The 133,241-nt window shown below is 39.4% G+C and overlaps 5 protein-coding genes, 1 long non-coding RNA gene and 3 pseudogenes across 11 annotated transcripts in view; 2 read left to right on the top strand and 7 right to left on the bottom strand.

Annotated features, from left to right (window-relative positions):
* LOC115918040 (tubulin alpha-1 chain-like) overlaps window positions 1-4,204 on the bottom strand; it is a 5,530-nt gene extending 1,326 nt beyond the window's left edge. Inside the window, exons 1-3 of the mRNA XM_030995580.1 lie at window positions 4,078-4,204; window positions 621-843; window positions 1-169 (exon numbers count right to left, since the gene is read on the bottom strand). The exon at window positions 1-169 is cut by the window's left edge and continues 1,326 nt beyond it. Coding sequence (XP_030851440.1) covers window positions 1-169; window positions 621-843; window positions 4,078-4,080 — 395 coding nt within the window. The 5' untranslated portion in view covers window positions 4,081-4,204. The remainder of the gene's footprint in view (window positions 170-620; window positions 844-4,077) is intronic.
* Window positions 4,205-11,617: 7,413 nt separating this feature from the next.
* Window positions 11,618-48,830, bottom strand: LOC115918257 (annotated as a pseudogene).
* Window positions 20,253-22,902, bottom strand: LOC115918138 (annotated as a pseudogene). The gene is made up of 3 exons (XR_004066050.1): window positions 22,773-22,902; window positions 21,901-22,123; window positions 20,253-21,444 (listed from the first exon to the last, which is right to left on the bottom strand). The product of XR_004066050.1 is annotated as a tubulin alpha-1 chain-like (transcript).
* On the bottom strand, window positions 26,946-30,381 carry LOC115928438 (tubulin alpha-1 chain-like). Its single transcript, XM_030995595.1, has 3 exons — window positions 30,254-30,381; window positions 28,597-28,819; window positions 26,946-28,092 (listed from the first exon to the last, which is right to left on the bottom strand). Exons 1-3 carry the CDS (start codon window positions 30,254-30,256, stop codon window positions 26,960-26,962), a joined length of 1,359 nt encoding a protein of 452 aa, XP_030851455.1. The 5' UTR covers window positions 30,257-30,381; the 3' UTR covers window positions 26,946-26,959.
* A 4,551-nt stretch (window positions 48,831-53,381) lies between the features above and the next one.
* Window positions 53,382-64,192, bottom strand: LOC115928392 (tubulin alpha-1B chain-like). Its single transcript, XM_030995552.1, has 4 exons — window positions 64,175-64,192; window positions 59,411-59,657; window positions 56,374-56,522; window positions 53,382-54,384 (listed from the first exon to the last, which is right to left on the bottom strand). The coding sequence occupies exons 1-4, from the start codon at window positions 64,175-64,177 to the stop codon at window positions 53,404-53,406; spliced, it is 1,380 nt and encodes a 459-aa protein (XP_030851412.1). The 5' UTR covers window positions 64,178-64,192; the 3' UTR covers window positions 53,382-53,403.
* Window positions 64,193-71,795: 7,603 nt separating this feature from the next.
* LOC105441545 lies at window positions 71,796-76,310 on the bottom strand. Of its 5 annotated transcripts, none has more exons than XR_004066045.1 (5): window positions 75,986-76,310; window positions 74,646-74,739; window positions 73,954-74,084; window positions 73,201-73,315; window positions 71,796-72,056 (listed from the first exon to the last, which is right to left on the bottom strand). It is a non-coding gene; the product is annotated as an uncharacterized LOC105441545 (long non-coding RNA). The 5 variants fall into 5 exon arrangements; XR_004066044.1 differs by having other exon boundaries at window positions 73,201-73,525; window positions 73,963-74,084; XR_004066041.1 differs by having other exon boundaries at window positions 71,797-72,056; window positions 73,963-74,084.
* A 2,010-nt stretch (window positions 76,311-78,320) lies between these two features.
* LOC115928408 (tubulin alpha-1C chain-like) lies at window positions 78,321-86,138 on the bottom strand. The gene is made up of 4 exons (XM_030995553.1): window positions 85,809-86,138; window positions 80,745-80,967; window positions 80,276-80,424; window positions 78,321-80,071 (listed from the first exon to the last, which is right to left on the bottom strand). The coding sequence occupies exons 1-4, from the start codon at window positions 85,809-85,811 to the stop codon at window positions 79,088-79,090; spliced, it is 1,359 nt and encodes a 452-aa protein (XP_030851413.1). The 5' UTR covers window positions 85,812-86,138; the 3' UTR covers window positions 78,321-79,087.
* A 7,062-nt stretch (window positions 86,139-93,200) lies between these two features.
* Window positions 93,201-121,049, top strand: LOC115918947 (Y+L amino acid transporter 2-like). The gene is made up of 12 exons (XM_030995423.1): window positions 93,201-93,220; window positions 94,804-94,930; window positions 96,977-97,145; window positions 98,091-98,282; window positions 112,480-112,605; window positions 113,132-113,231; window positions 114,246-114,290; window positions 115,911-116,034; window positions 116,256-116,359; window positions 116,836-117,079; window positions 119,631-119,814; window positions 120,449-121,049. The coding sequence occupies exons 1-12, from the start codon at window positions 93,201-93,203 to the stop codon at window positions 120,511-120,513; spliced, it is 1,500 nt and encodes a 499-aa protein (XP_030851283.1). The 3' UTR covers window positions 120,514-121,049.
* Window positions 121,050-123,469: 2,420 nt separating this feature from the next.
* LOC115928514 lies at window positions 123,470-125,993 on the top strand (annotated as a pseudogene).
* The last annotated feature ends 7,248 nt before the right edge of the window (window positions 125,994-133,241 follow it).

Raw genomic sequence — 133,241 nt, 5'->3', positions numbered from 1 at the left:
AGACCTGTGCACTGGTCAGCCAACTTCCTGATGCGATCTAAGACTTGATCAATGAGTTCTTTGCCGACGGTGTAGTGACCACGGGCGTAGTTGTTGGCGGCATCCTCCTTGCCGGTGATCAGTTGCTCAGGGTGGAAGAGCTGACGGTAGGTACCAGTACGAACCTCATCTGAAATTAAAAGAAATATTGAAGAACTTGCTTGAAAACAACCTTTTAAACTACCTGTATTAAAAACATTGAACATATCTGATTCAGTTTCAAACGTGTTTGCTATTTCTTTTCAAACTTTGATCTTGATCAACTACAGGAAATGCATGCAGGATTGGGCCACTGTGACTTTACTAAAAGATACATCCGTAGATCTCTGAATTTTGTGTCGTCCATTTCTCTTACCTTTCAGCTTTTGTAATCAAAATAAATATAAGGCGGATGGCAATACACTAATTGTCTGCAAGATATTTGTTTTTTAAATGATGCATGTAATTCAACAAATGGTAAGTAGATGCCAATCACAAGTTACCACTAATTGTAAGCAACACTACGTTCCCCCCTTTCAGGACAAATATGTTTTGCATTAAACAACATGATTATTTCAAAGTTTGTGGAAAAAAACACCTACCCACAACGGACGGCTCAAGATCGACGAAAACAGCACGGGGTACGTGCTTGCCAGCTCCAGTCTCACTGAAGAAGGTGTTGAAGGAGTCGTCACCACCTCCGATGGTCTTGTCTGAGGGCATCTGGCCATCAGGCTGGATGCCGTGCTCCAGGCAGTACAACTCCCAGCAGGCATTGCCCATCTGGACGCCGCACTGGCCGACATGGACTGAGATACATTCACGCTAAATTTGTAAAGAGAAGAAAAAACATTTGTATTACAGATGAAGCAAGTCCTTTCTTTCGGACTACCTATCTCCACTATCCTAGATGTTACACATACAGTGGCGTAAGCAGGATTTTTTCAAGGGGGGGGGGGGGGGGGGGGGGGGTTTAAAAATCGGACCCAAAATTTCGCAACGACTCAGCCAGCCGCTGAATAAGCGGGGGGGGGGGGGGGGGGGGAGGTAAGAGGACACACTTTTTTAGGTCAGCCATTGGCATTTTTTTTTTTTATTATTTAAAAAAAAAAAAAAAAAAAAAAATCCAAGGGGCCCGGGGGGGGGGGGGGGGGGGGGGGGGTTCCCAAAAAACATATTCATAAACAAAACTTAAGGGGGGTTTAACCCCACCCCCCCCCCCCCAAGCGTACGCGCCTGTACAGATACATCTAACAAATTGCTCTAGATAGTCCAAGAGTTGTTCTTCAGCCCTCAATGTATAACCGGCCATTTAAAAAGCAAACTTCATTCTCTGAATTTAATCCGAAATCAACTACATTAGAAGTCGCTAAAATTCTTTAAAAAATTACCCCTGGAGCCAAAAAAATACTTCTTTTTTTATATTAATTCGTTTCTGTCTCAACTTTTCAAGATATCCTTATCTTGACATTGCAGTGATTGCACACACCCCAGCTAAATTCCTCTCACCAACAGTCATGCAATAGTTAAATAGCGCCCTCTTAAGTTCTGAAACTTTTAAATTTATTTAGATGCTTCAAGAGATCCCCCTGCCAGGCAAATAAATACTGCTAACCAACTTTACAAAAATTACTGTTGAAAATTATGCTTTTCAAGAAAATTCTGAATTAATATCAACTTGCTCTAGTCTAAATTGCGAATTATATTCCTAGGTCTGTGAAATTTGGCAGACTTGTGAATCCATATACTCCACAACTGTCTGCCTAGTTTGGTAACATTTTATTAAGTCATGGCGAAATTATAGCCCACAATAATGAATTACATTACATTACAATTCTTTACTCGGTTGTAATAAAATGTGGGTAGATGAGAATGGTGGTAAAATGACCACAATAAAAAGTCCTTTCGAAAGATAACAGACAAAGTATGTTTAAACAGAAGAAGAAACATTTCTGTGATTCCGGAAATAGTTGGACTTGGATACATAGGTAAAGTCCTACCAGCATACTCCAGCCACGCCACCCCCCCCCATGTTGCTGCTCACGGTATGCAGCTCTCATAACATGCATTTGCCCCCGCCCCCCCACTCAGAGGTCGGAATGACCGCATGCGTGTTGCCAAAATGTCCGGTAAAGGGGTACTTTCGTGCGACAAAGTCCGGCCCGAGAATTGTAAAAAAAGGGGTGTATTTGACTTTTCACCCGGAGATTTCTTTAAAAAGGGGGTGTTTTTCTTTTTTTCTCTCATCTCTTTGGACTCCTGAGAAATTATTCCGAATTTAGGGGGGTACATTGAGCATTTTCCTGATTTAGGGGGGTCTCCAAGGCAGGAAAAGCCCGCGAAAAGCCCGCGAAAGGGGGGTTCGGAAATGTTGGCAGTCCTCAGATAGGGGGTGCTTTCAAAAAGAGGGTACGAGCATATGCGTACCTAAATAACACTGAGTGGGGGGCCGGGCATTTGCCCCTCCCCCGCTTCGCCATAATTTGATATCCTGTAAAATGTCATATCACGTCACATTTGTTGAACAAGGTCAATCAACCAATCAAAATGACCTATAATATATTGCTCTTCATCCTTCATTTCTAGTAAGCACGATTGTCAAAAGACCAGTTTACTAATATATTCAAATCTATGGATGTTTCCCTCCTTGGGGACCTACTAATGAGCTCAGCTATAAATGAACTACAACTACTTGGAATCCAGTGACTTCTAGTAATGTATACATTGATTGTTGCTATGTCAGGTAAGCCTCAGGTGAGCTTAGAGGTTGTCAATGATAACCCTTGTTTAAAGTCTCCATAAAATTTGAATGTTTCAACCAATCTAATACAATCACATTGATATTTATGTTTAATCATTTTGCAATGTATTCACTATCATGATTGTAAAATAATCTGGCCATGAATAATTTCTTTTCAATAAACCATTTTAAGTAAACATAAAGTAAATAACTGAATTCCCCATTAAAAATATTGTTAAAAAAAAGCTATTTAGTCAGATTTGAACAAAATTTAACCCATCTATTTTATCCTGGTCTTGGAACTTGGAAGAGATTTAATTAATTTAATATACTAGATGATAACTCATGCCAATAATTGATATGTGAAAAGTCCAACTTCAAAATTACAAAGGAATCTAAGTCGGCGGTATTTTATAGAAAGAAAGAGGACTAGGCAATATGGCGACAAGTGCACTCGAGCGTATCCCCCAATGCGTTCGACGGCCACACGTCGATTATCCAGTTATGTGGTGTGCATAGGCTAGCTTGCCGTGTAAGGTCGATGGTATAATATAACGCGTGCATTGGCGCGCGAGTTTGTACGTGTCAACGTCACATACATAGTGTACTACTACTGCATGCTTCTGACATAGGGCTGCCATTTTCTCCCGACGACTAGGGCGTGGCGTAAAGTAGATGATTATTCACAATTTTCTCGTTGGTGTGACGGCTTTTTTCAAAAGCACATTAGCTCGGATTAGATGAATTTTATAAAGATTGTGTTATGTGTATTACGTAGTACCCTGCACAGAGTGAAAACGAAAGTGAAAAACTAGCCCGTTTTCGGTGCCTCGTCATCACGCGCCTAAAATAGTCTATGCATGCACATATGCAAGCCAATTATTCTTTGCACAATTCTTTGTCCTTTGTCAAATATCCATCCTGCCTATACATGCAACTTCGATGATATATATGGCCCTCGCCTGGTACAGTGCGTATACATTTTCATGAAAAATATTAATGTGTTCATGGTGTTCAATAAAATATTACGAATATGAAGAAATATGATATGTTTTTATGGTGAAGAAATGATTTCGCCTATCATACTGTAACTGTAAATGGAAGTGTTTAGTTTAGTTCAGTTTATTAAAGTACACCAAACATAGCATAGCAAACATGACGAACAAACGCGATCCTCACTGATCATGCTGATGAATCACCATTAATAATCAGATAATGTTTACCCTACGAACGACTTGCTGCTCAAGATTGGACCGTAACCTCTTAAAATAACAGTCATCTTAGATAGCGCTAAAACATGTGAATATAAATCCACTTACCATGTTGTATAAGGCTTTCTTATTTCTTTGTACTGAAGAAATGGGTTTTCACACTGAGCTTGCTCACGACGTTGATGTGTCTACAGCAATCACTATGAATGAAGCGGCTAACGGTTGGTGTGTATTATATATACCACACCCAAAATGCGGCTGGTTAAAGATAAAGTTGAGTTCTGGTCATGCGGATAGCATTGTCAACAAAAAACGGTGTGGAATTGATCAGAAAAAGATGACCGTGTAGCAATTAAGTATTGGTGGTACTACAGGGTTCTGGAATCATCAAAATGATAAGAAATTTGACCCAGTCTTGGGAAAAGCAGGTAGGGTATAAGGTAAAAGTAAACGAGCACTATACACAGAAAAATGTATATGGGACTACACAAACATGTGGCATAATAATGAGGTCCTCAATTTGAAAGCTGTGTCATGTTTTATTTAGAATATTAAGGTATTTGAAATGCCATGCTTTTCAAGGAACATTTTTTCTTTCGTGTTCTTCCACACTTGCATTATAAAGAAAACACTCGCAACAAATAATCATGTTTCACCTCTCCGCAGAACTCAACTTTCTCTTTAAGCCAGGCATGCATGAACACCACCGCATTTGTTCACCTAGTCTTTCATTAGTATAAAACAGACTCATTTGAGACTTTTTTACCCCTATTTTTCACCTCTAAAATGTTATGCCTGAATTCAGTTTCATAAATTAGTGTTCGTGAGGTAGGAAATTAAGGACACCTACAACATTTACATTAGTCTTTGCGATATGTCTGTAATATAATTATTTTACATGAAATAACACGGTGTTCCATTGCCTATGTCCGTACAATACTAACTACCATTATATTCACCCAAAGTGTGCTATTTGATCCATGTGTGTGTGTGTGTGTGTGTATTGGGTTTTTACAGACGTGTATCAATCAGATATGATTTGGTTCATGCAGCAAAGGTTTGTACATTTAAACTACAAGGCGCGCCTTCCTATCGAACAAAAGAAACAAAGAGTATTGGTTGGTTTGTACGTTAATTTCGAGAAAAAAAACGGTTAGCTCAAGTCTGGCACAGGCAGGTGGCTTTTGTAGATTTCTGTAGGCAGGGAAATTCACACAAGGTGTATGATCCATCTTGCACATGACTTTCAAACCTGAGCTAGATTTGAAGAAGAAAAATGAACCGCATATACATATCTTTCAAAATGTGGAACTTTTTTCATATAGGGCCTACATGCATGTATACCCACTCAGCAAAATATGAGAACGTGGACATTCTTTGTAGTTCAAAGATTTGATATAATTAACCGTCATAACAATCAGGCGCGGATCCAGGATTTTCCAATAGGGGGGGGGGCCGGAAATTTGAAAATTGCGCAGACCATTTTTTCAACTCAACATACCAATACTGACAAGGTCATATTAGAAGCACGATACCGGTAGAATTTTTGACATTTTCATCGGGGGGGGGGGGGGGGGGGGCTATAGCCTCTTGCCCGGAAAGTAATTTTCTGGTTTCACAATTCGAAATAGTGAGCGAAGCGAGCGGGCAACAATAATTTGTGAAAGTGTTATTTATCACCAAAATAAACGAGAAAAGATATCAAAAACTCATATTCGGGCAGCTCGCTGTCCCCCCCCCCCCCCCTCCATTACGCGCGAAGCGCGGAAGCTTTGACCCTTCATTAATTGTTACTAGAGAAGGAAGACGATTTGTTGTACCATTCTCGACTCTTAATCCTTGTCTGAATTCAGTTTCCTCCCGCCCGCGCGAAGCGCGGAAGCTTTGGCGTTTCAAAGCTTTGGTCTTTCATTAATTATTAGAGAAAGAAGAAGATTTGTTGTACCATTCTCGACTCTTATTACTTGACTGAATTCAGCCCCCCCCCTTCCCGCGCGAAGCACGGAAACTTAGGCTTTTCATAGTTTATTTGATTTGATTTGATTTGATTGGTTTCTGCATCTTTTTTTTTCTTTTTTCATCATACATTTTCATGAACATAATATGGTTTGATACAATATTTTTAGTTTAATGAAATTATTAGAGAACGATGATTCGTTGTTCCATTTTCGACCCTTAATCCTTCTCTGAATTAAGTTCCCCCCCCCCCCTCCCGCGCGAAGCGCGGAAGCTTTGGCGTTTCATTAAATTATAAGGGAAAGGAGACGATTCTTTGTACTATTCTCGACTCTTTATCCTTGTCTGAATTCAGTTTTCCCCGCCCGCGCGTAGCGCGTAAGCTTTGACGGTTTATTAAATTATTAGAGGAAGAAGACGAATCGTTGAACTATTCTCGTCTCTTAATTCTTGTTTGAATTCAGTTTTTCCCCTCCCGCGCGAAGCGCGGAAGCTTTGACGTTTCATTAGTTATTAGAGAAAAAAGAAGATTTGTTGTACCATTCTCGACTCTTATTACTTGACTGAATGCAGCCCCCCCCCCGCCTCCAGCGCGAAGCACGGAAACTTTGGCCTTTCATAGTTTAATGAAATTATTAAAGAAAGATGATTCGTTGTTCCATTTTCGACTCTTAATCCTTCTCTGAATTGAGTCCCCCCCCCCTTCCGCGCGAACCGCGGAAGCTTTGACGTTTCATTAAATTATCAGAGAAAGAAGACGATTCGTAACTCTTAATCCTTGTCTGAATTGAGTCCCCCCCCCTCCCGCGCGTAGCGCGGAAGCTTTGACGTTTCATTAAATTATTAGAGGAAGAAGACTAATCGTTGTACCATTCTCGTCTCTGAATCCTTGTTTGAATTCAGTTTTTCCCCTCCCGCGCGAAGCGCGGAAGCTTTGACGTGTCATTGAATTATTAGAGAAAGAAGATGATTCGTTGTTTCATTCTCGACTCTAAATCCTTGGCTGAATTCAGTTTTTCCCCGCCCGCGCGTAGCGCGTAAACTTCTGACGTTTCATTAAATTATTAGACAAAAAAGACGATCCGTTTTACCATTCCTTGTCTGATTTCAGTTGCCCCCCTCCCGAGCGAAGCGCGGAAGCTTTGACATTACATTAAATTATTAGAGAAAAAAGACGATTCGTTGTACCGTACTCGACTTGTCAGAATTTTTTTTTTTTTTTGTCTGCTCCTTTTTCGTCCTATGTCCTCTTCCTGCCCCTACCGCCCCTGGCTACGCGCCTGCTTTAAAGGGAAAATGAAACAATCATGATTGTGATAGCACACAATTAGGTTAGTAGAAATGAAAGGGAGAAAAGATCTATTACACTAACCATGGATAAATCACGGCCGGAAGCGTCATATCATAGTTTTGTGTTATCGGGCGAGGGCCGGGGCGTAGCAACCAAGCAAGATTTTGCAATGTTGAAATTATGCATTCTAGAAAATTCCGCTATATTTCTTTCTAGCTATATTTCTAAATTTCCTGGGGGACGTGTCTCCCTATCGGACCCAGGATTGCCGCCCCTGTCCATGATTACTACCAACATGAGTTCAAATACAAACACGAGCGAGTTGGTATGAGCTGAATCCAAATAAAGGACAAAATAAGAGTAATGAAGCGGCCCAACCGTTAATTTAAAATTTGACTGTAGAGTATATAGCTTCTATTTAAAAGACATCCAAAATATTGTGCCCTTTTCAAATTTCTCACTAAAGAGTGATGACCTTTGTAGCGCAGGGGGCTGTTTTTTACGTTTAACTTTGAATCCGCGGCTCGAGATTTTATGCGGCCGGCCCGGCCCCCTCTATTCAATAACGTTTGCCAAACCTTCTGGAATGACCCCAAATCTCCCGATTACAGTTCTCCCTTATTCGTCGTTACTGTCACTTAGCGCCATTTCCTTGTCTTTCCCCCTTTCTCACCGAATCCCCCCCCCCCACCCACTTACTATAGGGTACGCACATGTATGTTCCCTCTCTTTGAAAGCACCCCTCTATCTCCGGTGTAAGTCAGTACGGGCCGGATTTTTGTGTATTACGGGCCGGACTTTGTTGCGTGAAAAGTAACTCTTTATCGGAAATTTTGGGAACACAAATTCGGTCCCTCCGACCCCGGAGTGGGAGGGAGGGGGAGGGGGGGGGGGGGAGGAGTTGGGCTTTCTTCTTTATCTTTTCTTTTCTCTTTTCTCTTCTCTTCCTTTTTCTTTTCCCTTCTCCTTTCTTTTCTCTTCTCCTTTTTTTCTTCTCCTCTTCTCCTTTTTTTTCCTCTTCTTTTCTTCCTCTTTTTTTCTTCCTTTTTTTTGCGCCGCCAATAGGGATCCACCACTGCAACAAGATATGATATTAAATTGGAGGAAAATTGATACTCTGCCATCATCAACATAGACCATTTATGTATGTAATCAAATGTAACCGATGCCCAAATCTTTTGGCCTCTCTCTGACTGGGGGAGGGGGGAGGGAGGGGCTGGGGTCGGGGTGCCCCCATGATCTCGGCCGTCAAATGTCCGATGAACACGAATATTTGCACGTGTGTAGATATTCACGTATTAAGGACGAAGATGGTATATGAATTTTTTTCCTAATAGGCCTATGCAAATTTTTGTCGATAAAGCCTAATTAATTATGCAAAATGCTAATGTTATGCACTTTACAGAATACTCTACATATTTGGCTCTAGACTTGTGAAGAATCTTGAATAAAGGTTTCCTTCATTTCATATTCATCATGAAGTTTCATGAGTTTTATGATGTTTGAAAATGCATCGTATAAATTATTAATGCAAATTACGTGATTATTTTTTTTACTTCTAAAGTATGTTTAGCCCTGGTTTGGCACTGAGAGCAAAGCCAAAAACAATAATTTCACCCACTTTCTCACTGTAGAACAATATTTCTCCACTACCCATCTGCATATCACTGCTCATATCCGACAAAAAAAAAAAATATCGAAATTCATCATTTCATTTTCTTAAGTACTTTTTTCCTTCCTATTATATTTTTTGTTTTATTTGTAATGTATCATTTTGTTCTGGAATACATCAAGTTACTTTGAGAAACATATCAAGGCAATTTGATGATTCTACATCTAAACTTGTATTCATATTTCTGCTTGTACATAAATAATATATGCTTTTACAGCACTTTTTGATGACATGCGCATACTAATATTATATACCCTACAGGTATATCAGATTTCAACGAAAATGGTACCAAAATGCGTAAGACTTGAAGTTGTTTTTTTAAGCCCTGAAACGGCTATTTAAAATTCAAAGCTGAGAGTGGCCTCCAAGCCCCCCCCCCCCCCCCCCGGAGTACAGTAAGGGATAAGTGCCTCGTTACAAATTATTTCATTGACTCGTTACAATGCAATAGCCAGAATGCAAATCGCATACAATAATTGGTGCTATGGCTTGTCGACCTAACATTACGGAATGTGTTTAGATCAAGTTCTGAACTTTCACGATTGGATGAGGACATTCATTTAACCGTCCCAAGTTACAACGGTCTGATTAAGAAAAATGCACACACAAAGAGAAGAAACCATAATGAAAACAAGGAATGAGAAACAACGAGGAATATAGAGCTCTGGGATGTCAACTGTAGTCTCAGAACTGCATGGTTTGTACAAGTACGGTAAAGAGGCATTCCTGTTAGTGTTTCTCGTGATTGGGTTTTGTTTTCTTCTTCATTGTTTTAAATTGACTGTAAAAGATAGAAATGCTCATCAACATTTGAATGGCCATATGCCCCCAATTTCGCTATATATGTTCACTCATGCGAGCATGGGCGTCAATCCTTACGTAATACCTATTGTTCAATAGGTATCAATTACAGATCTACGCCCATGCATGCGAGAATGGATTCCAATGACCAGTTTACTAACATGACATTGTTCAAATCTTATGCATTCTGTTGAAAGAAAGGACACTTTTTTTTTTTTTTTTTGAAATTTGAAAATTTGACATTTTGCTCCGTTGGGGGGGGGGGGGGGGGTGGTAAGGTCGCCTTTTTTAGGTCAGCCATGTACACATAAAAATACAAAAGGGGGGTTAACCCCCCAAACACCCCCCCCCCCCCCCCTGCGTACGCGCCTGTGTATAACTGTTCTTACTCTTAGCCAGTCGTCATCAACAAATAATTACAGGGCCACCATAATCTTTATGTTTTCTTCTAGCAAACCTAATTCATACATAACCACCATCTCAAGTAAACATCATTATTCTTCCTCATCATAATCAATCATTATCTTCAAGATCATCACCACCATCTTCATGAATCATTATCTTCTTCATCATAAAAATCATTATCAACACAATCATTAACACCACCATCTTCAAGATCATTCATCGACATCATTAATCACTATTCACCACCATCAGCATCATCATTTTCAAAATCATCGTCATCATCAGGAGCGGCGATTTCTTTTTATGACCGGGGGGAAGAAATGCTAGGGACGGGGAGCAGTGTAGTAATGAGCAAAAACGTGTTGTTGTGTTTTTTTTTGGAGGGGGGGGGGGCAGAAAAACAAACCCACTTTTACATGGTAAATGCAGGCCCCGCGGAACGTTTTTCAAAAGGGGGCGGGGGGGGGGCTGAAATGTTTTCGGTCAGGTAGAGCAAAGCGAGCGAAGTAAGTGGAGCGTAAATTGGCTTGAGGTCAAGGGGCAAAGCCCCGGCGGGGGTCATGGGGCGGGGTTTTAAGCATTTAATAGCGGGTAGATGAGCATCCACGGCCCGACTTAGGGCCCTTGTTGGGGTCCAGGGGACGGAGTCCCCGGAAGCTCATTGTTTTTAGGCATATAATTACGGTCAGATAAGCAACCAGGGCCTCGCCTCAGGCCCAGGGCCCCTGGTAGGGTCCAAGGGGCGGACCCCCGGAAGCTCAGGGTTTTTAGGCATTTAATTACCGTCAGATGATCAACCAGGGGCAAGCCTTAGGGCCCTTGGTGGGGTCCAAGGGGCAGAACCCCAGGAAGTTCAGGGAAAAATCATGCCATTTCACCAACATTTGTAAATCACTGGTATCGAATTAGAAGTAAACCATGTTTGAATTTTATTAGGGGGCAACTGCCCCCAAGCTCCCCCCTCATCATTACGCCAGTAGGGGACGATCCCCTACCCCTCGGGATCCCCGCCCCTGTCCATCATTAACATTAATTATTATCATAATCATCTTCATCATAATTTCATTATAATTTATCAGCACCATCATCATGATCAGAGCCACCATGATTGTCCTCAGTCCTCACCACCATACTTTCGTAATATAGTCACGATCCATCAAATAACTTCATGAGAATTACATCTGACATTGTACACCAACCGGCATTCGTGCAGGTTTTCCTTTTCACTATTTTTGCCGTCAATTCACATCAATCCATCGACACCATCATTATCACCACGTTTATCATGCTCCCATTATCATTAAATACCAAGGCTATACATTTACATCACCACAACCAGCCCCTTGACTCATCTCCATCATCACAATCATACTGCAGTAACATGTAGTATCGGTTTCCATTGTACATTCTGAATCATCAAGTTGTCTCATATCTGCACGCTGTTCTCTTTCAAACAATCAAGAACTTTAATTAGCATGACAATCTCCAGAAGAAGACAAATTGCAAAAAAAAGAAGCAATATATCAGTGAAAAATGAAATAATTTAATATATTTTTTCATTTAGCTGTATATCAAAGATGTTTACTGAAATAAACATTAAATTAGCACCAATTCCCTTTTATTTGGTGGGAAAATACCATTTAGATACTTGCAAGAAGAAACAAAAATTGTTCAAATTGATAATTTAGGTTTGGTGATCTCGGCAACGGTCAACTGCTCATGGTAGGCCTCCTCAGCAGAAATGACTGGGGCGAAGGCGGCCTGAGTGAAATGGATACGTGGGTAGGGCACCAAGTTGGTCTAAAACTTAGTCAGGTCGATGGGGGAGACAACTTCAGCGATGAGTCAACCACGTTTGTGCTAATTGACGGAATTTTTAATACTCTTCACCTTCCTCCTCTCCCTCTTCGTCGACAGAATCGACACCAACTTCTTCGTAGTCCTTCTCGAGAGCAGCCAGATCCTCACGAGCCTCGGAGAACTCTCCTTCCTCCATACCCTCTCCGACGTACCAATGGACGAAAGCACGCTTGGCGTACATCAGATCGAACTTGTGGTCGAGACGAGCCCAAGCCTCGGCAACTGCGGTGGTGTTGCTCAACATGCAGACGGCACGCTGAACCTTGGCAAGATCACCACCAGGGACGACGGTGGGTGGCTGGTAGTTGATACCGACCTTGAAGCCAGTTGGACACCAGTCGACGAACTGGATGGTACGCTTGGTCTTGATGGTAGCGATGGCGGCGTTGACATCTTTGGGACGACATCACCACGGTACAGGAGACAGCAGGCCATGTACTTGCCGTGACGGGGATCGCACTTCACCATCTGGTTGGCGGGCTCGAAGCAGGCGTTGGTGATCTCGGCAACGGTCAACTGCTCATGGTAGGCCTTCTCAGCAGAGATGACTGGGGCGTAGGTGGCCAGAGGGAAATGAATACGTGGGTAGGGCACCAAGTTGGTCTGGAACTCTGTCAGATCGACGTTGAGGGCGCCGTCGAATCGAAGAGAAGCGGTGATGGAGGAGACGATCTGGCCGATGAGACGGTTCAGGTTGGTGTAGGTGGGACGCTCAATGTCGAGGTTACGACGACAGATATCGTAGATGGCCTCGTTGTCGACCATGAAGGCACAGTCGGAGTGCTCCAGGGTGGTATGAGTAGTAAGAACTGAGTTGTATGGCTCGACAACAGCAGTGGAGATCTGGGGAGCGGGGTAGACGGCGAACTCCAGTTTGGACTTCTTTCCGTAATCGACAGAAAGACGCTCCATGAGCAGCGAGGTGAAGCCAGAGCCGGTGCCGCCACCGAAGCTGTGGAAGATGAGGAATCCCTGAAGACCTGTGCACTGGTCAGCCAGCTTCCTGATGCGATCTAAGACTTGATCAATGAGTTCTTTGCCGACGGTGTAGTGACCACGGGCGTAGTTGTTGGCGGCATCCTCCTTGCCGGTGATCAGTTGCTCAGGGTGGAAGAGCTGACGGTATGTACCAGTACGAACCTCATCTGAAATTAAAAGAAATATTGAAAAACTTACTTGAAAACAACCTTTTAAACTACCTGTATTAAAAACATTGAACATATCCGATTCAGTTTCAAACGTGCTAGCTATTTCTTTTCAAACTTTGATCTTACAGAACTACAGGAAATGCATGCAAGATTGGGCCACAGTGACTTTGCACTAAAAGATTCATCCGTAGATCTCTGAATTTTGTGTTGTCCATTTCTCTGACCTTTCAGCTTTTGTAATCAAAATAAATATGAGGCGGATGGCAATACACTAATTGTCTGCAAGATATATTTTTTTAAATGATGCAGGTTAATGGAATATATTGTCACTATTGTCACTTTTCACCCATTCATTTGAATATGTCTGTAAAACGGTTTTGAAAGTAGCAGGAATGTAAAGCTAAGTAGCCAATCAATCTGAATTTGAATATTCCTGTGTTAAATTATTTTGATTAATTCACCTAAATTTCTGTCTGTTCTTCTATTTCAAGTTATATCTCGTCTTTCCTTTTATTTTGTTGTTGATTTTTATGTGTGCAATGTAATTCCTATCTTTCACTGTGCATATTACTGTTTGGTATGGAACCAATTGTCAATGTATTGTATTTTAATGTATCTACTATCTCTCACTATGTTTTTGTAAATTCAAACTATTTCAGCCTTTGGCTGCCATTTGAATGTGCAAATGTACATTTTATAAATCAATAAACCAGTTCAAATCATATAAAATCCACTCAAATAAGTTTGAGATATCTCGCTGACATGCACTACGTCCAAAATTCCAGGCTCTTACATGTATGTCCATAGGGACTGTTCATGTTACCATGGTTACATCAATAATAAACCAAATCTTACCGACTACGGTTGGCTCGAGATCGACGAAGACGCAACGGGGAACGTGCTTGCCAGCTCCAGTCTCACTGAAGAAGGTGTTGAAGGAGTCGTCACCACCTCCGATGGTCTTGTCTGAGGGCATCTGGCCATCAGGCTGGATGCCGTGCTCCAGGCAGTACAACTCCCAGCAGGCATTGCCCATCTGGACTCCGGCTTGGCCGACATGGATAGAGATACATTCACGCTGAAACGAAACGGAAATTCGATAAAATAGTCAAATAGAGTAGGCGTTGAATTAGAGGCAATATGTTTCGGATATTTTTCACGGATCTGAACGGCCGCGTGAGTAGTATACCAGTTATATTTTGTGAGATATAACACTACAGCATCACTACTCGTAAAGAAATGAATTGAATCACAGCTCTACAACCCATGGTACAAAGAGAAATGTAGCATAAACATCTGACATAATAACTCAAAAAATCTAGTATAGAAATCATGATCTCATTTTTAGACATAAATATACTAGTAGTGCAAAAAGCGCGAGAGCGGCTCCAAAATTATGTACCGACAGTTAGTTTCTATTCGCAACAGAACATTAAATGCTTTTTATTACACATTATCGTTGATGAAATCCCTTCCTCACGCTGTCTTAAATATTAGCATTTTGCTGAATGAAAGTTTTACAATAGGAAAAATACAGAAAAGCCCAGCTTACCATGTTGAAGATAGGGTTGAAACTTAAAGGCGTTTATGAAAATCGTTGAAAGGTGCTCCGCGACGTACGTACGATGCGTTGTCATGTAGCACGAAATATGGCGATTAGTTTCTCTGGTGCAGCCTTATATGATTCAAATGGTGAGTGAACGACTTAATCCCGTTGCTATGAAAACAAAACGTAGCGATTTAGCCCCCGCAGTACCAGTTCAGCGATTTTGTACAAAAAGATCCGTGAGTGAGGATTCATTAATCCCCGAATCGAAGGTTCATTAAAGTCTGCGAAGTCGCTCAAAGCCAATTTCCCCGGAAAAGTACCCTCTTGATTTTAAAATTGTTGATCAATTCCTTTCTTCTTTCGAGTTTCCACGTTGGAGTGGTATCAACTATGAATAACTTGTTTCAACCATACTTTTTCCACAGGACGTCCCTCCCCTTCTCTCTCTATCTCTCTCTCTCACTCTCTCTCTCTCTCTCTCTCTCTCTTTCTCTCCCTCATAACTCTTTCATCTCTCTCTCTCTCTCTCTCTCTTTCTCTCTCTCTCTCTCTCTCTCTCTCTCTCTATCTCCCTACTCTTTTTATTTGGATGAATCGCTATGACGTTTGAATATATATATTAATTATTGAGTGGGCTTATTGTGCTTTATAATGGATCCCTACAACATGGCAGATCCACTGAGGGGCCTGGCAGAGTAGAATCCCAGGATGTTCTCGAGTTGATTTGACTTTCAAAAGAGAAATTGATTTTTTTTTTAGAGAAAAAGAAGTTATTTCTAGAATGTAATTAAAGGGCTCTTGAAAGTCAAATAGCCCTTTCATTTCCTTTTAGAAATAACCTCTCTTTACCTCTTACAGACAATTTTATGTGATGGAATGTTCAATCTGAGGGCTTTTTGTGCTCTTCGAAAAGAGCACACAATGGGGGCAGTGCAATTTAAACTTCAAGGGATGGATTATATAGTGTTTATCGCTCTTGAAAGTCAAATAGCCCTTTCATTTCTTTTAGAGATAAACTCTTATCCATCCCTTGATATTTAAATTGCGCTGCCCCTATTGTGTGTTCTTTTTAAAGAGCACAAAAAAAGCCCTCAGATTAGGCAGCAAGTAGTAGAAAACGCCCTTAATACTGGACTCAACATTCAATGGAATGACGCCCACATCATTGAGTTTGAAACGCACTTCTGGTCAAGAATGGTAGAAGAATCATCTGCATAACAAGGATAGGGATTATTGCTATACATTGTTACCTTTCTTCGCTCCAGTGATCTCAAGGCAGCAGACAGCAAGAAATTGTGTAAATAATAAAAGTCCAAAGGAGTGGTTGTTTTAACTTTCTTGTTGGCGGGAAAAATCGCAACTAAAGTCCCCTACCTATCTTCTTTCTCTCTTTCTTTCCTTACCTTTCCCTCCCCCAACTTTTTTGCTCATTACGCCACCGGGGAGGGGGATTTGTAAGTTTGTATGTGTGTCTGAGTATGTGAGCGTGTGTGGTGTGTCTGTCTGTCTGCAGGTAACTCTTTGATTCATAATATTCGTTCAGTATATTTAATTTGAAAATATTATGTACTGTGTATTAAACTATCTTAAGTATTTTTTGAGAGATGTACAATTTTCCTAATATTTTGATATGTTATGTAAATCAATGAAGCTGTATGTTTTTTTTTTTATATATATATATTTTGTACTGAATGAATACAATAAAACAATGCTACAAAAAAAAAAAAAGTAATATATCCCATTTTCTCTCGGCTGTTTAATCCGCGAGTCCGCGCTACAGAGGATGTCTCTTTTTCTTCTGGGTATTATGATCTCCCGAAACTATTTCGATGGTATAACTAGTTGGGAAGACCCCTAGTGTGATTTCCATGTCTTTAAACTCTTAATATAACCTGTTGATTCCTGATTTCTTTCATTTCAAATGAATATAAGAATCAGATCAATCAACGGGTTCCTATTGGGAAAATGGTTAACATAATAGAGGTGTTGTGGTCCAGTACATCGTTTTTCAACTGGGATGCCGCGAGACAAATTAGATAGTTATCTAATTAGTAGTTTTTAATAATACTATTTATTAGAAGAGGAGCATACAATATAAACGATCATGTACCTTAAATCTCTCTTTATCTTTTCTCGAACAGGAACAGGTAGCGGTATGGTGCCCCAACCCCCTACCCTACCCTACCCGCCCCTCTCCCTCCCATAAAGGGGACCGGGGATCAGGGTACCGCTTAGGCATTGTTGGCTTTATAGAGGGCGCTAGCTAGTAGAGCAATCGCACTTTGAACTCCATAAGCATCATGATGATCATCATCACCGTCGTCATTATCCCCTCTGGTGTCATTATTCCCTCTATCGTCATCGTTATGACCATTACCACAATCGAAATACATACTATCATCATCATCTGTATCGTTATCAACATGGTTCATCATTATATTAGTCATCGTCATCATCATGTAGTTCATCATAGTTACATGTCTTGTTGCAGTGATCAGCATTAACATCACCATGGTCATCATCTCTCTCTCTCTCTCTCTCTATCTCTCTATTCAGCTCTGTTCGCTATCACTCTCTCTCACTCTCCGTTTCCCTTTCTCAATCTCTTTCTCTCTCTCTCTCGCTTATTCTCCAATCTTTTTTTTCTTCTTCTTCTCCCTCTCTCTCTCTCGATCTACAATCTGTTTTCCTTTTTCTTCTCTCCCTCTCTCTTCAGCTCTGTTCCATCTCACTCTCCGTTTCCTTTAAGTCTCTTCATATTCAACCTTTTTTCATCTTTTTTCTTCTCTCCCTCTCTCTTCAGCTCTGTTCCACCTCACTCTCCGTTTCCTTTAAGTCTCTTCATCTCCAATCTTTCTTCATCCTTTTTCTTCTCTCCCTCTCTCTTCAGCTCTGTTCCATCTCACTCTCCGTTTCCTTTAAGTCTCTTCATATTCAATCTTTCTTCATCTTTTTTCTTCTCTCCCTCTCTCTTCAGCTCTGTTCCATCTCACTCTCCGTTTCCTTTAAGTCTCTTCATATTCAATCTTTCTTCATCTTTTTTCTTCTCTCCCTCTCTCTTCAGCTCTGTTCCATCTCACTCTCCGTTTCCTTTAAGTCTCTTCATATTCAATCTTTCTTCATCTTTTTTCTTCTCTCCCTCTCTCTTCAGCTCTGTTCCATCTCACTCTACGTTTCCTTTAAGTCTCTTCATATTCAACCTTTTTTCATCTTTTTTCTTCTCTCCCTCTCTCTTCAGCTCTGTTCCATCTCACTCTCCGTTTCCTTTAAGTCTCTTCATATTCAATCTTTCTTCATCTTTTTTCTTCTCTCCCTCTCTCTTCAGCTCTGTTCCATCTCACTCTCCGTTTCCTTTAAGTCTCTTCATATTCAATCTTTCTTCATCTTTTTTCTTCTCTCCCTCTCTCTTCAGCTCTGTTCCATCTCACTCTCCGTTTCCTTTAAGTCTCTTCATATTCAATCTTTCTTCATCTTTTGTCTTCTCTCCCTCTCTCTTCAGCTCTGTTCCATCTCACTCTCCGTTTCCTTTAAGTCTCTTCATATTCAATCTTTCTTCATCTTTTTCTTCTCTCCCTCTCTCTTCAGCTCTGTTCCATCTCACTCTCCGTTTCCTTTAAGTCTCTTCATATTCAATCTTTCTTCATCTTTTGTCTTCTCTCCCTCTCTCTTCAGCTCTGTTCCATCTCACTCTCTCCGTTTTCTTTAAGTCTCTTCATATTCAACCTTTTTTCATCTTTTTTCTTCTCTCCCTCTCTCTTCAGCTCTGTTCCATCTCACTCTCCGTTTCCTTTAAGTCTCTTCATATTCAATCTTTCTTCATCTTTTTTCTTCTCTCCCTCTCTCTTCAGCTCTGTTCCATCTCACTCTCCGTTTCCTTTAAGTCTCTTCATATTCAACCTTTTTTCATCTTTTTCTTCTCTCCCTCTCTCTTCAGCTCTGTTCCACCTCACTCTCCGTTTCCTTTAAGTCTCTTCATCTCCAATCTTTCTTCATCCTTTTTCTTCTCTCCCTCTCTCTTCAGCTCTGTTCCATCTCACTCTCCGTTTCCTTTAAGTCTCTTCATATTCAATCTTTCTTCATCTTTTTCTTCTCTCCCTCTCTCTTCAGCTCTGTTCCATCTCACTCTCCGTTTCCTTTAAGTCTCTTCATATTCAATCTTTCTTCATCTTTTGTCTTCTCTCCCTCTCTCTTCAGCTCTGTTCCATCTCACTCTCCGTTTCCTTTAAGTCTCTTCATATTCAATCTTTCTTCATCTTTTGTCTTCTCTCCCTCTCTCTTCAGCTCTGTTCCCTCTCACTCTCTCCGTTTTCTTTAAGTCTCTTCATATTCAACCTTTTTTCATCTTTTTTCTTCTCTCCCTCTCTCTTCATCTCTGTTCCATCTCACTCTCCGTTTCCTTTAAGTCTCTTCATATTCAACCTTTTTTCATCTTTTCTCTTCTCTCCTCTCTCTCTTCAGCTCTGTTCCATCTCACTCTCCGTTTCCTTTAAGTCTCTTCATATTCAACCTTTTTTCATCTTTTTTCTTCTCTCCCTCTCTCTTCAGCTCTGTTCCATCTCACTCTCCGTTTCCTTTAAGTCTCTTCATATTCAACCTTTTTTCATCTTTTGTCTTTTCTCTCCCACTTTTTTCCCCCTTTATCTTCATCTCTTCTTTCTCTCTCTTTATCTTTGTTCTTCTCTCCCTCTCTCTTCAGCTCTGTTCTCTCTCTCTCTCCCTCTTCTCAGCTGTTTTCTCCTTCTCTCTTCAGCTGTTCCCTCTCTCTCTCTTGATGTCTCCGTTTCCGTTCATCCAATTCTCTCTCTCTCTCTCTCTCTCTCTCTCTCTATGTCCACTCAAACACTGTTTCAGTATTATCTTCCACAAAATGCCACTCATTTTGACACCCACTCATATCTTATCTCGTTCTATTTCACAGACAAAATTATGCAGAGGCAATGATCTTAGGAGATATTATTAATCTATATTCTCACATTTTCGTCATAGTGATTTGAATAATTGAATATCTTAAATAAAACAGGAAGTGCATTTTGAGTTAGATAATTTTAGGTTTTTAGGTTTAAAGATAAAGACCAGTTATGGTCATGCGATTGCATTGTGAAAGAAACGTTGTGAAATCGATCAGAAAAGGTTGATCATCTAGCATAGATGTACTGCAAGGTTCTGGAATCATCAAAATGATAAGAAATTTGGCCAAGTCTTCATAAAGTTAGAAGCACTGTACACAGAAAGATGTATATGGGACTACACACACGTGCGGGTCACGTGCATTTCATATCTCTCAACAGGCAAGAGATACTCTAATTTACCAAATATATCAATTAGTAGGCGGTTTCCCGTCAAAAATGTTTTCATCATGTAATATTCAAAACATATTCTTTCACATGATTGGTAATAAGAGCTTCATTTTCATTTTTTGAAATTGGGGTGTTTCCAATACTGGTCTTTATCTTTAACGTTGAATGTATTTTGCTTAGCTGCTTTTAAACTAATGGGCAAGCTTGGTACAATTGAGTTGGTTTAGTCGGAGACCAAACGCTAGTATCATCAAGGAAAAGTTGATACATTGGCAGAAAATTACAGCTGCATTTTTAAAATGAGTTTTTTTTAATAGTTTACTACATCGATGGCTCTGCCGGGACTGTTAGATATCTTAGTTTAGTATTCCTCATCACCTTCCTCGTCCTCTCCCTCTGCGTCTGCGGAATCAACACCAACTTCTTCGTAGTCCTTCTCGAGAGCAGCCAAATCCTCACGAGCCTCGGAGAACTCTCCTTCCTCCATCCCTCTCCAACGTACCAATGGACGAAAGCACGCTTGGCGTACATCAGATCGAATTTGTGGTCAAGACGGGCCCAGGCCTCGGCAACTGCAGTGGTGTTGCTCAACATGCAGACGGCACGCTGAACCTTGGCAAGATCACCACCAGGGACGACGGTGGGTGGCTGGTAGTTGATACCAACCTTGAAACCAGTTGGACACCAGTCAACGAACTGGATAGACCGCTTGGTTTTGATGGTAGCGATGGAGGCATTGACATCCTTAGGGACGACATCACCACGGAACAGGAGACAGCAGGCCATGTACTTGCCGTGACGGGGATCGCACTTCACCATCTGGTTGGCGGGCTCGAAGCAGGCGTTGGTGATCTCGGCAACGGACAGCTGCTCATGGTAGGCCTTCTCAGCAGAGATAACTGGGGCGTAGGTGGCCAGAGGGAAATGAATACGTGGGTAGGGCACCAAGTTGGTCTGGAACTCTGTCAGATCGACGTTGAGGGCGCCGTCGAATCGAAGAGAAGCGGTGATGGAGGAGACGATCTGGCCGATGAGACGGTTCAGGTTGGTGTAGGTGGGACGCTCGATATCGAGGTTACGACGGCAGATATCATAGATGGCCTCATTGTCGACCATGAAGGCACAGTCGGAGTGCTCCAGGGTGGTATGAGTAGTAAGAACTGAGTTGTATGGCTCGACAACAGCAGTGGAGATCTGGGGTGCGGGGTAGACGGCGAACTCAAGCTTGGACTTCTTTCCGTAATCGACGGAGAGGCGCTCCATGAGCAGGGAGGTGAAGCCAGAGCCGGTGCCGCCACCGAAGCTGTGGAAGATGAGGAATCCCTGGAGACCTGTGCACTGGTCAGCCAACTTCCTGATGCGATCTAAGACTTGATCAATGAGTTCTTTGCCGACGGTGTAGTGACCACGGGCGTAGTTGTTGGCGGCATCCTCCTTGCCGGTGATCAGTTGCTCAGGGTGGAAGAGCTGACGGTAGGTACCAGTACGAACCTCATCTGAAATTAAAAGAAATATTGAAGAACTTGCTTGAAAACAACCTTTTAAACTACCTGTATTAAAAACATTGAACATATCTGATTCAGTTTCAAACGTGCTAGTTATTTCTTTTCAAACTTTGATCTTAATCAACAGGAAATGCATGCAAGATTGGGCCACTGTGACTTTGCACTAAAAGATTCATCCGTAGATCTCTGAATTTTGTGTCGTCCATTTCTCTTACCTTTCAGCTTTTGTAATCAAAATAAATATGAGGCGGATGGCAATACACTAATTAATTGTCTGCAAGATATTCTTTTTTTAATGATGCATGTAATTCAACAAATGGTAAGTAGATGCCAATTACAAGTTACCACTAAATGTAAGCATCACTACTCCCCCCCCCCCTTTCAGGACAAATACGTTTTGCATTAAACAACATGATTATTTCAAAGTTTGTGGAAAAAAACACCTACCCACAACGGACGGCTCAAGATCGACGAAAACAGCACGGGGTACGTGCTTGCCAGCTCCAGTCTCACTGAAGAAGGTGTTGAAGGAGTCGTCACCACCTCCGATGGTCTTGTCTGAGGGCATCTGGCCATCAGGCTGGATGCCGTGCTCCAGGCAGTACAACTCCCAGCAGGCATTGCCCATCTGGACGCCACACTGGCCGACGTGGACTGAGATACATTCACGCTAAATTTGTAAAGAGAAGAAAAACATTTGTATTACACATGAAGCCTTCCTTTTTCGGCCTACCTATCTCCACTATCCTAGATGTCACACATACATCTAACAAATTGCTCTAGATAGTCCAAGAGTTGTTCTTCAGCCATTTAAAAAGCAAACTTCATTCTCTTAATTTAAATCTGAAATCAACTGCATTAGAAATCGCTAAAATTCTTTTAAAAATACCCCTTAAGCCCCCAAAATACCTTTATATAATCAATTCCTTTCTGTCTCGAGTTTTCTTGACATTGCAGTGATATTGCATTCGCGTCCGGCGCGTGTGCGTATACATTTTCATGAAAAATACTAATGTGTGAATAAATATGTTTAATAGTAATACGAATATGAAAAAATATATATGGATTAGGATGAAATACTTTCGCCCATCGTGCTGTAACTGTAATGTAAGCGTTCAGTTCAGTTCAGTTTATAAAAAGACACCAAACATATAGCATAGCAAACATGACGAACAAACACGATCCTCATATTTTGTGTTTATAAATAATGCTTATCATAATTAATGTTTACCTTACGAACGAATTGCTGCTCAAGATAACACAGTAACCTTTTAAAATATTCTAAATATGCTAAAAGATGTGAATATAAATCCACTTACCATGTTGTATAAGGCTTTCTTATTTCTTTGTACTGAAGAAATGGGTTTCACACTGAGCTTGCTCACGACGTTGATGTGTCTACAGCAGTCACTATGAATGAAGCGGCGTACGGTTGGTGTGTGTTATATATACCACACCCAAAATGCGGCTGGTTAAAGATAAAGTTGAGTTCTGGTCATGCCAGCATTGTGAAGAAAAAAACGATGTGGAATCGATCAGAAAAAATTGATCGTGTAGCATATAAGTATTGTTGTGTACTACAGGGTTTTGGAATCATCAAAATGATAAGAAATTTGACCCAGTCTTGGTGAAAGTATGCAGGGCATATGGTAAAAATAAACGAGCACTATACACAGAAAGATGTCTATGGGACTACACAAAAATGTGGCATAATAATGAGGTCCTCGTTTTAAAGCTGTGTCATGTTTTATTTGGAATATGAAGGCATTTGAAATGCCATGCTTCAAGGAAAATTTCTTCTTTGATGTTCTTCCACACTTGCATAATAATATAAACGCTCACAAAAAATAATCATGTTTCACCCTCTCCGCAGAACTCAACTTTCTCTTTAAGCCAGGCATGCATGAACACCACCGCATTTGTTCACCTAGTCTTTCATTAGTATAAAACAGACTCATTTGAGACTTTTTTACCCCTATTTTTCACCTCTAAAATGTTATGCCTGAATTCAGTTTCATAAATTAGTGTTCGTGAGAAAAGGAAATTAAGGACACCTACAACATTTACATTAGTCTTTGCGATATGTCTGTAATATATTTCACATGAAATCGCATGAAATAACACGATGTTCCATTGCTATTGTCCCTACAATACTAACTACCATATATTCACTAAAGAGTGCTATTTGATTCATGCGTGTATGTGTGTGTGTGTGTGGTGGTGGTGTGTGTGTGTGTGTGTATTGGGGTTTTACAGACGTGGATATTTTTTTTTACCTTTATTATTAAACTAATTTTGACGTGATCTTTGAATTTCTGAAGATCACTAAAAAAAAATTTTTTTTAATCAATCATAATACATGATTTGGTTCATGCAGCAAAGGTTTGTACATTTCAACTACAAGGCGCGCCTAATTCCTATCCAACAAAAGACACAAAGAGCATTGGTTGGTTTGTACGTTAATTTCGAGAAAAAAAATACAGTTAGCTCAAGTCTGGCATAGGCAGGTGGCTTTTGTAGATTTATGTAGGCAGGGAAATTCACAAGGTTTATGATCCATCCAGGAAGATGAGAGTTTAAACTCTCATCTCCCTGATCCATCTGAACATGTGTTTCAAACCTGAGCTAGATTTGAAGAAGACGAATAAACCGCATATATATATATATATATCTTTCAAAATGTGGAACTTTTTTCATGTAGGGCCTACGTGCATTTATAGATATATATATACCCACTCAGCAAAATATAAGAAGGTGGACATTCTTTGTACTTCAAAGATTTGATATAACCGTCATAACAATATATATATATATATATGAAATTGGAAGAAAATTGATATTCTGCCATCATCAACATGGACCATTTCTTTATGTAATCAAATGTAATGCCCAAATCTTTTGGCCTCTCTCTGACTGGGGAGGTGAAAGGAGTGAGGGGAAGGAGTGAGGGGAGGAGGGAGGGGGAGGAGGGAGGGGCTGGGATCGCCCCCCCCCCATGATCTCGGCCGTCAAATGTCCGATGAACACGAAAATTTGCACGTTTGTAAGATGGTATATGAGTTTTATATGCACATTTTTGTCGATAAAGCCTAATTAATTATGCAAAATGCTAATTGTATGCATTTTACAGAATACTCTACATGGTTGGCTCTAGATTTGTGAAGAATCTTGAAAATGAGTTGAAATGTTTTTGTTCAATTCAAATTCATGGAGTTTCATGATTTTTATGATGTTTGAAAATGCATATGGTATAAATTAGTAATATGCAAATTACATGATTATTTTACTTTTCTAAAGTATGTTTAGCCCTGGTTTAGCTCTTAGAGCAAAGCCAAATAATTTCACCCACTTTCTCACTGTAGAACAATATTTCTCCACTACCCATCTGCATATCACTGCTCATATCCGACAAAAAATGTTCGAAATTCATCATTTCATTTTCTTATGTATTTTTTCCTTCTTATTATATTTATGTTTTATTTCTAATGTATTCTTTTGTTCTGGAATACATCAAGTTACTTTGAGAAACATAATGAAGGCAATTTTTGATGACATGCGCATACTAATTGTTATGTAACAACCTACAGGTATATCAGATTTCAACGAAATGGTACCAAAAAGCGTAAGACTTGAGGTTTTTTGTAAAGCCCTGAAACGGCTACTTAAAATTCCAAGCGGAGAGTGGCCTCCAAGCCCCCCCCCCCCGGAGTACAGTAAGGGATAAGTGCCTCATTACAAATTATTTCATTGACTCGTTACATGCAATGCAATAGCCAGAATGCAAATCGCATACAATAATTGGTGCTATGGCTTGTCGACCTAACATTACGGAATGTTTCTGACATTTCATGGCACGAATGGATGAGGACATTCATTTAACCGTCACAAGTCACAACGGTCTGATTAAGAAAAATGCACACACAAAGAGAAGAAACCATAATGAAAACAAGGAATGAGAAACAACGAGGAATATAGAGCTCTGGGATGTCAACTGTAGTCTCAGAGGATGCATTTATGATTACATGTATTTGGAAATATGAAACATGGGTTTATATATACCATCAATTTAAAAATCATAATTATGAAAAAGGGTCCACTTTCTTCCCCCCCCCCCCCCCCATTTTTGTTTTTGGTTCCTGAGTATATTCAGATGTCGGTACATGTTGTGTATAACTGTTCTTACTTTTAGCCAGTCGTCATCGACAAATAATTACAGGGCCATCATAATCTTTATGTTTACATGTTTACTTTCTTCCCCCCCCCCCATTTTTGTTTTTGGTTCCCGAGTATATTCAGATGACGGTACATGTTGTGTATAACTGTTCTTACTTTTAGCCAGTCGTCATCGACAAATAATTACAGGGCCATCATAATCTTTATGTTTTCTTCTAGCAAACCTAATTCATACATAACCTCCATCTCAAGTAAACATCATTATTCTTCCTCATCATCATTAATCATTATCTTCAACATCATCTTCAAGATCATAGTCATCTTCATCATGATGATCATTATCAACACAATCATCGTCATCATCACCACCATCATCTTCAAGATCGTTCATCGCCATCATTATCACCACTTTCAGCATCATCATCATCATCTTCAAGATCGTTCATCGCCACCATCACCACTTTCAGCATCATCATTATCATCTTCATCATGATTAGAGCCCCCATGATTATCCTCAGTCCTCACCACCATACTTTCGTAATATAGTCACGATCCATCAAATAACTTCATGAGAATTACATCTGACATTGTACACCAACCGGCATTCGTGCAGGTTTTCCTTTTCACTATTTTTGCCGTCAATTCACATCAATCCATCGACACCATCATTATCACCACGTTTATCATGCTCCCATTATCATTAAATACCAAGGCTATACATTTACATCACCACAACCAGCACCTTGACTCATCTCCATCATCACAATCATACTGCAGTAACATGTAGTATCGGTTTCCATTGTACATTCTGAATCATCAAGTTGTCTCATATCCACACTCTGTTTTCTCTTTCAAACAATCAAGAACTTTAATTGGCATGACAATCTCCAGTAGAAAAAAATTGCAAAAAAGAAGTAATATATCAGTACAAAATGAAATAATTTAATATATTTTTAAAGCCTCACATTTGGATGGGCCACAATGTTTACATTAGAAAAAATGTAAATTTAGCTGTATATCAAAGATGTTTACTAAAATAAACATTAAATTAGCATCAATTGCCTTTCATTTGGTGAGAAAATAGTTCAAAATACCATTTAGATGGTTGCATGAAGAAAAAAAAAATTGTTCAGATTGAAAATTTAGGTTTGGTGATCTCGGCAACGGTCAACTGCTCGTGGTAGGCCTTCTCAGCAGAGATGACTGGGGCAAAGGCGGCCAGAGGGAAAAGGATACGTGGGTAGGGCACCAAGTTGGTCTAAAACTTAGTCAGGTTGATGGGGAGACAACTTGAGCGATGAATCTACCACGTTTGTGCGAATTGACGGAATGTTTAATACTCTTCACCTTCCTCCTCCTCTCCCTCTGCGTCGACAGAATCGACACCAACTTCTTCGTAGTCCTTCTCGAGAGCAGCCAAATCCTCACGAGCCTCGGAGAACTCTCCTTCTTCCATACCCTCTCCGACGTACCAATGGACGAAAGCACGCTTGGCGTACATCAGATCGAACTTGTGGTCGAGACGAGCCCAGGCCTCAGCAACTGCGGTGGTGTTGCTCAACATGCAGACGGCACGCTGGACCTTGGCAAGATCACCGCCAGGGACGACGGTGGGTGGCTGGTAGTTGATACCGACCTTGAAGCCAGTTGGACACCAGTCGACGAACTGGATGGTACGCTTGGTCTTGATGGTAGCGATGGCGGCGTTGACATCCTTGGGGACGACATCACCACGGTACAGGAGACAGCAGGCCATGTACTTGCCGTGACGGGGATCGCACTTCACCATTTGGTTGGCGGGCTCGAAGCAGGAGTTGGTGATCTCGGCAACAGTCAGCTGCTCATGGTAGGCCTTCTCAGCAGAGATGACTGGGGCGTAGGTGGCTAGAGGGAAATGGATACGTGGGTAGGGCACCAAGTTGGTCTGGAACTCAGTCAGATCGACATTGAGGGCACCATCGAATCGCAGAGAAGCGGTGATGGAAGAGACGACTTGAGCGATAAGTCTGTTGAGGTTGGTGTAGGTGGGACGCTCGATGTCAAGGTTACGTCTGCAGATATCGTAGATGGCCTCGTTGTCGACCATGAAGGCACAGTCTGAGTGCTCCAGGGTGGTATGAGTAGTAAGAACTGAGTTGTATGGCTCGACAACAGCAGTGGAGATCTGGGGAGCGGGGTAGACGGCGAACTCCAGTTTGGACTTCTTTCCGTAATCGACGGAGAGACGCTCCATGAGCAGGGAGGTGAAGCCAGAGCCGGTGCCGCCACCGAAGCTGTGGAAGATGAGGAATCCCTGGAGACCTGTGCACTGATCAGCCAGCTTCCTGATCCTGTCGAGGACAATATCGATCAGCTCCTTTCCGACAGTGTAGTGACCACGGGCGTAGTTGTTGGCAGCATCCTCCTTGCCGGTGATCAGCTGCTCAGGGTGGAAGAGCTGACGGTAGGTACCAGTACGAACCTCATCTAAAATTAACATAAATATTGAAGAACTTGCTTTAAAACAACCTTTAAAATTACATTGTACCTGTATTAAAAACATAGCCCATATATCTGATTGTTTTAAACGTCTTAGCTTTTTCGTTTCAAATGATGTTATAAAACAGAAAATGCATGCAAAGTTGGGTCACAGTGACTTTCTGCTAGAAGATAGATCTGTAGATCTTCGAATGTCTTGTTGTCCATTTCTCTTTCCTTTTAGTTTTTATAACGAAGTAAATATGCAGAAGATGTTCTCTATATACTACATTATCCGCAGGATGTATTAAAAAGACTGATGCATGTACCGGTAATCCCATAACTGGTTAGTACATACTATTTACATTTTACAAGTTAATACTAATTGTACTTTCAAAACAAAGTAATAGTAGTTTCTTAAAGACATAGCTACACTTTTATTTGCCCTGCTACCATGCAAAATATATTTAGCATTACACAACATTTCAAAATTTGTGGAGAAGAAAAACCTACCAACAACGGTTGGCTCAAGATCGACAAAGACAACACGGGGAACGTGCTTGCCAGCTCCAGTCTCACTGAAGAAGGTGTTGAAGGAGTCGTCACCACCTCCAATGGTCTTGTCTGAGGGCATCTGGCCATCAGGCTGGATGCCGTGCTCCAGGCAGTACAACTCCCAGCAGGCATTGCCCATCTGGACGCCACACTGGCCGACGTGGATAGAGATACATTCACGCTAAATTTTGGAAGAGAAGAAAAATATCATAAATCACCCGTTATATTTGTTTGTCTTCCAGAAATTTCTAGTCAACACGATTATCAATAGATCGGTTGACAAGATATTCCATTAACCTGTTATTAATGAATGAACCCCAATACTTGGAATCCAGTGACATGACTTCCAGTCTGCAACACTGTATGCCATACATTACTTGTTGCTATGTCAGGCAAGCTTTCAGGTTGTCAAGAACAACCCTTGTTTAAAAGAGTATGCATAAAATGTTGATATGTCTAGAAGAAAAAAAATGATAACCACAATTCTTTTCTTTCTCTGCTCAAGGGTTGCTCAAGGTTTTTTTTTTTTTGGGGGGGGGGGGGGGATGTTGAGCCCCCCAAAATGATAACCACAATTTTTTTTTATTTTTTAAAAAAGGCCCCCATCCATAGCAATTTTTTTAAATTTTGTTTTAAATGGTAAGTTTTTACCTCCCCCCCCCCCTTTAAAGGAGAGGGGGGGGGGGGGAGTTGAGTAGAAAAACAATATATATATATATATATAGATCTAAACATATATATTCAGGGCCCACTACCCCCTAGGAGCTAAAAAAAAAAAAAAAAAAAAAAAAAATAGTACCCCCACTCCCCTAAATATTTTCTCACGAAACCCCTCCCCCTATACATATTTATTTGTTTGTTCATGCACTGGCAATTTTGTATAGACGTAAGCTACATGCGGGATTTACACACGTATCTTATCCATATGACCATACAACATTGTGATTTCTACGAGTTCATCACATCTTTCCGATCAGTACACCCTCTTTCAAAACGGCAATGCAGAATTCCTCTCCCTAACCGCGTGTGTATAGGCTGGCTTCCCGTGTGTATAACAAGTGCATCAGCATAGTTACGCGAACGAGTTTAGCAATCATAGGTGTGTGTATGCTTCTGAAAGGGCTGCCATTTTGTTCGCCATGGCTAGGGCGTTGTGTAAACCGTAAAGTGCGATGATTATTGGCAATTTTTCGTTTAAATGACGACTTTCTTTTCCAGTGAACATCGGGCTCAGATTTGACGTATTTTTACGCAAATATAAATAAATTTATTACACAGTGAACCGCACCACATAACGAAAGCGAATACTAGGCAGTTTTTATCATTCCACGGTCACTGCCTTGTTACACCCCGATTGACACACGTGTACTGTACTACTAGTACATATGCGAGCAAAATCTACATCCTTTGCCTTTGTAAAATATACTACCCATACAACTCGATGCTTTGACAAGATATTTGTCCGGCCCTCGTCCGTGTGCGTATAAATCTGTTTTTATGATATGACTATGAGACAAAAATATAAGAAAATATTTTTATGATAAAATAATTTCGTTTCCCATGTTTAGAAATGACTTGATGCTCAAGAGATTAATAGGAGTCTATTGGCACTTACCATGTTGAACTATAAGGCTTTCTTGTTTCTTTGAAGTGTAAAGACGGGTTTTTCAAGCTTGCTCACAACGGTGATGTGTCGTCAGCAACCAATGAATGAAGCGCCAAACGCTTGGTGTGGTTTATATACCCCGTACGTATTTTTCCAGTTCTGTGCCCCTAAGTTTCTGGTTGGAACTGGCGCGGCACGCAGCGTTTGTTTATCTAGTCTGTCAGGAGCTTAAAACAGACTCTTTTTGGACTTTTTTAAATTTTATGCATGAGTTCAGTTTCATAAATTAGAGTTCATATGATAAAGACACCTTTGACATGTACAGTAGTCTTTGGGATATATACTTATTTTACATGAAATATCGCGATGTGCAATTGCCTTTGTCCATACATTACTAATTTCCACACTGCACCCTAAGATTATTTTATATGCAGCAAACGTGTGCACATTTAAACTACAGATACGAGCCGCGCCTAGCGATCAGACAAAAGAAACGACGATTATTGGTTGGTTTTCGCCATATTATAGTGTATACGTCATTTTCGAAAAACACACAAATAGGCCCGTCTTCACTATCTCGAGATTGCCAAATATCCAGCTATTTGAACTATCCCGATCGCAAACTATCCAGCTAATTTGCGTCTTCATTAGACCGAAGTAGCAAATTAGCTGGATAGTTGGTCGGGATAATATCCCAAGATATCTTGGGATAGTTTGCAAAATATCCTTTTTATTGGCAAAATATCCAGCTATTTGGCCCGTGCGTTTTCACTAGACCGAAGATTCGCAATACACGCTAACGCTGAGCAAAATATCTCGAGCTAATCCCGGAGCTAATTTCTCAAGGTCGAGTTTCGAGTTTCGAGGTCGAATCTCGAGATAGTGAATACGCGATTTGTTACTTCGGGATTATTTCCCAAATAGCGGGCTATTTGGCAATCTCGAGATATTTGGCAATCTCGAGATGATGAAAACGCGCCTATTATCTCAAGTCTGGTGTCTTTTGTAGATTTCTGTAGGCAGGGAAATTCACAAGGTTTATGATCCATCCAGGGAGATGAGAGTTTAAACTCTCATTTCCCTGGTCCATCTAAAAAAAAAGTGTTTCAAACCTGAGCTAGATTTGAAGAAGACGAATAAACCGCATATATATCTTTCAATACGTGGACCTTTTTTTCACCATATACCTACATATTATATATAATATATACATATGCATATATAGATATATGTGTCATACATGTATGTATACTCAGCAAAAAGAGAGAAAAGTGAACACGCTTTGTTGTTCAAAGATCTAATTTAAATTGTCGATAGAAATATATGTAAAATATACATGAAATTAAAGGAAAAATATTATTTCACCAACATCAATTAAAATCTTCTCTTTTTTCAACTTTCACGCTATATTGGTCCCCGATTGGTAGGCATGCATTCATTTTAACCGTTTAAAAATGCAAAAAGGAGCAAGTAACTATTCAAATGAATAGTGACTAGGCTGTTGCATTCCCCAATCAAATATAATTTGTAGTGTGACTTTATTCAACTTCGATGTTTGTGTAACTTTGATTGTTTCTTTTTATATACATGTATGTATTTATCATTGTTTTGCATTTAAAGCGTATCTGCCATAGTTTACAGGAGGGATTAGACTGCCCTGCAAGGTCACTGGACATGTGGTTATCTCATCAACTCAGCTCTCAGTTAACATAAGAAAAAGAGGATCATGGGGGACCAATGGTCACCGATTAGGCATGGTTTGTTATATAGAGGGCGCAAGTAGCTACAAGTAGTGCAGTGGGCCTTTAAAAATGATTTTTGTATTACTGAATCAGTCATTGGTTTTCTTCTCATAAATAATAATTCATAATAATTACTTATACAGGGGGGCTTACACCCTACAAGCTCTGCTTTTTAGTCGGCCATCCTTCCCTTTCAATTTCATGTTTATTTTGTTAATGTATTGTATTGTGCAAATTGATCTTATGAATATGTAAATATATGTTAAAAAGTACCATCATTGTAAAAATGATCAATTGAAAGAGGAAAAATAAATGAATTGAATTGAATTGGAAAAAATGTTAATGACATTTGTATTTGTAAGAAATTCTTGTTCAACAATGAAAACAAGGAATGAGAACCTAATGAGGAGGATAAAGCTCTGGATGTCAACTGTGTTCTCAGAACTGCATGGTGTTTACCAAGCATGTACGGTCAAGATGCCTTCCTTTCCTGTCTTTAGTGAGTGCATTTCTTCTTTTCATTCGTTGATCTTGACTCGACTGTCACAGATGGGAATGCCCATTAACCGTTGAATGGCCAATTGCCCCAGTTTGCAATTTTCTTTCAAAGACTCAGGTATACTCAATCATGTATTGTACGATTCCAATTGCGTATCATCTTAAAGATAAAGTTGAGTTCTGGTCATGCGATTGCATTGTAAAAGAAACTGTGTGGAATCGATCAGAAAAGATTGATCATGTAGCATGTAAGTATTGGTGTGTACTGCAAGGTTCTGGAGTCATCAAAATGATGAGAATTTTCGCCCAGTCTTGGTAAAGTATTAAGCACTGTACACAGAAAGATGTATATGGGACTACACAAACATGTGGCATACAAATCGGGTCTCATTTTTAAGCTGTTACTTGTCATGATATTTAGAATATGAAGGCATTTGATGAGCCACGCTTATCAGGAAACATTTTTGCCTCTGATGTTCTTCCACACTTGCATAATAATGAAAACGCACAAAAAAATATTTTTCACCTCACCCCAGAACTCAACCTTCTCTTTAAAGAGGATGAATTAATGTCTATTTTGAGGAATGAAACATGAGTTTATATTGAAAATCTTAATTATAGATACAACGAGTATCCACTTTGTGAGTGTGCGTGTGTGCTAAGTGTATTTAAAATAATAGAGATATTGGTAACACTCTTCTTAGCCAGTTACCATCATCAACAAATGATTACAGGACCATCATAATCTTTTAATGTTTACACCTAGCAAACATTATACATACAGAATCATCATCACCAGTAAACATTATTATTCTTCCCCATCATCAACAATCGTTATTATAATTATTATCGTTATCATCATCATCTACAACATCATCTACAACATTATCATCATCATTATTATCGTTATTATCATCATCATCATCACCACCATCATCGCTATCATCGTCAACATCATCATCATCATCATCATCATCATCATCAATCATCATCATCATCAATCATCATCATCATCATCATCATCATCAATCATCATCATCATCAATCATCATCATCATCATCATCATCATCATCACCACCATCATCGCTATCATCGTCAACATCATCATCATCACCATCATCATCATCATCAATCATCATCATCATCAATCATCATCATCATCATCATCATCATCACCATCATCATCATCATCATCACTACCATCATCGCTATCATCGTCAACATCATCATCATCATCATCATCATCACCATCATCATTATCATCATCATCATCATCTACATCATTATCATCATCATCATCTCTATCACCATCACCATCACCATCACCATCATCACATCATTATCATTATCACCATCATCATCACCATCATCATCATCATTATCATCATCATCATGACGTCATAGCCACCATACATTCATAATTATTAGTGTTTCTTTTATAATAGTCCCTGTGATTCAGGTCTGATAACTTCATGAGGATTACATCTAACATTGTACATCAAACGACATTCGTACGGATTTTCCTTTTCACTCTTTTTGCCGCCAAAGACACGTCGGCAAGGGAATAGATTACTACCATACCATCATTTTAATCGTCAACATCATTATCGTCACATTCTCATCCTCCCACTAATCATCTTATTTAATACCATCAAAAACCAAGCATCACCAGCATTTAAACTCATCACAAACACCACTCCGCAACCCCCACTATAACAATAACTCTTCATTGTTGATTTCATTAATCAAAAACTGGTTTCATGTAACTTCATAGAGTGGTGAAGTGTGAGTGTGACGTCATAAAAAAAAAATCAATTTTTAGAATTTCTCAATATTTTCTTCATTTTCAGAAAGAGCATCCAAAATAATATCCAAATGTCGAAAACCAATCGAATATTGAGTATTGGCTGAGATATGACCATCTGAATGAATGTCCTATGGGAACTCAGTGTTATATGCTCTGGCTCCTAACCAAATACGAGCCAGAGCATTTAACACTGAGCTCCTATAGGGAATATATTCATTCAGATGGTCATATCTCAGCCAATACTTAACATATTCAATCGGTTTTCGACATTTTGATATTATTTTTGATGTTCTTTCGGAAAATGAAAACAAAATTGACAAATTCTAAAAAAAGATTTTAATGACATCATAGCTTCGGTATTCTATTATCTTGCAGTGTAGTGAACTGTCAGGTTCTCATTTTACACCCGGAATCATCAAGTTGTCACATATTTGCACGCTGTATTTTCTGTCAAACAATCTGAAACTATTAAATTAGCAGACATTCTCTGGTGATAAAATTGCAACAAACAGGCAATATATCATTGAAATACGAAATAATTTACTATATTTTTAAGGCCGCACTGTTGGATGTAGATAATGCTTACATTAAAAAAAATGTACATGAAGATATATATATAAAAGATGTTTACAAAACATAGACACTAGAACTAGGCATCCATTGTCTTTTATTTTGTGAGAAAAATAAAATTGAGATTGGAGCATTGTGAAATTTTACGCCAATTTGTTCGGGTTATAAACTATATTTGGTCTGAATGTCAGCCATGCGCGGCTAATTGATGGAATGTTTAATACTCATCACCTTCCTCCTCCTCGCCCTCTGCGTCGACGGAATCGACACCAACTTCTTCGTAGTCCTTCTCGAGAGCAGCCAAATCCTCGCGAGCCTCGGAAAACTCTCCTTCCTCCATACCCTCTCCGACGTACCAATGGACGAAGGCGCGCTTGGCGTACATCAGATCGAACTTGTGGTCGAGTCGGGCCCAGGCCTCAGCGATGGCGGTGGTGTTGCTCAACATGCAGACGGCACGCTGGACCTTAGCAAGATCACCACCAGGGACGACGGTGGGTGGTTGGTAGTTGATACCGACCTTGAAGCCAGTTGGACACCAGTCAACAAACTGGATGGTACGCTTGGTTTTGATGGTAGCGATGGAGGCGTTGACATCCTTGGGGACGACGTCACCACGGTACAGGAGACAGCATGCCATGTACTTGCCGTGACGGGGATCGCACTTCACCATCTGGTTGGCGGGCTCGAAGCAGGCGTTGGTGATCTCTGCAACGGTCAACTGCTCGTGGTAGGCCTTCTCGGCAGAGATGACTGGGGCGTAGGTGGCAAGAGGAAAATGGATACGTGGGTAGGGCACCAAGTTGGTCTGGAACTCTGTCAGATCGACGTTGAGAGCGCCGTCGAATCGAAGAGAAGCCGTGATGGAGGAGACAATCTGACCGACAAGGCGGTTCAGGTTGGTGTAGGTGGGACGCTCGATGTCGAGGTTACGACGACAGACATCGTAGATGGCTTCGTTGTCGACCATGAAGGCACAGTCAGAGTGCTCGAGGGTGGTGTGAGTGGTAAGGATGGAGTTGTATGGCTCGACAACTGCGGTGGAGATCTGCGGTGCGGGGTAGACGGCGAATTCGAGCTTGGACTTCTTTCCGTAATCAACGGAGAGACGCTCCATGAGCAGGGAGGTGAAGCCAGAGCCGGTGCCGCCACCGAAGCTGTGGAAGATGAGGAATCCCTGGAGACCTGTGCACTGGTCAGCCAACTTCCTGATCCTGTCGAGGACAATATCGATCAGCTCCTTTCCGACGGTGTAGTGACCACGGGCGTAGTTGTTGGCAGCATCCTCCTTGCCGGTGATCAGCTGCTCAGGATGGAAGAGTTGACGGTAGGTACCGGTACGGACCTCATCTGTATTAATAAATTAAATAAGGAACCAATTATTATCAACACATACAATTTAAAAAAAAGACTAACCTACAAGAAAGATAGACGGTGAGAAAATGAAAGTTAACACCGAAAATTGTTTATATTTAAATGGAATGGAGAAGAAAGTGTGAGAACTGATAAATTTAGTCATGCCTAATTATTATTGCCAAGCTATCTATAATAATGGTGGCTTCTTATATAGCGCACATGAGTATGTCCGTCACGCTCTAGCATTTCAAGAAATTAATTCCTGCCAGGTGCCCATTTACAACACCTCGGTTGAGTGTGGCAAATGTAGATTAATGTCTTGCGAAAGGACACTAGTGCCGCGGTGGGACTCGAACCGCGGACCTTGTGATCGACAGTCCGGCGACGTATCCACTCGACCTCGACACCTCTACGACACCTCTAAAGATTTGAGGGAAATTGCAACTTTGTCAGTTTCAATTCATTCATCAGAGCGCATTGGGACTCGATATGGATAGATCATACTTGCACATTATTGTTTAGCAACTAAGAGGAGAGGGAACATAAAATAGAGATTACTCGACCTTTCCGATCCATCCCCCCGCTCAATGCCCTTGGCCTTGTTGTCTGGCCTTTCTTCTACCTGTCAGAAAGGCGACCCTTCCCCGCCCTCCCGCGTCAATCCAATCACCAGAACTAACAACATTACAGTGTATTGCCACTTACCAGTTTATAAACTAAGAAATTCGATTAATATAGCAAAGGAATTACACCTACCGACTACGGTTGGCTCAAGATCAACGAAGACGGCACGGGGGACGTGCTTGCCAGCTCCAGTCTCACTGAAGAAGGTGTTGAAGGAGTCGTCACCACCTCCGATGGTCTTGTCTGAGGGCATCTGGCCATCAGGCTGGATGCCATGCTCCAGGCAGTACAACTCCCAGCAGGCATTGCCTATCTGAACTCCGGCTTGGCCGACGTGGATGGAGATACATTCACGCTGTTGATCAAAGTTGAAATAAAACATTTAGTTATATAATTATCAACAGTTTCAAAACTAACATTTACACTCTTGCAATGCTGTCTTTGTAGTATTCTTCAAAATCTATATGCAAAACTCTCGGCCACAGTTTTAAGATTGGAAACCAATATAACGTTCTAAAACTGACTTTACCTAGTAGATTTTAGCGCAGATCGAGTTCAGCTGAAAATTGAAAACTATTCCCTGGGAGGGTTTGAATTTGAACTCCAATTACTTTCTACCTAAATTTCATTTTTCTTCAAAATTTCTTTCGTGTTCAATTTGGCTATAAGTGATATCGACTTACCATGATTGTAGATTTGGTGAAGTTGAATACTTGAAGATGAAATTAAAGGATGTATTCAAAGCAAAATAGTCAGGACTTCTCGTGTCAATTTGATGGTTTGGTGTAGAGAAACAAACTGCTGTAACCAGGGTCTCATCCGAGTATATATACTCCTTCTCATCACCGCGTTCTGATTGGCCCAAACATTAAAGTAGCGTTCGTCGCTATATTCGTTGCCAAGGACGACCCCGCCATTTTCTACAAACGGCTCGAGATTCAAGACCTCTGACCCGCCATCTTCTGAGCTAGCCTTAAAATGCAGGCAGAATAAAACTATTTGTAGTTAAGAAGCTTCTTGCAGCCCCCTCCCCTGCTCCACATGTTCATGTTATCAAAGAACTATTGGGCAACATGAACTCATATACGGGAAACATTATTCCCCTCATATTATGGCAGTTGTCTACTAAAAGAAACAACAAAATGAAAAACGGGACCGACTGTTGATTGAGCGTAACAAGATTTTTTTTTCTCACGGCAATGCGACAAGGAGTCCGCAATGACAGACTACCATTTAACCTCCCAGTTCAATGTCTGTTTGCATTTCTCCAGAGCGGTTTCGAATTATGGCGGGTGTTTTTTTGTTTTTTTTTGGTAATGTTTGTCGAGAGGCTGTATTCCTCCATTGACCTGTATTTCAACACTGATAACCTAGATAACACCTTAGAATGGCGCAATGTATACTGCATGAATAGACAATTATGAACATTATAAATCTGGCCTACCGCTATATATCAAATGAGGATATGATCTAACCAGGGATATGTGAGTTTAAATATCCCTGATCTAACGAGAACTTAGTCCATTTGGCTTATCATTAATTACGTCCCGTTAGCAGACGTATTCGACCTATAACCTACACCATCGATCACCACTACCAACATCATCATCATCATCATCATCATCATCACCATCATCATCATCATCATCATCATCATCATCATCATCATCATCATCTTTACTCTAGTCAACCTTCCACGAATGAATGCATAGGAGCGTCCTTCGCACGTGCGACGACACAAGCTATCTTGAATGGATCATAGACTAGCCAGATTCAGAGATTGAATTATTACGTAACGACCTATCGATCGTTGGGATATAATTACGGTACAACTCCAGTCAATCAATATCACGCTTTGTCAAACCATACTCGGACGCTTTCTTTTGATTTCCCTTCACGAGACAAGCCATATATATGCAGGTCCCTTGTTAAAATATAGTAGACCAGAGAAGAGTAGGCCTAATTCTCCCCATGTATAATATTATTTTTATTTGAAATAATTTTTCATTCCTTTGCGATTCAAAATAGAATTTAACGATGAGTAATATTGTAAAAAACGTTTCACCTTTCTTTTGGTCAAACAAATACTGTTAAACTGAATCGACATCATACTGATTTTTTAATTATTTCATACCATCATTGATTAAAATCCAAAGATGGCAGTCGGATTTTATTTTGCCAGCATATTAAAATTTGCTAAATATTATGACCTTCCTTCCATGGGCGGGTGGCCTCCACATATCCCCAGTGAGTGTATCATACCATACCAAGGAGTTGTCAATTTACACTATGAATATGACTGACAAAGAAAGCGGACAAAATATACAGTTCCTCAGGTAGACAAAGGAACATCCCTTCACTGCTATTATGTAAAAAGGTGAATATGCATGTGACACCTGTTCTACACATTTTTACATAATAGCAGTGAAGGGATGTTCCTTTGTCTACCTGAGGAACTGTATATTTTGTCCGCTTTCTTTGTCAGTCATATTCATAGTGTTATAACCCCTTGATTGAACTTTATATAGACTGGAATGAAAGACCCTCGCAATGAACTCGGGATGCTACCGTTCGATGGGCTGGCTAGGGTACCCTGCCTGCATGTATCACCAATGCTGTATTTTCACCCACAACTCTTAGTACACGGATTTCAGATCGTGGTAGGAGGACTTGACGCTATATGACCCCATCACAATGGCCCTCATATACAAATAGTTGTACCATGGACCTACTTGTACAGGCCAACCTCTGGGGACGGAACAAGAGAGAGAGAGAGAGAGAGAGAGAGAGAGAGAGAGAGAGAGAGAGAGAGCGAGAGAGGGAGAGAGAGAGAAGGAGAACCAAAAGAGGACCGCAAGAATAATATTGAACAAGACATATTATGACACACCGTCGGCTGATTTGACAAGCGGTTTGAGTTAAGTCGCGTTATGATGATATATAAATGCGTTCATAACCTAGCACCTTATAATACCTTCAGGTAGGCTTAATCAATCCTAATGATGTACATGAGCTATTGAGCATCATACAAGGCAAATAGACAGTGGGTGTTTACGTGTGCCTAGATTTCACCCTGATTGTTATAAGTGTAGCCCTATTGTTTCTTCCATATTTGAATGGAATAAGCTAGATAATTCGTTGAGAACGGCTTCCTCTGTTAATTTTTTAAGAGATTGATTGATTGAAAGTTGCAATTTGTAATTTGTGAATGGCTCAGCCGAACATACACTGCGTGCATGTTCTGTAATATTAACATGACTTATTCATTATTGCGACTTAATCAATATTTTCCTATTGACATTACTGTTTACAAAGTTAATGATATACGTTTATTTTGCAAATGAGTATTATATTTTTTAACTGTTTTGTATAAACGTTATAACCGATGTAAATATGTTCATGTTCATTCAGGGCCCCATGGAAGACCACTACTTGTTGGTGAATGGGCTACCCTGTCAAAAGATTAGAAATAAATAAATAAATAAATAAATAAAACCAGAGAGAGAGAGAGAGATAGAGAGACAGACAGACAGACATACAGACAGATACACAGAGAAGGGGAGAGAGAGCGAGAGAGTAGTTTGCAGGCACAAACCATTTGCAGTCGAGGCGAGGCCTACAGACGGGGAGCAATTGGGGAGAGATAATTTGCAATCAGGTCCATGATAAGAGTATCGTATCATCAATCCCCAATCCACTTCGATAGTGACGTGTGCAGGATTATCCTCTGCCCTCCTCTGATCCCCAATATTTGTCCGATCGACCCCCCCCCCCCTCTCCCGATCCCCAGCGCCCTCACAGACAGAGGACAAACGTGAAAGACAGTATTTTAGAAGGAAAGAGGAGAGGGAACGTACAAAAACGTACACAAACTTTTCTGATCATGTCCCCCCACTCAATGCCCTTTGGCCTTGTTGTCTGGCCTTACTTCTACCTGTCAGAAAGGTGACCCCCTCCCCTCCCTCGTTCATCCAATCACCAGATCGAGTTGACAAAATTGCAGTGAATTGCCACTTAGTCTAATACCAGTTTCCCTTTGCTTTTCGCCAAACACCGTTAGACTACTCTTCTTTTCATTTTCATTACTTTGTCAATTTGTCAATATTAAAGGTAATATGTCCCATTTGCAGGCCCAAAAAATGAAAAAGTTAAATTCCAACTGCATTTGAAAGATAATACTTATTTAGAACTTTCCTAAAAAAGATGGGGCTTGAAAACGTCTTCAAGTGGGAAAATAACAACTATTAGTTGTCAAATCGACTTTAGGGCTATAGAGCCCAAAAGTAATAGTCTTGATTTTCAGACAATTGTACCGAATGGTCATACGTTTTATGCTGCGCAAAGATTCAATCAGTTTAGTCTTGGCCATCACAAGAAGTGGGTTATTGATGTAGACAAATGCTCATGTATCCTTTAGAATCTACAACTCTTTTCATGTATGTTATTACCAAAGAAGAAAAAAGCCAGTCAGTCACTCAATAGTGTCTGACAGTGAAGTCTAGCAAGTAAACGGGTTTCCTTGCATAATTTGAATATGAGGACACTGCTAACGTTTAAATTTCACAGATAGGACATACATGACATATTCATAATTCCTGCAAAGTTCTACAGCATTTGAGGTTGGCTGCAAAAGGGACATAGTACCTTTAAAGGTCCCATTGACTGGGAATACATTAATTACATTGGACAAGTCGGATAGTACAGAAGACCAGACCATGGACCTACGCGAGAGATCCATAACTACAAAGGTGCCCCTCCTTCTTCAATCAAATCACTGCACTACGCCTTTCATAGCACAAACGTGATTAGACGAACTGGCATTGGACCAAATTTAAGTAGTAAATATACACTATTGCACTTTGTACCTTAGCCGTTGCCTAGTCTTGCTCCCAAGCACCGTACAATCACATATTAGTCACACTCTGCACGTCACACCCTACACGTCACTCACGCAGTGCTTGAATGTGGAATTAGGCGATGACGTCATTATTTCATATTGACAATACTTTATCTTTATTAGCCTTTTTCACCTCTCTACAGCTACATTTGAAGAGTATATGAAGTAAAATAAATGATAATTTATATATTTTTAAATAACGCAAAAATAACAAAATTATATCATTCAATATTGGCAGACAAGAAAGATTGTGATATGTTTCTTTCTCGCGCTCCCTCTCGTCAACCGGCTCATCTAAGCATCCATCCCCACATCACCCAGGCGGTCATACTCATCATATGACTCATCGAGTCCGATGATGACGAGGCAGCATGCGGATTCTTATAACCTTCTTTCCAAGGCATCCTCTCACATCGCCACCATAAGATGATATTGCTCTTACAATCAAGGGAGCCTTCCGAGTATGGAGGCCTATCATGATGGATAGGACATTTTGATTGCTAATTATTTCGACACAAATAAATTATGGTACGCCCCAATGGTATCATTATATTTCCTCAAGGGGAATTTCTTGTATTAACATAATTCAATAGCAGAGAAATGGCGTGTCCGTTGGTAGAGAATGAATAATGCAGGACTCAAATAGGGACTTATTTGATGGTCTTGCTTCTATCTGCAATATCCGGTCGATTTTAAATAAATATCTCGTCTGAAGACTGATTAATCAACGCACAGTGTAGTCATTTCCATAGTCATCATCTTTTACGACTACCTTGGAATACCAATTTAATTCTCTCCTCCCCCCCCCCCAAAAAAAGCCTAGCTCCGTCAGATGCTGGCTGTGTCAAATAAGATAAAGTACAGAGCCTATGCAGTATGTCACCAGCCTAGTCTCAGAATACAGACACTGTTACGCACAACGACTGACAAGGGTCTGTGTCTCTAAACTACTGTACGCACCACCCCTATCTCTAGCATCTATCTTTTGTATAAAGCGAATCGGCTAGAGTATTTGCATAGATGCATTAATGATGTCAGCCGGATGAGTCATGCAAGGCCTTTCACATCAGCATCTTCTTAATGACATGAGCGCCTGCACCATTATAATAATATCGAATGCCCATTAAAGGCATAGATCAGTTTTGGCCATGCGATTGCATTGTGAAAGAGACGTTGTGGAATCGATCAGAAAAGGTTGATCATCTAAGTATAAGTGTGTGCAAGGTTCTGGAATCATCAAAATGATAAGAAATTTGGCCCAGTCTTGGTAAAGTTACAAGCACTGTCCACAGAAAGGTGTAAATGGGACTACGCGATATCTATCCAGTCCGGATAGATATGATAATTGACCAAATATATCAAAAGTAGGCGGTTTCCCAGCAAACTTTGTATCATCACGTAACGAACAGTCAAAACATATTCTTTCAGATGATTGTTGATAAGAGCTTCCATTTCATTTTTGAGAGGGGGGGGGGGGGCGTTTCCGGCCAAAACTGTATGGCCCGAATTCACAAAGGAGGTTTGTCGACAAACCTTGGTTTTCGTACGTCATATGACGCGTTTTACGCGTTTTTCACAAACCTGGTTTGTAAAGAACAAAAGGAGGTTTGGCGAAACAAAAGGAGGTTTGAGCTCAAATCTTGGTCTGAGCTCAAACCTTGCTTTGTGAATTCGGGCCTCTATGTTAACACGGCTTTGCTAATATAGTATATAGTATCATGTCATAACGGTATACACGTAAACATAGGAGCATGATTTGAGTCCAAGGAGCTATAGGCGGGTACGATAGATTGCAAGACGTTTTTGTTCAAACTATTCATCTCAGGCGAATACTCAGAAGCCCTATACAATTTCTAATAGGTCATTTTGGGGGATTTTTCTCGAAGTATTAAAACCCATTTTTCACATTTTCAGGAAATTTTGAATAACCGTACCCACGTTTAGGGATATTTTAGTTAAAAAATGGAACCCATGTTAAGGTATTTTTGCGAAAAAAGTGACATATTAGAGCGGCACCCCCCGTATGTCTTAATATATGAATACACCACCCCCCCCCTCCCCCTGGGTATTCATGCTACATATTAAATTGGGACTGTGTATCTTATTCTACACACAGGGTGCAGTTACATATATTATGTTGATCCTAGAAATCTGCCTTCTCTGATGACATATCCTATTCATGCAAAACGAAAAGCTAGACCACGTATTGTATACATGCAAAGACCGGAATTATTCAAGCGGGATCGTAAGATATGTCGTCGTCGGCGAACGACCGATGAGTCATCAATGACGTGATGTCTGGTGAGCGTGACGGGTTTCCTAGTTTATCGTCTGCCTCTCTCAGGCAGCGGAGCAGGCGAAGTAGCGATTTCCCACCACAAGCGGGGGTATGCTCATGTCGTATCCGTCTCAATCATGATTTTACTACTTAAATCGTGTAGAGTTTTGGAGAGCCCTCAAATTAAAAAAAAAAAAAAAATTTGGAGGGAGGGGGAGGGGTCAGATTTCTTTGATTTTAGATGATAAAGTGAAAAATACAAGCACTACTAAGCTGCTGTTGATTTATTTTCCTCTTCAAGATAAATAAATGGGTTCTAGTATAATTACCCCCTGGACAGTCAATCACCCCCGCCCAATCACCAACAGGACAATTTAAAGATAATCTGAAAGTTTGAGTGAAAAGAGACCATTATTAAAGATTAACATTATGAAAAACGAATTTGATTGATTCCTTAATTCTCCCAATTATATAATTACAATTTAAATAAATTGTAGGTGAATGTAAATCGTCACAAAGCAACGAATTGGCTTTGTATACCATTCCAGACATTTAAGAGTTGACAGATTTCTAAAAGCTTGTCTTGTGTTTTGTTGTCATGGGAAAATGGTTGGGAAAATTCAAAAATGGTTGGGATAATTTACTGTTAGAGGGTGTTGCACAGTAACGCCTTCAAAGAAACCATAAATATTTTTGTGGTTTGATAATTGTATCAGGATTTGTTTGCATCTTAGAGGGCTAGTACAGTAAAAGGAATATGATAAGAAACATTTTAAACGAAATTTACGAAGTTTTTTCATCACCCTTCTACAATGTTACCGAGTGACTTTAATGGCGCCTTACAAACATTATTATGTTCATGCGCTTTAAGCATGTGTATATCACTTAGTACAATGGTTTGCTTTAGCTTTGAAACATTTGATTCTGCTAGAATTTTTTTTTTTAAATTCCCATTCTACTAAATTTCTTGACTTCCCAAACTCTTGAAGTTTATATAAGAACATTAATGAACACAAACATGTACTTCATCTTGTTGTCCTAAAAAAGTATAGAATCATTATATTTTTAATAGTCCCTATATGATTACGTCGTATTACGTTATAAATATGAAGGCCTAGGTCAAAATATAGATTTAGTCAGACTGAAGATAACATGGCGGTTCATAGATAAATACTAACTAGATAGAGAGATAGATAAATAAATATATAGAGAGAGATACATGTAGATCGATATGGTATTTAAATGGATCGACTGAAACATAAATGAATATCCAGATCAGTTGACAAGTAAGAAATGTTGATAGATAGATGGATTAACTTTTCAATAATACACCAATTTCTAATTCAATGCTCAACCTCTCCGTTAACCTTTTAATGATTAACCAATCCCTCATCTTGTGGATCAATTTTTTCAAAACCAGTCAGCACATTGATTCATCCTTTATTCTCAAACGCATTCATTCTCAGTAAAGAATTTCTTAACCAATCTCTGACACATTTCATTACTATCTTGATCAATCAATAAATGAACGATCCCTCGTCTTGTCCATCGTTTAATCTCAGACGCATTCATTCACTAAACAACAACCACTTCATCAATCAATCAATCAATCATTCATTGTCGTTCAATCTTTCTCTTATCGCTTCCTTGAGCATCAACTTAATATTACTACATTTACATCAATAATACATTCGTAACAAAGAAACTGTTTCATTTTCTTCTGAAGTTGATATTTTAATCCTTATTTCAATGCGGGCTAGGTTCGAACAAATATTGTTTGAGCCCAAAATATTGCAAGATCATAGCCGAAAAAACGGAATGGAGCCTGCAGATTCCAATTTTGCAAGGTAATATTGTAAATAATGATTTACTCTGAATCAATACAAGAATATATTGCCATGTTTGTGCTTTTGATAAGGATTGTGGGATTGCGTTTTAAGTAGAGCGTAAAGATGTTTAATACTCGTCACCTTCCTCCTCCTCTCCCTCTGCGTCCACGGAATCGACACCGACTTCTTCATAGTCCTTCTCGAGAGCAGCCAAATCCTCACGAGCCTCGGAGAATTCTCCTTCCTCCATACCCTCTCCGACGTACCAGTGGACAAAAGCACGCTTGGCATACATCAGATCGAACTTGTGGTCAAGACGGGCCCAGGCCTCAGCGATGGCGGTCGTGTTGCTCAACATGCAGACGGCACGCTGAACCTTGGCAAGATCACCACCAGGGACGACGGTGGGTGGTTGGTAGTTGATACCGACCTTGAAACCAGTTGGACACCAGTCCACGAACTGGATGGTACGCTTGGTCTTGATGGTAGCGATGGCGGCGTTGACATCCTTGGGGACGACATCACCACGGTACAAGAGACAGCAGGCCATGTACTTGCCGTGACGGGGATCGCACTTCACCATCTGGTTGGCGGGCTCGAAGCAAGCGTTTGTGATCTCGGCAACGGTCAGCTGCTCGTGGTAGGCCTTCTCAGCAGAGATTACTGGGGCGTAGGTAGCAAGAGGGAAATGGATACGAGGGTAGGGCACCAAGTTGGTCTGGAACTCAGTCAGATCGACATTGAGGGCGCCGTCGAATCGAAGAGAAGCCGTGATGGAGGAGACAATCTGACCGACGAGACGGTTGAGGTTGGTGTAGGTTGGACGCTCGATGTCGAGGTTGCGACGACAGATATCGTAGATGGCCTCGTTGTCGACCATGAAGGCACAGTCGGAGTGCTCGAGGGTGGTGTGAGTGGTAAGGATGGAGTTGTAGGGCTCGACAACAGCGGTGGAGATCTGGGGAGCAGGGTAGACGGCGAACTCAAGCTTGGACTTCTTTCCGTAATCGACGGAGAGACGCTCCATGAGCAGGGAGGTGAAGCCAGAGCCGGTGCCGCCACCGAAGCTGTGGAAGATGAGGAATCCCTGAAGACCTGTGCACTGGTCAGCCAGCTTCCTGATCCTGTCGAGGACAATATCGATCAGCTCCTTTCCGACGGTGTAGTGACCACGGGCGTAGTTGTTGGCAGCATCCTCCTTGCCGGTGATCAGCTGCTCAGGATGGAAAAGCTGACGGTAGGTACCGGTACGAACCTCATCTGAAAATTAAATGGCAGAGAAAAACATTTTGATACTACTTGTATTACATTACATTACAATGCAAATCAAAAATTACAATAGCAATAGGAAAAATGTTACAAAATCATACACATTACTTATCCGTATTTAAATAAGGAAGCTAAAATAGATATTATAGTCTGATAAGGATATTGTCTTTTAGTTGTTTTGTTCGAATTAGACGTTCTCAGTGCAAAAGCCATTGAAAACACAAACATTTACAAATACATGCTTTTTGCAACCGCAATATCACGAACGAATAATTATAAAACGTCTTCTGTGATCAGAGTTTCGTTGATCCCCTACACAATATACCCGGGGAACTGCAGGGTTTGTTTTACAACGTAAAGTACAGCTCTTATCAACTTTCCAACTTATAGGTGACTATTAATGTCTGCTCCAACTCATAATGGAGTCACATGACATGATCAGATGATAAGGCAATTTTGTTGGCGTTTAATCGAAAATCTTTATCACCAAAAAAATGATGCTTACCGACTACGGTTGGCTCGAGATCGATAAAGACGCAACGGGGAACGTGCTTGCCAGCTCCAGTCTCACTGAAGAAGGTGTTGAAGGAGTCGTCACCACCTCCGATGGTCTTGTCTGAGGGCATCTGGCCATCAGGCTGGATGCCGTGCTCCAGGCAGTACAGCTCCCAGCAAGCATTGCCCATCTGGACTCCGGCTTGGCCGACATGGATGGAGATACATTCACGCTGAGAAATATAAAAAGGATGTATCAATTGATTTGAAATAATTCTGATATTCCATGCTCTGTATGAGATGGTCAGACAATTTTCTTACTGCACGTTAACATGGGTAAACATTTTTTCTTCTTCTTCCATTTTGAGTACATATCTCTTTACAGAGTATTATGGTACTATACACTGGGGTGTGTGCAGGTGGACCACTACACAGGGGTTTCCCCTACTCTTATACGAATAGTGCAATGGGTTCTTAACATGCAAATGTAGTGACTCTTCTCTACACGAGGCCTCCATTTATTAAACGTTCTGACTATAGATATTTGTCAGAAAAATGTGGCGTTGTGTAGGACGGTCGATTTAAAATGTTGACTTCTCAATAGGCTAAAGGCCTTAATATACCGTTATACATTTTTGGGAACGCTTTGTTTTATGAATTGGCCTACACACAATGTGTGTTATACATCAGAGTGTCAGACCATGGGCCTACTAAGAAGGTCCATGGTCAGACGACCAATACAATTAATACGAACAAAAATCATACGGATCAATGTTTTATTAAATTGGACTGTGTACCAAGACTGCGAATGGCTAAATGACTGGCAAAAATGAATAGCCTTGCCCTTAATACAACTGAAATATATTACGGAAAATCTTCTTGACAGGGCTGGATATGTTTTTGTTTAAATATCGTTACTAAAGGCATTCCATAATGTCTAATATACGTTATCCATAAAGGTGCATGAGCAAAATCTAAATTGTGATTTAATAATCTCTCCTAAAAGTGTACCAGTTGATTAAACCTACAGTATTCTACACTACACAAGTATGCCCTTTTCTGCTCACTCGTCATGTTCGTTCATAGCAACCGTAGGAACCGTCATAAAATTTCGTATTTTATAGATTAATTGACGAAATAGAGCAATTCCTCTGCGGATCAACTAAATTATGATTTCAAATGAATAAATAAAACTAACTTACCATGATGTGATTGTTTGTAGTGAAATTTTCACGAACTGCTCGCAACGTATGATGTGCCGTAAGCAATGTGATTCTAATGCCGTTTGGCCAGTTAGAGCACTCTTTATAAGGACCTCCCAATCTCCAGTTTGCTCCAAGTCAACAAACAGACTAGTCGAGGCGTTTCCAGGGAAACCACATCAGTTCAACCAATCAGAGAGCGTTTTATTGTTTGTGAGTGCAAGGAGCGGTCATTTTCAGTTGGCGGGCTAGTCCCAGACCCCCAGACCAGGGCATGTGAGTTCACCTCCCTGCCCAGACCACGGGTCGAACGAAAAATGGTGCCTCATGTAACCACATCTTTCAAAAGGTACAACAGTTTTCTGACCACACAAAGATGATATAATTCGATCTGCTTTACAGAACACGAAAGGAAGACCGCGCATACAAAGCAGGAACACGTTGTATTCCCGAACCGAGTTATGAACTCGAAAAACTATTGTCGGCCAATAGAGTTTTGCAATGTTGCAGTAGGCTAAATTGTTCCATATTTAAATAAGAAGTCAGATCGTTGAACTACTTAGGCCCCCAATAATTAAATGTTATCTTCTCGATCGTAATTTTCTACACGAGGATAATGAGATTCCGTGTTATTTTTATACTTTCTATTTTTCCTGCGCACAATTATGTCAAGGTCAATTTTAACAATATATTCTTGACAAAACTGTCCATGCTCTAAAACTGCCTCAATACTTAAAGGAAACCAAAACCTTCATACCAAGTTACTTTTATTGTAAAGTTTAAGATATTTGAAAAATATCAGTGAAAATTTGAACAAAATCGGGCAAGGAATAAGGAAGTAAGAGCTTTTTGAAATTACTAGTCACTAGAGGGCGGTATTCAATTTGATGACATCATCTGTGGAAAACTCTCCATGCCTTTTGTACATCAAATTTCATGTTTTTCCTTCTTTCTTGTGATTGAGATAATGTACTCCCCTGAAAGCAAGATATAGAATGCAAAATGATATTCTACTTCACATGTTATGAAGTCGGATCAAGAACACAAATAAATACGAAGAAAACAAACAAATTGTGAAATTTTATGTACAGAAGGCATGGAGAGTTGTTCACAGAGGATGTCATCAAATTGAATACCGCCCTCTAGTGACTAGTCACTTCAAAAAGCTCTAACTTTCTTATTCCTTGTCCGATTTTGTTCAAATTTTCACTGATTTTATTCAAATCTTTTAAACTTTACAATAAAAATAACTTAGTATGAAGGTTTTGGTTTCCTTTCATATTACACAACTTGAAAGATTCTGTATTGTCTATATTTCCTTAAATTCTTCTTAATCTGTTTTTAAAAGTTATTAAAAACGCTTGAAAATGTATCAAACAGTTTAATAGTTTCATCCTGTTCTGTTGCACTTGTGATAAAACTCTTCTGGCTCCGTTCGAACAGACGATGAATTATTTCAAGAATGACTGACTGTCTGCCTATTTGGTCTGTATGGTATTTCCTCTCATTTATAAGTCCTTCTCTCTGCTCTCTTTTCGTCTCTCTCTCTCTCTCTCTCTCTCTCTCTCTCTGTCATTCTCCCCCCCCCCATTCCTGTGTCTCATTTCATTATCATTATTCTTAATATAGTCATAACTTTTGTTGTAACCGATTTCGCCATTGATCCTGTCATTATGTATCGGGAAATTAGACAAATGACAAGCCACCTCTCAAGCCAACCACACATATGGCTATTGATCGTATCGATTTAGGGTCACCACTTGTTTGTACTGTCGTTCAACCGTCATACGTATTTCTAAAGAAAACCGGAGTTTATTTATACAGATACATGCAAAATGACCTCCACGATAAGTTGGCTATACCTTGATGTAAAAAAATTAATGGATTTTTTTTTTTCAAGAGAGAGACATTTATCAACAAAAAAACACTGCATGATGGATTCATGACTCCGGTGCCGTCTCCGGATTTTTTTTTCCATATAGAGACCGACAGCCCTTGAAACCGGTAATGTCGGCCTTGCGGGACTTCTAAAAGCGGGCCTTACGGTTCTGAAGACCGACGTTCAACATTCTGGACCGACTAGCTGACGGGTCGATCTCTTGGGCCTATTGGAAACTTTTCTTAAGAGAGCGTCATTGTCATTTTGTTTAGGTTGTTGGTCTCGTGGTATATCGATTAGTGAATGTGATGTCTTCGACAATATCCATGTTTGCTGTAGTACCACCCCTTTGACACTGATGCCCATAATTATTTGGTATAATTTTCCTTACCTAATTTCATGAAATGATTGTGAAAATAATGGTTTATAGTTGACAGATAAAAAATGATATCCTTTACAGAACTCTATCGATCAGTCTCTATGACTCTTCAGTCATCTGACCATAATGTAGTAATCATTTCATGAAAAGAGGTAACAAAAAAAAAAAAAGCATTCCAGTTTTTTGGCCAACAGTGGTTTTGACAGAGAATCTGGCACAGCTTTGAATCACATATTGATTGAACGAAAGAAAGCACATAACCTATAAAATATGTTGTAATAGGTTTGAAATTGATATATTAATTGATACAATGTATGCTGAGGCTGAGTGTACTATGTTTACTTGTAGAATGAAGTTTAAAGATAAAGTTGAATTCTGGTAATGCGATTGCCTTGTGAAAGAAAAGGTGTGGAATGGATCAGAAAAAGTTGATCATGTAACATGTAAGTATTGATGTGAACTGCAAGGTTCTGGAGTCATCAAAATCATAATAAATTTGGCCCAGTCTTGGTAAAGTAACAAACACTGTACACAGAAAGATATATATGGGACTACACAAATGGCTACTAACCTTGATTTCCTTATCTTTCTATGCTCATTACTCAGCCAATGTACATTTTCTACCAAAATTGTTTGCCAAATGACATTTATTTGTAATCTTGAACATTCAGTGAAAGTTTCGTTTGATTCTGTGAGATTTCATTTATTTATTTTTTTACCAGAACTCAAGTTTTTCTTTAATGATGTTCCTGTCTTTGCACTTAGTTCGATTCGTTGTCACGGTCTACCTCACACTCAATCAAACAGATTATCCGTTTGGCTGCGCTTATTGATTATCGACTTAAATTACGGGGTGTCACCACCTCATAACATAGGACACGTGTGCCCTGTCATTGTATCGAATCATAACATCAATACGTAATCCTTCAGCAGGCCAATGATTACAAGTGAATGTATGTTCTTTAAAATAGGACAGAGTGACAGTGACAGAAAATTCCGTATGGGGGTCGGGGTCGGAGAGCGAGTTTTTCGTCATGAGTATTCTTGGTCTATTGTCAAGCGCGCCATCTTTTGACAGATTACAGGATGACTGTTTTAAAATAAATTAATGTATATGTATTTTCCTATTAGCACTATCTTTCTCTACCTCTCTTTCTCCCAATCTCTCTCTCTCTCTCTCTCTCTCTCTCTCTCTCTTTCTCTCACTCTCTCTCTCTCTCCCGATCCCTCTACCCTTCTTTCCCGTTATCTCTTCTTATTCATCCTCGCACTGATTTCTTTTACTTCCGTTTACGACACACTTTTCTAAAACATCCACCGCTGCATTTATTTTTTGGCTTTCTTCTTTGCTCAATATTGCGAAGGATCCCCGCTTTCTCACATAAACTTTATATTCATTTGCGTCTCTCCGACCCTGGTCTAGTTCTGTTACAGCTAGTGAAAGTGGGGGTTGAAGGGGCCATGCAGACAAATACACTGTATTCCCACAATCGAATACAATTTTTTCGGAAGGATGTTGATATTGCCAAGGGAATAAACTTCCATTCTTACCCATTGTTCTTGTTCTGTTTCATCATTAAGTAAATGCAATAGCGTACGCAGGATTTTTTTCAGGGGGGGGGGGGGGAGTTAAACATTCTTAAATAGGACCGAAATTTTCTCAACGACTCAGCCAACCGCTAAATAAGCGGTGGGGGGTAAGAGGACATTTTTTTTTTTTTTTTTTTTGTCTCAACATTTGAAAATTTGCCGAATCGACATTTCGTTCCGTTAGGGGGGGGGGGGGGGGGGGGGGGGGTAAGGTTGAAAAAAAACAAAAACAAGGGGGGGGGGGTTCCTCCAAAACACACATAAAAAAACCCAAAAGGGGGGGGGCGGTAACCCCCGAATCCCCCCCCCCCCCTACTACGTACGCGCCTGAGTAAATGTATCATACAAAACCACATACATTTTTAGATGCATTTCTTTCCTTTCCGAATTTTTATTGCTAAATCTTTGCACAAACTGAAAAATTATTAATCCACGTACGTGAAATATTGCATGAGGTACATAAATGATGTTACATGGTCATGTATAATATACTCCCTTTCTACTCACGACTGAAAAATAATTATTCAAGAGATCCCAAAGGGGTGATTTTACAAATAAGTATAAAAGTATGGTTGTTGTTTTTTTCTCTAAAAAAAAAACAAGTTTCATGATTGAAACTGTCTCTCCTTTTGATATCATTTATGGATCTGAATTTATCTAAGGAATAGAAGTTGGTGGTTAAGCCCATTATTTAACTTCGTATTTCCTAACAGAACTCTTGTAGTGCTCCCTGTCCCATTATTTCAATATTCATCCTGCTCTTCTTCGTCTGCGGGATCTACAGAATCCATGCCAACTTCTTCGTAGTCCTTCTCCAGTGCAGCCATATCCTCACGAGCCTCGGAGAACTCTCCTTCCTCCATACCTTCTCCGACGTACCAATGGACGAAAGCACGCTTGGCGTACATCAGATCGAACTTGTGGTCGAGACGGGCCCAGGCCTCAGCGACTGCGGTGGTGTTGCTCAACATGCAGACGGCACGCTGAACCTTAGCAAGATCACCACCAGGGACGACGGTGGGTGGTTGGTAGTTGATACCGACCTTGAAGCCAGTTGGACACCAGTCGACGAACTGGATGGAACGCTTGGTCTTGATGGTAGCAATGGCGGCGTTGACATCCTTGGGGACGACATCACCTCTGAATAGAAGACAACAAGCCATGTACTTGCCATGACGGGGATCGCACTTCACCATCTGATTGGAGGGCTCGAAGCAGGCGTTGGTGATCTCAGCAACGGTCAACTGCTCGTGGAAGGCCCTTTCAGCTGAGACTACGGGTGAATAGGTAGCCAGGGGAAAATGGATTCGAGGATAAGGCACTAAGTTGGTCTGGAACTCGGTCAAATCGACATTGAGGGCGCCGTCGAATCGCAGAGAAGCGGTGATGGAGGAGACGACTTGAGAGATAAGTCTGTTGAGGTTGGTGTAGCTGGGACGCTCGATGTCAAGGTTGCGACGGCAGATATCGTAGATGGCTTCGTTGTCGACCATGAAGGCACAGTCGGAGTGCTCCAGGGTGGTGTGGGTTGTCAAAATGGCATTATAGGGCTCGACTACGGCAGTGGCTATCTGGGGTGCCGGATAGATGGAGAACTCAAGCTTGGACTTCTTTCCGTAATCGACAGAAAGACGCTCCATGAGCAGGGAGGTGAAGCCAGAGCCAGTGCCGCCACCGAAGCTGTGGAAGATGAGAAATCCTTGGAGACCTGTGCATTGGTCAGCCTGTAAGGAGGTAAAAACCATAAATTTCAGTAAATCTAAATTTGCAAATTCATTTCCTCATCATCGATGAAACCAGCAATTTTCAATCTGTTTTACATTATATTTATTAGTGATGAAAATTTTAAATTGTTTTAAATGTTCTCTACAAAAGAAAATGCGAAATGCAATACATGTAAGGAATTCCAGTAATATAGAAGCTTGATTCTAATAGAGCTTACCAAATTACACTTTTGTTTTCATATTCCACTTCTAAAATGTCACCCTATAGCTTGTCACTTCTCGCTTGAAAACGTTGCGGGTATGAGAACATAGCACAATTAAGGTTTAAAGGTAATACAAAGTTTTGGTATGGGGTCATGAATTTGGTTCAAATGAACATATTGGAAACATATATGATCATACAATATTCAGTGATCGTTGTCGCGGTCGAAATCGACTCTAGAGTTATGAAATTGTAAATAATAAACATTTTAAGTTGAATAGCTCCCTCTCAAGGTCAAGATATTAATTAAGCTATAAAACAATGTTTATTGACTAAAATCGACCGATTAGCTATTCTCGCTCGGAAATTATATACCACAACTATAAACTCTGAGATTTTCATGGTCGCAGCTACCATTATACGGCCGTAGGAGCTATTTGAAATTTATCAAAATTTACCGGGAGCACCGGTAAATCTTTATATTCAATTTTTCTCGAAGGCAGAAGTGTTTTAGGGGCTAAAATTTCTGATGTTTTAAAAACATCCACAGGGGCATCCAAATATATCAAAATTGTATAAAATCACTATCCACCCATTTTTCCAAATTTCCCAAAACTTTGTAATACCTTTAAGATCATATCACATGTCTATTTTCTTAAACTCTGCAATCATAATAATACGTAGTACTTGAGGAAGAACTCACGGGTTACTAAATCTCTTGTATACCGAAGGTCTTTAATGTTTAATATGAACAAAGTACAACTTTCTAGAATTCTACGGACGGAACACTCTGATGAGGATCTTTCTGAAAAACCTTTATATGAAATACAAATTAAAATCCTACACGAAGGGCTGATTAGCTGCATCATTAGGGGAACAGTATTCAACCTGATAGGTTGCATTTGGACCTTGCATTCTTCAAAAGGTGACATGTTCAATATTGCAGACATCACTCAATAATAATATACTCCTACAGGGGATGTCTGAAATGGTTTGAACTGACAAAAGAGTAGCATTGGGTCTAGTCAAGATCTTGGTCTAGTCAGCCACTGCGCGGTCAGTGGGTAGGGGAGCACCGGTCTTGGGTAAAGGGAAGGACCATCCTGAAATCAATTTTGAGCGAAAACCAATAAAGCAACTTGAATTTCGAAAGTTAGGCATTTTTAAAAAGTTGCAATCAATCAACAACAAATTGGCAACTCTGTGACGTATCTTGCGAGCTCCTCTCCAATTTGCTCTGTACAGAAAATTGTTATAAAGTTATTGATGACGGAATTGATTTGTTTCATACAGGGAATGTATACAATTTTTTTGCAAAACTTATATTTCGGGTGAATGTATGATTAAACAATTTTCCTAAGGGAAAATATGAAGTTTTTTTTAGAACAGGGCAAACCAGAAGGGAGCTCGCAAGATACGTCACAGAGTTGCCAATTTGTGTTTAATTGATCGTACCTTCAAAAATTCATAACTTTCTAATTTTTAGCCGATTTTTGCTGACCTGCTTCTCTCATATTTTGCTTGTATTAAAACAAACTTAATATCAGGGTGGACTTCCCTTTTGATGAAAGGCGAATTTATAGCGACACCATCGATTGGGGGGGGGGGGGGGGGTACAGCGTAGGAACGGGTCCTACATTTTTTCCTTCTTATCATCTTGTTACCCATCTCCGTGTTGTTCTAATGTCTATACGGACTCCGTTTTCAACGCCATTCCCATCCCCACTAAAGCGATGCTCCATTGCAAACACTTTTAATGGTGTGGACGAGGAGGATACGTCACTTACCAGCTTGCGGATTCTATCGATAACGATGTCAATCTGTTCTTTGCCGACGGTGTAGTGCCCACGGGCGTAGTTGTTGGCAGCATCCTCCTTGCCAGTGATCAGCTGCTCAGGGTGGAAGAGCTGACGGTAGGTACCGGTACGAACCTCATCTGCAACATGATGAAGGGGAGGGGAAATGAGATCATACTGGATATCAACAAACCTTCAAACAGTGTAACAATTTACAGAAAATAAAAATTTTCACTTATCGTCTCACAAATTTAATCGCCAATGTTAAAGTTAAAGAAGATGAAGACCATGACATATACGTCCATCGGAAGAACAATAAATTGTGGTATTGGAGAGATGCAGCAGCTGCCGGTAAGTGCTACAGCCCACAAACTAACATCCCAGGATACTCACATCATACTTCTGGCAGCATTCTGAGGATAGGTCGTGGGTTCACCAACAGCACATCACCAACAGCACGCAACACAGGACAGTCCTCTCCAGGACAGCGTTCACGCTTTTGGGAAAGTAATTCTTCCAGGTTCAAGGTTCAAGGTTCAAGGTTTGATCCTCGGTACTAGTGTCCTTTGGCAAGGCATTAATCCACATTTGCCACTCCATACCATGGAGAGAATGGGAACCTGATCGGATGACGGAAACCTTTGTGTTAGCAATTGCCATATACCCTCACGGTGACCATTATTGTTATCGTTAAACCAGACCATTGTTTCTCGTAAGCTGTTGGTCTCAGCGACTTAACGTCTCGTGTGCCGTAGGTTTAGGGGCGGCGATTTATTTTCATGACCGGGGGAACGAAATGCGAGGGACGAGGGAGCAGTGGCGTAATGACCAAAAACGTTGCGGGGGGGGGGGGGGCAGAAAAAATCTGCATCACCACCATTCTTACATGTTACATGCAGGCACCGTGGAACATTTTTCAAAGTGTGGGGGGGGGGGCTGAAGTATTTACGATCAGGTAGAGCAAAGCCCCGGCGAGGGTCAAGCTGGTTTTAGGCATTTCATTATGGTCAGATGAGCATCCAGGGCCAGGGGCCTGCCTTAGGGCCCCTGGTGGCTTCCAGGGGCGAAGCCTCGGAAGCTCAGGGGATTTAGGCATTTAATTACTGTCAGATGAGCATATTTTAATACCTTATTTGTGACACTGGCATGCAGGTCACTAAGGTGAGTGGTGTCCGGGGGCGGAACCCCAGAAGCTCAGGGATTTTAAGCACTAAATTACGATCAGATGAGCATCCAGGGGCACGCTTTAAGGCCCTTGGTGGGGTCCAGGTCCATTTCAACAAAATCTGTAAATTTTTATTTATTTATTTATTTCTAATATTTTGACAGGGTAGCCCATTCACCAACAAGTAGTGGTCTTCCATGGGGCCCTGAATGAACATATTTACATCGTTTATAACATTTATACAGAACAGTTACAAAAATAATACTCGTTTGCAAAATAAATATAATCATTAACCTAGTAAACAGTAATGTCAATAGGAAAATATTAATTAAGTCGCAATTATGTGAATAAGTCATGTAAATATTACAGAACATGCACGTAGTGTATGTACGGCTGAGCCATTCACAAATTACAACTTTGTTTAAACAATCTCTTAAATGAATTGACAGAGGAAGCCGTTCTCAATGAATTATCTAGCTTATTCCATTCAAATATGGAAGAAACAATTGGGCTACACTTATAACAATCAGTGTGAAATCTAGGCACACGTAAACATCCACTGTCTATTTGCCTTGTATGATGCTCATGTACATCATTAGGATTGATTAAGCCTACCTGAAGGTAAGAAGGTGCTAAGTTATGAACGCATTTATATATCATCATAACGCGACTTAACTCAAACCGCTTTTCTAGTGTCATCCATTTCAGACTTGTGAACAAATCAGCCGACGGTGTGTCATATGTCTTGTTCAATATTATTCTTGCGGCCCTCTTTTGAATTTTTTGCAGCTTAGTTGTATGAGAATGAAATCGGTTCGACCATACAACAGAGCAGTAATCTAATCGTGGCAACACTAGACTGTTATAAAGTAACTTTAAGGATTTTTGAGGCAAATTTTTTTTTGCTCTCTTTATCATGCTAATGTTTTTCTGGGTAAGTTTACTTACGTTTTCGATTTGTTTAGACCATTTCAATTCTTCATCTATCAAAAGTCCTAAGCATTTGGTGAATTGAACTCTTTTGATCAAATTGCCGTTTAATGAAATGGTAAAAGATTCAATTTTCTTGAGATTAGCAGGAGAGCCTATTAACATGACACAAGTTTTTTCAGTGTTAAGAACAAGACGATTTTCCTTAATCCATGCCATGACTCTGTTTAACGCAACAGTTAATTTTTCTTCCACAACAGTTGCATCATTTGCACTGACGGTAAGTGTCGTATCGTCAGCATACATATCTATGATACCTTCAGGAGTACATAGGCATCGAATAGGCATCACTGGTATCGAATTAGAAATAAACAACGTATGAATTTTATTGAGGGGGAAAACTGCCCCAAGCCCCCCATCAGTACGCCAGTGCGAGGGAGCATAGTGAACGAGAGGGGTGACGGTGACGGAAGTGACTATCCCCTTACAGGTATTTTGAAGTTTTAGTGTATTAAAAGAACAATAGTATAAAAACAAGCAATATATTTTTTTTCACACTTCACTTTTCTACAAAATCTACTTGTACATTTTGAAGATATTATGCGAGGGAGCGTAACTCCCGAGTGAGAAGATTTGTGCATTTTTATTTGTCTAAACGCTGCACTCTTGGACCCTCCAGAGCCTAAAAGTGTGTCGCAGTCTTCAATCAGTATTTCCTATACATTTTTTCCTCACTTTTTCAAATTTTCCGAGGGGACGATCCCCTCTAAAAAGAAATCGAGGGAGGACGCGCCCCCCCCCCGTTCCCCTCGGGATCGCCGCCCCTGCGTATGTTCTATGGTCTGTGAGTCTCATTGGCTGTCAGTCGACATGATTTCCCCACTACGTAAGAAAGACTCTACTTTAACAATTTCATTTGTCTATTCTACACACCTATGACAGTTGGTTCGAGATCGACGAAGACGCAGCGGGGAACGTGCTTGCCAGCTCCAGTCTCACTGAAGAAGGTATTGAAGGAGTCATCACCACCACCATGTCCATGACCACTTCGACCACCGAGGGAGGCGTCTGAGGGCATTTGGCCATCGGGCTGGATGCCGTGCTCCAGGCAGTACAGCTCCCAGCAGGAATTGCCTATCTGGACTCCGGCTTGGCCGACATGGATCGAGATACATTCACGCTGTGGAGAAAAAGAGACGAATATCTCATTGAAAACAAATACTATAAAACCAATGTTTAAGATCATAGACATTGGGCATAATTGGGGGTGCCGCATTCGGTCGGGTGGTAGGGGTACACGACTTTTTTGCCGAAGGGTTTTCAAAAAGCGTCGGGTAAATTGGACAAGACCATTTGTAGAGGAAAGGGGTTTTTTCACACACATTACTCCCCCTACTATTCCGTGAATAAAAGGGCATGTTTTCACAAAATATTGAGTAGCTCGACCACCCGACCCGACGCGATGATCCGATGTAAGCGCCTCCCCCCCCCCCCCGTTTCGTTAGATTTAACATACAAATCAAACTTGCAGTGGGGACTCACAATCGATCTATGACATGGGACGCTAATGTTACACATCCAGGATTCCTCCTTAGCTACCCACCCCCTCCGTTCACTGGATTCCGCCCCCTGATGTGTATCGAATTCTGGATACGCCATAGCAAATTCTTAAATATGCCCCCCCCTGCCTCGTTACACAGCATGGAGTCTTCATCCCAGGCTGTACTGATTTGTACCGTATGCTATTAAGTATACCTTTAGATGTGTGTGGGTAGTAAGGCATTGTTAAAGGGAATGATCTATCATCTGGTAAAACTAAAAGGAATGTGGCTTCAATAAAGACCATAAGCACTAATAAGGAAACCAGTCGATAGCATGTACCATTGGAAATCTTATTGGTATAGGCTACATTTTTCATTTATTACTGCTGCTGTATGTACATGTATTAACCATTTCTTTGACATGGGCGGCGGAGCGTTTTTCAAAAAGGGAGCTCCCCAGCAAAAAGGGGCACTTTTTAGAAAAAAAGGGACAACCAAAAAGGATAACCTCAAAGCGAAAAATTGCAATCTTTAGACATTGCATATACCCTTACACGAAAATAGATATATTATCAGGTATGATCTTCTGGATTTTTTTTTTACGTGGTCCAATTAAGATACTGCTTCAGCCGAATATATTGATGTTGTATGTGATGGTCTGAATATTCATTTGCAAGCAAGCAAACATTCGAAGATTTTGGTGGTCACATTAATACGACCGATTAGTTCTTAACCTCGCTAGTCATAAGGACCGCTAGTCATAAGGACCGCTATTCATAAGGACAGCTATTCATTAGGACCGCTGTTTATAAGGACCGCTATTCGTTACGTGGAGCTTCCTAAAGGTGAAGGACCGCTGTTCATAAAACGGAAGGGGAGGGGGGGGGGGGGTCACTAATCATAAAGTCATAATGACCGTTATTCATAATATGAGATAATGGTCGCTATTCATAATTCACATTGTACAATGAATGGTGGTGATTATTTTACCTGACTGCTAAGAAAGCATAAATGCTTGTAAGTTAGCAACCAGACGGCCGACGGCTTTAGGTCCTCTCCGAGAGACCTGGTAATGAGGATTAATGCCTTACCAAAGGGCACTGGCGCATCGCCTTGGTTTCGAGCCCGGGTCACCGGATTACGAGACCACTGCTCTACCGACTGAGCAATCGCGCATCCATTTACTCATAAGGACCCCTATTCATCACACGAAATCGGGGTCTCTATTCATAATACGAGAAGATGGGGAAATCTTGTATTATGCATAGCCACTCTCTTCTCATATTATGAATAGCGACCCTTTTCTCAAATTATGAATAGCGGTCCTTACGAATAGCGGTCTTTATGAATAGCGAGCGGACCCCGATGCAATAACCGATCCTGATTAATTGGGTTTTAAAACTTAGCAATGTCATAAGGAAAACATTTATAAAGACGTCAATATAATTATTACTTAATCAGATAACTATGAATGCAAACGAGCGTAGAGAGCGAGTTTCGGGGAAATTTAAGAAAAATTTAACTCTCAGTCTTTTTTAATCAGGGGCACATTTTAGGGAGAAATTTACTGTTTCGAGAGAGATGAGAGATGAGAAAGAAAAAGAAAACATCTTGTTGGTGTTAATTCCATTTATTATAGTAATATTGATTTTCCTTGAAGTAATCTTGATTTGTGTACAGCGCTTTGAAACTTTTATGTCACAAGCGCTATATAAATTGTTCGTATTATAATTATTTTTATCTTGTTAAGTAGCACATATTATGGTAATCATGTCTATGAGTTTGAAAACATTTATATTCCTCATCAAAGGGCAATTGATTACCTTGGCATTCTATAAAGTGCAAAAAGGCGTGAGGTTTATAAGATATGTTGGAAAATGCGTCGTTCAGCAGTTGAATAAAATATGTCGTGGTTGAATAAAATATGTCATGGTAGTTTAAATGGGCAAACATTTTAGTGTATAAGGGGCATACTTTTCATACATATTTATAGATATGGAGGGGAAATTTGGCACGTATCAAAGTAAAAGGGGCACGTGTTAGAGATTTTTCTAAAGGGCACATCTAGCACCCGGCCTAAAAAGGGACACTAAGTAGGGAATACGGGCATTTTTAATATTGAAAGGGAAAAGTGGCACTTGTCAAAGTAAGAGGGACACCACATATCTATCATATCACAATAGGGGAACTTATCAGAGGTGAAAAGGGGTACTAGATAGGAAAAGAGGCACTTATCTGAAGTAAAAAGGAGCACCTTTTCTTTGTGAAAAGGCGCACTTATTAGAAAGAAAAAGGAGCACATATCTGAAGTAAAAAGTAGCACTTTTCAAAAACAAAGGTAACACTATAACAGTCTTCAGAGTGATTTTGAAAGGAATTACATAAAAAATGCAGATGAACGTTTGAACGACAGGAGAGGGGGACCAGATAACGGATAGATTCCTTGATGAGAAACACTTGGATTTTCAAGAAATTCACCTTGACTCAGCAATCTGAGCAGTCAACACTTCCAGTCAGGAAGAGACCAATTCTTTTTAAAAATCCTATAATCTCAGGGATCTTGGGAAATATGAGTAACAGGGAATTTCCTAAATTTGTGCAATAGTATAAATCTGCTTTACATATCCAGGCAGCTCCTACATGTATATCTAGACAAATAAATCTAAGCTTTACATGTATGTTCTACTGAAAGATTCAGTGTATAACACAGTGTTATAATTTGGTCTACATTTCCTAAAATAATGGAACATATTTTTAGTAACACTGTTGATTAGCAAATTCTTTAGTTTTCCGACAGCCAAGTTTAACTATTCAAGGGTATTAAAGGGCAATCCATCAGCAATTTGAATGAAAGCAGACAAGTAATATAAACGGAATGGCGAAAGTATTTAATAAATCGGACCAATTATAAGAGAGTTATGAATATTTGAAACATGAGATCAATCTTTGCGAATCTGAAGTAGACAATTTGGTCAGTGGATTGTGACGTAGTCATGGGCAACTCCTGTTTGTCGTGTAAAAATACAATTAATTTCATTTTTTTTCTCCTAAGTGCCTTCTCACTTTTGGCAATGTTCTCATTATGTTTTCATTATACATTTCAAATCGAACCTCGCTTTTCTGTTACGAAAGGTAAATGAATAAGCTATGTCACCCCCCCCCCCCCCCTCCTCCCCCCCTCTCCCCCTTCCATCCTCGGTTGTGAGCCATGGCCATGCTCAGAAAAGATCGTGAGATAGAGGAGCAGGAATCAAAGTTTAATTCCGCCCCCCCCCTAATTCTCTCAACAGATGAGAAAGTTGTCTGCCACTACATCACAGAGACATTAGCGATTCGGCCAATTTGAAGAGCCCATACCTATAATAGTGATTACAACTTTTATACTTCATAACTTTCTCATTTTTCTTCCGTTTTCATTCTAACTTTCACCAGGTTACTTCTCGGATGTTTCTTTCCTCTAGATTGGTTTGCTATCAAGGTTGGATTTTCCTTGAAGGACAAAAAACATTCAAGTCTGGTTTCATCAACGTAAGACGACCAACTTGAAATGCGAGCCACAGTCAAATTCACTGCTGTCCGTGAAGTTGGCCTACATCAATTAATCTTGATGAAACGAAACACCTTGGAAATGCATCGCTCATCATGTTGACCTACCTGTGACCTGATCGATGCATGCATCGCGCTGTTGAGCTAATAAGCATGTCGCCCATCCATTTATCATGTCGCTCGGTCAAGTCGATGTATCGTAGAACTATTTTATCTATTTAGTTTTTAGTAGTGTCCAATGGTGATTATCAATAGATTTTCCATATTTGGATGGGGGAAAAAAGATAAAAGTGATATGTCACAGACTCACAGAGGACATTTCACCAGATACACGGAACAGCTCGTCATCGCCGCCTTTCTGTTCTATTTTTAAAACCAGAATGACTGCACATGCATGATTCTGCTTAATCTACGAAAATTCTCTCCCTTTTTTTTTTTTTTTACCCTTTACCTTTAATTATCAAGCGCCAACGAATGAAAGCTTGAAACGTACGTCCTGTCTTACGAATGAATTCAAAATGATTTACTCATCTGTTATTACATAGACTATTTGAGGAGGATTAACTATACTATGATTCAAGATAATAAACAATAAATTGTCAGCACTTACCATTCTGAGAAATGTTCCGTGGAATGATTTCAAAAGTAGCAAAATATAATTTTTCTTTCCTGGTCAGTTTCGACAAAGAACTTGGATCTCTTCGCTGTCCGTTACGATGAGCGGTCGACGAAAAGAATGTGAGGACTTGGAGCAGACGCTCGTAGATATATATGGGCAAACGATGCTGATGTAGAGCTCCCCTAGCCCGTTTGCATCAAGCTATTCGTAGTTTAGAGGCACCGACCTATTTGTAAATTAGTAGCTGCTAAATTAGTAATGGTCACAATCAACGAACAAAACGTATTTGAATTTTGAGAGGGGTTCGTTTTGCATCTCTAGTTGCGCATTGTGTTTTAGAGGAAGTCTTGGAAATGACCGAATTCGGTTGTTCTTTGTTTTACACCATTCGGTTTCCGACGCAAGTCTGTTTCATAGAGTTCAAATTTACAGACTAGTCAGCTGATTTGAAGCAGAGTTGTCGAGTGCCGAGAGAGCCGGATGGGTGATATTCTCTTGTTGACAAGTTTCAATTTTACAGTGATGTTTATCGCGACTCATTTAGAAGGAAATGATTAGAGGATGTTTTAAAGTTTAACAAATAGCACATTGGCGCAGCCCCAGACAGCCAACTTCATTTGAAGAGAAAGGGGCGTCACGGGAAGGGGGGGGGGGTGATCCACCGTTTCAAGAGCTCTCACTTTAATGTATCTCTAATGAGGAAGGCACGAGATAAATTTGTTTTAGTTTTTATTTCCGTGTTGTTTTTTTAAAAGTTGTGATCAATCAAACACAAATTGGCAACTCTTCGACGTATCTTGCGAGCTCCTCTCCAATTTGTTGTGTATGTTATGTATAGTACGATGCAAATGGGAGGGGAACTCGCAAGATACCAATTTGTGTTTGATTGATCACAAATTCAAAAATTATAACTTTCTTAATTTTCATCGGATTGCTCAAACTTTCACTGATCTGTTTCTCTAATTTATCTTCTTAACTTAACTTGGCACCACGCCTTTTCTTGCAAATAAGCAATTAGTCTTAGACCTATGTCGTGCCTATTTTACTTTGAAGCGAGTTACAACATCTTTCATTGGCCCTTTGAAATATTTTGTTTGTTTGTAACTTTATATTGTCTTGTATTCCATACTTCACTAGATGTTTCTCTTTCTCTCTCTTTCTATAGCCCTTTTCTACCGCTTCCTCTCTCCCTGCCTACCTTTCTATCTTTCTCTCTCTTCGTCCTTCATAGCTGTCTCATTCCCTTTGCCTTCGTCTCCTTCTGTCACCCATAATTATATGCTCATGATTTGTTTTCTCCCTACAATCAGGGCCTTTGCGTACAATTGTAACTTTTTTAAACGGTCCTTCCACTTGCAAACTTTCCATTACGCTGTACATTACATAGCATTGTCAATATACCTGTGTAACTAACATACATGTAATTATGTATCGTATTTTTTTTTTCTTTTTTACTTGTGAGTGGAATAAACTGTGCTAAACTTTAACTGAATCAAGGAGTTGGAGAGCGCCTTGACTAAACTAAATCATGACGAATTTTTTTTTTAGTGAGAATTATTGAAAAGCACAACATTTTTAATTCATCTTAAAAGGGAGATAAAATAGATGAAGCACACGTCTGATTATATGGACCCAGTTCGATCATGGGTTAAAAGCTAATCTAGAAAATGAATACTACTACTACTACAGATACATGTACATTTGTTTGAGGTTTAAAATAAAATACTCTTACCGTAAATTAGTCGGGATCTACTCGCTATTACTTAGGACAAATATTCATAGGGACCGCTATTCATAAGGACCGCTATACATAATTTGAGGAAAGGTTCATTATTCATAAGGACCGGTATTCAAAATCGAAGAAGATGGTCGCTATCTATAATATGAGAAGAGTGCCGCTATTCATAATACGAAAAGAGGGTCGCTATTCCTTAGAAGAAGAGGGTTGCTACTTATTTATAATACGAGATCGAAGTCGCTATTCATAAAAATTAAATAGGCAAACAAAATGATATTAAGAAAAGGGAATATTGGATGAGGGATACCCCCACGGATTAGGCGTAGCTTAAGGGGGGGGGGCACAAATCGCCACGAATATTTGTCGAAATCCCTTATTGAAAACATACATTTCTGAAAAACTAAAGAAAAAAAGGCATGCCCAATTAATGTACACGACCCATCAACCCCCCCCCCCCCCACCACCACCACCACCACCACCACCACCAACTAGTCCGACCACGCTGCGCCATTCGGCCGCAGTATTTGCTTGTTACAAGTACGTATCATCGACAATTTTCGTCTAAGTAGTTCATACTAACTCTATGGTCACTTATCATTAGATCTTCATAACCGCGCTAGAGCATCAAATAGCCCCCCGCCCCCCCCCCAACTGAGAGTCAATATTTTACAAGCAAACCACCTCAGCCCCCGGAAATAAATATGAATGTCCGAGTCGTCATCATAGGCTTAGGAGGCGGGGGGGGGGGGGGGGGGCTGGGGATATTTCATATGTAATGATGTGCTGGTTCTGTAATTACATGTATCAATCTTGATTCATGACAATTCGTGTCAGCCTTACTCCTCGTTTGTTTGTTACGTTCCCTTTATTGTAAATCTTTATTTTGGTTTGGCTAAAGTAAAGTAGTCAATTCTTTAATAAATATATTTCGTGTGTGAATATGTATCCATGTATGCATGGATTTGAATAATTATAACGTGTATTGTCTGTGTTTGCTTTGAATTTATCAAGTCTTGTATATAAAGTTCATTGAACTGGAAGCCTGACATACAGGTTAAAGGGACTGTTGAGTTTTGTTGCAGAGGGCGCTACACAAAATAATTTTGTTGTGAAATAGTGAAAAACTGAGTGTCAAATTTGAAAGAATATACAATTTAGATGACAAAATCATTTTTGTTTGATCAAAATTGGTTGAGAGACGGCTGAAATATTCATTAATATAACGATTTCTAATACTTGTAGGGCCCCAAAAATATTCGATAATTATCATCCCGACTATACCTAGCCTCTTGTCGATGGCCCTGGCGCTATTGGAGTCCGTAAATTCTGGCGCTTAGGCCAGGGCCATCAAAAAGAGGCTAGACTATACCTTGAATCAACCATCCTTTTTTTTATTTGGGAGCGAGCAAAGCGATCGATCATACACATGTGAATTAAGTGAAGAAAGAAAGAAAAAGAAAAAAAGCACAAAAGACTACCTCGCTGCCCATTTTTGTTTGTGGAGGGGGGGGGGGGGGATTGTAGCCAAATGGGATGCTCAATCATTATTGATTTTTATTTATTAAGTTGAACTGTGCAGATGTAGATTAACATTCTTGTTATAACAAACATTTTTAATGCAAAGTATATTTTTTGCCATAATTTAATTGAGGTTATTGGAAATATAGGAAAAAAACTTTGGGCATCCTATCTGGCACTTCATATACAAGTCGTTCGTAAAGTCATGCGTAACTTTACGAACAGCTTTATGAAACACCCCCAGGTCAGTGATCATTCTGACGTGAGTCATTAGAGAAGTTGGTAGACCCGCTGCTCATCATGCTCGTTGGTATTAGGTCCATGGTAATAGACCAGTTCACGGTTAGCACATCACTGCAATGACCCCGAATATCCACAGATCTTCAAAACATGAAGACGTCCCACTTTGTACATTTTGAAATAATCACTCCTACAGCGATATATAGATAACCTTTGTTTCCCCTTTTCAAAGAATACTTCCACCTGTGTATCATGGAGTTCATTGAATGTGCATGAATGAATAATGATCACATAACTTTCATGAGCACGCATCCAGTATAACGTCTCAGTGTATTTCAAAATTTGTTCTGCAATGACCTTTATCTGCTCATGCTCAGACTGCAACCGTGAACTGGCTTATACCAAGGAGATACCAGGAAGTTGGAATGGCCCTGGTAATACCATGCATAATCCACCAGTTATAATCATGACGTCATGGATATTGCTATACGATTACGTCATACCTCCAACGTAATATGAACGCGTGGAACATGTCAGTATTTACAATAAGAATTGACGGCGAGGGCTTGTCGTAAAGTTCAATTATACCTTTGCTCTTGATGAAAAACAGATCACAATGTAAGAGGTCAAAGAGGCTATTGTTATACTTCTTTTTACTTCTTCGTGATTTGAACTACGAGTATCATTCGCTCTTAAACAATGACAGGGACGATTGCATTTTGTCTGGGGTTATTGTAGTCATCTCGTTAAGTACCATCTGAAACATTGTTTTTTTCTTTTCTTTCATGTTTGGTTGGTTTAGGGAGTTCGAAGTTCAATACAACACATCGTCACCGTTTTCACGAAGTGTCCCAAGAGCGTTTTAGCGTACAGAAACAAATTTTGAGATAAACGCGTTTAAAGTTTCACTTTTTTACAATCGCTGTTTTCACGGGAAAAAAGTATGTGATGGTATTCATTTTTTTGGATATCTTGATAGTACACTTTCTACAGAATGAAATGATATAAGTTTTACGTGGAAATAATGTTTATTTAAACAATAATTAGACCTCAATCACAGAGGACAGTCAGAGGACGGTTCGTGAAAACGAAAAACTTGACATCCACGCTTAGGCTCGTCTTCACGTAGTGGCCCCGCAGGCGAATTTTTTTTCCGTACTCGAGAGAGCAAAAATCCCATGTGCGCATGCGCGTGGACTTATGATTTCTCTGCTACTTCCCATACGAAATGTACATGTATTCGCATGTACTGTGCACGATTCGCGTTCTACGAGTAAACGATGGCATAGTAGTCTTCAAACACAGACTCTGATTTGCCAGTTTGACAAATCAATATGCGTATGTGTCGCGATGTGCTTATTCAAGTCTGTGTAGTTGTATGATTCAGACCCAGTAGTGCATATGGAAATACATTGCAACTTGTATAGAATGGTATAGTAGTCTGCAAGCACAGACGCTAATCTGACAGTTTGACAACATACTAGTAGTGTGCTGAGAAGTACTTTATTCAAGTCGCCAACTTGTATAGAATGGTATAGTAGTCTGCAAGCACAGACGCTAATCTGACAGTTTGACAACATACTAGTAGTGTGCTGAGAAGTACTTTATTCAAGTCTGCGTAGATGTATGATTCAGACCCTACTGGTGCGTGCGTTAGAAATGCATCTCAATGTGTAGAGTGTAGTATAGTAGTCTGCAAGGACATAATAATATATTGTGTATTGATGAGTAGTGATTTTATGCAAGTTTGTAGGGTCTGAATCATAAAACTACTCAGACTTGAATAACACTATTTTGTCAAACTGTCAGATTAGCGTCTGTGCTTGCAGACTACTATGCCACTCTGCAAGTTGAGATGCCTTTCCAATACACGCACCAGTAGGGTCTGAATCATAAAACTACACATATTTGAATATAAAGCACTACTCAAGACACTATGTTGTCAAACTGTCCGATTAGCGTCTGTGCTTGCAGACTACTATACCATGCTATTCAATTTGGGATGCATTTCTGTAAGCACTAAAATGTCTGAATCATACAACTACTCAGACTTGAATACTAGTACTATTGCTACGCACGATTATGCGTAATTGTTTTGTCAAACTGGCAAATCAGAGTCTGTGTTTGAAGACTACTATGCCATCGTTTACTCGTAGAACGCGAATCGTGCACAGTAGATGCGAATACATGTACATTTCGTATGGGAAGTAGCAGAGAAATCACAAGTCCACGCGCATGCGCACATGGGGTATTTGCCCTCTCGAGTACGGAAAAAAAATTCGCGCCCCGCAGCTTACGCGGCCCCGTTTCCCCTGTTGGTTATGTGAAATTTCGTTTTTACGAACCGTCCCAGTTGACGTGCGCGCTGTGCAAAGCAATGCCCATTTGCGTACCCCCCCCCCCCCCAACCTATAAAAATATATTTGTCATACCTAGCTGATTCTGTTTCCTCGAAATCACAGCACTATATTCAATGTTAGACTCGCATCACTCTGCCCCATCCAGAAATTCATCTTGAATCCTTCACATAATGCAGGAAATGCAATAATTTGTTAGTGACTCTGAATGCCCGATATGGAAATTGTATATACTGTCCTGCTTCATATGTGATTTAAGTTTAATTGAATATTTTTGTCAATGATCAATAGCATATTTGTATACTTGTTGTTTTTTTTTTTGGGGGGGGGGGGCACACCAAGCACTATGTACAACTTCTTCTCAATTCTTTCTTTCTCTCTCTCTCTCTCTCTCCTCTCTAGCTCTCTCATGCAAACAAGAACATCCCCCTCCTTCTCTTTCTTTCTCTCTCTTTATCTCTCTTTTTGTCGTTTATTACCCCTCTTTGTTGTCACATAAGTCATTATCATTTTAGTACATTACTCTCTCAGACACATTTCTCCTATAAACAAATCTAACTAAATAAGAATAAACGTTGAATAGCACAAAGCAATCAAATCTTAAGATTAATACTTTCGTCTTGATTATGACTGCATTTATTTCTTTGCAATATACAGTAACTGGAATCGTTTTTGTACAGTTCATTTCACAATTACATGTACAATCATTAAAAATTGATAAATCATAATAATAATAATAATAATAATAATAGCCTAATAGTTCACTCAAAATTTTATTAAACCGAAACGGAAATTCTTTTTGCCCAATTGATCGTGAGCCCGGCAGCCACTGAGCAGCGCCAGATCGACGTTGCTCTATCCCTTATTGTTGAACGCCAAACAAGGTAGCAACAACTCCCATCTTTTAACGTCTTTTGGTATGACGCGGCCGGGATTTGAACCCACAACCTCCCAGTTGTGAGGCGGACGCTCTACTGACTGAGCCAACACTCCGGTGTAATGAATCATGTTTGAATATCAAAATTGCAACTTATTTAACTGTAGCCCACACTCATGGCAAAAAATACAACATGGTAGCTCTATAAAGAAGGGGGGTACCGGTGTTCTTGGAAAATTCTGAAATGCAAATTCACAAGGCCACTGATTAGGGGGAGGGAGGGTTACAATATAGTTTGAGTACTGCCACAATGGAAGAGGAGCTTAAAAGAAAATCATTAATTATTTATATTTTTTGTGTATGACATACAAAGTTGTCAGCTGCATACGTCCCTGTTGCCTCATAAAATTGCAGATCTGAGATTTACATAGATGTTGTAATCTAACTTTTCAAACATTATTTCTTATTCTATGTCTGATTTCTTTCAAACTTTCACCAGTCTATTACACTCATTTTGTTCTGCTTTAACATAAATCAACTTGTTATAAAGGTTGGATTGCCCTTTGAAATATAAACTATTAGCAATTAATATTAGTCCTACATGCCAAATCCTTCTAAAAACATACAACACTGTAAGTTTATGGGATTAACACTGTAAGTTTATGGGATTAAAACTTCTTACATGCAACTTTCATATGATGGATGACCTTAGTCTGTGCTGTTCTTAGTGAGGAAGGATGGAGGTTGTCACTGTCAAAATAATAATAACAATATGCTCAAGGCGCTCCAACTATTACCCTGGCTCTGCTAGGCAGCCGCTTTCGGTGCTCACAGCAGAGTGGCAAATGTAGATTAATATCTTGCCAAAAGACATTACTGCTGTGGCGGGACTTGAACCATAGATCCTGTGATCCACAGTCCAACGACTTATCCACTAGACCACAAAACCTCTAAATGGAGGCACATTCGGAGTCAGAGTCTCCTGTCAGCATTGCAGTCCCCGTCCAGTCCACATCCATCTAGCTCATAGTGACTCTTGAACCCACCCTAAGCCTTCCGTTATATCGAAGATCTCGTTTCTTGCCACAATTGATCTCTCCATCACGATCCCACCTAACAATAACTTCTGTATTTTTGTCCATCCTAAGAGGTAATTGACAAAAGATTGTTACAATCAAGTTATCAATAACTCTGTTCAATGATAAGTAGAGAGGACATAGTAATTTTATTTCATAAAACAGGAATGAAACCTAGAAACAGGTATTAAATAAAAAGTGGTTTTACTCTGTCGTAAATTGATATTTTGAAATATACAGTAACTATAAATGAAAATCAGAATATGAATTTAAGGTCTACTTTTAACAGAAAAAAAGCGAAGCATGCACCGAGTAGAAAAAGCAGATTTGCAATTGTTTTATAAATACTGTTGCACCATTTATTCACTTAGAATGCAATTTGTGACATTGTGGCACTAAATTCCTGGTAGGAAATCAGAGTGGTATAACTCCTATTTAAAAATATGAATGGCTTTCCTGTGTTCAACACTTTTAGGTTGGGAGGATTGGTATATTGTTTAAAAAATTGTGACAGCATACTCCATGGTCTGTATGGTACTATTGTATTCCATTTCAATAAAAAATGTAGCGGACATCTATACAGTATTTATCAACCACTGAAGATGATATGATAGGGTTCCATATGTATTACTGGGTTTGTTGTCAATCATTGAATTGATATGTTCATATCTAAAGAAGATATAAAATCTGCAGGTTATCAGCAAATTTGTGATGAATGTTATAAACCCAGTAAGTAACAATGAATGCACTTGCATGTACTTGTCTGCCAGATTGAAAGAAACTTTATTATATCAACTTTCAGAAAGACCACTCAATAAGGATCAATATTCAAAGTTAGTCAAGCGTATAATATCATTCATTATTATTTATGGTGCAATTATCGCATAAAGACACGCGTGATGTAGCAGCGGGTAATATAAGAGCATATTACCATACGTTTCACATCTGGGTACTTGTACATGATACATGTATAAGTGATACTTGAAATATAAGAAGAGGATAATTGATAATAATAACATTGACTGGCTCACATTTTGGTTGATATGAGACAATATTGCCCTCAACATAACCATATTGCCCTCGTCTTTGACCCGGCCAATATGATTATATTTGGGCAATATAGTTTCATATTCCCATTAAAGCCAGTCAAAATTATAAAAATATTTCATATATAAACAATATAAAATGTAACAAATTAGGTTAAAACTTACCTTTGATGACTGAGGGGACTTAGCTATTCAGTCGGTCGGTCTGTCAGTCGTTTGGTCTGACCTCCAAACCGTGGTATTGGAAACGTAATCAGTTCAAGGGCAGAGGGTGAAGATGCTGGGTTAAAAGGAGAATATATTTGATAACTCATGATGGATGCAGAAAACCCCCAACACAGCTCGTACAGGAAGCTATACTGGGATGATATGATTTTAAAATCGCATCTCTTCAAAAAATTACAGGCATCAGGTTAATGCATATTATTTTATTTTTTCTGTGATGAAACAACACAAATTAGTGTAACTCTCCTTCTTCACCCCCTTCCCCCTATGAAAAAAAGACAATAAGAAAAATACAAAATATAAGATGAAGCCTGTCATCTTGTAAGTTGATACACAATAAGTAGCTCAAACATGACATGTTGGCAAAATGAATGTCTGTCACGCACATTAAAGAGCGAGGAACTTGTGTTTGATGCCTTACAATACCATCAACTGCCTAAAACCTTTCAAAGCAAGATCAGTCATGCGTTTATGAAAAAAAATTGAGTGTTTGGGAACCCGTCATCTTTGGAGGGCCCTCCTAGCACCCCCACCACTTTGCGCACATTAGAAAATTACTTCCCAGCATAGTTTTGTCCATGGATCATAGTTATGTAAATGAAAATAGTTCATTTGTTTGCTAAAGATTGACCCCTCCCCCTCGCCAGCCCAACTCCCAATCTATAACTTTTCTTTTGGAGCTAATTTCCTTACCACACATACCTTGTCAATTTGCTAAAAGCTCTCCACATCAGCTGCACAAACTCCTACATGGACATCAACCACTGGGGGTGCTAGTGGTCCCTCATCTCTTGCGTATCCCAGCTGTCTATTCTACTGGTAAACTATGAAAAAATATGAAAAGTATTTGTTTAATTTTTCTGCATTTGTTCAAACAAGCCACTTCATCTCACGGTTGAATATCCCTTTAACTTATTAGCAAGCACATCATTATCTAAAGCAATTAAGAAGACCTTGCATAATTAAGTCTCAGTCTTGCAAACATGGGATGAAACAACCCAAATTAGTGCTAACTCCCCCCCCCCCCCCCACCTCACAACGTGACGGACATGTGCGCTATACCAGAAGCAACTACGGTAGTACTATTATTATAAGCAACCCCCCCCCCCCCCCAACAAAACAAAAAGCCTGTCATCCAAGGCAAAAGGTACACCTTAAGTAGCTCAACCACAACTTTGGTGGCAAAATGAAATTATCATGCACAATAAAGAGGGAGGAATTTGTAGTGGACGTCTTCCCATACCATCAGCTTTATCTTTGTCTTTAAAGCAAATTAATTAAGAGCAGGCATGCGTTTATGAGCATAAAACCAAGTGTATAAGAAGCCGCTCCAGCCTATGCTAGGTTGACCCCCCCCCCCCCCCCCCCCCCCCATCCATTAGTACCTCAACAACATGCTTAAAGCTCTCCACGTCAAACTCCTACTTAGACATCAGCCACTGGGAGTGCTAGTGATGGTCTTCTCAGCCGGCTATTCTACTGGTAAAACCGGGAAGAAACATGAAATGTATTTGCTTCATTTTTCTGCATTTGCTGAAATTAAGCCACTTCATCTCAATTCTCATGGTTGGATTTCCCTTTAAATTATTAGCAAGCACAAAATTGTTTATTCATTCAAGCATACCTGGCTTTACTATTCAAGTCTCAGTCTCGTATTTATAACATGAACATGGAAAGAGCTTACGAGGGGGTCATGTAACATTTAAATCTAGTACTAGGAGTACGTAAGTACTAATGTAGTAGATCTAGACTCTAGGCTCGCGCTCGAGCCTAGACTCAACTCCTACGTCGCAATTGCCATTTTATGATTTGGCATTGTCATATCAACATTGACATTGAATTTTAACCAAAATGTGCCCTTGGCTAATTGGGCCTTGCCTTGGAGGCTTGGGCTGGTACTGCTTAATCAGTTAACATAGTTAATGTAAAATTATTATTAATGATATCTCCCCTGCCCTGGCCGCGAATATTTTTTTTACACGCTAGTCTGGCCAGTTTCGCCGTAATACTAGTAAAAGTGCGCTGGAGGTAAAGCCTACATATAGGCATGCACTAGGCCTACCGCAGTTTAACTTGATTGCTCTCTAGCTGAACGTTCGGTCGTTCGTGTCTCAAGCTTAGATCAAGATTAATGTAAAGTTTCTAAATTAAATTAAAATAGATTAAGTTTTTGAATTCCATCGCCCAATGGCTGAGATGGCCGTCTCATTTAAAAGGGCCAGCTATGTCTTTATCTGATGATTGTCATGCACGATGTACATGTTGATCATCATGCTCCTCGCATGTAGGCTGCTAGACTAATATTAGTCGTTTCAATGGTGTTTATCATAGAAATGGCCAGGCTAGCGTGTAAAAAAAAATTGCGCGCCCTGGCCTGGGCTTCACTCTTCAGCGAATTCGCCTTGTGACTCGTGACATTGTTGTTACTGCATGTAACTGCTCCTGCACTTATACATGTTCAAGCTTATCTAAGATACTGTGTTACTTAATACTTAGTAGCACTCTGTTGATATAGTAGTAGTAGGCGAGTACTACGTACTACTAGATCTGCATACTAGTAGACCGACAATACAACTCACGCAGAAAACAGTGCGTGGGACTGTAATGACCTATCTCGCCATTTCGTAACTTGATATCCGTTTAGAATATGAGTTTGTTTATACTGCTACAGACGATATTATTGAACGATGCATAACATTGTTTTAAAATAAGTGAAAATAATTACCTAGGGCTGTCAGATTCCTCTAACAATTCCGCCAGAAGCACCGGCATCTGTGACAAAGGCTTCGCGGAGCCGGTTCGTGTACGATTATCAATAGCAGACTACATTTGCGCGTAAGAGGCCACTTCGTGAAAACGGTGTTTGCCAGTTGTACCGCCTGTGATACGTTTCGTGACGTCACGTATGACGTAATTAAGCAAGATTAGACTTTGAAAATTACTGAAGTTGTAGACATTTATATACATTGCTCAAAAACGGTCAAAACTCGAAATTAAAAATTTCAACGATTTTGGCCACTGAGGCCACTTCGTGAAAACGGTGACGACATAAATGGGGAACTAAAGTGGATCGAGACCTGAAACAATATCTGTTAAAATTCTGTGGAGAAAAAAAGAAACTTTGAAACCATTAATTTGACCTGCACGCATAGCAATTTACGAGGTGGAGAGTACTGTAGAGTTCAGTTACACAAATCGGTTATGGGGTAGTTGTTAATGACCGTAGATGGTGCTATTCAGTTCTTATCAAGCCACAGATTGACTTGTCGTCGGTTTCTGAGGAATACTGTCAGTATACTGACTCTTTAAATTATTATAACAAAACCGTGACTTATTTTATTCTTTATCATGCAACTGCTTATTGCACTTGCACTACACCCACTTGATCACCCAGTTTTCCCAAGAGAGTTATGTCGCCATTATTTTTGTATGAGGCCGCCATCCATCTCCAGCCTTACCGCTCACGATGGTGGTCTCCTGCGTTCTAAATGACGAGATATGAATCTACATTTGCCACTCTCCATCCAGGTGAAGTAACTGGGTACCCGTTAGGAAGGGATTTCTTGAATACCTGGACGCCTTATCGTGGTAGCTCGGCTAAAGCCGGGGTAATAACTAGTATGATTGAAGTGAGAACAGTATTAATAATACGGATAAGGCTTCCCATGGAAAACAAGACCTATTAGTATTATATCGGATTTTAAATTATATGTTTTTAAACTTTTAATATCTCATTTCAATAATTTGCTGTAATATGGTAAGTGATAAGGACGATGATGATGATGATAGCTGTGAATAATAGCAATGAAACCATTTAAAATACCTCAGAACATGAAAGCAAACGTATGCCAATATGACTACGATCATTTTTATCTAAAAGAAACACACAATTTAAACAATTACTTCCTTAAATAAAATCGCATGTATGGGTTTATTAGCAAATGTTATACTGTGCACGGTATTGTCAAGACTTATACATATGAACGATTAAAACATCCCGGCAAAGACATTCATAACAATAGGCGAGCATACTACATCCAAAACACGTCGAATTCTAATTCAATAACAGAGCTACAAAATAATTTAACTCTTTACTTTTCACTATTACGATGAAAACAAAAAGGAAGCTGATTGTATACTTGCATCAAGTATAATACTGGTTAATTTGATCGTAGTTTTCATATACACGTACTTGGCAGTTCGGGGGAAGCAAACTGGTTCATATATTTCAAAGATTCATTAGGAATTTAGGAGTCAAATCACTTCGTTTCATCATTTATTTAGATTGATTTGATATTCCGCATATATACAAGCGCACCATTTTTGGATGAGGAGTAAACATTGTCTAGGATTATATATGGCTTATTCAATTTGCCTTTGCTTTGTTTTGACAGCGAAGCAGCATCCAATTGAATACATCATTCTATGCTACGGTCCTCCCACATTACAATCAAAAACACAAAACCCTGTAGCATTTAGAATACCAACAAAATACACTGAATAACTGGGCATGCTTTCTACCATTCATAGAATGTAGTAATGTACGTCATTAATTGAACTTGATACGATACACGGTTAGACATGATTATGCAGCCAACCCTTCGACGCGAATTGGTGAGGAAGGCGAGTGGATGATTAGTTGAATGAAATTAAAGAGAAAGTTGAGTTCTGGGAAGAGGTGAAAAATAATTTGTGAGCGTAATCATTCTTATGATGCAAGTGTGGAAGAACATCAGATAAGACATGTTCCCTGAAAAGCATGGCTCTTCAAATGCCTTCATATTCTAAATATGTCATGTAACATCGTAAAACTCGGAGGTAGGATTTTTACGCCACGTGTTCGTGTAGTCCCATATACATCTTTCTGTGTACAGTGTTTGTAACTTTACCAAACCTTGGCCGAATTTCTTATCATTTTGATGATTCCAGAACCTTGCAATACACACAAATTCTTATATGCTAGATGATCAACCTTTCCTGGTCGATTTCACACCGTTTCTTTTAAAATGCAATCGCATGACCAGAACTCAACTTCATCTTTAAGTCTAATCAACTTTTTCTACTTCTTTTTGGTACGGCCTTTACGAAATGCACCCCTGTTGACTTAAACGAGACATCTCAGTAGACTAACGGCTCACGAGACCAACAGTCCATAAGACCGGCGTGCGACGACACACCAGACCAACAATGTCGTTCTCGTAATCCCTAAGTATAAGTGTCAGAAGGCCTTTGAGACCGGCATGTCGGACTCGAAGGCAGTGAGTCTTATTGGCCATTGATCTCCTGAACCCTCGGATAACTTTTCAGAGATCCACGAGACCGACAGTTCATTAGACCGATGGCACACTACACCAACAGTGACAGCCTCGTGAACCCTCAAGAAATAGTCAGAAGGCCTACGAGATCAACAGGGTCAGCCTCTAGGGCTGTCCGTCTTGTAGGCCACCGGTCTTATGAACCCTCATAACATTAATAAGAAGACATACGATACCGATATACAATACAATGTCTCATACAATATCGACCTTAAACCCGCATTGAACAGGTAAAAACTTTTGTTCACCTTTAGCAGGTCATCTGTAGGTGTTTGAATTAAAATGTCAAACCTCAAGGGTATTCAAATTAGGTTTCATCTTTCTCTTATGAGGAGACTACATTATCTCTATCTGCCTCTCTGCTCTAGAATAAATTGGCTACATAAATATAAGAGAATTGCACACAACAGGCATTAACAATATTGCCACAAAGAATACAAATTTTGAATGCATTATAGAATAGCTGCTTATCAGCAAGCGGGTACAATCCTCATAAAAGTGAGGACTACTTTCTAATACTCCTCGATTTCAGCCTCTTCTTCTTCACCATCGTTTGAGTCGACTCCGACTTCTTCGTAATCCTTCTCGAGGGCAGCCAAATCCTCACGAGCTTCGGCAAATTCTCCTTCCTCCATACCCTCTCCGACGTACCAATGGACGAAAGCACGCTTGGCGTACATCAGATCGAACTTGTGGTCGAGACGAGCCCAGGCCTCGGCGATCGCGGTAGTGTTGCTCAACATGCAGACGGCACGCTGAACCTTGGCAAGATCACCACCAGGGACGACGGTGGGCGGTTGGTAGTTTATACCGACCTTGAAGCCAGTTGGACACCAGTCCACGAACTGGATGGAACGTTTGGTCTTGATAGTAGCGATTGCGGCGTTGACATCTTTAGGGACGACATCACCACGGAACAGGAGACAGCAGGCCATGTACTTGCCGTGACGGGGATCGCACTTCACCATCTGGTTGGCGGGCTCGAAGCAGGAGTTAGTGATTTCAGCAACAGTCAGCTGTTCGTGGTAGGCCTTCTCAGCAGATATGACTGGGGCGTAGGTGGCCAGGGGGAAATGGATACGTGGGTAGGGCACCAAGTTGGTCTGGAACTCTGTCAGATCGACGTTGAGGGCGCCGTCGAATCTCAGAGAAGCCGTGATGGATGAGACGATCTGGCTGATCAACCTGTTGAGGTTGGTGTAGGTGGGACGCTCGATATCGAGGTTACGACGACAGATATCGTAGATGGCCTCGTTGTCGACCATGAAAGCGCAATCGGAATGTTCAAGTGTTGTGTGAGTAGTCAGGATGGAATTGTAGGGCTCCACAACCGCGGTGGAAACCTGAGGTGCCGGGTAGATGGCGAATTCGAGCTTGGACTTCTTTCCGTAATCGACGGAGAGACGCTCCATGAGCAGGGAGGTGAAGCCAGAGCCGGTGCCGCCACCGAAGCTGTGGAATACCAGGAAACCTTGAAGGCCTGTGCATTGGTCAGCCTAGACGGTGTGGATGAGAATTAAAAATGTAAAAAGTCACGTATTACAACATTTTCTATGAAAGAATCCCAGTTTTCAAAAAGACGAAAGCTCTCTTTTGCACGTTCATTTCTCCTTTGCCATGGTTGTCATCGAAATCTTTTCATGGTTTTCTGTTTTAAAAAAACAACATATACTGATCTGACTTCTTCAAAATTTTCTCACCAGTTTCCTAATCTTGTCCAAGACTTGATCAACAAGTTCCTTGCCGACGGTGTAGTGACCACGGGCGTAGTTGTTGGCAGCATCCTCCTTGCCGGTGATCAGCTGCTCAGGATGGAAGAGCTGGCGGTATACACCGGTGCGGACCTCATCTGCAAGATTAAAGGCACAAATTTTGTAAATTGCTATAGGTAGGTGTTTGATCCTGTTTGTCAATTGGGCATGTTGTAAAGGTGGTAAATTCATTTGCTACATACATGTAAGTATGGAGGCGTTAATTCAACCATTACGATTCAAAAGGATCATCAAGACCTTAGTGTAACCTAATGTAACATATTATCTGTCTGGGTGAAGCAGGGGTATGTTTTAAATCATTTTTGCAAAGTTTATTAAATTGATCTACAAATCGTAATCTTGAAGTGCAAGCTCAAGACTCACACCTTAGCGTCATAACAAGTTTAAGATATCTTACCGACTACGGTTGGCTCGAGATCGACGAAGACGGCACGGGGAACATGCTTGCCAGCTCCAGTCTCACTGAAGAAGGTGCTGAAGGAGTCATCACCACCTCCGATGGTGCTATCAGCAGGCATGTTACCATCAGGCTGGATGCCGTGCTCCAGGCAGTACAACTCCCAACAGGCATTACCGATCTGGACTCCGGCTTGGCCGACGTGGACTGAGATGCATTCACGCTGTTATACATGAGAAATAAAAGAGAAGAAGTTAGTGAGCATTATTACTGTATCAATGTACTGCTAGTAAAGTACTTATGAATAGGCTTATCGCATCGCCGAGGTAGGGGTATAATACATTTTTTGTTCATGTGGAAAAAAGGGAACAAGAACGAAGTGGGGTACGCCGCGCGCGCCAATAATGAAATGAGAACACACTTTCTCCAGTAAAGAAGATAAGCCATTTTAGCCACTGGTCCCATGTTAATTCCAGCAATTACCAGGGCAAGTATACTCCCGCGAAAACTAACTTGGAAATCTAGCTCCGTAAACCCCCGTAGGACAAATATCACCGGGCAACGTATACTCCGAATGGCCCCAGACAATATACCCCTAGCGTATGGTTGTCCACGAGGTTTCGAAGGTTTAATTATCGTACCTTGAAGTTTTCCGCGGAGGTATTATTTGTTCGGGAATAATTTTCTTAGGTGACTGCCCTCAGTCTTTTCTTACGAGGGGTAGTTGTCTGGGGGGGGGGGGGGTTGTATGGAGAGGAATACTCTATAATTCTATCAAATAGTCTCATACAATGCACCACTTTGAATTATCCCTGATGTAAGCATACATTATTGAACAGTTTTCGTACATAGGCGGATCAACACTGAGTCACGTGATGGTCTGAACTCCTTTTTTCTAATCAAGTGCCGAGCTTATACCCCAGTCAGACCAACAAGACGTATACCAGACCGACATCGGACCTAATACATTTACACATTTACCCGGATAACCAAGAATCGGTCGGTTGGAGTCGATTCGGAGGTGAAACTGAGGCATGGTAATTATTGGTAAACTAATGGTTGAGATCAGTTACTGTTGTACTTGTGTTATTACTTTTAATAAACGTGTTAAAGCACTGGGGACCAAACATTGCAATGAGTAGTATTGAACAGCTACATCAGATGATCCCCTTTGATGATCTCGAAGTTTTATAAGAACGGGATGACATCATCTCCGAAATCACAATCGCGTGCATCACATTCATCCATTAACCATAATGCATTTTGCCCGCGACTGGATCTCAATGTATATGCAAGCACATTGTCCATGCTAATGACATCATTACTGGTTCTAATTTCGATTGCTCATTCACAGTGAACAGTGAACAGGGCATCATGATTGAAAGCTTATATTAGCCAAATTATTTCGATGCAATTAAATATATCGGGGGGGGGGGGCAAATGTAACGGGGAGTATCAATCATACGTCCCTATATACGCCGCTACCTTCGAATGATGATTACCGTTACAGCAGATGTCCCCAAATTAGATGACGGTTTATTATTGATTTATAGCCTTGACTGTGTGATTTGTAACTGAACGGACTAATAGTAATATTTGGAGGAAAAAATGCAATTATTCACAATTGAACAAACTGATGTTTGATAGAATAAATAATCAAAAAGTGTTTTCAATTACATATATACATGTAATTCCAATCGTAAGTATTTCATGCAGGGGATATCATTCACAAATTACAAGAGCATATTAAACAAAATTATCAAGAGAATAATGAATAATTATTTGTGGAACAACAACAATTCGGGTTCATACAATAACGGAATGGAATACACAAAAGGGGGAAATGAAATTATCCTTTGTCAAAACTCTTAGAGATAATCATTTGTCACGCCATCGTCTTAAGCTATCGTCCAAAAATACCCAGGAAACAAATATACGGAGAGCTGGCAAAAAATGCACAGCTCGTTTCTAAAATTACCCAAATAAAAGACAAACTGACAAAATTGGAGGGCGATGTCCAGCTACATGCGCATGATGCACGTAGCATCTTCCTCGTTCGTTTTGCTTCACGAGGAGTGGCAGGCATAGAGAGATGGGAGATCCTAGCCGAATAACTTAACGACTATGAGTCATCCGAATAATTCCCTCGTTTTGATCAGATGGAGGGATAGAGGGTGATTTGAGGCGCCACCCAGTACACGGTGTTCCATGAAAATAACGGTGTTTGGGTATAAGGTCAGCAGTGCAACAAAGTTATCGGTTAATCAAGAGTAGATAAAAACACATAATTTATACAGAGAGGGAGAGAGATAGAGAGAGAGAGAGGGAGAGAGAGAAAAAAAAACTGGAGAGAGGGAGGGAGAGAGGGAGAGAGAGAGAGGGAGAGAGAGAGAGAGAGAATAAGGTACCAGGGGAGAAGAGTCGGAGGAATGGGAAAGAGTTTTAGAACAGAGATGGAAAGAGGGGTAGGAGACATGGGGAAGGGCAATTAAGTATTAAGTAAGTAAGTAGAAATAAAGACATACATCTAAAGGAGAGAAAGAGCGGAATAGTGGCTGATGACAAGAAAGCAACGAATTAAAGGTAGAGTAACAGAGAAACAGGGAGAGTGAGAGAAACATGGAATGAGAGAGAGAGAGAGAGAGAGAGAGAGAGAGAAAGGGAGGGAGAGAGAGAGAGATGGAGAGAGAGAGAGAGAGAGAGGAGGAGGAGAGAGAGAGAGAGAAAGGGAGGGAGAGAGAGAGATAGAGAGAGAGAGAGAGAGAGAGAGAGAGGGGGAGAGAGAGAGAGTGGGAGAGAGAGAGGGAGAGAGAGAGAGTGGGAGAGAGGGAGAGAGAGAGAGAGAGAGAGAGAGAAGAGAATGAGAGAAGTGACAGGGAGAGCAGCGATCAGGATATAGGAAGAGAGAAAGAGACAGAGAGAGAGCTATTGGTAGACCGCCCCCATACAGTAATGATAATAATTTTGAAAAATACATTAACAAAAGTAAAGGATTGTATGATGTAAAGAAACCAACAAAACAAAAAAAATAATACACATGATAATGCAATTGCAATATACGAAAAAATCTGTCAGACCAATAAACGTCGGTCAGTCGATGATGTATTTTATTTCCGCCATGATTACGACAAGATTCACTATTTGATAATTGTGATGATTTTGTTTCATTATAAGGCATTTCATTAGCTACTACTGTATATACACGTATCCCAAGTCCCTGATATAATGTAGTACATCAAAGGCAAAATGTTTCCTCTTGACGCATAATGTCAGGCACTATTTTCTGTCCCTTTTTTTATGACACACCGTGTTATCCTCCGAAAGCAAATCAGATGGCGGCAACAAAATTCCTCTCCTTGCGCGATGCAGGGCGAGTTCATGATGGTCGTCTGCATGCATAATACATAAGGAACACGGCTTGCCCTGCTAGCACCTTAGCAGCATAAACAGAGGCCTCGCAGACAAGAAGTTTCAAAGAAAGGGCTCCTTTAGGAAGGAGTCAGGGGGGGGGGGGGGGCGCTAATGTTATCGCCAAAATGTATCCATCGTACTGAATTACCGAGAGTTCCTCTTCATCATAAGACTCTGCTTTTTTTGTATCTATTGTATTAGACGGTGACAATTGCCCCCCCCCCCCCCACTGAAGTTCTTTAAATTATCCGTGTTAAATTTAATAATGACTTGCACTTCATTTGAAATACAAATATAAGCCAATTATCACTGCATGCTCTTGAAAATCAATAGATTTTCATTCAAACTTTCATTATTATTATTTATTTTGGTGGGTGAGTTTGCCTGTCAGGGTTTGTGAGTCGTGCCCCAGGCCTTCACTTTTACAGCATCCCAAATTATAATTTGTTTGTTTTGCGTACATGTTTAATGGGTGGGATTCTAAGTCCTATGATTTTGAATGCCAAAATTGAACTTTTTTTTTCTTCTGCATATGCGGATTCTGGGAACTTGTAAAAGAGAATGGCCAGGGGCACAATTAATAAATCCTAGCAAGCAACAACAACGACAAAAAATATTTACAAACTAAGAAATGACATGTTGTAGATGCAAATTCATCGCCAAATATATTCCAGCAAGCAAAAAAACAAACAGAAGGAAAAAAAAACACTACAAAGTAGGGGGTATGTTCCTTGAACCCCGGGCTGAATTTCATTTTAAAAGGGATTTACGTATACATTGCGCCCTTTGCATTCGCCATTGTATTAGGTATACGCCTGGTAATAGATATACCCCAAAGAAAAGGTTTTATTTGTTGGGATGGGGGGGGGGGGAGATGTCCCACTTCTTCTTCGATCCTTTCATAATTTTAACCCCAAATTTTTCCAAATGTTTTGTTTTTTCGTTAGAAGAGATTTTTGGGGTAGAGTAGAACTTTATTTTAAGGAAATTGAGCCCCCCCCCTTTTTTTTTCTTCTTTAAAAAAAAATCAAAAATCCTTGATCAGCCCACTGATTAACTGCATATAATATAAACGCAAAGTATAATCCAAGAACAACGTTATCAAATGAAAAGCAACTTAGGCTCTTAAACTTCTGCCAAAAGATTAGAACTGAAATCGCATTTTCCACAACGTTAACAGTTTTACCGAAAATTTATGATGGACGTTTCATTTTTGAGAAGTGACGTTGCACGGTCTCCTTGATTCGGCCTCGTACTGTGACTTATGAAACGGTCCTTGATTTTATGCATCTTCCGCATCGCCGCATTGCCTCTCTAAATTACGTCATGATCTATTTATAGCACATAACAGCAACGCATTTTGATATACAGCTGATGATTATGATGATGAATAGAAATGGCAGGCCAGCAACACTTGCATATCAAGGTAGTCGATAAAGAAATGAATAAGATTATGATATTTAGTACTGAATTAACTGATTACATGTTTAAATCGCATAAAACGTCATGGATAACAATGATCTATATGGGACACACCCGAACACAAAACACAGAATATATACCGCATCATTTGACTTCTTGTTTCTATTGAAAAGCTTACTGTAACAGATGCTCTCTCTTATTCATCCTATAGTATGATCTCAAGACACTCACCATTATGATAAGATTTGAGGAGAAAAGAAAAGATGATGATGATGATAATGATGATGACACTCGATGAGATGACGTGCTCACGAGAAGGGCATCGAAAAGAGGAAGAGGAGGAGGACAAAGCAAAGAATAATCGCTTCTCAAAAATAACGATATAAAATACACCGAGATAAAAACCACTGAGACAGAACAGCTAGGAAAATATCACAATTGAGGCAATGAAAATGGCAGATTTTGGTGTCCGATTTCGGGCAAATGACAAAAGATTCGTCGCGGAAGAAGGAGAGAAAACGAGCTAGCACTGGAACGATGAAGCGAAGTCGCGTATTGTGATGTCAGAGTCTCAAGAAATCAACATCGACGCATTCTCCTTGCATGCGTTGCGTGTACAAAGCTGATACCTCCCTTCCCGTTCTCCCTCGTGCTCTCTTACCCTCTAATCTGCTCTCTGCGTGAAGATCTTTTGTACCTAATTTACATTATTTATCCAATTCAAACCTTGCCAGCCTGCTTCTCTCATTTCCTTGGAACCCTAGGCATTAGTAGCTGCTGCCTGCGTTATTCATAATTTAGGGAGAGTTAGTAGTGAGTAGTACCAAAGAGATACTACAGTTAATCTCTTTGGTAGTATTGATAACGATAGAAAGATGCGTTTGAAAGGAAAGAGAAATGTATTGCTTTTTGCTCTCGATTAGCGGAAAGATTGCATCTTGAAGTAAATTAATGGATTAATTCTCTGAATAAAATATTGCTTAGCTTCCAAGAGATGTCTAAATTAGAGCATAATTCGTCCCTTTTTTCACGAAGTAACGGTAATGAGGAAAATCGCGAATAAGTAGTTGGTAAATGCCTTTGTGACAGAGGCTTATAAGTTAAAGGTGAAATTCAAAGAAGATCACAAATATGTCAACTAATGTATTACTAGAAATTGGTAAGCTAACAGATGGCCATCGGACAAGTTTTAGGTCAACTACATATCAGGTGGTTTATAAAAATACAAATATAACCACCTCCACAGCAGCTGGGATATACGAGAGATTCGCCGGAAAAATAACGATGTTTTAATGACGTCACTATATGGACCAACACTGCCCAAGCAGACGACATCCCATAGAGAATGAACATAATTGCAAAGCTATTATTTCTCAAATTATAATGAGTTTAGTGTTTATGAATGTAATGACATGTCAAACCATTCAAAAGGGGATATGACCCGATTCTGATAACTAAAATCTTTTGCTTGGATAGAGGTTAATTAACAATTAAAAAAACCAGACTTTCAAATTGAAAACCCCCCGGAATGATATTAAGGACGGCATTTGTTCCCTCTTGAAACGCCGAACACACCTCGGTGTGTGCAGCTGAATATACAATGGCGTCTTATTTTGTTTACAAGCGACAGATTCCTTTATTTTTGTATCGCTGCATTTGTCATCAAAATAAAACCATGCGTGGGGTTTAGAGTGAGGCAATAGATTATACCTTTAGCCTGACGGTAGTGAAGTAAGAGAAAGAACTCAAAAGAAGATGAAAACACAGGCACTGAAAATGTTTTAGATGTCATGGGACATCGTCTGCTTGTGCAAGTCATGTCTATCCTGTGATCTCACACATCTCAGCAGCGTTCTGAGAGCTATTCAGGTGCTATGCCGGGGCTGTCTTTAAGCGTTTTGTAATTTATAATAATCATTACTTAGAATGTTTCAAAGCATTGAATTTTGATAACCTTGTCGAATCAAAGTTTCAACTTTGCAATAATGAAAATAAAGTTAGTTTTCAAAATCAATGAATATGTCCTTTTAGAATAAGAACGAAGTTTTACTTTTAACGAAAGTTAGACTTAGAGTGTAGACCCTACTTTTGTTTTAGTTTTAGTTTTACTTGTATTTTTAGTATTAGTAGTTTAGCTAATTGTACATTTCATTTATAGTCTATAACTCTAGATCATCATTTCATAATTATCAATTTATGTCAGCCACTAGTCAGTAATCTAGAGGTGAGTAGGTCAGGATCTAGACAAAACTGAGTCACTGTGACTTTACTTGTAAAGGTGTGCTTGGGGTGTAAGCAGCTTCATGGCTCCAAGCCCAAGGCCAACAACATGTCCAAGGGCAAGGGGAGTAATGAAAATAACATGCTGAGCTGAGATGGCATGGGATATGTAGACCCTCCTGTTTAACTGATAGGGAATTCACTGAGTTGCCTTTTAAGTAAATAGTAAATAGAGTGTATAGAGTCAAGTCTTGATCATCTTGTATGACAAGTACCAAGCACACTCACTGTATATGTGCATTGGGGTGGTAGTTGTTTGGTAGGGGCAATTGAAAACGTCTGCTTGGGTCAGTTATGCCTAGTGATTACAAAAGATAATATTAGATGTATATAAGGAAAATAACTTGTACTGTATGTCGTAAAGATACGACATGATAATTCATGGAACTAAAATCCAAAACTCTAATATGCATTACTGACTTCTAAATATGAGGAAGGTATACCTGATAAATAGCTAGTTCACATTTAATGGTTTTATTTTTACTTCTCTAGTTATTGTTATCATAATTGTATTTGGTATTTCAAACTATCCTATACTCATACAATATAATGTTGCTGTTTTGAATTTATCTGTATGATGAGAAATGAAATTGTTTAGTCAAAATGATATTTCCCTGTTTATCATACATTGTTAAGCTGATAATTGTTTAGTCAAAGATTACGTGTTCGCCTGGGTGAAGATAACCTTTTAGCATTGAGACTGTGTACTAAATTGTATTGAAATACCCTACAAAGAGATTGTAAAGAGAGAGTGTAACCTGACTTGCTTCTGATACTCTACTCACAAAACATTTATGAAAAACAGTGATGAACAAAAAAGTAATGTCGATGATTAAATTAGTCATATTTCCCATTAAAAAACTCCACCATCTTTTTTTCAAGAACTGCCTTGTTTCGTTACGATCAACATATAAACCTTTCAGCTAGAACATGATAACCATGGCGTGCAAGAAAGAGACTTTACCATACAGTACTGTTTTGAATACCTCTTTTGTCTTCAGGTAAACAATCTATGCAGATGATGAGGATGATGATGCAAAAGATAAAGACATTTTAGAATATTTACAAGTTCTGTATAATGTTTGAAATAACCTTCGGATTCCGTGGATGTATACCTGATGAGTCTTTTCCACAAAACCCTAAATGTACGTTTCAAAATACAATACAGTATTGATGATAATTGATGATGATATGTTTGGTACGAATTTTTTTGATATAATTTTAAATTTATGTTTACCTCTATTTTGTTTATTGTTGCATAACTTAAAGTAGATTTTCAAAGTGTGCAAATATGTTTATCAAATTTCTGTTGCAAAGTTCCGATTTCGGGAATAAAATGGGCAACAATTTTAACTGAACCTGTTCAAGACTGGAAGAAACTTTACACTATTCCTTTAAAATGTTGCCTTTCTACGAAACTTCGTTATTTTCAGTTCAGAATTTTACATCGAATACTAGGTGTCAACAAATATATCACATTATGGGCATAGCTAATTCTAATTTATGTATATTTTGCTTATCCTCTGTTGAAAGTAATTCACACTTGTTTTGGGAATGTCCTGTCACGCATCAATTCATTCAAGACTTCCAAAGCTCTATCCTAAACAATGAAGTGCTTTTGAATAAAAATTGCTTTCTGTGTTCTTTAATTTTGTCATTTTATATGCAAAACACTGTATATTCTCTGCGAAATACAAAAGGGAACGGCTATCTTCAAATTCTTTTAAGAAGATGCTTAAACGTTGTTATGAGGTTGAGCGGGTTCTTTCTATCAAACGCAATAAATTCGTTGTATTACTTGATAAATGGAGACATGTGCAACTGTTGTAATTTTTGTTTTACCAATATGTCACAACATGTACTTTGTTCAAATGTCTTGTTTGGTTCTTGCTCAAGAATGATTGAATACATTTTCTCTGGAAAAAAACAAACAAAAAAACACCACCAACCATAATAATAGTTTATAATAATAATTGTTGTCATTATTATTGTCTTACTGCTGCTAATACTACTCCTACTAGGAAGAAGGAGGGGAAGAGGAAGAATCTTATCGTTTATTTTCTGTTTTATCGAGGCATACAAATGCACAGAGAGGTAAAAGGGGTAAAAGTAAGGCGATGAAGAGGGGGAGAGAGGGAGAGAGAACGAGAGGGGGTAGCCTATGGCTGGGTTCAAATTCAGTTCTCTTTAATTTATTTGACCCAGTACTGATGATCATAATTTTATCTACCATGTGATTGCCATGTGTACGCCACACCGAATAGCACCTCAGATTTGTTTATTGTCGTAAAGAACTTATTGGCATGCACTCAGTAGATTTTCATCATGTGTTTGATCTTGTTATTGAAAACAAGGTCAAACACATCATCATAATATACAGAGTGCAACTAAAAAATTATTAACAACAATTGAAATTTCTTTCAGGAAGCCTAACAATAAAAGCTGTTTTTGATTCAAGTATTATTGAAGAGCAGCAAAGGCGAACGCGATTGTCGCTACAATTCAGAAATCGTTGCTCGCGTTGCTTTTCTCTCACAATTACTGTGAGATATCAAGCTACATAGAACTATATGATCGACAAAAAGATATTGTCTTGGAAACAGTCAGAAACATTGGAACTTGAATGAATAAAACATAATGCAAATGAATAAGACTAGAATGAATAGGACACAAGATCTTTTTCACCATTTAAATCATTCATCCAGTACCAAATACCTAAGCAAAATTCGAGCCAGGTGCATTTAATGGTTAGCGTCAAGACAATGATTCATGACAATTGTCAATTGTCATGATTTTATCGTCTAGACGTATTGCAAAAGATAATCAGGAAAATAAGGATCAGAATGATAGCTCTACTTCTAGGCCTACTTTTACATGTATTATACTACACTACTGCCGTTGTAGATTATGCTGATAATACAGATGAACATAAAATATGTTTTATACGCGCCCGGCTACGAGCCGTCACTTAGTGAAAACAAAATCAAAGCGTTCTATGTAATTTGTGTTTTCACGAAATGACGGTTGTGTTAAAAGTTCAAACAGAGGAATAAAAAAGCAGCTACAGAAAGAAGAAAATTGACACTATCTAGTAGTTCGAGTTATGCTATCTGTTCATCAATGAACATAAAGTTTTGCCGTATTTAGTGTCCATTAAGGGAATTTCATCCACGAGAGAAAAATCCCGTATGTTTAACGCGCGCGGCTACGAGCCGTCACTTCGTGGAAAAAAAAATTACAGCGCGTCCTTGAATTTCGTGCTTTCACGAAGTGACGTTTATGTTTACAGCTCATTTCCCCCCAAAATATAAGAAATTATGGAAATAATTAAACATAGAACAAAACATTGAGATATGTTCAATCCCAGGATATAACATTTATTTGCCCTTGATACATTAAAGGTACTATGTCCCTTTTGCAGCCAACCTCAAATTCTGTAGAACTTTGCAGGAATTATGAATATGTCATGTACGTCCTATCTGTGAAATTTAAACGTTAGCAGTGTCCTCATATTCAAAGTATGCAATGAAACCCGTTTACTTGCTAGACTTCACTGTCAGACACTATTGAGTGACTGACTGGCTTTTTTTCTTCTTTGGTAATAACATACATGAAAAGAGTTGTAAAGGGTACATGAGCATTTGTCTACATCAATAACCCACTTCTTGTGATGGCCAAGATTAAACTGATTGATTCTTTGCGCAGTATAAAACGTAATGACCATTCGGTACAATTGTCTGAAAATCAAGACTATTACTTTTGGGCTCTATAGCCCTAAAGTCGATTTGACAACTAATAGTCGTTATTTTCCAACTTGAAGACATTTTCAAGCCCCACCTTTTTTAGGGAAGTTCTAAATTACTATTATCTTTCAAATGCAGTTGGAATTTAACTTTTTCATTTTTTTGGCCTGCAAATGGGACATAGTACCTTTAAAGAGGTTGAGATTATAGTTTGAAAGTTTGAAAGCGATTTATTAAAAACTTACTTTCTTTTAATTGCGCGCTCATCCGTCACTTCGTGAAGATAGGGACGAATCCTTGATTATAGGAAGAAACATAATTTCGTCTTTTCGGAGCTAGGAGGGCATAACTTATAAATCGTTTTTATACAGAATTAATACCCTCTAGCTTTAAACAGACAATTTCATCTTTCATTATAAGGCATGCTATTTGACAATCCCATAGGACAAGTCATGTTTTCAATTAGGCTTGCTAACTTATTTTGACATGAATAATGAGTTCATCAAAAATGAACATTAAGCCAAAAAATATTGGAAATGAACTCAAACTTCTGAAAAGTTGTGATACTTAAATATTTCTTAGTGAATTTATTGTACCGAATATGAATTTTTCTTCTTTCTGGTATAACCTCTAATGATAATGGCAAGATATTATAATACTTTGTAAACTTGTAGGTCTACTCAATATCAAAGTCAGGGAAACTTTTGTATTGTCTATTTAAACTACAATGTAGGTATATGCATCAGGAAAATAATTGTACAACATGCTAAAATCCTGTCCAATAACAAACGAGTTTATTGACTTTGGTAGCTGCATGTATACCTGACTTTTCCGTCGCTACCATACCAACACTCTAACGTTCATGTTTAGTACACGAGCAACAGGTCACCTAGAAGTAAAAAACAGGAGTCCTATGACGGCGTTTCAGGGGGCACGACGGTAATAGCCCCTACCCCATGATTTAAAAAAATGGCTACCTTAAAGTTAAGGTGGATGTCTCACGATATCGATGAACGATCAGCCTCCGAAATGGGTTGTTTAGCCCCCGCCCCAATGCTCCCCCCCCCCATTTAAAATGTCCTTGAACTGTCATGTTAAATATTAGGGCACTTTTGTAACATCATCATGAAGTGACATTGATTCTCGATTGAGCTTGACACTAAGGTCATCATAGCACTGAAGTACTTCCGGAGTTTAGAACAACCTTGATCGCGATCGGGGCGTCCATCCTGGGTTAAAGATAAATACCAGTTATGGTCATGCGATTGCATTTGAAGAATTAATAATTTTTTCTGAATATTGTATATTCCTAATTATTGATTTTTGTATGAATAATTTATAAAAATTCTAATTTTTTTAATGATTTAACTGAAAATGATTATTCTATATAATAAAAATAATAATAATAATAATAATAATAATAATAATCTTTTAAAGTCCACTCCAAATTTTATTAAACCGAAAATGGAAATTCTTTTTGCCCCAAAACATATTACTACGAATATGATTTAAATGCTGGTGTGAGGAAATAAGATTCTTAGGGGAACATGGGAAATTTATTTTATCGATATAAAGAAAACAATTAGTGGATAGCGAGGCAATGGCGCCACAGACTCATGAGTAAGTTGCCAATTTGTCTTGTGATTTTCAAAGTTTTTCATGTCATTAAAAATTCATAACCTTTATACTAGTGATCCGTTTTTGCTCAAACTTTTTTGATTGTTTTGTCTGATCTGCTGCTTCTATCGACAGTAAGTAATGTTGGAGTGGACTGGCCCTTTAATGATAATTAATAGAAACTCTCGAACCATAAAGTACTTGGCCTGAACTAAATATACCCCACATCCTTTTTTTGTTTTGTTGATTTTTTGATTAATTTGTTTTCCTTCTCTTTGTCAATGTCAACGTAGTTGCCAACTAATTAGCATTACTTTCTTTTTGAGAGAGCTACCCCTTTTTAAATATTAAATTTCCCAGAATACACTCTTCCATATTCTTCTTAAATTTGTCTTGCGCCGAGCGCTGTTGCATGTTCCCCATTTTCATTTTTGACCTGTTTTTTCCTTTTACTTGATTTCAACCCCATCATATTAACGCAATAAATGTATCTTGCACTTCTAATCCTCATAATAATCCCTCCCATCCCCCCCCCCCCCAGATTAGTAATTCCGGTATTTTGTATAAGCCTTCGCTTCACTGAACTACCTTCTTATTATTTCCGTTACTGCATCCGTTTAAAAGTGTCAAAATCGAACTTGAACTAATCATCTTTTTACTCAAATTTTAATTCGATCACTTTGCCTAATAGTTTGTAGATGATCGGGCGTTTATACGGATATCGTGTGTTACAACTAAAATCATTAGATTTTTGTTGGAATAGCAACACTTTTCCAAGTTCTGTTCGGTTGTTTAGAAAAAGGGCTAATTGCGACGAATGAACTACAATTCTCTCTCTAGATGTCTGTTTGTTCTCGAACGTGAGTATCTAATTTACAAAATTCTTTATCTTACGGAAGGCTCATCAGTATAGTACTTCTATAAAATAATCAGTAAATATCCCTTCTCAGATTGATTCGCCATATAGTGGGATTACCTGCTTTTTACGCCTTCGAATTTGCTTTATCGTTTTCTACATTAGAAAATCTTACTTCATATTCGGCATTTATTTTCTTATAAAACTGAATAGATAGGCGTGATTAATGGGCGGTTCCTATCGAAATATCATCCTGTTTTATTGATGATATCCACCTGTGATATCCATACAATTATTTAGTTTGTCAATACTATTACTTCAATATATCCTGGCTTTACAATGCAATTTCATTTCTAACTTTTCTTACATTTCTTATTCGCCTTGCAAATTTACTAGTACTATATTTTACTAGATCACTCACAATCTGCTTGTGAATTAGGCCTGTTTTTCATTTTAAGGGAAAATGCCTACAGTCATAATATCAATTACACAATAAACTGAAGAATCAATGCTGTACAGAGTAAACCCAACAAAAACAAAATACAATTTCTTCCTTGTGTACAAAATCTTAAACTTCATTTCTCTTCTTTTTAAAACCCAATAACGACAACGATGACTTTGTTCTTTGTTATGATAATGGTGATAATGATACCATAAAGAATATGTCGATGTTAATACCTATAAACCTTAATCAGTGTCAGAAAGTAATATTTTCTTGTCGCTGTTTTAGGTCTATCGTTCCGCCACAGCCAAAAGATGGCGACTCAACTTCTGGCGGTTCAACCTCTGGCGATTCGACTGATTCTAAAGTCGCCATCCCAAGACATCTTGGTCTATGGGGTTGTGTGTGGCATACGGTAAGAAATAATTCAATTTTATAAATCCACGCCCCAACATCTATTGTAATCAGTCTGTTAACATAAAGTATACAGCATATCAACACCATGGAGCTACTCCATGCTAGTACAGTGCCTGGACTGCTTCCGTGTCGCGCCCCCAATCAGCGGAGAAAATAACACACCCTCAACGGGTGTATTTTAGGGGATCGCGTGATTAGTGGAGACACTAATCCCGTGAAGGCATTTAGGCTTATCCTTATAATTACACTGTTTCCATTTTTTCATTTTACATTTACCTTTTGTACGATGTCGAAATAACATTAACATGCTATCAGTTGTTTTTAATATGAATCTCTAATTCAATTCCCCAACACCTTTACTTTACCTTACTTTATCTTTTTCGCCGAAATATATACAGGGCGTCCCAGAAAAAACGAAACCGAGAAGTATCGATGTTTTATCATAACTTAATCACAACCATAATTAATAAATGATACATATTTGGAAAGCTTAGAGTCTCCTCTTTCAGTTGATGCTACTCAAATGATGCATATTTCACGCATGAGTGATTAAAAGCAATTTGAAGGAAGGAAACCAAAAAGACATTTGGCGGGCGGTATCTGAATTTCGAAGAAAAATTCACATTTCTAGAAAGTTGAGTTTCTGCCCTTTCATATGACACCTCAATCAGGAAAAATGAGCGAGGAATGACAAAGTTCTGTTTGTTTAAAGTAGTGCTTGCATCCATAATTTTATTAAACGAATTTGTTTTCACTGGGTGCCTGCCGTAGCAAAAAGCAGATTTGACAAAAGACTTAACTCCGTTTCGTTGACAATCAGCCATGCATGAAGACTCTCGTCTACGGCTGATTGTCAACGAAACGGAGTTAAGTCTTTTGTTAATTTCGTTTATTGATACGGCGGGCAGCCAGTGAAAACGAATTCGTTTAATAAAATTATGGATGCAAGCACTACTTTAAACAAACAGAACTTTGTCATTCCTTGCTCATTTTTCCTGATTGAGGTGTCATATGAAAGGGCAGAAACTCAACTTTCTAGAAATGTGAATTTTTCTTCGAAATTCAGATACCGCCCGCAATATGTCTTTTTGGTTTACTTCCTTCAAATTGTTTTTAATCACTCATGCGTGAAATATGCATCATCTGAGTAGCATCACATGAAAGAAGAGACTCTAAGCTTTCCAAATATGTATCATTCATTAATTATAGTTGTGATTAAGTTATGATAGAACATCGATACTTCTCGGTTTCGTTTTTTCTGGGACGCACTGTATAAGCCTCCTATCACGTGTACAATAGTCGTGCTGCATGAAAGTATGGTGTGTCCAAAACTAGAAAATCCTTTAATTCTATTTTTGCTATTGCAAATAAGACTATGAATAGCATATATTTTTCCATTGCATGAATACTGCTGAGAATTCAATCATTCCCAAGCCCTTCAAAGGCGGCAGGTCACTTGTATAGCCCTGCCTCAGTAGGTAACCATAACGTGCCTTTGTCTGTCGAGAACGGCACCAATGGACCCAAATATTGTGATCTAAATCGCGACAAAAGAGATTATAGAAATTTACAAATTAAGAACCCATCGGTCTCGCAACCCTGTGATTACACTTTAAAAGGCCAGAGAGACCGTTGATACCGGTCTCATGGGATAACGGTCTCGCAAAACCTGTGAAAATACGTCAGACGGCCCATGAGACCAACATTGCTGGTCTCATTGGCGATCGGTCTTGCAAAACCTGTGATAACACTTCAGAAGCCCGTGAGATCCAACACTGCTGGTCTCATGAGCAATTGGTTCCCTTTAATTCTTCATATTTTGTGTGAACTAATTTAATGTACTTAATATTTTATCTTCGAAATGATTTGTATTATATTTTAATGTTTGATGAACTGAAGAATTAATAGAGACTTACCATGCATGGGGCGTCAAACATCGCCTCGGTCGGTGACGCAGTGCTACGTCAGCAACATAACGCCTCGTGTGCAACAGGCATGACCCATCTAACCTTTGACCTTGATTTGACCCCTGATCTTTTACTAGGTCGGGAGTGTCATCGGCACGGGCATCTTCATCTCGCCTGCGGGAATCCTGCGGGGTACCGGTGGATCGGTAGGGCTAGCCCTCATCTTCTGGGTAGCTTGCGGTGTTATCCAGACCTGCGGGGGATTCGTCTATGCCGAGCTGGCCGTCATGATCAAAAAGTCCGGAGGTAAGTATTTAGAGGTTTCTGCTTAAAGCGAGAATAGCATCAAGTCCACGCAAAATAACTAAGAAAAACACCACCCCCACCACTAAAACAACAACCCTTCTCGAGTTAAAGCCCTTCTGGCTCTCGACAGCCTGATGAGAAATATAATTAGTATCTCATCTGGTTGTTAGAAAAAGAAGATAGAAGAGGGGAGAGGGAATGGATAGAGAGGGGGCACTGGCGTATCCACACCTTGTCCTTGGGAGCAAACCGTCTCAACTTAATGTGATCCAAGTAACTGTAGTAAAAAAAAACTTTTCTGTGCCCTTTGTTTGCGATACGGGTGGGGGAGGGGCGAAATGGATTGTCATTGAAATTCGCCTATGGCTACTTTTCGTGCATTTCAATTATTTCCCTACTTGCGAACTGTTAGGTAATATTAAAGAGTTTGCTGCATTTCCTTTTCACCTTTCAAATATGTGGTGGTGGTGGTGGTGGTTGTTTTACCTGACTGCTAAGAAAGCATAAATGCTTGTAAGCAACCAGATGACCGACGGCTTTATGTCCTCTGCGAGGGACCTGGTAATGAGGATTAATGCCTTACCAAAGGACACTAGCGCATCGCCTTGGTTTAGAACCCGGGTCACCGGATTACGAGACCACTGCTATACCGACTGAGCTATCGCTGGAGGGACAAATTACCCCCTTGCATATACGCTAGCGGGGAGTTGAGATGTACAAAATCAATCAGGGCGGGGCTACTAAAGAGGTCCAAGCTTAGGATCCATTTGATGACTTCATCTAGTGTAATAAATATATTAATCCTTCTTTTTTGTATTCGGGAGGGGGCACACGACTCTGTCGGCATACGCCACTGATAGCACCCCCTCCCTTCCCCGTAAGAATCAGTCGATTGATTCTGTTCACGTATTTACCCATACACCTGCTATTACATTAACCTTGCAGGGGAAGTGACTTTTATTCACGATGCCTACGGTCCCGCGGCCGCCTTCCTCAAGCTCTGGATCATCGTCTTCTTCCTGACCGCTGGCTCGGCCATCGTGGCCATCATCATCCCCGAGTACCTACTCACTCCGTTCTTCCCCTGCTCGGGTCCGCCCATCCTCGCTGTACGATTCATGGGCATCTGTGTTGTATGTGAGTGACGTCATTGTATATAATGATGTAGGGGCGGGACCAGGGTTCCGTTTATTGGGGGAGGTGACAAATAAAATATGAATAAATGAATAAACGATAAACAAATAAATGCATGATCAATAAATGAATAGTTAAATATAAAAAATAGATGAATAAATAAATCAATAGATAAAAAAGTGAATAAATAAGTGAATTGATAAATAAACAGATAAATAAATAGATACAATTATTTTGGATTTTAGGGAGGGTTACCGGAGCCATTTCCCCATCTTTTGAACTTCAGACAGACAAATCACCCCCCCCCCCCCACCACCCCACAACAAAAAAAACCGAGAAGGGTCGATCGAGATCCAGAAGAACAAAAATTAATGGGAAATGAAGAAAATAAAAAAGAATAGAAGATGCTTAAGGGCAGAAAATATAGATAGAGACAAAAGCGAGAAGGGCAATAAAGAGGGGGAAATAAAATGGAAAGAATAGAGATTAATGAATGTAATCATAAAGCAGATATTATAAGTAAGAAAAAGTCGTCTATATAATTGTTTTACATACATTTTTACACACAATTTTGATGTTATCCCACTTTTATGAAAGTTTTCCTAATTGCAATTAACTGTCTGAGCGTCAAAGGACCTACTCGCTTTGCTGGGTTCTTTACTATCACCAAGACCATCGGGCTTATAATTATCATCGTCACCGGCATGTATAACATCGCTGCTGGTAAGTCGTGACTCTTCCTCTCTCTCTTCCTCTCTTCCTCTCTCTCTCTCTCTCTTTCTGTCTGTCTCTCTGTCTCTCTGTCTCTCTCGCTATCCCTCACACCTCTCCCCTCTATCTCTTTCTCTCTCTTTCTTTATTTTTCTAGAACATTCGATTTTGTCATCAAAATTCACTAGCTAAGAATAAAAATAAATGATCTTATACATTACTGCCCGAATAGTTGGAACTCTAAAGAACTTCGGAGGAGTGTCTAGACCCCCCCCCCCCCCCCCCCCCCCCCACCCAACCTCGTACGCTTATGAATGCAACGGAGCAGTGGAGTTGCACATTTCGGACAAACTAGCTTTCTATTAACTTCTTCAACTAACGCAAAAGTAACGCATTCTCTGGAGTGAATATAGGGACTGGCAGTGCCTTAAAGCCCCACTGTCCTACTTGTAGCTACTTGCTCCCTCTATATAGAAATCTTTACCAATCGGTGCCTGTTGGTCCCCATGATCCTCTTTTTCTTATGTTAGTTGAGAACTGAGTTAATGAGATAGCCACCTGTCAGTGACCTCGCTGAATGGTCTAATCCCTTCTGGCCCAGTAGTATTGACAGTCTTCAAAAGGACGTCACATTGCCTTAAACGGATTTCACATGTAGCAGTCCACGTTCTCGTCGTGCAAATCTAAAAGTCCCGAATATAGATATCTTGACTGCTATGAGAGGCATAGCTAAATTTCTAAAGAGAGATATATAAAGTCAATTAACTTAGCTATTATACGCTATAATTCATATTGGGGTGCAAAATTACGATATCCTGAAGCAACACATACGAAGGAGCAAAACGACTGAGTTTTTTTAACATCTTGAACCTTCAGTACTCTATTTCTAATACAATTTACTCTCTGTATTGGGGCAATCAATCCTTGAGGATTATAATTTCTCTTTCTTTCTCTTTCCTCATCCTCTCTTTTGCATTATATGCGCCCCTTCAAGTGCCGCCCGGTTCACGTGCCCCCTGCCCCCTAGAAACACCAAGGCAACATTTACAAATAAGCCACTTCACTGCCCTAATATTAGTTATTTCAAAATTATTGGGATGCATATGGAAACGTTGTACCATCCGCTCAATCTGACTTGCGTGCACAACAAATAACCTTTTTTGCATGAATAAGTAAAGTTTTCAAAAAAGTGCGTTTCTTTCCAGCATTGGGGTGCCCGGGAGTCACTTTGGTAACCTTTCAAAAAGTATAATATAAAAAAACATATGCACTTTCTCTGTACTTTTGTCCGAAAAAACGTCTCTTTTTACGTTGGAGATGAGCAAAATAGCGAGTTTCAATTACACTTCGCCCACTCTCGCAAGTCTTTTGGTCAGGCGGCTTCGGGGTGAGTGGCTAATGTAAATGAGGCAAATCCAAGCAAACGTTTTCATAAGGGGGAGGCAACACATAAGGTGCAACAAAAAGCAATCGAAACTAAATAATATTTTGTCTTGTAATGTAAAACAGAGGTATAAACTATATATCTTATTATGTTTGTGTATTTACAGGTTACACGACTTACTTGGCAAACGCATTCAGTACTGGTAACCCGAGTATAAAGCTCCTACCTATAGCCTTCTATTCAGGGACGTGGGCCTACGGGGGTTGGTAAGATTTGAAATATTAGTATTATACGCAACCATCCCGCTACTCCCTTCGCTCCTCTCAAGGCATCACACTGAACCATGCATCTCCTAAGATGCTACCCACACTTAGTGACAGAGCATTTACAACTGCTGCTCCCAAACTGTGGAATAACCTACCCGTATTCTTTGCAACTAGCAATCTCCCAATACCTTTTTTTTTTAAATCTCAAAACTCACCTCTTCTGTTAATAATATCATTGTAAAGCGCATTTGAACATGTATATGAAAAATGCGCTGTATATGAATAAATTATCATTATTATTATCATACCAAAATTTCGTTTCACTGCAAAAAGGACACTGGAGCCATGCACTGCCAATGCTTGTAATGTTCTTACAGCGGTGCGGTGACAATAAAATCAGTTAAGTTTATTTTCATATTTCACGTTTGACTTTTACAGTTTTTTTCACGAGAAAAAAAAAGGGTGTTTCAGGAGTGTTTTATATCTTTTCTCAGTTATATGTATGTACATTTTCTGATATATATACCTTATCGCGTGTTCAATAGTATTATGAGATATGGTGTATATGTATCTGAACAGAATGTTTAACACGTTTAATGAACAAAATACAATCCAACATTTTGGTCTAGATACATGAACTACATGTATATTAAATCAATTTGTTGCTGTTGTTGTTATTTATTCAATGATCTTTTTCAGGGATACCGTGTCCGCTTTGACAGAAGAAATAAAACAACCTCAACGGTGAGATGATAATTTTAACATCATGAGCATTTTCTTCAAGTACATTTATTTAAAAAAAAGATAAATAAATGTAAATGGCACTTCTAATTACAGTAAATAATTACATAGCATGTATTATTACCACCACACCCTCCCCATGATCGTTTTGATATCGCTGCCACAATACTATTGTGCTTTGGCAAGATACAAATCTGCAGTTGCCACTCTCTACCCCGGAGAAGTCAATCGACTCCCTGTAGGAGGATATTAATTGAGTGACAGCGCACCTTATCATTGGAAGCTCCGCTATATGTGTAACTGAAAGGCCCTAGGTAATTAGGACACCATGTTTAATGAGACTAATCTTATCCATCCTAATATCATGATTATGATATTGATAATAATGATGAAGATAATAACAAAATAGCTAATGCTGATGAAATTAATGATGATAATGATAATAATAATAATAATAATAATGTCTTTATTTAATACTCTTCAGCATTGATGCTGTTCTTCCCGAGGGCCTTGCAATTATTATTTGCCCAGCAATGCCTGGTACATATTCACACCTGGGTGGAGAGTGGCAAATGCGGACTGGTGTCTTACCAAAGGACGTTAGTTCCGGGCTTGGATTCGAACCCTCGGCCCTTGGATTGAGATTCAAGTGAATGAACCACTATATTACGACACATCCTCTCTTATTATCTTCCAGAAACATTCCTCTAAGTTTAGTCATCTCTATGGTAACCATCATCATCGTCTATGTGCTGACCAACATCGCTTACTTCACTCTTCTATCACCAGAGGAAGTGCTTAGTTCTTCAGCTATTGCTGCAGTAAGTATAGCCTATACCATCCCTATGTTCCCGGTTGAATCCCTCCTCCCGTCCCCCCCCCCCCGTCCCCCCCCCCACACACACACACAAACAAAAATGATCTAACAATATTTTTAAATGATAAGTGACTCAGAATAGCTAAAAGTTTAAAGCGAATGCATTCATGTATGAATGTTTTCTTTTCTTCAGACATTAAGGGGTTGAAATGGCACACCTGAAGATACTTCTTATCACTGGTTGGTTTAAATCTATTTTTCTAGGAATCGTAGATTTAAGGTCCTTTGAATTGATTTCTTTCTCTATTCTATGCATGGCCCACTTTCATAGAGGTATATTGTGAGACGCTTTGTTATTGCGAGGAAATGGCGCCATATTGACTGGATTGCATCGGATGAAGTTATGAACGTTTAGTGGTAGTATTTTGAATTTCCTTTCAAACTGAATTATGTGCAGTTAGTACTGAATATTTGTTTTGATTTATCAATTTCCTTAGATATACATGAGCCAATCTCAGACAGCAACCGTTTAACAATTCCATTGTCTTATTACCATGTGGTGTTCACATTCTCTTTTTAAACAAGATTGATGGAGAATTTTTTTATTTTTTTATTTGCCATTGCAGGACTACAGCGTTAAAGCGTTGGGTAGCTGGTCTTGGCTTATTTGGTTCTTCGTTTCTATGTCGGCCATGGGCGCTCTGAACTCTGGTATCTACAAACGTGGGAGGTAAAGCCTGCTTTCTCCTCTTTGCCATTATCTTTTCTCGTGCTATTTCCATCATATTCATCGTTTCATTGCATATTTGTTGTGATATAATTATTCTTGTATTATGTTTTGCATGAGAAATAAAATCATTTGAATCATTATATCCTGAGGATATCATATTTTCCAAACCTCACTGGATCTCACAACGACGTTCAAAAATAATATCAGTGCCATTTCGAAAGCCAAATTGTGCATCACATTTTTGAATGTTCGAACATTACGATGCAGTGGCGGATCCAGATGGGGCCCGAATCGCCCCCCCCCCCCCTTTTGGCAGCGTTAAAAATAGGGAAGTGAGAGCAACGGAGGAAAAAGGAGTAGAAAAAGAGAACGGAAGGCAAAATAGAAAAAGAGAGGAAAAGGGGAGAGAGGGAAAAATGAAGAAAAAAAAATCGAACGCAAAGTATTGCACAACTCTTGCGTTATAAATCAGAATTGATTTCTTGACATCAAGAAATGAATTCTTGTTATCAAGAAATGATTTGTTTTGTTGTAAAGCATTGGTAATTCTTGATATCAAGAAATGGGAATAAATGTTAAAACGGCTTGCCATACGGATGAAAGTAGAATAGTGGGAGAGAATGTTTGTGTGTTTCTATCGCTCAAAACGGTTACCTTGAAGCAGGAGTTTCTAAAACTCGAGAGCGCCTGGGACGGACTCCACCCCGAAGGGCTCGCCTTTACGCGATCGCAACATGCTTTCCGCACCCCCAGCCCCCCTTTGGGAAACCCTTGATCAGCCGCTGTAATGATATATTATATAAACCAAACATGTAGAATTCCTCTTCAATTTGATTTCTTGAGAACAAATTACGTATCGTTTTTCTTGCGATCTACCGTTATTAAACTATTATTATGCCCCACATTTTGTAGTCTCCCGTCCTAAAGTATATTAAAAAACAGTCGTGTCTATAGGCTTCAAAGCCCCTCTGCACCAGTCTGGCCAGGAGGGATTAGACCTCTCTGCATGGTCACTGACAGGTGGTTATCTTTCAATGAACATAAGAAAGGGTGGATCATGGAGGACCAATATTCAGCGATAAGGCATTGAGGGCGCAAGTAGCTATAAGTAGTGCAGTGGGGCTTGAAGTTCATACACTATAGCCTACCGTTTAATACGATGTCACTAAGAACATTGACATAATTGATATAAACAGTGTCGGTACTCGTAACTGTTGAATCATAACTAAAGTTAAACCTTTGAAATTATTTTTGTTGCCCTAGATATGAAACATATAATATGCACTGATCTGATCTCCATAATTAGGCAACTCTTCGCCTTGGCTCGAGAGGGCGTGCTACCGGAGATCGTGGCCATGCTCAACGTCAACTACTACACCCCTATCGCTGCGACCTTCGTTACCCTCATCGGGCTCATCTACCTGGTCGAAGACGATATCTTCACTATCATGGCTTACGTGGGCTTCGTTGAAAACATCTTTGACACGATGACGATTGCCATAGTGCCCTATTACCGATGGAAGTACCCGGATCGGGAGAGATTGGTCAAGGTGAGCAAAGCGAGAAGTCACGACCCTGACGAAAAGGAATTGTTTCAGATTTGTTGTACCAGTGATGGAACCCGCGATGAAGTAGGGAAACTACTTCCAAATATATTTCCTCTCTTTATGTGATATACATTATTATTAACATTCGAATGCGCCCCTTCCATTTAGGTCGACTCCCATAAGCCCACCGAGATGCAGATTGATTAGGGCGCGGCAGGTGCCCCTTTCTTGTATTTTATTTTACATAGAAGACACCCCCCCCCACACACACACACACACACTCCCTAATTTATAGTATAATATTTCGGAAATTATTATCTGAATTACTATTTCCCGGAATGTAACGTTTTTCAGTCGGCAGTTTTCCTTGACGGAGGTGAGAGTCGCTTCGCCCCGGCGTTAAAGAAAAATTACACATTATTTTGAATGATTTCAGTTTCCCTTTATTTCCATTTTAGGTACCCCTAGTATTAGTTCTTTTCTACATGTGTTGCCACATCTTCGTCGCAGTTCTTGCATTCATTGTGGACCCCCTTAGGAAATCAATCGGCATTCTTGTCGTCCTGACGGGTCTTCCGGTTTACTTCGCCTTCTATCACCCGAGGTACAAACTCAAACAAGAGTGGGTCAAGTCTACTTCAGGTGGGTACCATTTTCTTCTTTGTTAGAGTGGATAGGGTTCGGTCATTGGCGCAACCTGGTCCAGTCATTGAAGGGTCACTGGCACCGGCGTACTGATGGGGGGGGGGGGGGGGCAGTTGACTCTCCAAATAAAGTTCAAACCGTGGTTTATTTCTAATTCGATACCAGTGATTTACAAATTTTGCTGACATTACATGATTTTCCGGGTTTTATTCTCTTACTTTTGCCCATTATGCCAAGCGGCACTCCCGGTGGGGGAGGATAGTCGCCGTGCCTTCAATTTTCAGGTTCCCCCTTAAACCGCCTTTATACATAGGAAAAGTGCCCCTTTTCTTTTCTAATAACCGTCGTTTTTCCTTTTGATATTAAAGTGCTTATTTTTCCTTTCTCCATAACATGCACCCCTAATTTAAAGCGACTTAGAGCCCCTTTTTCTTTAATTTTCCTTAAAGCGCGCTTGCTACGCTCGCCTGTATTTACAGATTTTATAATTATGTTACTGATAAAAAAACCTTTCATTCTTTCTTTTTTAGATTGTGCTTATACTTAATGGGGTTTGTTTTTTGTCTGCTTTATAATATTGTTTGGCACTGGGACCTCACAAACCACAGTACATTGTACCACGTGTAGAAAGAAACAAATATTGATATCATCCCTGGTAGTGTAATCACAACCATGACGATGTAGGGGTATAAACTGATGTCTAAAAATGGTTTATGTTTTGTTAAATGTTTCCCTTTGTAGTTGCCCTTTTTCCAAAAAGTGCCCTTTTGTGTTGTTGCCCCCCCCCCCCTATATTGGAAGACGCTCCGCCGCCCCTGCATTTTGCTACTTGGTGGTGATGCGTATTTTGTTCTGACTCGATATAAAGAGTACGTGGAGGGTGATTAACGAAGCTTTGAAATCCAAAAACGATGCCGATCACCTGGAGTGACGACGGATAGTCAACCTGTTCGAAACGTCGAGCCACTCCCGCGACCCATCCTCTCCAAGCGCTATAGTTCTCCTTAGAACTATAAGCTAAGAAAGATAACCAACAGTCTTTTTCAAGACTACACCAACAGTCCTTTTCAGGACTACACACCCTCAAGAAAGATTACCGAGAGTCCTTTTCAGGATTCCTCAATCCTCCCTCTCTCTCACATGGTGCACCCGCAAGCCTACTGTATTTCAAACAAATTATCACTAAATATAGACAAAACTCACAATACGCTTTTTAGTTATACGTTAAAAATACTTCCTAATTATGTCAATTTTAATTATACCGAACTAGAACAAGCCGACTGCACTAAATTTCTGGGACTTTATATTGATAGTAATTTATCTTGGAAAACCACATTACTTATTCGAGCAAAGTCCTCTCAAGAAATATTGGTATACTTAACAGACTTAAACACTTCTTTCCAAGTAACATATTATTATTAGTTTATTCTGCTTCTACACCACCTCATGTTACTTTTTCTTTCCCTTTTATTTTACGATTTAGTTGGATTGGTCACTATTTATACCCGTCCTCCATTCATTACCACAAATTATTTCCTTTTATTTTCTTTTACAGTGAAGCTGACAAGATTTTTCCAGAAGCTGTTCAACTGCATTCATCAAGAAAAAAAGACTTTTTGAATTCCATTGAAATTCAGCCCACTATTAATAAATTCCTCTGTATCTAAAATAATTGACAGTTTTTAATCACAATAACCTGCAAATATTCTAAGATTTCTTTTAGTATTATACTTTTAATACTTCTAGAAAATATTTTCAGAATTTCATGAACCTGAATTATCGCAATTCAATGTTGATATTTCAGCTCAGAAGAGCAAGTATTATGGAAAAGATCTGCTATGAACATATTCATCGTTTAATGATGATAACGATTAATCAGGTACGAGAAGGTCAATATTTAATTTGAATCACTTTTTTAGCAAAGCAATAATAATACATATGTCACATTCGCATTAATAGGCTAGTATATTATAAAAATGGTGATCATTCTTTCGTTTCTTTCTTTGTTTAAATAAAAATATTATATTCTTCATACCTTTATTTCTGAGTGTTAAGCTTTGTCATGGTCAAACGGAAAGCGGTGGTGGTATTCCCTAATTAAATGGGAACAAATCATAAAAGGTGAAAAGTAAACACTTTATATCCTACCCCCCCCCCCGTAAAGAATTCAAATTCAAATTCAAACCTTATTGATTTCAATCCAAACAGATAGGCTCATTCTAAAAGAATGTATACATTGGATAACAAATTAAAGAAGAGAGAGGGACAGAAAAAGAGAGAGATATGTAGAGAGAGAGAAAAAAAAGTGTGGGTGTGTGTGTGTGTTTGGGTGTGTGCGTGTGTGCGTGTGTGTGAGAGAGAGAGAGGGAGAGAGAGAGAGAGAGAGAGAGAGAGAGAGAGAGAGAGAGAGAGAATATTTGTAGATGTATTGTCATATCCCTCTCTCTCGATGTCCAGTTATCAAATATCTAAAAGTGCTATGCCAATATGAAGTAGATTAGAGTCGGTCCATGACAAACATACAATTTGACATGGAAGGTCCAATGGGGATATTGTCTAATTTTAGTATTTTCATACCATTCAATAAAGTTGTATAAATTTTCCGTACTCAGATTGACTGCGCCGAACAAATGCCAAAGTTTTATCATGTATCATTATTTTCATAGTATACTAGCGGTATATTTTGTTGGCTCCAGTTAGCGATTGTATATTTTAATGTCACACAATAATTGTAATCTTGAACATCATGCTCATAAATAGATACAATACCGATGGCGGGTCCAGGGCTCTTTAAAAGCCAGAGTTAATGATCTGTGGTAGTCGGTCGTATTCCTGACAATTCCGTCGTTCACAGTACTACAATCTAATTTCATGTTTTAGATTCTTGACTGCAGACTCAAAGGTAAAAAGTCCAGGAGTATAAAGCAAGAGCCCTACCGAGTAAAATGACTTGTATGGGCTGCCATAATAAAGTCAACGGCGGTGTTTCAGGGGGTGGGGGTTGGGGGGGGGGCAGGTGGTCAACGGCTCCTTCCCCATGATTTGCCCCAGAAGGCTACCTTTTAAAGTTACATTTAGTGACTCAAAATATCGATGTATGATCAGGCACCGAAATGTGTAGTTTACCCCCCCCCCCCCCCAGTTAAACATGTCCCAGAACTGTCCATGGAACTGTCCATGTTAAAGAGTACTTTCATGACACCATGATTGACCTTCTCGGTTGACCTTGACCTAAAGCTTATCATATCACTGAAGTACTTCCTATACGTAGTTTAGAACAACCTTGACCAAGGCGTCGCTCCTGGGTTACATTGGGGCAGTTGCACCCCTAATCACTGGTGTGGTATATAAAACGGTGTATGCCTTCATAATTCATCATAACAGGGGATGTATCGATAAATGTGCCCCTTTCTTCTCAATGAAAATTGATAGAAACTCTCGAGCCTTAAAGTAATAGGCCTAAACTAAATATACCCCACATCCTTTTTTCTTCTTTTTGTTGTCCTTCTCTCGTCAGAGTCCTCGTAGTTTCCTTCTAATTATCATTACTTTCTTTTTAAGAAAGCTACCCCTTTTTTACTTTTAAATTTCCCGTAATATGTTCTTCCGTATTCTTCTTGATACATTTTGCCTTGCGCATGTCCCCCATTTGTATTTATTGACTAATTTTGCACCTGTTCTTCTACTTCAACTAAATACCAACTCAATTACTTATCTTGTACCCTTGACCTCATATTATTATATAAATCATTTAATTTGTAATTGTTAATACCCTCCCCGTTCCCCAGATTAGTCATCCCGACATTTTGTATAGGCTTTCTCTCTACTGTACTTTACCTCAGTGCTTGTTTCCGTTGCCAAATCCGTTTAAAAGTGTCAAAAATCACAAACTTGAACTAATCAATTGTTTTTCTTTACAACTCAAGTTCCGTTCGGTCATTTAGCTCTAGTTTGTGGATGATAGGGGGTTTATGCGAATATTGTGTATAACAACTAAAATCATAAGCATTTTGTTGAAATAGCAACAAAATAATTGTGTTCGGTTGGTTAACTAAAGAAAAAAGGGGATTGCGACGATTAATACTACAATTCACCCTTCAGATGTCTATTTCTTCTCGAACGTGAGTATCCGATTTACAATATTCTTTATCTTACGTTAGGCTCATCAGTATAGTATATCTATAAACTAATCAATATTATCCCCATTCAGATTGATTGCACATATGATGGGGGTAGTTGCTTTATACGCCCTCCAGTTTGCTTTGCGGTCTCTACATTGAAAGATCTTAATTCATATTTTGCAAAGTATGTTTTATTTTATTATCTAACTGAATAGATAGGCGTGATTAGTAATCAGTTCTCTTCGAAATCTAAATTAAACATGTATTAGTAATGATATATATATATGCAATAATATTACTCAGTTGACCAATACCGTTACTTGAATATACCCTGGCTCTACAATGCAATCTCATTCCCATTTCCGTCTTATTCCCCCGGTAACTTTACTAGTACTATATTTTACTAGGAGTGCGTTTATCTAGGCTTGCCACTAGATATGTACATATCGTACCCCACTATACGATCGTGATTTGCGGGATGTCGCGTTTATCGACCCTTCACGATTCAAAATAAAGGCCTTGTGTCTGCCCAGCTGTTTTGACCCGGGAAGCAGACAGTTTCTCGGAGGTCAACTTCACACGTATGCTTGTACACAACACCTGGGTGATCATATTTGTATGTGAGGTTCAAAACAGCTTTGCGTTTATCGATCTCTCAGAAACGTGATTCTGGCTGTATGTCACATTCAAAACGCACCTTTTTGCGTCTTTAGATATGCCCATATCTAAAGACGTTTGAAAAAGGCTTTGCGTTTATCTACTTCTAAATTTGCCTGAAAGACGTTTGAGAAACCTGATTCTAGCCAAAAATTTGCTAGATAAACGCAACCAAAGTCACTTACAATTTGCTTATGGATCAACCCTGTTTTTTGTTATAAGGAAATATGCCTGTTTATCAAGTCGTTAAAGTAATAATGTGAATTACATTATAAACTGAAGAATCTGCGCTTAACAAAGTTAAACCAACAGGAACAAAATGGCTTGCTTATACACAAAACTTAAAATTCATTTCTTAAAAAAAAAAAAAAAGACGATGAACTTCCAGGATGGTACCACAAGGAATATGTCGATGTTAAATCCTGAATCCAATGACCGGGTTAATAGTATATTTGTAAAGCGCTTCGAGACACTTGTATTAAGCGCTATATAAAAATTAAATATTATTATTATTATCCTCAAAAACGCAGTCATTATCAAAAAGAATTTGTTTGTTGTCGCTATTTTAGGTCTATCAATCCGCCACAGCCAGGAGATGACAACTCGACCTCTGGCGATTCGACTGATGTCGATTCGACTGATTCTAAAGTCGCCATCCCAAGACATCTTGGTCTATGGGGTTGTGTGTGGCATACGGTAAGAAATAGTTCAATTTATTTACCTACGCCCCAATATTTATTTTCTTCAGACTGACATTATTGCTAACATGAAAACCCCAACACTTTTGTTTTTCCTTACCTTTTCTCTTTCGCCGAAATATTTATATTATTACTTGCCAATTATCTGGGACCATCAATCTGTAAAGCCTCAATATGTTTTTCATGATGGTCCCTTTAATTCTTCATGTTTTGTGTGAATTAATTTAATGTACTTTGTATTTTATCTTTGAAATGCTTTGTATTATATTTAAATGTCTATAATGAACTGAAGAATTAACAGAGACTGACCATGGGGCATCAAACATCGCCTCGGTCGGTGACGCAGTGCTACGTCAGCAACATAACGCCTCGTGTGCAACAGGCATGACCCATCTAACCTTTGACCTTGATTTGACCCCTGACTTTTTAATAGATCGGGAGTGTCATCGGCACGGGCATCTTCATCTCGCCTGCGGGGATCCTGCGGGGTACCGGTGGGTCGGTAGGGCTAGCCCTCATCTTCTGGGTAGTTTGCGGTGTTATCCAGACCTGCGGGGGATTCGTCTATGCCGAGCTGGCCGTCATGATCAAAAAGTCTGGAGGTAAGTATTTAGAAGCCAGTCTTTGCAAAATAACAACTGCAACACCGCCACCACCGCCATTACCACAACAAACCTCATGAGTTAAAGCCCTTCTGCCTTCTGGCTCATAAGAAATGTACTTTCAAGGCCCTTTGTTTGTGATAGGGTGGGGGGGGGGGCATCGCTCGAAATGAATTGTCATTTCATTAATTTCCTAACCTGCAAACTGTTACTAGGTTATAAAGAGTTGCTACATTTCTTTATCACTGTTGAAATTCTGCCAGGAGGGGCAGAATTATGCCCCCTTTCACCAATTACGCTAGTGAAAGGGGGGGGGGGGAGTGCAACATCAATCAGGGAGGGGCTACTAAAGAGGTACAAGCATATGATCTATTTGATGACTCCATCTAGTGTAATTTACCCATATTTTGTTTCATTAGGGAGAGGGCACATATGGCTCTTTACTTTACCCCCCCCCCCCCCAAAAAAAAAAAAAAAAAAAAAAAATGCGATTTTCAAATTACGGGAGGCAAATATTTATATTGCTCACTACCCTTCCCCCCCCCCCCTCCCCACTGAGCGAAATATCGATTTTTCAATTTTCAAGCACCCTCCTTGAAAAAAAAATCCTGCGTACGCCACTGGTTTTACCCGTACACCTTCTATTACATCGCAGGGGAACTGACTTTCCTCCACGATGCCTACGGTCCCGCGGTCGCCTTCCTAAAGGTCTGGATCATCATCTTTTTCCTGACCTCTGGTTCGGCTGTCGTCGCTGTCATCATCCCCGAGTACCTACTCACTCCGTTCTTCCCCTGCTCGGGTCCGCCCATCCTCGCCGTACGATTATTGGGCATCTGTGTCGTATGTGAGTAACGCTGTGTGCTGCAGGGGCGGGCGGGACCTGGGTTGTGTTATCGAGGGCGTGTGGGGAGGGGGGGGGGGGGGGGGGAGGGGGAGGACAAATTTCGACAGAAAAACTCTGAAAAGCAAATAAATGAATTAATTGATAAATTAATGAATTTAAGATAAATAATTGAATAAATAAGATATATTGATTCGAAATTGAGAGAGGGTTGACGGATCCAATTTCTCAATATTTGTTCTTCCGACAGATAGTTCACTTTAAACTGAGAAAAACAGTACAGAAGATGGAGACATAAGCCATAGGGGATATAAAAAAGAGGGCATATAAAGGAAGAAAAGGGAATAAGACATGCAAGTCAGAGATATTACGTCTATTTAATTATTTTACATACATTTTTTACACACAATTTCGATCTTATCCTACTTTGATAAAAGTGTTCCTTGTTGGAATAAACTGTGTGAGCGTCAAAGGACCTACTCGCTTTGCTGGGTTCTTTACGATCACCAAGACCATCGGGCTTATAATCATCATCGTCACCGGCATGTATAACATCGCTACTGGTAAGTCGTGACTCTTCCTCTCTCTCTCTCTCTCTCTTCCTCTCTCTCTCTGTCTCTCTCTCTCTCTCTCTTCCTCTCTCTCTCTCTCTCTCTCTCTCTTCTTTAACATTTTTGTTTAACCTTTTATTTCATCATCCAAAGTCACTAGCTAAGGTAAAAAAAAGTATAACCGCATATACCTTACTGCCCGAATAATTGGATATCTAAAATATCTTCGGGGAACCCCCCCCCCCCCCCCTTTTTCTTCTTGTACGCCTATGACTGAGAAGCGGAGTTTCCAATTTCGGACATAAGTAGCTTTCTATGCACTTCTTCTTCAACACATGCCTTTTGGACCGTGATTTATCTTCCTTTTCATCCCTTTCTCTTTCTCTTTGCATTTGTTACGCCCCCTTTCAATTGCCCCTGTTTCAAAGTGCCCCTGTTCCCTTTTCCCCTTTTAGATACGCCACAAACAGCAACTGAACTAAATAATATTTAGTCTTGTAATGGGCTAAATAGGCCACCTTCTTTGTTTCTATTACAGGTCACACGACTTACTTGGCTAACGCATTCACTACTGGTAGCCCTAGTATAAAGCTCCTACCTATGGCCTTCTATGCAGGAGGGTTTGCCTACGGGGGTTGGTAAGATTTGTAACAACTTTAATGATGAGAAGTGTCTAACTTTTGTTTTTAAGTGACCCAAACATTGTGGAGCGTGTGTGCAGCGCTTTGTAACTGCATGCAAGGAAAAGGCGCTATATCAAATGTCTTTTTAATTTGATTGGATTGGATACCAAAAGGTCACATCCCTGGTGGGGTCACTCAATGTGACTTCCGGACCGCATGACCGTTACCAAAATCGCGGAAAAAGGGGTCAATTTCAAGCAATGTCCGCGGACAAAATATTCCTCGAAATAAAGAAAATAGGGGGCACAGGTGTCCCCGAAATTGATAAATAGGGGTCAGGAAAAAGGGAAAAGAGAAAACCGGGAAGAGAAAAGAGAAAACCGGGAAGAGAAAAGAGAAAACCGGGAAGAAAAATTCTCGCAGCCGAGTCTTGTCCTTGAAATATGGTAAAATAGGAGTAAATTTGCGAAAGTGTCCTTACAATCTCATAAATAGGGGTATTCCAAAGTACGATTTTGTCCTTGTTTTGACGTAAAAAAGGGGGTTAAATTTCACAAAATGTCCTTGAAATTGACCGCAAAAGGGGGTTATATGCATTGGTGGTAACGGTCATACGTGTCACTCTTTGCAGGGGAGTGACCCCACCGGGGTCACATCACTACAAAAAGGGCACTATTAAAAGCAATGCACTGTAAATGGCTGTAATGGTCTTTCAGCAGTGAGGCGACGAACAAATTTTATTTGTATATTTTACATTTGACATTTACAGTATTTTTCACAAGGAAAAAGGATGTTTCATGAGTGCTTATATCTTTTCTCAGCTATCTGTACGTACATTTTCTAATAATGTATACCTTATCGCTTGTTTAATATTACCATGAGTTGTAATTTATATGTTTATGAACAGAATGATGTTTTAATAAGTTTAATGAACTCAATACATCCAATATATAAATAAACATAGATACATGAACTATTGTATATTAAATCAATTTGTTGTTGTTGTAATTTATTTTATTTTATTTTCAGGGATACCGTGGCCGCTTTGACAGAAGAAATAAAACAACCTAAAAGGTGAGATAATCATTGGAACATCATGAACATTTTTTTTCCAATAATGATAAATAGATGTAAATGACACTTTTAATAGCAGAAAATAATCACATGGCATGTAATATTACCCCACCCCTCCCCATTATTGTTTTCCTATAGCTGCCACGTTACTATTCTCTTTTGGCAAGATATGAATCTGCAGTTGCCACTCTCCACCCTAGTGAATTAAATCGGTTCCATGTAGGAAGAAATGAGTTGAATGATTGAGCGCCTTTTCAAGGGAAGCCCCGCTGAATATAGTTGAAGGGCCCTAGACAGTTTGGCTATCATGGTTAATGAGACCATCTTATTCAACTTAAATGTACTATGTCGTATGTGCAGGCCCCCCAAAATGAATTAATGTTCAATTCCAACGGCATGTGGAAGATAATACTAATTCAGAACTTCCCTTACAAAAAGGGGGGGGGGGGGCTTGAAAATGTCTTAAAGTGGGAAACTAACGACTATTAGTTGTTGAATCGACTTAAGAGCTATAGAGCCAGTAAGTAATAGTCTGATTTTCAGACCATTGTGCCGAATGGTCGTACGTTTTATGCTGCGCAAAGATTCAATCAGTTTATTTTTGGCCATTACAAGAAGTGGGTTATTGATGTAGGCAAATGCTCATGTACCCTTTACAGCTCATTTTATGTATACATTACCAAAGATGACAAAAAAAAGCCAGTCAGCCACTCAATAGTGTCTGAACGTGAAGTCTAGCAAGTAAACAGGTTTCCTTGCATAATTTGAACATTAAGACTCTGCTAATATTTAAATTTCACAGATACCTGTAGGACATACATGACATATTCATAATTCCTGCAAAGTTCTACAGAATTTGATGTTGGCTGCAAAAGGGACATACTATCTTTAAGGCCTATTGACTACTGAATTGTATAGGCCCCATAGGCTTAACATAGGGACCACCCGGTTCCCGTAAGCAAAGGGTTATGATGTTGGTATTAATACAAGATATAAGATACAAGATACAAAATATTTTATTTGGTCTTTGCAAACAAGTTACATAGAAATTTGGTTTCCACTGGCGTTACAGTAATATTCATGATAATAATAATGATAATGATGATTACGGTGGTAATAATAGTAGTATTAGTGGTATAGGTAGTAGTAGTAGTAGTAATAATAATAATAATAATAATAATAACAATAGTAAATAATAATAATAATAATGATGATAACAACAATGATAATGATGATAATACCAATGATAATGATAATACCAATGATAATGATAATAACAATGATAATGATAATACCAATGATAATGATGATAATACCAATGATAATGATAATAACAATGATAATGATGATGATAGTAATTTTGTTTACCAAAGGAATCTTCATCAGCATCAATGCTGTTCATCCTTATATATATATATTAGGGCCCTGTAATCATTATTTCAACAGCAATGCCATGTACCCATTTACACCTTGGTTAAGAGTGACAAATGCGGACTGGTGTCTTACCAAAGAACGTTAGTACCGGGCTGGGATTCGAACCCTAGGCCCTTGGAATGAGAGTCAAGTGAATGAACCACTGTATTACGACACATCCTCTCTTATTATCTTATTATCTTCCAGAAACATTCCTCTTAGTTTAGTCATCTCTATGGCAACCATCATCATCATCTATGTGCTGACCAACATCGCTTACTTCACTCTTCTATCACCAGAGGAAGTGCTTAGTTCTTCAGCTATTGCTGCAGTAAGTATAGCATATACCATCCCTATGTTCCCGGTTGAATCCCTCCCCCCCCCCCACACACACACACGCATACACCAATGTCCTGAGATATACGTGATCTCATCTCAAACTTATCGTATATCGTATATAATTAATAATAATGTCATGTAGTGTTCACTCTCTTTATTTTAACTCAGATTGATGGAGTATTTTTTTTTTCTTTCTCCATTTGCCATTGACAGGACTACAGCGTGAAAGCGTTGGGTAGCTGGTCTTGGCTTATTTGGTTCTTCGTTTCTATGTCGGCCATGGGTGCTCTGAACTCTAATATCTACAAACGTGGGAGGTATAGTCTGCTGTCTCCTCTTTTAATCTTTGTCACTATCTCTTTCGATGACTCTCTGCCATTATATCCCGAGGATTTTCAAAATCAACTCAGTGCAATATCGAAAGCCTTATTGTGCATCAATTTTCCAAAGGTTTGAACTCTACAATGCAGTGGCGGATCCACCTCCCCTTCCCATTTTTGGCGGCTTAGTAAAAAAAAACAAGGGGGAAGAGAGAGCAACGGAAGAAACGGAAGTAAAGAAAGAGAAAGAATATAAAATAGGAAAAGAGAGAGAAGGATTATTATTTGTTAAATTAATACATAATCGCTATGGCCTACCGTTTACATCTACAGTGTCGGTATTCTTAACTTTTAAATCATAACTAAAGTTGAACCTTTAAGATTGTTTTGTTGCCCTAGATATGCAACATATTCATAAAATATGCACGGACCTCATTTTATGAAAACTATTATTCTTTGCCCTCTACAATCAGACAACTCTTCGCCTTGGCTCGAGAGGGCGTGCTACCTGAGATCGCAGCCATGCTCAACGTCAACTACTACACCCCTATCCCTGCGACCTTCGTCACCCTCATCGGGCTCATCTACCTGGTCGAAGACGATATCTTCACTATCATCGCTTACGTGGGCTTCGTTGAAAACATCTTTGACACGATAACGATTGCCATAGTGCCCTATTACCGATGGAAGTATCCGGATCGGGAGAGAACGGTCAAGGTAAGCAGACATGCAGTCACGATCCTGCCCTGAAAGGAATTATTTCTGATGTGTTGTATCAATGGCGGACCCCGCGATAGGGGATACTACTTCCAATTTTTTCTTCGCCTCTATTAGGACACATAATTATTAGGATTCGTTTATGCGCCCCTTCCAGTTTAGGTCGACTCCCATAAGCCCGCCAAGATAAAATCCTCTATGTGGGCATGCCTTGAACTATAATACATCGCCCTACAAAGGGATTTTTCCTGTTGGGGACCAGGGGAAAATGCAATGCATTATTGATAATTTATTGCATTTTCTTTGTTTTGTTTTTTTGTATTTGTGGGGGCGGCGACGTACCCTAGCCCCCGCTGCGTTCAGTCATGATCCAGTGGCTAAGCAATGGCCTCGTTACTTTGAGGCCCCAGGATCAAAACCGTGTCGATCAGCAATGTTAATGCCCTTTTGTGAGGCATTAATTCTCATTACTGTCAGTTATGACTTAAGGGCTTAGGTCCCTTAGTTGGTTAGGAAAGTAGCACACACATGATTTAGCAGTCACGCAAAACAAACACTCGAAAATTATTATTCAATAAAATCTGAGAATGTATACTATTATTTCGATCTATTAGGAATAAATTATTGTCAAAATAATTCCATAAATTGGGGTCAAAATAATTATTCGACCTTTATGAACAACAGTGTATAATGACTGCTATGAGAGGAATAGTTGTTTTATAGGCTCAAGTGGACGTTACATCCTGATATCACCCCTAGGCGCGCCGAGGGGTGATAGCAAGATACAACGTCCCCGAGAGCCTATAAAACAGCTAATCCTTGAATATTACAGCAGTCATTATATCTTTTATATCCCGGTACTGTAAAAAGAAAAAAAGGTCACAGAATAGTCATGGGCGACTTACCAATCATGTGGTCTTCACATGCAGACTGTGCTCCAGTAGAACAGTAAAAGCAGAAGTAATCAATAGAATCCTGGGGTCCCGCCCCCCCCCCCCCCCGCTCAGTGTTATTTAGGTTACGCATATGCGTGTTCACAGCACCCCCCCCCCTTTCAGCCGATAAGTCCGGTGTGTAAAGTCAATACGGGTAGACCTTTTTTTTTATTTTGATACGAGCCGGAGATTTTGGGAACAAGCATGCGGTCCCTAGGTTCCCGGAATGGGGGGCCGGGCATGGGGTCTTCGCATTTAAAAATCAGCATCAATTTGAAACTGTGCTCCAGTTGAACATAAGGGAAAGCAGAATTTGCCCCAGTAGAATAGGAAAAGCAGGAGTATTTACTAGTTAACCCCTGCAGTTAACTCAAACAGCAACTTTTGTCATACAAATCCATAAAACTCCATAGAGGTGTCGTGGACGAGTGGATATGTCACTGGACTGTGGATCACAAGGTCCGCGGTTCGAATCCCGCCGCGGCACTAATGTCCTTTGGCAAGACATTGATCTACATTTGCCACTCTCCACCCAGGTGTGTTAAATGGGTACCCGGTAGGATGCGAAAGCTAATGTGCTTAGATTAGCAAGTGTGCGCTTGTAAAAATGACGCCTGGCTGGAATGCTCCCCAGGGAGTGGAGAATGTGCATGCATTGTGTGCGGGTAAGCCTGAATCCGATGACCGGGGTAATATTATATAAATCTGTAAAGCGCTTTGAGAGGGCCTTCGGTCTTGAAAAGCGCTATATAAGAACTAACTATTATTATTATTATTAAACCTCCAAATCACTCGCTCTGGCGTTCACTCGGTTTTCGCGAACTGTCTCTTTTTAGTCGCTCGGCGTCTGTAATACATGAGGCCTTGTCTAAAGGCTAGTCTAGCACCAGCGTAAAACCTTTGGAGTACGTTGTCCAGCTCCGAATTCGGAAGTTTGTTTACGCTATCGAGGTCTGTGTTGACAACTTGCAGGTAGTCTTCGAATATTTTTACGGAGAATTTCACGAAATTGTTGGTGTTCTTGCTGTCCGCAGAATTAATCAAGTCTTGTAATTGATCATCATCAAGAAGTTCAAATCTAAGAAAAGTCGCTTCAGCCATTTTTACCTTCTTTGGACATAAAATAAAATTTAGAAACTAAAGAAAAATCGAAGATAATATGTAAGCCTGCAATCAAGATCGGCGGTCGTCTGCGCTGTGTGCAATTAAAAAACCTAAACTGTAGCGACTAAATGAATCGCAGAAAAAAGCACTGTATGGTAGCCGCGCTCGCACAAACTAAGTTTTAACACGTAATCCAATGGGGATCGCAGCAAAATTTTACTATTTTCCCGGTACCCGGAATCTTGCGAGAATCTCACTCATGGACTATTGACCGGTACTGACATTGTTCGTTTCTTTACGGGAATGGCCAAAATCACGACTCCAATTTCGACCAATCAGATGGCTAGCTTTCTAGAGAGAGATATATAATACAGTATAATATTTCAGAAATTATTATCAGAATTACTATTTTCCAGAATGTAACATTTTTTTAGTTAGCAGTACAAATTTATTTTATACAAATTATTATTATTTTTTTTTTAATTTATACAATTATACAAATTCTATTTTAGGTGCCCCTAGTATTGGTTTTTTTCTACATGTCTTGCCAAATCTTCATAGCAGTTCTTGCATTCTACTTGGACCCCTTGAATAAAGCAATCGGCATTGCTGCCGTCCTGACGGGTCTACCCGTTTACTTCGCCTTCTATCACCCGAGGTACAAACTCAAACAAGAGTGGGTCAAGTCTACCTCAGGTGGGTACCATTTCTTCTTTGTTAGAGTGGATAGGGTCGGTCATAGTGGCGCAACCTGGGGGCGTTTCACAAAACTTGTAATCCGTGACAAATGACAGTTTTTGTTATAAGCTACTGAAATCCTTGCTTCTGATTGGTTATCAGCAGATTTGTCACTGATTTGTGTCATTTGTCATTTAAAAAAAAGGCTTTGTGAAACGCCCCTGGTGCAGTCATTGAGGGAACACTTTCGTCAGGTGATGACAAGGTAAATGAAGTGTAAAGAAACCCCAAATGAAAAATGCCCTTTTCCATTAATTTGGGAGAAAATTTAAGAAATCATCGATGTCTAAAATTCGTAACTAGCGCAAAGTCTCAGTAATTTTTAATTTGGAAAATTCTTCTATAAAAAGACAAATAGACATATGCGTTCATCTGCATGCTATTGTTATGCTTCACTTAAATTATAGTCATCATCAATGATTCGACAGCAATTAAAAAATCACAAATAAGCTATGAATGGTGACTGTCTGAAATGAAAATCATTCAAATGCTGCATCATAAACGTATATTGTCATGTTGTTATTTTACTCGATATAGTGTCTGTTCGCTGACTTTATTGCATAATGTTTCTAATATCTATTTTCTTTTACAGTGAAGCTGACAAGATTTTTCCAGAAGCTGTTCAACTGCGTTCATCAAGAAAAAAAGACTTTTTGAATTTCACTGAAATTTATCCCACTATTGCTCTGTATCTGAAATAAATGTATAACTTTGCCTCAGTCTCGAGAGTATGACTTTGTTGTAATGATTACAATTTTCTTTAAATACATCCGGGTATTTTACATTAATACTACAATGAGAAATTAAATTGTGTTTTTTAAACAATGAAGATTGTTCAAGGTAACATTCTCTATGGTAAAATGTAAGTCACTGTTTACTTTTATGTATTTACATTGACAGTTTTGTTTCATAATAACCTGCAAATATTATAAGATTTCTTTTAGCATTATACTTCTAATTTTTCTAGATAATATTGTCAGAATTTAATGACCCTGAATTATCGCAATTCTATATTGATATTCCAGATCTGAAGAGCTAGGATCATGGAATAGATCTGCTATGAACATATTCATTTTAATGATAATATTAATAACGATTAACCAGGTACGAGAAGGTCAATATTTAATTTGAATCACTTTTTAGCAAAGCAATAATGATATATATGTCACATAAGCATTTAATAGGCTAGTATATTATAAAGATGGTGATAATTCATTCGTTTCTTTCTTTGTTTAAATAAATATATTATATTCTTCATACCTTTATTTCTGAGTGTTAAGCTTTGTCATGGTCGAACGGGTGGGAAGGGAAACCCACTAGAGTATTTCCGTCGGAAAGCGGTGGTGGTATTCCCTAATTAATTGGGAACAAATCATAAAAGGTGAAAAGTAAACACTTTATTTCTTACCCCCCCCCCCGTAAAGAATTCAAATTCAAACCTTATTGATTTCAATCCAAACAGATAGGCTCATTCTCCAAAAATGTATACATTGAATAACAAATTAAAGAAGAGAGAGAGAGGGACAGAAAAAAAAGAGAGAGATAAAGAGAGTGAAAGAGTGTGTGTGTGTGTGTGTATGTGTGTGTACGTGTGCTTGTAAAATAGAGTGAGAGAGGGGAAGATTGAAGAGAAAGAAACAGATGAGAGAGGAGTGGAGAGGAGTACGGAGAAATCATGGAGAAAAAGTTGCACAAAGAGAGGAAGAGAGGAGAGGAGGACTATAAAGTAAAAGAGGGGTTGGAGAGAAATCAATTAGGAAAAGGTACACAATTTGTTATACACATTAACAAAAAATCCTCTGTACGGTCAGGCATTATGGCTCATGGCATGGGCACACAGAAGATGTTTTTTCTGTTGGGGACCGGGGGGGGGGGAATTCAATGAATTATTGATAATTTATTAACTGCCCCCTACCCTAGCCCCCGCTACGCACATTCATGGTTCAGTGGCAAAGCAATGGCCTCGTAACTGTGAGGACCCAGGATCAAAACCGTGTCGATGTGCTATATTAGTGCCCTTTTGTGGGGCATTAATCCACATTACTGTCATTTATGTGCGTAAGTCCCCTAGTTGATAAGCATAGTAGCGTACATATGCTTTAGCAGTCACGAAAAACAAACACTGGCAAATTATTATTCAATACAATCTGAAAATGTATACTATTATCTATATCTATTAGGAATAAATCATTGTCAAAATAATTCCATAACTTGGGGTAAAAAAAAATATTCCAACTATATGAGCGACAGTGTACTACTAATAATCATCATCATTATCATTATATCAATAACAATAATAACGATAATAATAATAATAATAATAATGATAACAATAATGATAATAGTAATGATACTTATAATAACATTAATACTAATATTTTCAGCGGGAAACACGTGCTCCTCCTCGTTGCCCCCCCCCCCCCACAATCGCATTTCAAAATGCTAGCGTTCATTTCATACATTCATTTAACAAGAAACGAATTTAACAATATACACACTGACCAGGAAGGAAACAGTAAACATTCTGGTAGAAATGGCAGAGGTTAAATTCTTCAAATGTCATATTCCGTGAACTGGCTTGTATGTGCAGATAGCAGATGATGCACGTCAGTGATTTGAGTCGGGTCTGCTTTCATTTTACACGTTTACCAATTCCACGTATCTCAAGTGGTGTGTAATTTCCTCGGTCTCCAAAAGTAGAGGTACGTTACAATTCAAGATATTTTTCAACAAATGAAGGAAAAAACGCGATATTGTTTCTTTGGTTAATGGTATGCAGGATCGGATCCAGCATCTCGTAAAAGAGGGGAAGATTTTCTGACGAGCAAAAAAAAAAAAAAAAAAAAAAAAAAATAATAATAATAATAATAATGGATTCTTATATAGCGCACGTATAGACCTTGCAAGGTCCTCAAGGCGCTCCAACATTACCCGGCTATGCTAGGCTGCCGAATTCCTTCCTACCGGTACCCATTTAAAACCTGGGTGGAGAGTGGGAAGTGTAGATAAATTTCTTGCCAAAGGACATTAGTGCCGCGGCGGGACTCGAACCACGGACCCTGTAATTCACAGTCCGACGACTTACCCACTTCGCCACAACACATCTACAAAGGCAAAGGGGGTTTGAGCACATTCTTAGTCTTTCGTATTAAATATCTACCACTTAGGTTTCAAAAGGGGGTACGGGCCAGTTGTGCCCCCATTCCCCTTAAACCCGCCTGTGATGCCATGTGTCCTCGATTCGTGACCATGGACTTCTATTAATATAATCCTCTTTCTTATTATCCATTCCGAAGGTTACGAAAGATCACTTCATGTGCAAACTTTTAAATATATTTCAAGTTTTAATTATAGGCTTTCAACAAACATGTTATAATCATCTGCTTACGAACCTTTTCGGGCTTTATGGATACGATGATTTCATAATGGATTTCAGTTTAACTAATCATCTTCAAAATAAATATTTTACTCGTAGTGAATGTAATATAGCTTTCATTGTCTCCCTAATGAATGCATCATTAATCATTATCAATTATATTCTACTAATAATGGTCGGCTAAATCAATTCGAGGAAATTAATTTTCTGTCACTTTACAGACGAATAAAGGACACCATGTCTTTCAAACACCATTCATCTCTTTTCCCATCATTGTTCATGGCCTTTCTCTTGCCCATGATGCTTCAAGCCTTCCAAGGCGACTCGATGGAGATTGTATCCTCAGGATTGCATACAGGAAGCGTTCGTCAGGGATGTTACCAAAACGTAGACCAAAGAAAAGCTTACTGCAGTAACAGAGGTCTTGATTCGGTTCCTCAAAATCTTGCACAAGACACTAAAGAACTTTTCTTGTCTGACAACAACATCACTGTCCTCCCGAAGTTCTCGTTCGAGAGATACCCCCTGATCACCCACTTGGATCTTTCAGCAAACGACATCAGAGTAATAGAACCCACCGCTTTTTACCCTCTCAAGAAGTTGGGGAAATTGTTTATAATGGTCAATCCCAGTCTTGTGCTCCCAGCTACAGGCTTATTCAGATGGGCAAGTAAGCTGACCTTCCTGGACCTGACAGCATCAAACTTGAAATCCCTTCCCAACAACACCCTAAAATGGAACCAACACATAGAATACCTGGGATTATGTTACAACCACCTCACTTTCATTAATATCAGTACTTGTGGCTCAGTACGATATGCTGACTTTTCTGATAATTACATTGAACAGCTCACGAAGGAAACTTTCACCTTTTTGTGTCAAACTGATAATCTGGACCTTGGTGGAAACCCCATCAAGTTGATTGATCCCATTGCTATTGCTGCACTACATACTCACTCATTGATTATCGGACATGCCGGAGGCCACTCTCGGACACCCGAAATGCTGAGAAACCTAACGATCGGAATCTCTCGTTCGCAGATCAAGAGGCTTGAAGTCGATGATGTTAATTTAAGTCTTTTCCCTCAAGAATTTTCGAATTTGGCGCTGCTCGATCAACTCGTTCTCAGTCGTAACAAAATAGCTACAATCGAACCGAACTTTTTTGACGGCATGCAGGCGCTGAAAGTGTTGAACATAAATTTTAATCAGGTAAGGAGTATAAATACTGGTAATCATACTTGGACAATCAACCTCATTGAGTTGTATTTATCCCTGAATTCCTTGACAGAAATTACGAAATTTGCATTCCTTGGTTTGCAAAATTTAACCCTTTTAGACTTAAGCTTTAACAGTCGACTTGCTAGTATTTATTTGACATCCTTTACAGGACTAGATAACATCCACACCGTTGATTTGTCAGGATGCAGTATCTTGTATTTGCAGTTGTACACTCCGATTTTAAAGTCGCTTCTTATGGAAGGAAACACCATCTTTTTATATGAAAATCCTTTAAACCCTGGGAAATCCTTCAAAAACTCGATGAATCTTGTTTATTTGGACATACAAGACACAAAAGTATCGTCCCATAATCTTTGAGATCCAGCCACAAATGTTTCTCTTTTCGAAGGACTGTTCAATCTTACGACATTGGATATGAGTAAGAATCCAGGCATTTCCAAATTAGGCCTACAACCTGGGACCTTCCATCATCTCTTAGCTCTACAGGAGCTCAGTTTAGATGCCTGTGCTATTTCAAACCTTCACCCTCTTGTGTTTACAGGTTTAGAATCACTTCAGCAGCTGAACCTTTCAGGTAATAATCTTAACCAGATTCATACTGGTTTACTCACAGGGTTAGGGCTTACAAGCCTTTCGTTGGCAAACAACAAGCTAACGGGTCTAAACGAGAGCACATTTAGACCACTCCATTCTTCTCTTTCACTGGTAGATCTTTCCCAGAACCCACTTATTTGTACATGTGATCTCGAGTGGCTTCTAGATTGGCTGAATCAAAATGGAACAGTACGCCTTGTCAACGAGGAACAGACTCTATGTGCACCATTATCATTGGCTCGTCTACGTGATAAACCTTTACTGAATTTTAATCCCACTGAACTCTGTCGGTTCAACTATGCCATCTTCAGTTTAATTCCGATTGTCCCCGTCTCCTTGGTTGTCATCCTCCTGGTCGTCTATCACGAGCGATGGAAGCTGAGGTACAAATTCTTCCTCCTAAAACTGGCGGTTATTGGGTATAGAGAGGCTAGACGCGCGCAACCATAACGACTATGAGTTCGACGTAAATATCATCTCCTATGACGACGACGAAGAATGGATTCACGAAAATCTGAGACCATCTATGGAAGACCATCTACCGCAGTTTCAAAGGAACATCTTTGGTGACCCAGACCTCATACCAGGTATGTACTACTTGGATGCCGTTGACTACGTGGTGAGCCGGAGTTACAAGACCATCATTTTACTCAGCAGAGCCGCCGTACGTGATCACTGGTTCATGCTCAAGTTCCGTACGGCCATGGACCACGTGAGTGATACCCAGACCGAATTTGTAGTCGTTGTCTTCCTCGAAGATATCCCAGATGATGAGATGCCTTTCTTGGCGAGGTTGTTCCTCAGTGACGGCAGACCTTACCTCCACTGGACAGAAGATGTGAGAGGTCAAGAATATTTCTGGAAGGAACTGGCAAAGAATCTGACCATCAACCTAAGGACCAATGATCTGATCCCAAATGAATAGAACCAGTATGGCAACACTTGTCGAAATAAATACAATGTAAAAAAAAAAAAAGAGAAAAAGGGTCCTAGGGGGGATATTTTTTTTCAACTTTTACAAATATTTCAAAATGGAGGACAGCAATAGGAGTGCTAATGCTACTCAACCATTATTCTTTTATTTTCTTTTGCAATATATATATATATATATATACACTGTATACAATGTATATGAGGCCGCCACCATCACCAGCCTAACCGCTCACGATGGTGGTCTCCAGCGTTCTAAATTACCTCTCTAATTTATTTTGAAATATTTACTTTATATTTCTTATCTTATTTGTCAGCTTCGTACATGTTTATTGTATGACATAATTGTAAATGATTTTCTATTTAATTACTTTTGTAAACATTTTAGTCATTGTATTTGTTATTGTTCGAATAATTGTACCTTGAATTTGAATTTGTATCTTTTTGAACGCAGAAATAAAATCAATCAAAAAAACAAACACTGTATATTCCAAATCAACTTTTTTTCTTCGAGGTTTTTGGGGGAAAGTCTATCCTTTTAACCCACTAATAACAAAAGTTACTACTCTTAAATGTATAACACCAAAACAAATTGAGTAAAAAAAAAACGGCGTTTTTTCTTCGTCCTTGCCCTCAGAAAGGGTTGGTTTCTTTGGGGTTTGGGAAGAAGTTCACACTATCAAGATACAAATAATTCAGAATCTGCTCTCTTTAATCAAAATTGCATTAGTACTTTGTTCCTTTATTTTAATTTTCATACGATAGATGCTCAATGATATTCTTCTATGTTTTCTTTCAAGAAGCCATCATAATAACAAAGGTGCCTATCATAATCTGTGCAGTAATTTAGAACTAGATCGAATCTATTCTTCAAAACTCTATGTGCCCCGGCCTGGTCAATAACATAGCTGAGGCTGGACTAATAATTTCAAGCTTAAAAAGCATCATACACAAGTGAATAGTAGCATTATCATAAGAAGCAGCAGCAGTAGTAGAAGAATCATCATTATTATCAATTTCACAAATAACAGATATAAAATATAGACATCAACTATTGTCTTTAGATTATCATATTTTGTCTTTACATTGCCATGTATACTAATGAATCACATGCCATATTACGTCCCTATTTTCACGAAGTGACGGTAGTGAGGAAAATCGTAACGCAAAGTGAAAGCAATTTTTGTTCACTACCGTCACTTCGTGAAGACAGCGTAGCCTATACAAAAGATTGTGATAACACAAAATGTTATTTGTTGATTGATTACTTTTTGTAATACTGTAATACTTTTTGTCAATGCTGATTACATTTTGTGTAAGAACTATATCATTGTCGATTATAATTTTTATCTATCTATTTTTGTCAAAGCAAGATGCCATTTTTTTATGCACTCTGTCATTGTAAAATCACCAACGCTTATTAAAATTTGCATTTACTAAGTATTTAGCAGATGGCAAAATTCAATCAGTTTACTTTAATTACTTGATTTACGTAAAACACACACAAAAAATCATCAACTTCACAAGGGATATAAATAATTTAGTTGTTGACTATAAATCATGACTGTTTAAGAGTTTCGAATGGATATAATTTCAAACTGAATTACCGTTGGTAAAATGTTGTATCAACAGATTAGACCTGGTATGAATTGTAAACCAGACATTTCATCTAAAACAAATATATAAATATATAAATTCATGTGCTTGGTATAGTAAAAGATTTCGCTTCGTAGTATACATTTTAGTCAGTCTAGATGTCTTTCTCTTTCTTTCTCTGACATGATTACATGCCTTATCGGACTAATTTTTTTAACCTTCATTCCCGATTTTTCGATGTTTTAAAGATGATGGTTTACGTTTTAAAATATAGTGTAAAGCCAAGTATGGTAGAATTTTGTGGTGTAATAAAATGAAGAAGAACAGGTCAGTGAAATATTGAGCAATTCCGATTAAAATTAAGAAAATTATGAAGTTTTCAAGTTGCGATAAATCAAACACAAATTGGCAACTCTTTGACGTATCTTGCGAGGTCCCTTCCATTTGCCTCTGTACTAGACACACAATTCAGAAATTTTATTTTCCCCCGAGAAAATTTCCAATCATACATGCACCCTAAATACATGTATATTCATTGCAAATATGTTTGTATACAACCCCTGAATGGAAAAATTCTATCCTGTCATCAATAGCGAAGGAAATGAAAGTTTATGAAATTTTAATGTAGGCAAGGGTGTCGATTTGTATCCGTGGTTGGGGGGGGGGTGATAGGTGCCAAAATATTTTCGGCAATGGATCAAAGCAATCAAGAGGTAAAAGCGTGTGGCAAGTTGCACCCCTCCCAAGCGCGTAGCCAGGATTTCATTTTAGGGGGCGGTAGTGAGCACGCGAAGCGCGGTCCCTAGGGGGTTGCGTGCGGGGAGGGGGAGTTCCCCCCCCCCCCCCCGTGAAGCGCGAAAGCTTTGACGTTTCACTAAATTATTAGAGAAAGAAGACGATTTGTTGTATCGTGTCCTTCATGAATTCAGTTTCTCCCCTACCGCGCGAAGCGCGGAAGCTCTGACGTTACATCAGATTATTAAAGAAAGAAGACGATTTGATGTACCATTCTCGACTCTTAATCCTTAATGTTTGAATCAAGTTTCCCTTCCCCTTCTGACGTTTCATTAGATTATTAAAGAAAGAAGACGATCCTATGTACCATTCTCGTCTCTTAATCCTTGTCTGAATTCATTTTCGCCCATTCCTGCGCGAAGCGCGGAAGCTTTCACATTAGAGAAAGAAGACGATTTGTTGTATCGAGTCCTTCATGAATTCAGTTTCTCCCCTACCGCGCGAAGCGCGGAAGCTTTGGCGTTTCACTTAATTATAAGAGAAAAAGACGATTAGTTGGACCGTTCTCGACTCTTAATCCTTGTTTGAATCAAGTTCCCCCTTCCCCGCGCGTAGCGCGCAAGCTTTAATGTTTCATTAGATGATTAAAGAAAGAAGACGATCCTATGTACCATTCTCGACTCTTAATCCTTGTCTGAATTTATTTTCGCCTATTCCTGCGCGAAGCGCGGAAGCTTTCACATTAGTGAAAGAAGACGATTTGTTGTATCGTGTCCTTCATGAACTCAGTTTCCCTTAACGTTTCAATAAATTATTACTCTTAATCCTTGTCTGTATTCATTTTCGCCCATTCCGCGCTTAGCGCGGAAGCTTTCACGTTTCAATAAATTATTCGTAAAAGAAGACGCTTCTTTGCATCGTGTACTTTGACGTTTCATTTGATTATTGCGCTTAATCCACGTCTGAATTCAGTGGCCCCTAACAGCTTTGCCCTTTTCACTGAATTATTAGAGAAAGAAGACGATTCGTTGTACTGTTCTCTATATTAATCCTTGTCTGAATTCAGTTTCCTCACTGAAAGTAATTTGTGTTACAAATAAGTTGTGATATAATAATCCTTCTCCAAAGATGAAAAATCTTTTAGGAAATATCAGGAAATAAAATGAGTGAAAAAAACAAAAATAAAGATACAATGACGTGAATTTTAAAAAGGGTGAACGGAAACAACATAACAACTAGAGAACTATTTTATAAGTCATAATAATGTCCGAAAATCTTTCTCCTTGTCCCCGATCTCATCACGAAATCGTCACAGAGTTCATCTATGTTTACACTGTCCAGGAGGATTGTCTGATGTGCATTGCAGATTGCTATTTTTGCGCTTCGCGCTTAACATTTAGCTCGTTGCTTTTTGACGCTGCGTCTTTGCATTTGGCGCACTGCATTTTCTATGATGCTGCTGATTGAACAAATTGAATAAATTCATCAATTCCTGATGAAGCCGTATGAGCGAGAATTCAATTTATTCTTGTCTCATATACGGTTGTCTTATTTACTTCGTATATATGTATGTATTATGAAAATGAGATAGCAAAATGTGCATATTGATGGTCATCTTGCGAGTAATAACCATTAACTACTCTCATCGGGCTCTCATCCTTAATTTTTCTCTTAATTTTTTTTTTTTTTTTTTTGATGGTGAATTATTGGGGGGGGGGATGATTGTACAGGCCATCCCCCCCCCCCGGGATCGACACCCATGAATGTAGGCCTACAGAGTAAATTGGAGAGGACCTCCCAAGATACGTTAGTGTTAGTGATTGATTGATCGCACGTACCTTCAAAAATTCTTAACTTTCATATATTTAATCGGAATTGGCTCAAACTTTCACTGACCCGTTCCTCTCATTTCGACTCTTCCCTTTTAGCAAGTCGTTCTTATGTTTGATGGTGACAATATTGATATGCTCTAGAAATGAAATAACTAAATAAATATTATACAATTAAGAAAATGCTGCTTAGTCACAGAAGAGTCAAGTCAAGCATTACATTTTCCTGGAACCCCCTCCCCCCCCCCCCCTCAACACAAAACAGGATGATCATAGTAAGCTCAGGTTTTTCCCCCGGTAGTCCCTCCTGAAGCCAACATCTGTATACGCCTCTGCGTGTGAAGATATATGGGTGTGCCTCTGTGGTGAATGTGATTGTAGTGGGTGTGTGCGTGTGCGTGCGTGTGTGTGTGTATGTGTGTGTGTGTGTGTGTGTGTGAGAGAGAGAGAGAGAGAGAGAGAGAGAGAGAGAGAGAGAGAAGACATGTGTAGGTATATTTTCATATCCCTCTCTCTCGATGTCCAGTTATCAATTATTTCAAAAGTGCTATGCCAATATGAAGCAGACTAGAGTAGGTCCATGACAAACATACATTTTGACATGGAAGATCCAATGAGAATATTGTCTAATTTTCATACCATTCAATAAAGTTGTATAGATTTTCGATACTCGGATTGGTTGGGGCCAACACATGCCCAAGTTATATCAGGTATTATTATTTTCATAGCAATAAATATACTAGAGGTATGGTATATAGGCTATAGGCTTATTATTTTGTTGGCTCCAGTTTGCGATTGTATATTTTAATTTCACGCAGTAATTGTAATCTTGAACATCTTGCACATAAATAGATTCGATACCGAAGGCGGGTCCAGGGCTCTTTAAAAGCCAGAGTTAATGATCTTTGATAGGGGTCTATGTATTATATACCGCTAGTATATTTATGACTATGAAAATAATCATACATGATAAAACTTTGGCATGTGTTCGCCGCAGTCAATCCGAGTACGGAAATCTATATACAACTTTATTGAATGGTATGAAAATGCTAAAATTAGACAAAGTCTTCAAATGTATGTTTGTCATGGCCGGACCTATAGTGGCATAGCACTTTTAATTAATTGATAACTGGACTTTAAGAGAGATATATATGAAAATACACCTACACATCTCTCTCTCTCTCTCTCTCTCTCCATCCACATTGGTCCTGTACTCTCTGTTTAAGTCATGATGCTCACAAACCAGCATAATTAGAGTGGACAGGGACTGTCTGTAAAAAATGTATTTATGATTATTATCATCGCTCCATATTCCATAAACATATAAATCAAATTCTCCGATAGGTACTTCGATTCTCGATATTAGGGTTAATCGCAAAACCCGGGTAACATGCTTAGAAACGTGTGTGTGTGTGTGTGTGTGTGTGCGCGCGCGCGCGCGTGTGTGTGTGCGTGTGGGTGAGTGTGTGTGTGTATGTGTGTGGAGATTTTAAGCAAGGGGATTTTAAGCAAGATTAAAAGACTTCTCGGATGGTGGAAACAGAGGGACGGTGTTTGAAAAAAAAATCATTTATTAAAAACATATGCATTAGGTCTATGTAAATTAAATTACGTTTTTGCTTCACTAATGGTTCCAAAGTGGGTCATATCGGAAATACAGAAAATATGTTTTGAAGTTATATGAAATGGGAAAGATCGAATTCCTAAGTTTCTATTTAGAAATGATCAAAGCATGGGAAGAGTTAGAAGGTTGTAGGAATTTTGAAGAAAAGAATAATCCAATTATTTTTAACAATAAAGATTTATTATTGAAAAAGAAAATGATTTTTGATGAGGAGTTGTTTACACGCAATATTATTTCAATTCAAGATATTTTTGCTGAAATGGCATGCGGGCAATATCTCATTTTCAACATTTGGGGTTAAAAGTAAACAAAATTGTTGATGTATGGAGTATTGGGGAAGCTATTTTGAGAAGCGGGAAAAGGATAACTGGAGTTTCGTGGATGTAAAAGAGTATGATATTTTAATGCAGTTTAACAGTACTGTGAAGCTCCTCAGAGATGTATTATCGAGGAAGGTTTATGAATATTTTATAGAGAAGTTACAAAATTTATTTGTCTTGAAGATTCATGATGGACGGGAAGTTTCAGATTTTTCAAATGAGGTATGTGGGGAGATATTTACACTTGTTCTGGGAGTGTGTACATGTTCAAAGATTATGGCAAAATGTAATAGCTAAGTTTGAGCTAAGGGAATTAAGGTCTATCGACTGGATAGATATTCATTTAGGGTTGTCCGGTAACTCCCCACGAATAAAGATTTTTAATACAATTATTTTTGTAATGAAATATTGGATATATAAATGCAGGGGAAAGTCTGTAATATTATCTTTGGGGGAGTTTATAAAAGAACTGTTGGAATTTAGGGAAGAAGAAAAGAATATTGTAGGGAAGGCAGGTGAATTGGCCTTACATTTACAGAAGTGGGAACAAGTGAAGCTTTCATGAAATTTTAAGCCTCGTTTAATTTTTTATTTTTTTAAAATATATTGTTTCTGTTTGTCTGTCGCTCCAATTTGGGGTATTCTGAGGAGGCTAGGAAAAGTGTGTGGTTGAAGTGTGGTCGGGTTGTGTGTGGTCGCATGGTGGAAGGGGGGAGGTAGTAGTATGTTTGGTTGGATGGTTTTTGTTTGTTTTATGTTACAACTGCTTTCATTTTTGTTTTCATCAATTGTACAATCTATGTAATGAAAATGTTTTTGAATTCATGTCAAGGAAAAACAAATGTATTTTATTTCTAAAATTAATTTGTATTGTTTGGAATCAATAAAAAAAACCTATGTAATAAAAAAAAGTGTGTGTATCTCTCTCTATTTTTTCTCTCTCTCTCTATCTCTCTGTCCCCCCCCCCTCCCCCCTCCCCCCCCCCCCCCCCCTCTCTCTCACTCCTCCTTTACGGGGGGATATAGTTTTAATGGTTTGTTCCCCATTAATTAGGGAATGCCATTACCCCTGTCCAACACACTCTCAAATACTCCAGTGGGTTTCCATACCTGTTGATCATGACAAAAGAAATAAAGGT

The sequence above is a fragment of the Strongylocentrotus purpuratus genome, unplaced genomic scaffold (assembly GCF_000002235.5).
Source record: "Strongylocentrotus purpuratus isolate Spur 01 unplaced genomic scaffold, Spur_5.0 spur5_contig_853, whole genome shotgun sequence".
NCBI lineage: Eukaryota > Metazoa > Echinodermata > Echinoidea > Camarodonta > Strongylocentrotidae > Strongylocentrotus > Strongylocentrotus purpuratus.
This window is presented reverse-complemented; position numbering and strand designations above follow the sequence as displayed.

What these genes read in the sequence shown, in the direction of transcription:
- LOC115928392 (XM_030995552.1), bottom strand. An exon ending in TCTCGAACCAACTGTCATAG is followed by an intron (nt 56,523 to 59,410) that starts GTGTGTAGAATA and finishes ATCATGTTGCAG; the next exon opens with ATGAGGTTCGTACCGGTACC. An exon ending in TCGATAGAATCCGCAAGCTG is followed by an intron (nt 54,385 to 56,373) that starts GTAAGTGACGTA and finishes ACCTCCTTACAG; the next exon opens with GCTGACCAATGCACAGGTCT.
- LOC115918947 (XM_030995423.1), top strand. Translation starts at nt 93,201, where the DNA reads ATGGCGCCACAGACTCATGA. An exon ending in GGGGTTGTGTGTGGCATACG is followed by an intron (nt 94,931 to 96,976) that starts GTAAGAAATAAT and finishes ATCTTTTACTAG; the next exon opens with GTCGGGAGTGTCATCGGCAC. An exon ending in CATGGGCATCTGTGTTGTAT is followed by an intron (nt 98,283 to 112,479) that starts GTGAGTGACGTC and finishes CTTTGATAAAAG; the next exon opens with TGTTCCTTGTTGGAATAAAC.
- LOC115928408 (XM_030995553.1), bottom strand. An exon ending in TCTCGAGCCAACCGTAGTCG is followed by an intron (nt 80,425 to 80,744) that starts GTAAGATATCTT and finishes TTAATCTTGCAG; the next exon opens with ATGAGGTCCGCACCGGTGTA. An exon ending in TGGACAAGATTAGGAAACTG is followed by an intron (nt 80,072 to 80,275) that starts GTGAGAAAATTT and finishes CACACCGTCTAG; the next exon opens with GCTGACCAATGCACAGGCCT.
- LOC115928438 (XM_030995595.1), bottom strand. An exon ending in TCTTGAGCCAACCGTTGTTG is followed by an intron (nt 28,093 to 28,596) that starts GTAGGTTTTTCT and finishes TGTTAATTTTAG; the next exon opens with ATGAGGTTCGTACTGGTACC.